This window comes from Prionailurus viverrinus, chromosome A2 (genome assembly GCF_022837055.1).
Source record: "Prionailurus viverrinus isolate Anna chromosome A2, UM_Priviv_1.0, whole genome shotgun sequence".
Lineage (NCBI taxonomy): Eukaryota > Metazoa > Chordata > Mammalia > Carnivora > Felidae > Prionailurus > Prionailurus viverrinus.
Genome location: NC_062562.1, coordinates 47,840,869 through 47,985,047, shown reverse-complemented (window position 1 = coordinate 47,985,047; position 144,179 = coordinate 47,840,869). Strand labels below are relative to the sequence as shown.

The following is a 144,179-nucleotide window of genomic DNA, read 5'->3' as shown; positions in this document are numbered from 1 at the left end:
TAGCTACATTTAAAGGGCAATGTAGTTTTTATAGAAACAGGTATACTTTGATAAATGTATATCCTAAAGAGAAAAGTTTCTAACAGATTAAGCTGTATGAGAATTTTGCCACAGGATTTCTTTCTCACTTAACAAATTTATGTGATTTTGAACATGGTTGTTCATGATTATGCTTAAAAAAATAATCTATGTTGTAGCTCCGTTTTTATCTGTAACATTTTAGCTTTTAAGCTTCTTTGTACAAGCCTCAAAAGAAGCTTCAAGTAGTCAGTTTGGGTTATGCCAAGTGTTGGGTTTTAGTCCTACACACATAAACCTCATGCTCACATATATGAATTTAAACACATTTTCATTTACAGGTGGAAATTAGTATTATAACAGGTAGATGGAAACAATAATGTTATATTAACAAGAGAATTCCTAGGCATAGAGTCAGGAGCTCATGTTATGATTGAAAGAGATACAAAATCATTAACTTATGAGAGAGGGATATGGTCCAAACAATGTCAAAAAGTCAAGACTAATTGTGAGGCGGTAAGATGGGTATTTTTCTACCGGCTAAACTAGCTCCACCATATGGAGTACACAATCAGTTTCTAGTGTATTTGACTCAACAGTTTTTAAATAACAAGATTTTAACTATTTTTCACTGAGGAGGAATTTTCCTTATTCAAATGTTATAAGTAAAGTAAGACTCTTTTGATATCCTTATTAGTTCATTATTTTAAATTTGCATGGTTCAATTTGGAGAAATATGGCTATACCATAAGACAGGTTAAGGTGCTCAGCACAAGAAAATTTCTCTCACATGATAAACCTTATCAGGATGGTTTATCTCACATGATAAACCTTCTCTCACATGATAAACCTTATCAGGAGGATGCTATAGCCATCCTCATTCATGTTTGCTGACACTGTTCCTGAAAGAGAAGTAGGGGGTGCTTGGGTGGTTCAGTCGGTTAAGTGTCCCATTTTTTATTTCAGTTCACGTCATGATCTCATGGTTTGTGAGTTCAAGAACCACAACGGGTTCCGTGCTGACACCAAGCCTGCTTGGGATTCTCTCTCTCCCTCTCTCTCTGCCCCTCCCCCATTCATTCTTTCTGTCTCTCTCTCAAAAATAAATAAATAAACTAAAAAAATTTTTAAAAGAGAAGTAGAAATAGTTTGTACTAAAATAAATTATATTTATTGACCTTGCCCCTACTAACTCATATTTAAGTTATTCTTTTGGTATCAATCAACCATGGGAGACCCACAGAGCAGGTATCTAATTTTATTTCTGCACTTTTAATGAGAAGGCACAGAAGAGCACCCATCTATAAAAGAAGCTCTTCATACCTATTTCACACTTTTGTTTCAAGAAATGGCTGTAGATCTATGTACCTAAATACACCTAAAAGAGACATGAAGAATACACCTAAAAGAGAATACACCTAAAAGAGACATGAAGAATATTAAACCCTATGACATTTTCCTTTGGAGTTTTTTTTTTTTGAGCTTGTGAAGAAGGACTGCAGAGATTATATAATGTAGTCCATTAAGTTTTACAATGAATATTCTTTAGACCCAAAGAGGTAGACTTAATTGTACTCCAAAATGTTTAATCCTATAGGCTTGAGTCCTTAACTCCAAATAGTTGGTATAGTGTGTGTCATTCTGCCCAGTTGTTATTTGCTAAATGAAGGTCACTGCATGGGGTTCAATGAGAGATGGAGTACACAAAGGACAATGCTGTTTGCAGGTCTTCTGGTCAAGATCTTCTTATCTGGAGTCCAATTAACTGGTTTTTTTAACTTAAAAATGTTTATTTATTTATTTTGAGAGAGAGAAAGAAAGTGGGGGCAGGGGTGAAGAGCAGAGATAGAGGGAGAGAGAATCCCAACCAGTCTCCACACTCAGCACAGAGCTCAATATGTGGTTCAAACCCACGAACCACAAGATCGTGACCTGAGCCAAAATCAAGAGTCAGAGGCTTATTTATATTATACTAATTATATATTTTTTTACTTATTTGTAAAATGAGAAATTTAGAAGCAACCTCTTAAGATGTGTAATGTGAAGACTTAGTAAAGATGAAAGGCATAGCACAGAGAGTACTCAACAAATTTTAGACACTGTGATTAGTATTATCATTATCAGTCCAGTGTATTTTTTTATTGTTCATTTATTTTTGAGAAAGAGAGAGAGAGGTACAGAGTGCAAGTGTGGGAGGGTCAGAAGGAGAGGGAGACACAGAATCTGAAGCAGTCTCCAGGCTCTGAGCTGTCAGAGACTGATGCGGGGCTCAAACTCACAAACAATGAGATCAGACCTGAGCCGAAGTGAGACGCTTAATCGACTGAGCCACTCAGGCGCCCCTGTCCAGTATATTTCTAAATAAGTCAGTAGATGGATGGATGGACAAATAGACAGATAGATAGATAAAATAGCATATAATAGAACTTTATTCAGAACATTTTCTGTCCTTTGTGTAAACTGACAGTCTTTATTTCTTATTTTCTTCTCCAGAATATATATTTTTCCAAGTGTATTTTCCAAGTGTATGTGTGTGTATATTGTTTTTCCAGTGTATTTTCCAAGAAACATTTCTAACATCCAATAAAACTCATGCAAGATAATTAAGTACCAATGTAATGGGGAAAACGCACCAACAAAAAATGGCCAAAATCTTTTCCTCACTACTTTATATTGATCACCACAGTTCCTCAGTTCTCTAGGAAAGTCTTAGCAAAATCTTCTCTCCACAATGGAATTACTATATAAATACTGTAACAAGAAATGATAAGGCAATTGTTTACCGTTCTGAAAAAACAGTTTTAGAAACTTCTAGGGAAACTATATCCTGCAAAGTGACGGTTTCCTAAAACACTTAAGTAAGGATTTGATCAATAAAATACCTATCTCTACAAAAGTAATAAATTAAATGTGAAGCTCCTGTTAACCAAGTGATATCTGCAAACGAAAATGAGAGTAACTGCCAATGTGTATTCTCCATGTGGTACAAAAAAGTCAAGTTAATCGATATAATGTACCTTCATCATACTTTAGTATCACGTCTCAACCTAGAGCATATTATTATTCACATTTAGTATATACAACACAACACATATGCATGTCAAAATAAAGAAAGCTACTGGGTATATAAACCACAATTTCTTTCTCCACAATGGAATACTCCTTGGCAATGAGAAATAATGAAATATGGCCTTTTGTAGCAACGTGGATGGAACTGGAGAGTGTCATGCTAAGTGAAATAAGTCATATGGAGAAAGACAGATACCATGTTTTCACTCTTATGTGGATCCTGAGAAACTTAACAGAAGATCACGGCAGTGGCGGGGTGGGGGAAGGAAAAAAAAGTTAGAGAGGGAGGAAGCCAAACTATAAGAAGGGTTGATGGGGGGTGTGGGAGGGAGAGAAGGGTGGGTTTTGGCATTGAGGACGGCACCTGTTGGGATGAGCACTGGGTGTTGTATGGAAACCAGTTTGACAGTAAATTTCATATTAAAAAAAAAAGCTACTGGGGCTGTTTGTTTCTTTTGATTTTTTGTTTGCTTGTTTGTTTTTGATAAAACCCTGCATTCAAGTACAAGAGTTATCTAGGATTATGTATGAAAAAAAGTGAAAGAAAATGGTGGTGTAAAGAGAAATCAAATTAATGGATAGCTATCTGTTCAATGACTGTTTGCTTCTGAATTATTATCAGCTCTCTTAAAATTTGCAGAAGTTCTTGCTAACCATGTCACTTCTTTCCATCTCTCACAGGTCTTCAGAATAAAGTTGTAGAGCACACGGTTCTGGGTTCAGGCTCTAGTTCCTCTTTTAGCTCAATTCCTTTCTAGGTCAAAGACTCCTTCTCATCTTTAAAGTGAGGTCAATAATAGTGTATTTCTTACAAAATGCTTAGCGTAAATGCTTTGCACATAGTTAAGTATGCAAATACATATGTTACATATAAACTGTTTTTTTGTTTTTCTAGGCAATGTTCAAATGCTACTTGCTCAGCAAAAGTCAAATGATTTTAAAATTAGCCCAAACCAATTATTTTTTCCTGGCTCCCATTCTACTTGGCCATGCAGAGTGTGAGATTTTTCACACAGTAGACATTTAAAATTTAATTAATTACAGTTATTTTTGCTGCTTCTTCTTTACTTAGACATGAAGACTGAACTTATTCATTTATTCAATTACTTGTTTTTACTCTTCTACCCTCACTTTCCCGCTTCTCCTAATACTCCTAAGTGTCAGGGATCTGCCTCTTTTTCTAACCCTGTCTGATTCTAGTGGTAGCACGTAGGGATTCTTGCCCTCAGTACAATTGCTATTTGATGCTGGATAATCCTTTGTTGATGAGGCAATCTTGTGCATTACAGGATGGTTAGCAGCATTCCTGGCCTTCACCAATGAGATGCTAAGCAGCACCCCACCTCCTTGTGACAATCAGCAATGTCTGCAGACATTGTTAAATATCTCATGTAAAAACTACCCCCAACTGAGAAACACTACTATAACATTGGTTAACCACATGCTTTAGAGTAGGAAAGTCAGCTCCTTTCCCTGTTTTAGACAATAGCAGGCACTCAATAATAACTTGTGAAAATAATGGTTGAAAAGTATAAAAAAAATCACCTCACCTTTCCAGTCCTTAGTTTCTTGGTCTCTAAATAATACAGGAATCTGTTTTGAAGAGTTTATTGAATGACCCCTAATGGGATTTAAATGAGATAATACACTGACCCTCAAACAACATGTAATTTTTTTAACGTGTATTTGAGAGAGAAAGGGAGCGTGTGTGAATAGGGGAGGGTGCAGAGAGAAGGAGACAGACGATCCCAAGCAGGCTCCCTGCTGTCAGCACAGAGCCCAATGCAGGCTCAAACTCATAAACTGTAAGATCATGACCTAAGCTAAAATCAAGAGTCAGATGCTTAACCTACTGAGCCACCCAGGCACCCCAAAGGCACATATTTGAACTGCATGGGTCTACTTATATGTGGATTTTTTTTAACAAATGTTTTTTTTTATTGTTTATTTATTTTTGAGAGAGAGACAGTGTAAGTGGGGGAGGAGCAGGGAGAGAGGGAGACACAGAATCTGAAGCAGGCTCCAGGCTCTGAGCTGTCAGCACAGAGCCCGATGTGGGGCTCGAACTCATGAACCATGAGATCATGACCTGAGCTGAAGTCGGACGATTACCGACTGAGGCACTCAGGCACCCCAAATATGTGGATTTTTTAAATAAATACAACAGAGTCCTGCATATATATTTTCTTTTATGATTTTTTAAATAATATTTTCTCTTCTCTAGGTTAGTTTATTGTAAGAATATAGTATATGGTACATAGAACATACAAAATATGTGTTAACTGTTTATGTTATTGATTAGGCTTCTGCACAACAATAGGCATTAGTATCTATGTTTCAAGGGAATCAAAAGTTGTATGCAAAATTTTGACTGCACAGAGATCGGTGCCCCTAACCCTTCTACCATTTAGGGTTCAACTGTATATGTCAGCTCCTGGGTTTAGTTTGGAGCAGAAATCAAGTAGGATTAAACTCACAAATATTTGATTGGAGAAAATGGTCATGTGAGAGATAAAGGGATGAGACTTGAAAAACTGGAGCCAAAGGACCATGAGGCAAGTTTGACTCTAGAAGAAAGGTTGCATGGGAGTGCCCTTACTGGCCATACAGTCTAACAAAGTTTCAACAGGCTGAGGGAGTGTCCTGGGGCTATACTCAGTCATTAAAGGAGTCCCATCTGCCTTAGAATCTCTGCCATGCTCAGTCCTTCATCAGGAGTCATCCATGGGAGATGCAGCTCCAGTGCACCCACAGTGAAGGATTTCAGAGCTCACCAGCTGGAGCCCTTGATCTCTTACGCTCCTCATAATTAGAGGTCTGCCAGATTCATGTTCATGGATGCCATGTATTATGCATAATGCTTCAAACAGATTAAGGTCTTATTATTATTATTATTAATTATTACCATCCTCATTATAATTACTAGTCTTATTCATATGCCAGCTACGCTATGCAGCCGCCCCCATGTGCTGGCTCTCTTCTGAAATTCTATAGCACATACTGTTTGCATCACCTTCTTCGCATTCATTAGACATCTCTACAAGGACATCTCATGGGAATCCCAAAATTAACATGTCCAAAACAATACCTTCAATTCTGTCTTCTTGGCAACATCTTCTTTCCCAGTCACTGCCATCTCAAAAATGGGCACCATCATCCAATCCAGTTGCCCAAACCTCTGGAATTATCTTTCACTCCTCTCACACACCACATTTGATTCAAAAGCAAATCTTGTCACTTGGCCTCCTGAATCCAACTATTTATTTCTTCCCCATGTTCTGCCCTTCATTCCATCTGCCATCTTTCCAGAGTAACAATTTGCACTGAGAAATAACAAATGATTACACTGCTTGGGCCCAACTGCTAACATTGTTACCTATGCCAGAAGCTGGCAAATTTTTTCTTAAAAGGCTAGATAGTAAATATCTTAAACTTAGCAGGACAAGAGGCAAAATCAAAGATTTTATGTAGGTACTTATAGAATCATTTAAAATGTAACCATTTTAAAACACAGAAATTATTCTTAGCTCTCAGACTAAATTGCAAAAGCAGTCAATGAAATAGATTTGGTCACGGGTTGTACTCTGCCAACTACCAGCCCAAACTATCATCTCTCAGCACATAGGTTTGACTTCCAACAAACACTATTCTTTTAAATTTTTTTTTTCAACGTTTATTTATTTTTGGGACAGAGAGAGACAGAGCATGAACGGGGGAGGGGCGGAGAGAGAGGGAGACACAGAATCGGAAACAGGCTCCAGGCTCTGAGCCATCAGCCCAGAGCCTGACGCGGGGCTCGAACTCACGGACCGTGAGATCGTGACCTGGCTGAAGTCGGACGCTTAACCGACTGCACCACCCAGGCGCCCCTCAACAAACACTATTCTTTACAAGACAGCAGGATGAGTCTTTTATAATGAAAATAAATTATATAACTCCATTTCCCTCAACCTTTCAACAGCTTCTTGTAACAATTGTTACAAAATTCAAAATCCTTACTTTGACCTTTAAGAGCTTATTGATTTATCTGCCACCTCATCTCTTTGATTTCATTCTCCATCACACTGCCTCTTAATTTCATCCTGCAGCCACACTGGTTCTTGAGTTACTTCAAATGCTTTTTGCATGCTCTGCCTCAGGGCCTTTGCACTGGTGTTCTCTTCTGCTGTCCTCTGAAAGAGCCACCTCACATTTGTCTCTGCTAAAATCTTTATTTTTCAGAGAAGTCTTTCCTTAATGCCATATCTAAAATGTCACTGCTCTGTCACCCTCTCTCTTCTTACCCTGCATTGTATTTCTTCACACTCACTACTGCCAGGTAGGATGTTCATTTGTTGGTAGCGTATCTCCTCCACTAACATGTTAGCTACAAAAATACAAGGATTTGATAGTTTGAAGACACCTCCACGCGAGAAGAGTTCCTGACACTGAATAAAAAGGGCTGTAATATTTTTTAAATAAAAAATAGAGTTATATGACTTTTGAATCATTTATTGCATCATGTAGGTTAATGCAAAGCACCTGAAGATTTGAGACCCATCTTTCATTTCTTTCTATTCTGTTACTCTTATTACTTACACATAATTGGTACCAAACATTTATCACCATTAAACCCATCAAGCATATCTCACAGTTATTTCCTTTCTTTCACTAAAACAGATATGTTTCTTTGTTTTGTTACTAGGAAAACAAGTATTTATTGTTTTTCTTTCCTGATAATAAAACTAGTGCATACTGTCCATTAAGAAAAGTATAGAAACAAAATATATACAAATTAAAACTCCTCTAAACTCTCAGTTCTAAGAGACAATCAGTAAATGAGTTGACCAAGCCCTTTATTGTTTTTCTATGCACAAATTACATCATTTTTACTGTAATAAAAACAGGATCATAGTCCCCATAATGCCTTAATGCTTTGTGACCTTTCGTTGTCATTGTTGTTAACACTAGGTCTCTGATATATGTCCATGACAAGAATTTATAATTTGAGATTTTGCCTTTGAAAAATTAACAAGGAAAATAATTGTCCTATTAATTAGGACATTTATAGGTGAAATTATTGCAGAAGTGACAAATAGGGGATTTTCAGTGAGTAAGATGACATTTGGAAGTCAATGGTAGATGGTGAGGTCTAGATATAAAGTAGACATCATGTCATCTGCAGGTTAACAGATTATGTAAAAGACACAGATTAACAGTCTAAATTTTACAGGAGCAGGAGTAAGATTGAGAAGTATAATAAAAGAAATAGCAAAATTGCAACAGAACAGTCAAATGGATATGCTTTTTGGCAGTAATTGTGAAAAGTCTGGAAATGAGTAAGTAGGAACTGCTAGTGGCTGCTATATAGAGAGAATATAAACAAGATTAAATAGATCAAGTTATAGCATGATGACTTCTTTAACAATCTGGAAAAGGTTTGGGAAACATTTAACCAAAGACACATACTTTATCTGCAAAATTAAGATCAGAAAACCTATTTTCTGGTTAACATGAACATACACATTTCAAATGGTCTGTTACTGCATTGTAGAACCTAAATTATTATTGCTGTTATCTTTTTCCAGAACCTTAATTTTCAGTTAGAGATGTCAAACATTTTCACACGGCAGAAGTGATACATTAACAAAATAAAGGTCAAAAAAATTTGTTATCATTTTTAAAGTGAGTTGTTTACATGCAATCATTTTTGGCATGAATGGGGTTATTAGTGTTTATATTGACCAATCTTTTGCGGTGTGTTTTCTTTAAACTTTTCAATTACTTTCTGCTCAGATGTTGAGTTTCTACCTTGATTTCATCTCTGTTCAGTGATTCTAGACTAATCCTTTGAGCCAAAAGCTATTGCTGCTAAGGCAGTACTTATGATATGCCCATAACCCCTGCTTGAGATGTAGCCCATCTCTGTATTTATTCCTCCCCTGGCTGTTGGAGCCATGTGGAAACATTCTAAGTCCCATTATAATGATTTTTTAATGTTAATTTATTTTTTGAGCGAAAGCAAGTGAGCATGTGTAAGAAGAGGAGGGGCAAGAGGGAGAATCCCACAGATTCAGATCTCAGCGCAGATCTCGGGAACCTTGAGATCATAACCGGAGCCTAAATTACCAACTGGATGCTTAACCCACTGAGCCACCCAGGCACTCCCACTTTTTTTTTATAATAATTTTTTAATGTTTATTTATTTATTTTTTGAGAGAAAGCATGCATGTGAGGGAGCGCGCCTGGGGGGGAGGGGCAGAAAGAGGGAGAAAGAGAATAAGTCCCTTTAAATGAAAGCATGCTTAGAATGTGTGGAACCATACATCACTCTTTTCAGCACAAACTATCAAAGGTGGCTTTATGCTTTATTACATGACATCTTATGAGAGCTGTTAATTTTCTTAAGTTCATTCCGTTTACTTTGAAATTGAAATATGTTCTCCACATGTAATCTAAATGGGTTTGAGAGTAAAGTTAAGGCAAAATATATTAGCTTAACATGTATAAGTCTAAGATATCCTCACCCTGCATCTCTTAATATTTCTCAATGGTGATCATGGCTTTTGGGGTGATCTCCTGAATTTCAATAACTTAATCTATATGGAATCTCATTTTTAAGTGGCACTCTCATCTGTGGCTATATATAATAATTATAATTAATATTAATAATGTACTCAGTATAGATGAGACACTACTTTTAAGCACGTTACACACACAAACTTATTAAGGCTTTAGAACAAAGATGAATATTATTATCTCTATTTCAGATAATGAAGGTGAGCCTCAGAGAGGTTAAGTAACTCGCCCAAAGCCACACTGGAAGTAAATGGCAAAACTGGGAAATGAACCATGAAATCTGGCTCCAACACCCATTCTGTTAATAATTATGCTCTATTTCTTCTTATTAAATTAAATGATCTGTTGATCATTGGCATCTTTTAGCAGCTGCAATATTATTAATGCAAGATCAGTAAAAGACTAATAATGTGCTACAAGGGGAAAACAGAGATTGGCCCTGCTTAGTATGATCTCAAGGCATCAAGAATTAGTTTATTTGAGGCAACAGCTGTGTTTAATATTATTATTGGCACATGGCCCATGGCAGGAACTCAATAAAGGGAGGATGAATCCATTCAGTCAACAAATACGCACTAAATTTCTGTTATTTTGAAGCACTGTGCTAAGGTGCTCTCAATATTAGGATAGATAAGCCAACAGATGCCTGTACCCTTAAGGAATTTACATCCCAATGAGAGAGAAAAAAATTCACAAGCCAGTATCAGATGGTGATGAGCTCCATGAATGAAATCAGCAGGGTGACAGGTCTGAGAGGATAGGGTATAACTTAAAAGAGAGTATGTAGTCAGAAATGGCCTCTTGGAAGAGATGACATTTCAGCAGACCTGAAGAGTATAAATTTTAACTTGATAAAAGAGCAATGTCTTGCAATACGAGTAGTACGTGATGCCAGATGTCACATAATCACAGGTGAGCCAATGGTTCTTCTCTCTCTCTCTCTCTCTCTCTCTCTCTCTCTGCGGGATTGTGGGTAATAGTCTCCCATGCTTGGATGCTCAGTCTCAGGCCATGGTGTCTGGCAGATCTCAGTGATTTTTCAGAATATTGGAAGGTGCCCACAACTGGCACTAGTGTATTTTTTGTCACTTCCAAGCACCTATGGACAGTCCTTTGCTTTTCCATACAAGAGTAAGCTTAGGAATGTTTTGCTTCATTCTTTGTCAGGCTGCCTGCATATATAGACCCTTTCCTCTGCCAACTTATTGCCAGTTACATTAAATACATTATATGACAAGAGCTGATTATTACTGCACGTTGGTCAAGATGTGCACAAGTGTATACAATGACTCTCATGCAGAAAATGATGCCATTGAGCCAGGAGACAGGAGTGATTCCGTTAGTGGTAGTGAAAGTCATCCTACACAATAACCCTCCTCTCTCTTGTCTCCCTCACACCAGCCACAAAGGTTTTCAAAGGTAAGTGCAGGTTGGGGAGGAGCCAAGATGGCAGAACAGCATGGAGGTTTTTTGTGTGTCTCGAGTCCATGAAATACAGCCAGACCAACACTAAACCATCCTACACACCTAGAAAACTGATTGGAGGATTAACACAACAATCTGCACAACCTGAACCACAGGATTCAGCAGGTACATGGCACAGAGGGGTGAACTTAGGGAGAAAGAAGCCAGCGGCGGGCAGGGAGCCGCCTTTGCAGGCAGAGAGAGGATGGAGACTAGGGCGGGGGAGAATACGGGAAAAGCACCCCTCCCCAAAAGCAGCTGGAGAGAAAGTGGAAAATTGGAAACAGCCACAGGGACTAAACTAAAAAGGGAGAAAGGAGAAAGGAGAGGGTTTAAATTCCAATAAGACTGTAAACAAGGGGAGCAGCTCCATACCTGGTGGTGCTCTGGTAGGAAGGGCGAATCCCCAGGAACAGAGTGGGGTCCGGGAGGTTCTCAGGCCACAGGGAAAAATCAGTTCCACTGCTGGAAGGACATTTGGTAGAGACTGTTGAAGCCACCTGGTCCCAGCAGACCCCAGAAAATGGCCACATTTGCTGGTGCTGGAACAAGGATGTTAAGGGTGAAACCTGATGCCAGATGTGTGTTGTGATTTTCCATAATCCCTGAAAAGCTGCTGCTACACTATCTCATTCTATTTTAGACTACTTCAGTGTATTCACTTTTTAAAATTTTCAAATGATTTCCTTGTTTTCTTTTTGCTTTTCCTTTTTCCTCTTTTTTGTTTCTTTTCTTTTTCTTGAATGCAGAAAGTTAAAAACTTCATTTTTAGTTTCAATTTCTATTAAAAATATTTTTCTTTAATTTTTTTACTATATTTTTTCTTTTATGTAAAGTTTTTCAAATTCTATATTACTTCCATGATTTTATTGTAGCCTACTACAGTGTATTCACTTTTTCAAATTTTCAAATGATTTCGTTTTCTTTTTTCTTTTTCATTTTCTTCTTTTTCTTGAATACAATAAGAGAAAAAAATTCATTTTTAAAAATTTTTATTAAAAATATTTTTATTTTTTTCCTACTATATTCTTTATTTTGTGTAGATTTTTTCAAATTCTATTTTACTCCCATTATCTCATTTTAGTCTACTTCAGTATATTCATTTTTTCAAATTTCCAAACAATTTCCTTTCTTTCCCCCTTATCTGTCAAACCACTTTCAACATCCAGACCAAAACACACCTAGGCTCTTGAATCATTTATTAGTTTTGTGTGTGTGTGTGTGTGTGTGTGTGTGTGTTTAATTTTTTAATTTTAATATTTCTTATTTTAATTTTTTAATTTTAATTTTTCTACTTCATTAATTCCTTTTCTCCATTCAAAGTGACAAAACGAAGGAATTCACCCCAAAAGAAAGAGCACAAAGAAACAACAGCCCGGGATTTAACCAACACAGATACAAGCAAGATGTCTGAACCAGAATTTAGAATCACGATAATAAGAACACAAGCTGGAGTCAAAAACAGATTAGAATCCCTCTCTGCAGAGATAAAAGAAGTAAAAAAATAGTCAGAATGAAATTAAAAATGCTATAACTGAGCCGCAATCATGGATGGATGCAGTGGTGGCAAGGTTGGATGAGGCAGAACGAAGAATCAGCAATACAGAGGACAAACTTATAGACAATAACAAAGCAGAAAAAAAGAGGGAGATTAAAGCAAAAGAGCATGATTTAAGAATTAGAGAAATCAGTGACTCATTAAAAAGGAACAAGATCAGAATCATAGGGGTCCCAACAGAGGAAGAGGGAGAAAGAGGGGTAGAAGGGTTATATGAGCAAATCATAGCAGAAAACCTTCCTAACCTGGGGAAAGACACAGACATCAAAATCCAGGAAGCACAGAGGACCCCCATTAGATTCAACAAAAACCGACCATCAAAAAGGCATATCTGTCAAATTCACAAAATACTCAGACAAGGAGAGAATCATGAAATGAGCAAGGAAAAAAAGTCCCTCACCTACAAGGAAAGACAGATCAGGTTTGCAGCAGACCTATCCACAGAAACTTGGCAGGCCAGAAAGGAGTGGTGGGATATATTCAGGGTGCTAAGTCAGAAAAATATGCAGGCAAGAATTCTTTATCCAGCCATGCTGTCATTCAAAATAAAAGGAGAGATAAAAAGTTTCCCAGACAAACAAAAATTAAAGGAGTCTGTGACCACTAAACCATCCCTGCAAGAAATTTAAAGGGGGACTTTCTGAGGGGAGAAAAGATCAAATATACACAGAGAGAGAGAAATACATATGTACATACATACATACATACCAAAAGCAACAAAGATTAGAAAGGACCAGAGAACACCACCAGAAACTCCAACTCTACAAACATCGTAATGGCAATAAATTCGTATCTTTCAGTACTCACTCTAAACATCATCGGACCAAATGCTCCAATCAAAAGACATAGGGTAAAAGAATGGATAAGAAAACAAGATCTATCTATATGCTGTTTACAAGAGACCCACTTTAGACCTAAAGACACCTTCAGATTGAAAACAAGGTGATGGAGAACCATCTATCATGCTAATGGTCAACCAAAGAAAGCCAGAGTAGCCATACTTATATCAGACAATTTAGACTTTAAAATAAAGACTGTATTAAGAGATGCAGAAGGGCATTATATCATAATCAAGGGGTCTATCCACCAAGAAGCCCTAACAATCGTAAACACTTATGCACCAAATGTGGCAACACCCAAATATATAAATCAATTAATCATAAACATAAACTCATTGATAGTAATACCATAATAGTAGGGGACTTAAACACCCCATTCACAGCAAGGGACAGATCATCTAATCAAAAAATCAACAAGAAAACAATGACTTTGAATGACACATTGGACCAGATGGACTTAACAGATATATTCAAAACATTTCATCCTAAAGCAGTGGAATATACATTCATCTCCAGTGCACATGGAACATTCTCCAGAATAGACCATATACTGGGACACAAATCATCCCTAAGTAAGTACAAAAAGATGGAGATTATACCGTGCATATTTTCAGACCACAACGCTATGAAACTTGAAATCAACCACAAGAAAAAAATTGGAAAGGTAACAAATACTTGGAGACTGAAGAACATCCTACTAAAGAATGAATGGGCTAACCAAGCAGTTAAAGAGGAAATTAAAAAGTATATGGAAGTCAATGAAAATGATAACACCACAACCCAAAACCTCTGGGACGCAGCAAAGGTGGTCATAGGAGGAAAGTATTTAGCAATCCAGGCCTTCATAAAGATGGAAGAAAAATCTCAGATACACAACCTAACCTTACTCCTTAAGGAAATGGGAAAAGAACAGCAAATAAAACTCCAAACCAGCAGAAGACAAGAAATAATAAAGATTAGGGCAGAAATTAATGCTATCAAAACCAAAAAAACAAAAACAAAAACAAAAAAAAAACCCAGTAGAACAGATCAATGAAACCAGAAGCTGGTTCTTTGAAAGAATTGAAATTGATAAAGCACTAGCCAGTTTGATCAAAAAGAAAAAGGAAAGAACTCAAATAAATAAAATCAAGAATGAAAGAGGAGATATCACAACACAACAGAAATAAAAACAATAATCAGAGAATATTATGAGCAATTATATGCCAATAAAATGGGCAATCTGGAAGAAATGGACAAAATCCTAGAAACATATATATTACCAAAACTGAAAGAGAAAGAAATAGAAAATTTGAACAGACCCATAACCAGTAAAAAAATCAAATTAGTAATAAAAAAAATCTGCCAAAAAATAAGAGTCTAGGGTCAGATGGCTTTCCAGGGGAATTCTACCAAACATTTAAGGAAGAGTTAACACCTATTCTCTTGAAGGTGTTCCAAAAAACAGAAATGGAAGGAAAACTTCCAAACTGTTTCTATGAAGCCAGCATTACCTTGATTCCAAAATCAGACAGAGACCCCACTAAAAAGGAGAACTATAGACCAGTTTCCCTGATGAACATGGATGCAAAAATCTTCAGTAAGATATTAGCCAACCAGATCCAACAATACATTAAAAAAATTATTCACCACGACTAATTGGGATTTACACCTGGAATGCAGGGCTGGTTCAATATCTGTAAAACAGTTAACGTGATTCATCACATCAATAAAAGAAAGGACAAGAACCATATGATCCTCTCAACAGATGCAGAGAAAGCATTTGACAAAATACAGCATCCTTTCTTGATAAAAACCCTCAAGAAAGTAGGGATGGAAGGAGCATACCTCGAGATCATAAAAGCCGTATATGAACAATGCTAATATCATCTTGAATGGGGAAAAACTGACAGCTTTCCCCCTAAGGTCAGGAACAAGACAGGGACGTCCACTCTCACCACTGTTATTCAACATAGTACTGGAAGTCTTAGCCTCTGCAATCAGACAACACAAATAAATAAAAGGCATCCAAATCAGCCAGGAGGTCAAACTTGCACTCTTTGCAGATGACATGATACTCTATATGGAAAACCCAAAAGATTCCACCAAAAAACTGCTAGAATTGATTCATGAATTCAGCAAAGTTGCAGGATATAAAATCAATGCACAGAAATCGGTTGCATTCCTATACACCAACAATGAAGCAACAGAAAGAGAAATCAAGGAATTGATCCCATTTACAGTTGCACAAAAAACCATAAAATACCTAGGAATAAATCTAACCAAACAGGTGAAAAATCTATACACTGAAAACTACAGAAAGCTTATGAAAGAAATTGAAAAAGACACAAAAAAATGGAAAAAGATTCCATGCTCCTGGATAGGAAGAACAAATATTGTTAAAATGTCGATACTACCCAAAGCAATCCACATATTCAATGCAATCCCTATCAAAGTAACACCAGCATTCTTCATAGGGCTAGAATAAATAATCCTAAAATTTCTATGGAACCAGAAAAGACCTGGAATAGCCAAAGCGATCTTGAAAAAGAAAACCAAAGCAGGAGGCATCACAATCCCAGACTTCAAGCTGTATTACAAAGCTATAATCATCAAGACAGTATGGTATTGGCACAAGAACAGACACTCAGATCAACGGAACAGAATAGAGAACCCAGAAATGGACCCACAAACGTATGGCCAACTAATCTTTGACAAAGCAGGAAAGAATATCCAGTGGAATAAAGGCAGTCTCTTCAGCAAGTCGTGCTGGGAAAACTGGACAGTGACATGCAGAAGAATGAACCTGGACCACTTTCTTACAGCATACACAAAAACAAACTCAAAATGGATGAAAGACCTCAATGTAAGACAGGAAGCCATCAAAATCTTAGAGGAGAAAGCAGGCAAAAACCTCTTTGATATTGGCCACAGCAACTTCTTACTCAACACATCTCCAGAGGCAAGGGAAACAAAAGCAAAAATGAACTACTGGGACCTCATCAAAATAAAAAGCTTCTGCACAGTGAAGGAAATAATCAGCAAAACTAAAAGGCAACTGACAGAATGGGAGAAGATATTTGCAAATGACATATCAGATAAAGGTTTAGTATCTAAAATCTATAAAGAACTTATCAAACTCAACACCCAAAAAACAAATAATCCAGTGAAGAAATGGGTAAAAGAAATGAATAGACACTTCTCCAAAGAAGATATCCAGATGGCCAATCGACACATGAGAAAATGCTCAACATCACTCATCATCAGGGAAATACAAATCAAAGCCACAATGAGATACCACCTTATACCTGTCAGAATGGCTAACATTAACAACTCAGGCAAAAATGGATGTTGGCGAGGATGTGGAGAAAGAGGATCTCTTTTGCATTGTTGGTGGGAATGCACAGTGGTATAGCCACTCTGGAAAACAGTATGGATGTTCCTCAAAAAACTAAAAATAGAACTACCCTAAGATGCAGCAATTGCACTACTAGGCATTTATCCACAGGATACAGGTGTCCTGTTTCAAAGGGACACATGCACCCCCATGTTTATAGCAGCACTATATGTAGCCAAAGTATGGAAAGAGCCCACATGTCCATCTGATGGAGAATGGATAAAGAACATGCGGTGTGTGTGTGTGTGTGTGTGTGTGTGTGTGTGTGTGTGTATGGAAGTCTTGCAGAGGCTAAGACTTCCAGTATGTATGAATGTATACACACACACACAATGGAGTATTACTCGGCAATCAAAAAGAATGAAATCTTGCCATTTGGAACTATGTGGATGGAACTGGAGGGTATTAAGTGAAATTAGTCAGAGAAAGACAAAAATCATATGACTTCACTCATATGAGGACTTTAAGAGACAAAACAGATGAACATAAGGGAAGGGAAACAAAAATAATATAAAAACAGGGAGGGGGACAAAACAAAAGAGACTCATAAACATGGAGAACAAACTGAGGGTGCTGGGGGGTTGTGGGAGGGGGGAGGGGGTAAATGGGTAAGGGGCACTAAGGAATCTACTCCTGAAATCATTGTTGCACTATATGCTAACTAATTTGGATGTAAATTTAAAAAAATAAAAATAAAACAAGTCAAAGGTAAGTGCAGGTTAATTTGTTTATTTCTCTTCATACTATATGTTGTATTTTATTTATTATTTTTTATTTTATTTCAGTATTGTAATCATTTTTATAGGAATATTTTTGGGTTGTGGAATGAATCATCTGAGTTTCCATTATTTCTTATTTGCTTTGATATACAAATGCTTTGGATTACAAGCATTTTCAGAATAAATTATGCTCACAAACCAAGGTTTTACTGTACTTATCTTCTCACATTAGCTCTATTTTAAACACTGTATTTCATTTAAAGGTTTACTTTTGGTCTTCATTAGAGACTCTATGCCTCTGTTTCTCTTTTTCATCTAGAAGAGTTTCTGTGTCAGTAAAGATTGTGTGCCTCCGTTTCTCTTTCTAAACATGCAAAAAAATACTTGTCTTACTTACTTTCAAGGGGTTATACAGGGATTGCAAAGGTATTAGGTGTGAATTCTTTTAGAAAATGTAAGCATGGCTATAGCATGCATAGAAGTGAAAACGTTCTCCCTTTTTACACTCCCAAAATGGTCCCTCACCACTTTTCCTCCCAATATCTGGGCAGATATGGTCCAGAAGAACAGGATCTTTGCAAGTTAATGCACATCTTTAAAAAGCTTAGTGATCCTGATAATTGGCAATGATGAGAATAGATGCTTTCCCAATGCTGTTGAAAAGAAGTCTCTCAGAGACCATTGATTTCATTTCGCATTGTCACTTAGAGTCTCATTAGCATGTCCCTTTATCCATCAACTTCCTTGATATGCCATGACAACAGAATAATTTACAGCAATCCTTTGTCTGACTCACAATGAATTCAAATTCAGTGGAGGCATTTGATTTAACACTCTGTCAAAACACTTCTGGAAACAGAACTGTCTTCACCTGACCCCAAATTCTCACATATCCCAGTACCTTACTAATGACACTTTATATCTTTAAATCCCTTTAATCTTTAGCAAAGTACTTTCAGATTCATTGATTTATTTGTTCAATTCAACGTAGGCTTACTATGTGCAAAGCACAGGGCTGGGCGCAGAGAGAAACAACAAAGAAATTATGGTCCTGCTTAACAGGGATCTAACTAGCAAAAGCTGAAGCAAAAGTGCTGAGCCGTGATATTGACAATTATTCTCAAAGTGTGGTCACCAGAACAGCAGTGGACACATCACTGGTGGCACGTTACGAAATGTGTTAGAAAGGTGATGCATTGGGATCTCACCCAGACTAACTGAGTTAGAAACTTGAGGAAAAGTGGGAGGGGGCCAGTGACTGGGGTTTTAATAAGCACCCCCCCACACACACACAGATGACTACAATGCTCATAAAACCTAAGAAACACTGAGATACAGAAGAATATTTTCCAAAGTAAAAACTGGAACAATGTGCTCAGGTATAAGACTACCATAAAACTGGGTTACAATAGATAAAAGACCAGTAACTTTCAACCAGAGGTGGTTTTGGTTGATAGGGGATGTTTGACAATGTCTGAAGACATTTCTGATTGTCACTACTGGGGAAGGAGTGCTACTGCATCCAAGGAGTAAAGGCCAGAGATGCTGCTAAACATCTTTTAATGCAGAACAGCCATAAAAAAACAATTATATAGTCCAAAATATCAAGAATGCCAAACTAAGAAACCCTGAAATAGAAGTAAAACAAGAGAGTTGTGGGAGCAGAGAAGAAGAAATGATTAATTTGTTAGGCAGTAATTGAGAAAACCAAGGATAAATCAGGGGAAGGTGGATCTTATACAGAACCTTAAAGGAGCAGATTTCTACCAGCTAAGAGAATGTAGTGGGAGGTGAATGTGGGGAGAGTGGAAGAATGGGAGGTTGGAATGGGAATTCTAGGTTGAGAAAACCACCTGACGTAAAGCCAGGTAAGTAGGAAAGGATGTAATTCTGTTAGCCAATCCCAACTTCTCTCCCCATCCCTTTGACATATGTCTCTGGGCCACTTTTCCTCTTTCTTCCATGGGTAGAATATACCTTTGGATTTCCCCATGTCACTCTTGTCTTGCTTATTAATTAAAGATTCAGGCTACACATCTATTTTAGGAACACTAACTGTCTGTACTAATAAGCCTTATAAGGCTTACAAGTCTGTACTTGTAGCCTTATAAGTAATATTGCTATATTTCAAAATACTTAGATATTTTACCTCAATTGATGGCAAAGAGTATTGGAGAGGAGAGTTAATTGAGGAGAGTGAGAATGAGAATCAAAATGCCCAGTTTGAATCACGGTTCTATGTAACTTGGGATAACAGGTGTAAGGAAACTAACTTGTGACTGGTAAGTCACAGTAACAGCTAAATACATCCTAAGTATTTTTAATGAAACACTTGTGTGGATATATTTCACCCCAACGCTATGAGGAAATAATGGAGTTTTCTTTTACACATGCAAAGAAACCAAAGCTCTGAGAGAATAAGCAGCTGATCCTGGATAACAAAACAGGCTTTTGTGGCTCTAGACCCTGGGGCTTGGTAACCTCAAGGCTTTGACTTCTAGTCTACATTGTCAGGCTCAAACAAATATTCACCATAATTATTCAAATGAAGATTTCAATCTCAAGTAACTCATGTAATTAAAGAATGGATATTGGGCAATCAAGCTAGAAAATGCAAGTGGCTCTCTCTAAGGCAATGACAAACGATGGCAGGGAATGGGGAATTTCATATTGGGGGAAATTGTTTAGATACAATTATTTTACCAACACTACCTGAGCTTCACCTTGTGTCTGGAACTACAGTGGCTACTGGGCCATACTCAAAGAATTTGGAGTCTCGTTCAACACAGAGTCTGGCACAAGATGCTGTGGGAACAGGAGGGGTCATCTAACCTGCCTGAAAGTGTTGATCTGGCAAGAAACAGTGTTCCAAAGGAGTTACAGTTGAAGCTGGGAAAGAGGTAGTTACAGGATGAAGTGTGTTTGGCTGGAGACAGATTCTGTTTAGCCTCACCTTATCTTCAGTGCTTTTCTGTCCACTTCTCCAAGATGTACAGAAGGAGAATATGGGCCCAAACTTGCACAGTTTGGAAATGCCCCTTCAAGTTCACACTTACCACAATCTCCAGAAAGTAAAGAGCAGAAAGGCCACCCTAATGTGTGAATTCTTTTAAACATCTAATAGTTTAAACTACGCATGAGAGAAAGCTTTGAATATATGTTCCAACTGATACTCCTTTGTGCAAAGGTTTATAAAACAAAATCGAGTAAATTTCTGCCTTAGATAAATACAGTGAATATATTTTGGTGATGACTACATAATGTATATAACTAATGTTTGCTATGGTCACATTTTTGTTGTACATATAGGAATAGCAAAATGTCCACAGGGAGAGCATATGGAGAAACTGGATTCCAGTCTAAGGCCAATCAAAACTGGGTGTCCTGCTCTGGGTTCCGATGTTTTCTTCTATAAAAAGAGGAACCTATGACTTGATATTCTTTTAGCAACATGTTATTATGCATGGAGTCAGATGCAACATGTAATGATCCTAGAAACAGAGAGTTAATTCCTATTTTCTTCCCTCTTGTTCAGTCTCCATTCCCCCTTTCCTAAATAACATTTTCATCCCAGTGTATGAATTTTTAGATAATGCTTTAGAAAAAATATTGGGTGTCTGAAAATTATGCCCACTCAGAACTTCTCCACATTCATTTATAAAATATTTTGATTATATATATACATGTATTTCTTTCTTTCTTTCTTTCTTTTCTTTCATTCATTCATTCATTCATTCACTCATTCATTCATACAGCAGTGAGTCTCTGAGGCTATGCTGTTGACAAAGCCAAGGGCCTTTCAATTATGTTTTTTTATCTGTGTATATGCTACCTGTGTCAGTATGTTAAGAAGGGCCTGCCTCATAAGGGGCATAGGTCTTTCTCCCAGCAATGCTGGTCTCTCTCACCCATAGTTGTCCTCAGCATCAAATAAAGTCTTGTACTCACAGGTCTGAGCCTGCCTCCTGCCACCTGTCAACCTCCTTTTCCAACAGGCCCAGATGTTTCTCTCACTGAGTCTGGCATATTATTTTGCTGGTAAATGAACCTACAGTATAGATTTACCATGGCAGCCTCCTGTACAAGTTTCTCCAGAGAAACCCCACAGGCTCTCCAGTCCACGAAGTTTCCTTCAACAAAATATTTATTTTGAAATAGAAGTTGCTCTGTTTTAAGACAGAGGATCATAGAAGGTCATATAACAGAAAAGCAAATGGATGCTATAATTCTGTACCATACAAACATGAGCAGAGACACACATCCAAATGCATGCACATAGCAGCTGTTGTGTGAGAACAAAAGGAAACGTGGACATTTTCTATGTGCACAATTGTCATTACAATAGCATTTGTATTTGAAAGACAATGTAAAATGTCTTATGCTCGAGTGGTGACTCAGCTTCTATCTACCTAGATTTATTTTTATATAAAGAGCAAATGGAAATCAAGATGAAATGTTTGAGCAAACCATACTGAAAAATCACTTGAACGATGGTTTAATCTTATCCTCTATTTCAAATCATCTAAAATATTTTGTCTCCATCCTGGGCTTGTCTAGAAGACTGAACACTGAAGGGGGGAAAAAAATCCCCAGCAAGGAGAAGTAACTAATTCCTGATTTCTAAATATTGAACACTGGCAAATTTTAAAACTACTTTCCACATCACTTTATATTTTCACCTTTATATCTTCCCAGAAATAGTGTCTTTGAAGAGAATGACAGTCAGAAAAGGGATTAAATAGCACATTTCTTTCCGAATGCTGATGCTCATGTCTGGAAGAGACTATATAGTGCTGTATAAATCAGCTGTTGGTTTGAGTTATGGGAAGGAGTTGGTCTTGTTTATATATCTTAGATATCAATAAAACAGTCAAAAGGAGGCAATCAAAGTCAACATTACAGTGATAATATACTTGCCACAGTTTGTTCCAGCACCTATGCTATCTGTTCCCCTTTCCTCTCAAACACAGAGGAAAACAAGCCACAAATAAAGCCTCTGAAACTACAAAGTTTCCAACATGTGTCTCAGCCCTGCTCTGCTCCCTGCCCCAGCCATCAATTCTTTTCCCAACATTCACATCATGAGCCCTGGGAAGACATCTGAGACCTAACAGAAGAACCGGGAGGAAAAAGTTTCATGTATAAGGCAGAAAACTACAGGACCACTACAAACGTTAAAACAGGACTAACCATTCAAGAGAGGGCGAAGCTCAGACAAAGAGAAATTCTTATTTTAGTTTCCACAGAAACATGAACTGGGTGAAGAAAAAGAGAAAATGAAAGAGAGAGAGAAAGCAAGCATACTTCTTTGATACTTGGGCCTTACTCCTCCAAGCTAGTTTATCAGGGTAAAAATTGTGACTAAGACTCATTGACTGTATAGTAATAAATACTGGAAATCTTTCCAGACCAGTGTGCCTCCAAATTTAGATTTACCAGTACTACTTTCTTGATTTGGCTTTACTTACATACAATTTATATTACAACCATTTTTTTAATTTTAAAAATTTTTTAATTATTATATATTTTAGAGAGAGATAGAATAGAGCACGAGCGGGGGAAGAGCAGAGAGAGAGGGAGACACAGAATCCAAAGCAGGCTCCAGGCTTTGAGCTGTCAGCACAGAGCCTGACATGGGGCTTGAACTCAGAAACCAAGAGATCATGACCTGAGCCGGAGTCAGACACTTAACCAACTGAGCCATCCAGGTGCCCCTATATTATTACCATTTCTAAAATCTGGGCTGAGCCTTCTTACTAGATTGATTTAAATAAATATATTTATAGAAAGATACTTCATATCTTCATACATTTTATTACTTTAAAGGCAAAACCACCATCATTCTGGTATAAATTGAATACATCTCTAAAATTAAAGGCAAAGAAAGGAAAATGGTGCTCAGAGAGTCTACATGTGGACAGAAGGCTCTGAGCCTCAGGTCTGGGTCTTTAAAGGATTAACCATCCCCTTTCACCAGAGATGTAGGGGTCAATGCTTAACAACAACTGGAGGAAGGAGGGTGACTTACAGTATTTTATGATTTCTGTGGTGTAAATACTCCTACTATGGATAATTTTAAGGTCTCAAGGTGACATCACTGAACTAAAGGAGAGAAGCAAAGCCATCAGCTCTCAAGACATCAACAAGGCAGCTTTAACACAACGCTGCCCTCAAATAATCAGAAGAACCAAAAAGAGAATTAAAACAATAACATTTTCCTGATTATGTTTCCATTTAATTGAATTCCATTGTAGTATTATACCCAAGATCATATTTAGTGCTCTGCTATATATCACCGCTTTAGAAAACAAAAGTCTTAGGTAACCTCCCAGGCTCTACTTCTCAATTATTTTATTTATTTATTTATTTATTTATTTATTTATTTATTTACATTGAGGCACTTTAATAGTAAGATCTTTCTTTGGAAAAGGTAATTGTTTTTTTTATCTCAAAGCCTGATTTCACAGGTAAGATTGTACGTGACACTCGTTCCACCTTCTCTGATACACTAAATTTGATCCATAAAGAGTACATAATAAATAAAAATATGAATGTCACAGGAATCAGCATCCATTTCAACTTTATGAAATACAAGGTAAACACAAGCTAAAAGAGAAAATATCTTAACATCTTTAATATTAACTTTTCCTTTTTGGGAAGGAAAGGGGGGTTTCTCTCTGAACTTATCCGAAATTTTCAAAATGTTGGCATGAAACAAAGTTTTCAGGCAAGAAAATATGTACATATTTTATTCTCATTCAATTCCCCCACTTACACTGTGCATCCTCTTTAAACTTCCTTTACCCTTCCCACTACTTTTCCTATTGTTCTCAGACAGAAAGTAAATTTTAGGAGAGTTTTGTTTATTTAGATGAATCCTAATGGCATTTTCAGGCACCAAATGACACAGCTGAGAATAATGAAGCTCTTACATTAAATCAAAAGGCTCATGATTTCATCCCAACAATGCAGATTCAGCAACTAAGACCTTGAAAGCATCTATACGGAATTCAAATGTGTAAAAGCAAAGAAGGAAAATGTCCTGAATTTCTTCAGAATGCCACATCAAATCAAATAAGAAGAAAGTTACCAGATTTGTAAGAATCTGATGTTCCTTTAATGGGCAAAGATTCAATGGCATCCAGAAATGAGATGTGAACATTCAGAATATAGTAGGGGGAAACTCTGTCCTGTCACTTCCACTTTATGAATTTATGTGGAGATTAAATTATTACAGCCTGCTTCGGTTCCCAACCAGTTCCTCAGGAATACAGGAGAAATTTAAGGGTGATTTAAAGGAGCATTTACATCGACAGAGAGAGGGCATAATTTGTCAGGGGAGACTCTTCCTTATTCTCCATAATGTTCAAGTGAACTGACATTTTAGCAAATTGAAAGGCTTAACTGTTTAAAGAGAGGTTCTGGATTTCAAAAAAATGGGTAAAAGCATCGTGAATAATGACTTGTTTGCTCACTTACCATCTCCCTACCTTGGACGCTCTCTTCTTTGCTGATAACCTGGTCTCAAGCAGGAATCCACATGACCCATGGATCACATCTCTGCAATATTCCCCTGCAAAGAATATCCCCATATCAGCATGATTTCCAGGTGCCTAAAGATGACATTCAAGGTCACAGTGATCTGGTCCCTGCCAGATCATCACTTGTCATTCTTCCCTTGAACTTCACCCAGTAACAGAGCTCTTTTTCTTTTCCTGCCTCAGTAAACTTGTTTACCTATGAGGTTCTTTTCTTCTTCCTACCGCTCTACCCCAATTAATAATAAGATATTAGTAGGGGCGCCTGGGTGGCGCAGTCGGTTAAGCGTCCGACTTCAGCCAGGCCACGATCTCGCAGTCCGTGAGTTCGAGCCCCGCGTCAGGCTCTGGGCTGATGGCTCAGAGCCTGGAGCCTGTTTCCGATTCTGTGTCTCCCTCTCCCCCGTTCATGCTCTGTCCCTCCCCCGTTCATGCTCTGTCTCTCTCTGTCCCAAAAATAAATAAACGTTGAAAAAAAAATAATAAGATATTAGCTTATATTTATAGTGTACTCACTACACCCCAGGTATTATTCTAATTATTTCACTTAATCCTCAATCAACAATGACAGGTATGGGCTATTATAATTACTATTTTAAACAAGTTAAATAACTTGCCCATGGTCATGAAGGTAGTTAGTTTTAGAAACCGAGATTCAAAACTAGTGCTTCACCACTAGGCAATATTCTATTTTCCCTTAAGCACAACCCATCTCTTCAGACTCAGAGTCACGAACTCCAGCAAGATTTCCCCTTTTTCACTCTCCACGTGGGGGTATATAGTCTTTTTCTTTGCCATATATATATTCTTCTGCTTTCTATACTGCATTTGCCACACTGTATTATAACTAATCATTCATGTATCTCTCTATACTTCTAGATTATCAGAGACCATGGCTCATTTATTTTTATAACCCAGTGTGTGCCACCTAATAAATGTAAGTTGAATGTCAATGTAAATAAATATTTCACATTACAGCAAAAAAATCAGAGGCTTGTAAGGCACTTCAGAATATGATATTTACATGTAATTCTCTGTTCCACTATCTTCTATAGTGCATACACCCAGAGCTTAAGTAAATATTTGTGAAGTGAATGAAAAGGTCCATGATAGAATTTTAGTGGAAACTAAAATCTTTGTAGTAAATATTCAGACTGTTCTAAAATAAAGAAATAGAGTATCAAATTAAATCCAGATAGATGAGAGCCTGTGGGTTAGATATATCTTGCATACAAATTAAATATTTGGAGGATTTATTAACTGGCCTATGCAAATGGGCTGCATTCAACAATTCTGAGTCAAATATAAACAGGTAAGCCTGCAGGAAATGGTGATTTGATAACTGTAGTTTGAGGGAAAAATCATCTTCAATTTTTTTCCTATCTTACTAAGTATAAATAGGCCACCAAATCAATGCTGGAAAAACTGATAACTGTTTGATTTGTTAACTATTTTGGAAGTTTGTGTGTAGTCAAACAATTGAATATGTATATTAGCCTCCAAAAATTAAATAGAACTATTCCAATAAACAAAATCATATAACACTAAAGTTTTAAAGGAAAATTTCATACTGTAAGTCAGTCAGTATAAACACTACTTATGAAGGGCCTCCTACAGCCCTTGCACTTCCATTATGTTTTCTTCCATTTCTTTTTTGAATGACTAACACATGCACATAGTATACCATCAAAACTTACAAACACGAGGCATCTGGGTGGCTCAGTCAGTTAAGCGTCCTACTTCAGCTCAGGTCATGATCTCACAGCTTGTGCGCTCAAGCCCCACATGGGGCTCTATGCTGATAGCTCAGGGCCTAGAGCCTCCTTCAAATTCTGTGTCTCCCTGCCCCTACCCTGTTCATGCTGTCTCTTATAAATGAATAAATGTCTAAAAATAAAAAGTAAACTTACAAACGTAACATCCAGGAAAAGTAAGACGCCTTCTTTCTTTGTTCTCCTGTTAGCTTTCTTATATATAAGCACTATTACCCTTTTTGTGTGAATTCTTCCAGATATAATCTAAGCCTATACCACCACAAATAGTGATATCATCAAGCTATACCACAAGACTGAATCCAGGATCTTATTCAACATTGAAAGTAGTTCTAACTATTGCAACAAATGTTTGAGTAACGATTCTTATACATATGTCTTTCTGTATTACCTATTAAATTTTTAATTTTAGAGTGCTTGAAGAAAAAAATAGAATTTATTAAATCAAAACATAGGTACATTTTAAATGTTGGTAACTATTATTAAATTTATTATCAAGCTGACCTCTTGCAGAAGTTTTACAGTTTATTTTTAACTTATATATATATATATATATACATATATATATATGTATATATATATATATTTATTTTTGAGAGACAGAGCATGAACTGGGGAGGAGCAGAGAGAGAAAGGGAAAGAAGATCTGAAGTAGACTGTGCTGACAGCAGCAAGCTGACACAAGGCTTGAACTCACAAACCATGAGGTCATGACCTGAGCTGAAGTTGGAAGCTCAACTGACTGAGCCACTCAGGTGCCCCAGAAGTTTCATAATTTACTATTGTAACAATGAAAGAGAATGTTTCTTTTTCTATGCCTCTCATGGATGAATAGAAAAAGGCGGTCAATGCAGCTTTCTATGTTTCTATGTTGTAAGTAGAGCTTGGCATCTTCTCAAGTATTCAAAAGCCATAATTTATTTTTCTGTAAACATTTTTTCATCCTACACCTATTTTTTCCCATTGGTTTGTTTCCGAATACATACAAAAAATCTTTATGTAGTAAAAATGAGTGTTATCTGCGTTTATGCTATTTGTTGGAAATATCTTTTCCTAGTTTGTACTCTTGCCTTTTAACACTGCTAATGGAGTTTCTTCTGTTTTTCTAGGCAAAATGTTGATATAGTTGAATGTATCAATTTTGGGGTATGGTTTTTACCACTTAAGCCATTCTAAGAAAAGTCTGCCTCACTCCAAAACAATAACGCTTCCGTGTTTGCATCAAGTATAACCACGTTTTAATTTATATCTTTTTTATATTTCACCCAGTATTCTCCATGGTATTTATCAAATGATCTATCTTTTCTTCCTTCATATATGCTCCATTTTCTAAATACAAAAAAATCCCCTATTTATATGGGTTTATATGTGAACTCTATTCTGTTCCAATAATTCATCTGACATTACTTCAGGTGGATAATGTCTATAGTATGATTTGGAGAGTTGATTCTCATACCTTTCTAGTCTTTTTTTTAGAACTTTTCTATTATCTAATGACTATTTTCCAATATGATCTACAGAATCTGTTTGTCTAATTCCAAAGGGAAAAACATCCTGTTGTTATTTTTACTGGATTTGCATTAAATGTATAGATTAATTTAGGGCAAATTGAAATCCTCACTGCATAGAGTCCACCTACTCAGGATCAGTATGCTTTTCCCTCCACTCAAGTTTCCTTTTAGGTATCACTAACATTTATAGTTTTTCAAAAAATATACCTTCAGTAGTTTTTGGTTTATCCATAGTGATTTCATCTTTCAATTTCTATTAGAAGTAGGATCTCTTCTGCCACTTTAAAATACAGCTGTTTGCATACAGCAAGTCTATTGATTTTTTAATATTAATTTTATTATTTTCTGTATTCTCTCATTTGGTATAAGTTCCCAGCTTATTTTCTTATGTTTTTCAGGCATGCTGTATTTCTTGTCCTCTTCTTTCCAATTTTTAATGCCACATTGATACTTCTAAACAGAACCATCCTTGTTTATATCTTAACTTCCAGAAAAAGTTACAGTATTTTCCAATTAGGCTAAATATAGACTTTGGGGGAATATACAGTTGCAAATACTAATTCTATCTTTTGACTTGCATATTCAAAGCGTTTTGATTTTCATTCCACCTGTATACAATGTAAATGTTTAAGATTATATATTTTTCTCTGAGCACTCTTTTAGTTGCATCTCATACATTCTATATGTATTACTTTCCTTATCATTTTTTATACATACTGAATTTTTTTACTTTGATTTCTTTGCTAAACCAACATTAAGGTAATATGCTCACCTGATCTCTTTCTCTTCATTCATCTCTACCATATCCTTGCCAGTTATCCTTGATTTTTTTTCCTCTCTCTCCCCCTCGCTCTTTCATTTATTTTACCAGGTTGTCAGGCATGATTTACAATTTTGATCTTAATTTCTAGTTTTGTTGCATTGGAATTATAGTTGTCTGTAATATTTTGTCATTTATTCTTTTAGTAAGTAATTTAATTGGCACTAGGATACTAGGTACTATCTCTTTCAGGGTATGGATGTTCATATATTTAAATTACATCTACTTCATCTACTTCAATTTGTCATTTATTTTTCTGTGAACTCACCTTTGGTATACTTGATCTTACTTGGCCTGAGATAAATAATTGATTGTTTCCTATGACCAATGTGTTTTTCCTAATTTTCCACTGAACTGCTGTACTTTTTATGAATTGTATTAATCAGAATTTTGTTTCCCCGGTGTATTCCTAGTGCTGCCGTAACAAAGGACCACAATGTGGTCATTTAAAACAAAATGACGGTATTGCCTTTCAGTTTGGGAGTTTAGAAGTCCAAAATCAAGGTGTCAACAGAGCCACTCTTTCTCTGAAGACTCTAGGAGAGGGTGCTTCCTTGATTCTTTCCAACTTCTCATGGTTGCTTGTAATTTTTGTTTGTGGTTTGGTTTGTGACAGTTAAACTCCAACCTCTGCCCTCCATCTTCAAATATCCATCTTCCCTCTGTATAGCTCTGTCCAAACTTCTCTCTTTTAAGAACCCAGTCATGGGATTAGAGCTCATCCTAATCCAGTAGGACCTCATCCTAACCTGATTACATTTAAAAGACCTTATTTCCCATGAGTAAGGTCACATTCACAGGTACAGGGATTAGGACTTTAACGTCTTCCATAGGAACACAGTTCAATCTACATCATCTTTATTATGCAATGCTTTTCAATGTTGCGATTTATATTTGTCTGTATTAAGAGCATAAATATTGTATTATATGTGTGGCCTCAGTATGCTGTTACAGTCCTTTTATTTTTAATCTTTCTGCTTTGGATTTATCACACACATACAGTACTGTTTTGCTTGTGCTTTGTAATACAGCCTGAGACTCTTTCCTTTCAATAAGTGTATCCCATTTATATTATATTATTTATATTCATTCCAGCATCATATTTTATGATATGTTTCCTCTTTTATTGCTTTATTTTTTCTGTGTTCTGTATATTTCTTTGCTTTGTTGTGCATGACTTGGGTAGCATACTATGTTTTGGAAATTTTCTTTTCTCTTTTGGGTCATTTTAATGTTTTATTTTATATCTAAAACATTATTTTGTACACTTGATCTCCTATTTTGTAGACACTAGAAACAATGATGGATTGATATATCCAATTCCTTTTTTCCAACACCAGTTTAGTAGGTATTGCTATAATCATTAGTTCTTCTAATGCTTACTCTATGCCTTAAACTATACTCAAATACCAAGTGTTACCAGCTATAAACCCATTAGAGAAATGGACAATTTGGGTATGTAACAAAGTTCTGTGTTTTAAAGCACATGTCAGTAATTGTATATGAGAGTATACACTGCTATACACAAATTAAATGATCAAAGCACAACTTTTCAACATTCAAAACAGAATAAACTTCCCAGCAAAAGCAGTACCTTGCTGACATTTTTAACCTTAGTATTCCTCTTCCTCTTCACTCTTTCAACAGAATCCACATCAACCTCTTCAGAATCCTTTGTCAATGGCACCCATGTCTTCATGAGCCTCAAAAAACTCCTTCCTCCATGCTCTTAACCACATACCAATGAACAAAGGCACATTTAGCATACATCAGGCCAAATCTGTGGTCCAGGTGAGCCCAGGCCTCAGCAATGGCTATGGCTTTGCCCAGCATGCACACAGCTCACTCTCCAGACCTTTGGTCAGGTCTCTAAGTACCACAGTGGGAGGCTGTTATTTAATGCTGACTTTGAAGCCAGTGGAGCACAAGCCTACAAACTGGATGGTATGCATGGTCTTGATGGTGACAGTGGCAGCACTGACATCTCTGGGAACCACACTGCCATGGTACAACAGGCAGCAAGCCATGTATTTACCATGGCAAGAGTCAAATTTTGCCATCTGGTTGGCTGAGTCAAAGCATGTACTGGTAGGCTTTTCATGGTACAGAAAACTGTTCATGGTAGGCTTTCTCAGCAGAGATGACAGGAGCATATGTGGCCAGAGGGAATGGATACAGTGATAGGGTACCAGGGTGGTCTGGAATCCTGTCTGATCAGCATTCAGGGCTCCATCAAATCTGAGGGAAGCAGTGATGGAGAACACATTTTGACCTATCAACCTAATTCGGTTAGTATAGGTTAGGCATTCAATACTGAGGTTTCTATCACAGATGTCCTAGATGACCTTGTTGTCTACCATGAAGCCACAGAGTGCTTCAGGGTGGTGTGGGTAGTGAGGACAGAGTAATAGGGCTCAACAACAGCTGTGGAAATCTGGGGGTGGGGGAGCGCTGGGTAAATGGAGAACTCCAGCTTGGACTTCTTCTCAACAAAGAAAGATTCCATCAGCAAGGAGGTGAACCTTGAACCAGCGCCCCCTCTAAAGCTGTGGAAAACCAAGAAGCCCTGAAGACCTCTGCACTGGTCAGCTAGTTTCCAAATTCAGTCCCAGACAAGGTCAGTGATCTCCTTGCCAATGGTGTAGCACTCTTGGACATAGTTGCCGGCAGCATCTTCGTCACCTGTGATGAGCTGCTCAGGGTGGAAAAGCTGGCAGTAAGTGGCAGTGCAAACTTCATCAATAGCTGTGGGTTCCAGGTCTACAAACACTGCAGTGAGCACATGATTGCTAGCACCTGTATCACTGAATAAGGTGTTGAAGGAGTCATCTCCCCCAATGGTCTTGTCAATTGGCAACTGACCCTTGGGCTGGATGCCATCCGTGTTCCAGGCAACAGAGCTCCCAGAAGGCGTTGCCAATCTGGTTGCTGCTTTAGAGCTGCCAAGCAGATGGTGGAGAGAAAGAGGAGAGGTGGTTGCTTCTTACAGCAAGACTCAGGTGGTCAATAGAAGAGAATCTGCTAAATGATACTTTTAAACTTCTGATTATAAAAGATGAAAAAATCAATATTCTTACATAACTGTCTAATTTCCATCCGAACTTTTACCAGTCACGTTGTTTCTTTGTTGTCATTCTATTCACATTATATACTGAAACTGATTCAAAGGGTTATTCTTTACTTAGTTTTAAAGTTAATTGCATTTTTATGCTCACTTCTGGTTTTTTGTTTTCTTTTGTTTATTTTTGCTACATATCTCTATTCAGTTGATGTTCAGCTGAGGTTTAATCCTTTAACAGTCTTTTCAGGGTAGATTTATAGGAAATAAATTCTCATAGTACCTGCAAGTATCTACTCTTGCCTTTCTATTGAAACAATTTGTCTAGATATAACATTTTGCTCAACTTTATTTCCTGGATGACTGTGCATTTATCCAAACACTGTTTTTTAATGATGTATATTCTTGGGAACTTTAAGGATAGCCTGATATTTTTCCCTTATAAATTATCTGACTTTTGCCAGAATGCTCAAAGAATTATATACTTATCTTTAAAAGTCATAACTTTACTAGGTTGTATTTCAATTTTAAACATACCTTAAACTCGTTTTTCTTTAGTCATCATGTGTTTTCCAATCTTTACTTCTAGATTGTATTCTTAAATGGTATTTTAGAATATGTTTTCAGTTTCCACCTTGATAGGAGGTTTTTATTCAAGGATACAAAATGTATACTGACACTCCTTTATCTGTTTTTGGTATCCTTTTTTTTTCCTTATTAAATCCATTATCAGTTTCTACTCTATGTGTTTACTTTCTTTAGCGTGTCTTGTCTTCTATATTTGTATTGTGTTTTAAAAAGTCCCTGAAGTCTCATTAGTTTGATTTTGTTTTGCTTTCAGATAGTGTCTTAATTTCTGAGATAGTTTTATTTTTCACTTATTTCCTGATCTCTGCCAACTCAGTTTTCATCTGTTTCTGTTGGGCATAATTATAATTTCTTCCTAGAAATCATCTATGCATCAACTTACTTTTAATCTAGGATTGTTTCTTTAAATTTTTCTGGGTTCATAGCAATAACTTTGGTTGCAATATTTTGCAACTCATGGGATTCTGCCATCCCAATGGCAACATTTTTCTGAAGTATGTTCTCTTTTTGCCTTTTGCTTTTCTAGATCCATTCCTCCTTTTCTCTAACCTCCCCCACAACCTACGCCTGCTCCTTATAATATCTTTATACAGATATTCCTTTTACAATATTGCTTACTTTTAATTAGATGAGTGTTAGTAGCAACCTGTGCATTTCAATCATTTGTTACAAAGTATTGCTATTTGGGCCCCTCTGTATCTTTTTAACTTTTGCTGCATTCTGCTCCAAGAGTGATCCTCTCCTGGCACCCCATCAGATCCTTTCTTCCCATGGCACTCCTTCCTAACCATTTATGATTTTTGTGATTTGAAGTGTTCAGGTATCTATTAGTTTGTTTTTTGTTAGTGTCTTTTGTTTTCAGAGCTGTTCCAGATAAAAAAGAATAGAGGTATCCTCATTCTGCCACCCTATACATTATCTTATTGATGTTCTATGTCAAATGCCCAACACATATTACTGAGTACCTTCACTGCTGATAGCAGAGCAGTAGGAAAAAAACAAAACCAACAAATGAACACAACTGACACATATCCCTTATCCCTGCCCCAATGAACTAAGAATAACTAATTAATACAAATAAATCAATCATTTAATTACATAGTGCCCTCTGCCCTGCATGTATTTCATTTGGCTTGCATAAAATATAATTTCAGTGGAGAAAGATTTGCAAACACACCCATACAATGACTATTCTATCAAAAATACATTAATAACTTTCAAATTAATGTCCTTGAGTCTAATTTCACCCCCCCAATCCATCGTTGAAATAACAGCCAGAAATATTTTATCATACCGTTTATCTGTGTAAAATACATTTAAAATAATTATCAAGGGGCGCCTGGGTAGCGCAGTCAGTTAAGCGTCCGACTTCAGCCAGGTCATGATCTCGCAGTCTGTGAGCTCGAGCCCCATGTCAGTCTCTGGGCTGATGGCTCAGAGCCTGGAGCCTGTTTCTGATTCTGTGTCTCCCTCTCTCTCTGCCCCTCCCCCATTCATGCTCTGTCTCTCTCTGTCCCAAAAATAAATAAACGTTGAAAAAAAAATAAAATAATTATCAAAACTGTGTTATTTCTTCCTGAGGAAGAATAATAAAATAGAAGTGGAGGAGTAAATAATGTTTTTTTTTAAAAAAGAAATATATTCAAGCATCTTATATTTAAATGGTTGTAATATGTATCTTCTAGTTTTTTTTCATACCACGTATTAATGGACTTTATTGATGTGTCACCTGTAAAAGCTCCAGGATACAAAACCCTAGTTTAGATTTCCCTATGATGACTTCACAAATGTTTGTTTGCCTATTATTTTAAAATTTTTTTTTTCAACGTTTATTCATTTTTGGGACAGAGAGAGACAGAGCATGAACGGGGGAGGGGCAGAGAGAGAGAGGGAGACACAGAATCGGAAACAGGCTCCAGGCTCTGAGCCATCAGCCCAGAGCCTGACGCGGGGCTCGAACTCGCGGACCGCGAGATCGTGACCTGGCTGAAGTCGGACGCTTAACCGACTGCGCCACCCAGGCGCCCCGTGTTTGCCTATTATTTTAATTTTACTGCCAGTTAAAGGGCTGGCTGGAATTCAGATTGTGAGTTGAACTACCTGGCCTCATCTAGAAATTTCCTTGTAGTTCCATGAACTCAGTTTTGCCATTGGCTTTCATGGGGATCAAGCCTGAACCAAACACCTGGGATGCAAGTAAATGTCTCTGGTAATTCAACCTTAGTAAAGTCCCTCTGCTTTTTTCCTCTTAAAGAACACTGGAGGTGACTTTTGTTTGTTTGCTTTTATTTTTGAAACTAGTACAGCACTAGTGATTCTTAAAATTCAATTCCTTTTCTAATAAAATTAAAAAGAAGAAAAAAGCATGGAAGTTATTTTTGACAGAGAATGAAGCTATTTGGAAGTATGTCCTGGAGAGAAGATGATAGAAAATTTCCCCCACACTAAACCTGAAATTTTTACATAAATTAACTTCAGGCAATTTAATTTTTTTTTCTGTTGACTTGCATTATCATCATGCTAGGCTAACAGGAGGCTAATGATAATGGTGGTGGGGGGGCGCCTGGGTGGCGCAGTCGGTTAAGCGGCCAACTTCAGCCAGGTCACGATCTCGCGGTTCGCGAGTTCGAGCCCCGCGTCAGGCTCTGGGCTAATGGCTCAGAGCCTGGAGCCTGTTTCCGATTCTGTGTCCCCCTCTCTCTCTGCCCCTCCCCCGTTCATGCTCTGTCTCTCTCTGTCCCAAAAAAATAAAATAAAACATTGAAAAAAAAATTAAAAAAAAAAAAGATAATGGTGGTGGGGTTTATTTTTTTTATTTCATTTAAAATTTTTATTTATGTTATTTCATGTTTTTAAATAAGATTTTATTATTTTCAGTGCTAACAGTGTCTAATTATCATATTACATGCCATACAAACATTGTTTCATCCACTCTCACAATGAAAATAACCTCATTTTAGAGATTAAAAAAAGTCACAGCTTACAGGAAACAAATAACTTATTCAAAGTTGTATAGTTACAGTTAGTAATGGCAGAACCAAAGTTCAAATCCAGGTCTGTCAAATACCCAACCCCACACTCCCAACCTTTACCTTATACCACCTGTGTTCTAGTCCCAGACATTGTCACTCTGGAAACTGGGAAAGCATATGAATGCTTGGGCCCCATTTCTAGCATTTCTGACTTAGCAGGATGGGGAGGGAGCCCATTTGTCTGTGACCTCCAGGTAATTCTCTTCTGTATCACTGCTTTAGGAAATAGCTTTATTGAACTAAACACTATAATTTAAAAAGTTTCATATTGTTTCTACACGAGTTCATTTTTCAACTAAGTTTAAAATAGTCTTTAAAATATAAGACAAGACAAATTTTAAAAATCTCAAAAAAAAAATATTCCCTTTAACCTCACCACTCAAAGACAGCTATTTTTCATATTTTGATATGTTTTCTTCTTTTTAGGTATCAGTATATATTTTTTATTGTTTCTTTTATGCCATCTACAATAATGTTCTAGATAAGACATTTTTTTTTTTAATTTTTTTTTTCAACGTTTATTTATTTTTGGGACAGAGAGAGACAGAGCATGAACGGGGGAGGGGCAGAGAGAGAGGGAGACACAGAATCGGAAACAGGCTCCAGGCTCTGAGCCATCAGCCCAGAGCCCGACGCGGGGCTCGAACTCACGGACCGCGAGATCGTGACCTGGCTGAAGTCGGACGCTTAACCGACTGCGCCACCCAGGCGCCCCTAGATAAGACATTTTTGATTTCTGTATTTAATGTTGTAGTATAAGTAGTTGTATGATAACTATGGTCCTTATAAAGCTTGCATCAGTCAGGGTTTTCTAGTTGTTAAGAAAACATGAATCCAATTGGAATTGGTTTATATAAAAGTGAGACTATATTGGTTAATGTACTATACCACAGAAAGAAGAGAATGAAACTGATTCAGTGACAAAACACCATCAGATTTGCTGTCTTTGTTTTTTGTTATTTTCTCTTCCCCCTGAATTTTTCTCACACTGCTTCTTGCTATGTTTTGAATTTGCCTCTCAGACTTCCTATTCCCATGATTTCCATGTGGTCAGAACTACAGGCTCCCATCTTAAGAGCTCAATGCTCAAAACAGAAATTTCCTGTGCTTATTTTGATATGGAAACCTATTTTGGCCTTTGTCTTGGGTCAGGTGTCCATCTCTTAGGCCAGCTGGCTTAATCAGTAAAAGTAAAGTTTTATGATTCACGTAACTTGGTCCCGTGCCTACTTTTGAAGCTGGGAGATAACGTTCTACAACATAACCACAAAATGGAGGTCAACTTACTGTTTAACTTTTTCCACATGGAAAATATATATATGTTGCCAGAAATAAAATTGATAAACCAAAGTTTAAGGATTTGATATAGTTTTCTTAATTGCTTACGACAAATATTTTACTAATTTACATTGCTACAATCACTGCTTAAAAGCACCATGTTTACCATATACATGGTAATTACATTAACAGCTTAATGTAAATCATCTGGGTATATGTACTACAAAAATAATTTCTAGTCATTAGGGCAGACAAAATATTTAAAAGACTATGTAGTTTAGTTATTAGATGATTCCCATGTGTATTTTGTTTATGGATTTTTACATACATGATTATTTTTCCTGAAATTTAAAAACTAAAGGTATATGAATTATTCATGAGTGACATTATTTCATCTAGCTTAAGCAAAGTTCAATTGTGTAGTAGAAAATTGTTTCTCAAATTTTAAGTATTTTGTGTTATTTATCTTGTAGTATGTTTTATGTTACAGTATGACTTTGTGTCATATGTGACAATGTATATATAACACAGACAAAGATGACTACACAAAAAAGAGATGAGTCTGCTAGAAAAAAGATATAAGAATATAAAGGCACTTGGTAAAATTCAGATAAATTAAAAATATCAACAGATGCTCACACTGTCAAAAACAAACAACAAAAATGTAATTTTTCTGTTCTGCCATAAATTTGTTAGGAGTCTGTGTTACCTAACTTACATATAGTGCTCATAGGAAATTATGTAATATACATATCTAACACGTAGATCAATATCTGTATATTAATAACCAGTGAAAGTAACTAGGGCTGTGGGAAATTTGAGGGATATAGGAAAATTCAAGATAGACCTAGTGCAGTAAACAAAAGCAAATTAAAATATATGTGGAAATCGTGGTAGAGGAACAAAAGAACTGACTTCAAAAAAGCTTTCATTCTCCAAATGTTAGCAATGAAAAACATTAAGTATTTAATTATTATAATCAACTGAAAATCAATCAAAGCTGTATAAAGCTTCTATGATAATGGACAAGAGAAAATAGTTTCAAATGTAATACACACAAGTTTCCAAGAATTTTCACACACACTTAAATTGCAACTAAATTACATGAGTTCTACACCCAGGTTGTTTTGGTCAAAACTTAAGTTGGCAGTTAAAGATGGCTTAGTTTCAAAATCATAGAATTCAAAATATAAATAAAGAAGTTATACATGATGAAATAAAAGTGTACTGAAATACCACAGCAGTTGGTATTTAAAAAAATTTTTTAATGTTTATTTCTCAGAGAGAGAGAGAGAGAGAGAGAGAGAGAGCGCGAGAGAACATGAACAGGGGAGGGGCAGAGAGAGAAGGAAAAAAAAAGAATCTGAAGGAGGCTCCAGGCTCTGAGCTGTCAGCACAGAGCCCAACACAGGCCTCGAACTCACAAACAGTGAGATCATGACCTGATTCGAAATTGGATGGTTAATCAACTGAGCCACTCAGGTACCCCAATAGCATTTGATATTTTAAATAAAAACTCATAGATGTCATTCACAAATAAGTAATCTTAACATGAAGATTAAAAATTGCTGAACAACGGTCAATAGAAAAATACACAACAAAAAACTAAAATCAACTGGGAAATAAGTTATTTATACAAATGTGTGTACACACACACATTGCTTCAGGATATTTCTTCAGCACTACTAATTCCTACAAACTTTTTAAAACACACAGTTATTTAAAGATGGATAAGGGTCATACTGGATTACATCATCCACTGAAAATAGTCAAAGTGCCCAAATCCAGTGGGTGCACTGAACCTGACTACGAGAGGGTTGGGGGATGAGGGGCTCATACCAAAAGAACTGAAATAATAAATTATATGTTAATACTCATCAAAATATTAAAATTATATTTGTAAGATTTAGTGAAAACTAAAAAGACTAAAAATCATAATGTTATGTCTAAAGGTTGTGTACACTTATAATTTCATGATTCAAGAAACATCTCTCAGCTTATAAAATCTTCTAATCTGGATAAAATTTAAGTAAAGCATCTTATTTGCCAATATATAACTTCTAAAAAATGGAATATCACTAAAATTAAAAATGAAACAATCCAGAAATCAGGAAATAGATTTTACAACTTATAAATAAAACTGAAACTTAGAAATTCCTGCCTATAAGGGGCACCTAGGTGTCTCAATATCTTGAGCGTCTGACTCTTGGACTGTTGATTTCAGCTCAAGTCATGATCTCATGGTCTTGAGATGGAGCCCCTGGTCGGGCCCCATGGGGCCCAACATGGAGATTTGCTTCTTAAGATTCTCTCTCTGCCCTTTCCCTCTGACCCTCCCTTGCTTGTGCATGCTCTCTTTCTGTCTCTCTCCCTCTCAAAAAACAAAAACAATGACAAAAAAATATTGTGGCCTACAAATTGTAATTGATAGAAAACTTTAAATTCTAGTGACTTTTACATTGTAACACTGTGGTCCTCTCTGGATTGTTACCACCAAACTCAAAGCATACAATGAATCAGCACCAGGTACCCATATTTATTTTGCCTTCAGTAGGTCAAGGAAAATATTAATTTTTAATACCTTGACTCTCTCCTTTCAATAATGAGGGGGAAAAAAAGATTGTTCCTGAAGACCATCGGAAAGACTTCCCTTTAAAAAACTAATTTATTAGCCTTGTCAAAAGTAGTTTCAGCTGGAGGGCGCTGAAAAATAAAAGGGGAGAGATGAGCATACATAGCAGGTATAGAAAACATTTTCAAACATTTTTATTACAAATCAAAACAAAGAAAGGGGGTAACAGTTGAAAGAAGTTTCAGGGTTTAAGATGGGATTTATTTTTAAATATGAGAGGTAATTTTGTATGATTCTATGTTGATGGGAGTGAAAAAGGAATAAAGAATGAGAGTCTAGAGCTTTCTGTAAATAAGCACAATGGACTGGAGCAATGTATTAATGTTGGCTGTACTTGGGGACAAAGCAAAATCCATTCATTATAACAGGAGGGGAGACAGGTTCAGGAGCAGATCTGGGAAAGGGATGGTGAGGAAGAAGTGGAGGAAGGGACAAAGAAGATGGAATAAAATGACTATTTCTCTATAAAAATGAGTCAGAGAAGGAGAAAGAAGATACAAAATTGTCCTCTGAGAGAGCAGGAGACCATCAGAAAAATGTTAGCTAAAGACCCAGTTGAGATCTGTGGGTAGAAATGTAAATGGCATCAATCAGCCACGTCATTCACTCCCTCAGATGTTTAGCAGCACAAGCAGAAAACTAGAAGCAGTGAGGGTTGAAATCTTGCTGAGTGAATACAACAGAGAAAGAGGGGTACAAGGGAACTGTGGGTGTGTACAAACAAATGTTTATCTGAAAGACCATGAAATCTGTACTGGAAAGGAAAGGGGCAAGAAAAGTATGAGAAGCAACTGATAAAACCTCTGATGAAACATTTTGCTGGTGGAGCAGGTACCATAGACAGATTACTGCCCTTAACCAACAACAACAACAAAACAACAACAGAAAAACAAAAAAACAAAAAAGAACCAGCAATGGCTTTGAGAGGGTGACACATGGTCCAGCCATCAGTTGGAGGCAAGTTGGATATTCATCCCACTTCTAGATCCTGTGCTGTGAAACATCAAGGGGGACAAACAGGCTCCACTGTAGAGGACTATGGAGAAAGGAGAGAGACCCAGGGACAGCAGATTTCAGTTGGAGTAAATGTAACTGGCAAAACAGGCAAGTTTGTCAATGACAGATTGTGAGTGCCAATGGGCACAGGGGAAGGACCATGCGGCTATAGAGGTGTGGAAGATTGGATCTGAAAAACAGTATTAACAGCTTACAACTTACGAATTTACTCAAGGAAGTTGCATCAGGAATGGTGCATACTTCTCTTACACACATAAATTCCCCTTTATGCAACAAATGCAATGAGGAATAAACCTTTCCAGGCTTCTGGGAGAATTCTGGGTTCACAAACACTGTCACTTTACAGTTTAAATAATGGTACCAAGGACAGAGAAGAACCTGCCTAGTGGAGCCGCCTTAAATGGACTAATGTTGAATGTCATGACCACTTATCTATGAACCCACAGAATGATTTTTAAAAAGTCCCAAATTCCCTCCCAGACACAAATGACTATTATGGTGAGCAAAATATGATTCTGCTTAGGCAAAGAGAGATTCAGACCAGAGAGAGAGAGAGAGAGAGAGACAGAGAGACAGAGAGACAGAGAGACAGAGAGACAGAGAGAGAGACAGAGTTGGGGGCAGGGGGAGAAAGGATATGTGTGTGTGGTAAAGGAATCTCACAGAGGATGTTTCCTGCCTTTATTTTAAAGTTTTTGTTTAAATTCTAGTCAGTTAACATACAATGTAACACTGGTTTCAGGAGTAGAATTTAGTGATTTTTAACTTACATATAACCAGGTGCACCTCCCAACAAGTGCCCTCCTAATATACCATCCCCCTTTTAGCCCGTCTCAAACCCAACTCCCCTGCATCAACTGCAGTTTGTTCTCTAGTTAAAAGTCTCTTATGGTTTCCCTCCCTCTCTTTTTACCCCTTCCTCTATGTTCATCTGTTTTGTTTCTTAAATTCCACGTATAAGTGAAATCATATGGTATTTGTCTCTCTCTGGCTGACTTATTTCACTTAGCATAATATATTTTAGCTTCATCCACATCATTGTAAAAGGCAAGATTTCATTCTTTTTGATGGCTGAGCAATATTACATTGTGTGTGTGTGTGTATACATTTACATAAGTATATGGATATATACTTTATCCATTCTTTATCCATTCATCAGTCGATGGACATTTGGGCTCTTTCCATAGTTTGGCTATTGTTGATAATTCTGCTATAAACATCTACATTTTGAATCTGTATTTTTGTATCCTTTGGGTAAATACTGAGTAATACAATTGCTGAGTCATTGGATAGTTCTATTTTTAGTTTTTCTGAGGAATCTCCATACTGTTTTCCAGAATGGCTACACCAGTTTGCATTCCCACCAAAAGTGCAAGATTTCCCTTTCTCCACATCCTCGCTAACATCCGTTGTTTCTTGTAGTCTCAATTTTAGCCATTCAGACAGATGTGAGGTGGTATCTTATTGTGGTTTTGATCTGTATTTCCCTGATGATGAGCGATGCTGAGCATCTTTTCAAGTGTCTGTTAGCCATCTGGATGTCTTCTTTGAAAAAATGTCTATCCACAACTTCTGCCCATTTCTGCAATGGATTATTTATTATTTGGGGGGGGGGTGTTGAATTTTGTAAGTTCTGTATAGATTTTGGATACTAACCCTTTATCAGATATGCCATTTGCAAATATCTTCTCCCATTCCATCTGTTGCCTTTCGGTTTTGTTGATTGTTTCCTTAGTGATGCAGAAGCTTTTTATCTTGATGAAGTCCCGATAGTTCATTTTTGCTTTTGTTTCCCTTGCCTAAAGAGATGTGCTAGTAAGATGTGCTACAGCCAAGGTCAACAAGGTTACTGCCTGTGCTCTCCTCTAGAATTTTAATGGACTCCTGTCTCACATTTAGGTATGTCATCCATTTTGAATTTACTTTTGTGTATGGTCCAAGAAAGTGGTCCAGTTTGGGGCAACTGGGTGGCTCAGTAGGTTAAGCATCTGACTTTGGCTCAGGTCATGATCTCACAGTTCCATGAGTTCGAGCCCTGCGTAAGGCTCTGTGCTGACAGCTCAGAGCTTGGAGTCTGCTTCAGATTCTGCGTGCTCCCCTTTGTCTCTGTGCCTCCCCTGCTCACACTCTGTGTGTGTCTCTCTCTCAAAAATAAAAATTTTTAAAAAAGTGGTTCAGTTTTTCTTTGCATGTCAATGTCCAGTTTTCCCAACACCATTTTTTGAAGAGACTGTCTTTTTTTCCATTGGATATTCTTTCCTGCTTTGTTGAAGATTAGTTGACCATATAGTTGTGGGTCCATTTCTGGGTTTTCTATTCTGTTTCACTGATCTAAGTGTCTGTTTTTGTGCCAGTAGCATATTGTCTTGATGCCTACAGCTTTGTAAGATAGCTTTAAGTCTGGAACCATGGTGTCTCCAGCTTTATTTTTCTTTTTCAAGATTGCTTTGGCTATTTGGGGTCTTTTGTCATTCCAAACAAATTTTAGGATCGTTTGCTATGGCTCTATGAAAAATTCTTTGACAGGGATTGCAATAAAAGTGTAAACTGCTTTGGGTAGTACAAACATTTTAACAATATTTGGTCTTCCAATCCATGAGCATGAAATGTTTTTCAATTTCTTTGTGTCATCTTCAATTTCTCTCATCAGTATTCCATGGTTTTCATAGTATAGATCTTTTACCTCTTTGGTTAGGTTTATTCCTAGCATCTTATGGTTTTTGGTGTAATTGTAAATGGGATCTATTCCTTGATTTCTCTTTCTGCTGCTTCATTACAGGTGTATAGAAATGCAACAGATTTCTGTATGTTGATTTTGTATCCTGCAAGCCTGCTGAATTCATGTATCAGTTGTAGCAATTTTTTGGTGTAGTCTTTCAGGTTTTCTACAAAGATATCATGTCATCTATGAATAGTTAAAGTTTGACCTTTTCCTTGTTGGTCTGGATGCCTTTTATTTCTCTTTTTAGTCTGACTGCTGAGGCTAAGACTTCTGGTACTGTATTAAGTAACAATGGTGGGATTGGACATCCTGGTCTGGTTCCTGACCTTAGAGGAAAAGCTCTCAGTTTTCCCCCATTGAGGATGATACTAGCTGTGGGTCTTTCACATATAGCCTTATGATGTTGAAGTATGTTCCATCTAGCCCTACTTTGTTGAGGGTTTTTATCAAGAATGTATGCTGTAATTTGCCAAATGCTTTTTCTGTACCTATTGACAGGATCATATGGTTCTTATCCTTTCTTTTATTAAAGTGGTATATCACATTGATTGTGAATATCCCCTATAGCCCAGGAATAAAACCCACTTGATAGTGGTGAATAATTCCTTTAAGGCACTGTTGGATTCAATTTGCCAGTATCTTGTTGAGAATTTTTGCACCCATGTTCATCAGGGATATTGGCCTGCATTTTTTTTCAGTGGGGTCTTTTTCTGGTTTTGGAATCAAGGCAATGCTGGCCTCATAGAAGGAGTTTGAACATTTTCCTTTCATTTCTATTTTTGGAACAGTTTGAGAATAGGTATTAACTCTTCTTTAAATTTTTTTTTTCAACGTTTATTTATTTTTGGGACAGAGAGAGACAGAGCATGAACGGGGGAGGGGCAGAGAGAGAGGGAGACACAGAATCGGAAACAGGCTCCAGGCTCTGAGCCATCAGCCCAGAGCCCGACGCGGGGCTCGAACTCACGGACCGCGAGATCGTGACCTGGCTGAAGTCGGACGCTTAACCGACTGCACCACCCAGGCACCCCGATATTAACTCTTCTTTAAATGTTTGGTAAAATTCCCCTAGGAAGCCATGTGGCCCTGGACTTTTGTTTGTTGGGAGGTTTTTGATTATTGATTCAGGTTTTTTTCTGGTTATGGGTCTGTTAAAATTTTCAATTTCTTCCTGTTTCAGTTTTGGTAGTTTACATGTTTCTAGGAATTAATCTATTTCTTCCAGATAGCCCAGTTTGTTGGCATATAATTTTTCATAATATTCTCTTATGATTGTTAGTATTTCTGTGGTGTTGGTTGTGATCTCTCTTCTTTCATTCATGATTTTATTTATTTGGGTTCTTTCTCTTTTCTTGTTGATAAGTCTGGCTAGAAGTTTATCGATTTTGTTAATTCTTCCTCCTATCCATTGATCTGTTATACTGTTTTGTTTTTTCCATACCATTTATTTATGCTCTGATATTTATTAATTCCCTTCTTCTGTTGGCTTTAGGCTTTATTTTCTGTTCCTTTTCTAGCTCCTCTAGGCGTAAGCTTAGGTTGTGTAGTTGAGACTTTTCTTGCTTCTTGATGTAGGCCTGTATTGATATATCTTCCCTGTTAGGACTGCTTTTTCTGCATCCCAAATGGCTTGGACTGTTGTGTTTTCATTTTCATTTGCTTCCATATATTTTTTTTAATTTCTTCTTTAATTTCCTGGTTAACCCATTCATTCTTCAGATTATGATGAGACCGATGTGCTGCCTACTACACTAAGGAAGCAGGTAACCCATTCATTCTTTAGTAGAATGTTCTTCAACCTCCATGTATTTGTGGTCTTCCCAAATTTCTTCTTATGGTTGACTTCAAGTTTCATAGCATTGTGCTATGAAAATATGCATGGTCTCAATCCTTTTGTACTTGTCAAGGCCCAATTTGTGACCCAGTATGTGATCTATTCTGGAGAAAGTTCCATGTATACTCAAAAATAATACATACTTTAAACCAAGAATTGAGCTCATTCTGAAAGATAGAATCATCCTTGTTTTTTGGAAAGTGTACAGTATGCTTCTAATGCTAAAAAAATTACAGATTCTTTCTGCCAAAATTTATAATAATAAAAGTTGCCCCTAATTCTACCAATCTGTCTACCACACTACTATAATTTTAAGGTGAACTCTTTAATCTCTTTTTATATGTATATAAAAATGATGTTTTCATTGACATCATATCTGTACATAATGTAAATAGTTTTCCATATTTTACTTTGTTGTTTTATTTATTTTTTTTATTTTAAAAAAAAAAATTTTTTTAATGTTTATTTATTTTTGAGACAGAGAGAGACAGAGCATGAACGGGGGAGGGTCAGAGAGAGAGGGACACACAGAATTTGAAACAGGCTGGCTCTGAACGGTCAGCACAGAGCCCGATGCGGGGCTCAAACTCACAGACCATGAGATCATGACCTGAGCCGAAGTCGGAGGCTTAACCGACTGAGCCACCCAGGTGCCCCATGTTGTTTTATTTTTTAATGTCAGTTTGTGCAACTTTTCCCATGTCACTTCTTGTCATCAAACTCATAATTTTTTTTTAATTTTTTTTTCAACATTTATTTATTTTTGGGACAGAGAGAGACAGAGCATGAACGGGGGAGGGCAGAGAGAGGGAGACACAGAATCAGAAACAGGCTCCAGGCTCCGAGCCATCAGCCCAGAGCCCGACGTGGGGCTCGAACTCACGGACCGCGAGATCGTGACCTGGCTGAAGTCGGACGCTTAACCGACTGCGCCACCCAGGCGCCCCTAAACTCATAATTTTTAAGGACTGTGGAGCTTACTATAGAAAATCCATATTTATCAATTTCTTATTAATGGATACTTTGTTTCTCATGTTTTTGCTACTGTAAAAAAGAAATATACTTAATACATCATTGAATGTCCGATTATTCCCTTGGGTTAAATTCCTAGAAATGAGATTCTGAGGTCATTCTGAACTCAAAGGGTTCATTCTGAACATGACTATATCTCCTCTTGATTTATCTATTTTTAAAGCCTGCCATTGTTTTTAAAGCAGGTGACTCTTAGGGCTCCTGAGACTAGCTAAAAGCAAAACCTTCAGTGGAAATTATTTTCACTAGGACCTTAAAATAGACCTATAAATATATCTATTAAATTTATAAGTAGTCTTATTTCAGCAGCTGCTCAACTTTGGAACAGCCATGATTTGGTTCAGGGTAGTTCAGAGGCCAATGAAAGAACTGTTAAAAATTAATTCAGATAAAAATAGAATCTCATGGGGTGTGTGGGTGGCTCAGTCTGTTAGGTGCATGACTCTGATTTTGCTTCAGGTCATGATCTCGTGGTTAGAGTTCAAGCCCTGCTTCAGTCTCTGCACTGACAGTGTGGAGCCTGCTTGGGATTCTTTCTCTCTCTTTCACTCTCTCAAAAACAGAAAAAAAAAAACTTAAAAAAATAGAATCTCTATTGTACATAAGGAACATGACTCCAGATAATACGAAAACATTATGACCTTTGGTACCTACAATTTTTTTTTATAGCAATGGTTTTGCTTTTAGGACACAAATAAGATGTTCCAATTCACTGTTCAAGTAACCATTTACCTGGTGTCACATAAACTGTCCCCAATTTCAAAAGGAAATTAATAATAAATTTCAATTTGAGGCAAGTCAAAGGTACATATACATTATGGAGCTAATTTCAAAACAATGACACAAAATTAAAATGAAATAGCTTCTAAAATTTGAGAGCCTTTGGACACAGTAAATCTTAGTTATGGGAGAAAGTGAAACATCTGATGATAAGATCCAGTCTGATAAGATGCAATAAAAACATGAAGCATGATACATAAGGTCAGAAGGATCAATATAAAATGTGAAATGAACACACAAATTGCATAGTCCTAGTCACCCAAAGTATTTGGAAGTGACAGGGGAATTAAATACCAAGTAAAGTGGAATATTAAATGAGGTTGAACACACCATACATCATTCCTAAATCTATCTAGGTATTCCTAAAATGTGTGCCACTTTTTCCCTGGAAATAACTAAGATCTAAGCCAAGGTTAAATAAAAACTAAAGTGAGAACATGGATATGATGAAATTTAAATGATGGCATTGTGTATATTTGAGGGGAAAGAGATGACAAGATGGGGTGATTGGCAGCAGTAAAACAGGGTTTAGAGAACAACAGATATTTATTGTTATAAAACACAGTCTGACTTACTGGCTTACTCTTATACCTAACCTTGAAATTATTATGGCAAAACCCAGAGGAATTCAAATTGCCAAAAAACCACTGACAATGAATCACATAGCAGCATGACATTTATCCCACAAAGACCTCTGACTTACTCACATAACTCTTTAACAAGCACAAAGGCACTTCTTAAAATTTTTTTGAAACATACTCCCTTGGTAGTAAAAAGTGCCTTGGAAAGAAGAATACCTTTGCAGTTTGTCATGGCTGGATTTCAGCTCTGTCTTTGCTACTTGCTGGTTGGTAAGCTGGAACAATTTACAGACTCCCCTGTGCCTCAGTTTCCTTATCTGTAAAATGGAGATAAGTCTTCTGAATGTTAACCAAGCTAAAATATAAGCATAATGTCTGTTAACTTCCCCCAAACTGTTAATTTCTCTTTTTTCCTGCTACACTTTAACCTCTAGAAGCTACAAAAATATGAATTGATTTTAATTTAACTGTTGTCTTTAATTTAAGGATAAAATCAGTTTCTGAGATGAAATGTAAAGGGAGGGGGAGGTGATGAGAAACATGGATTAATGGTACAGACTATAGTTTACATGGTGCTTTTCAGGCCCATCTCAAAATCTCATGAACAGTTAGAAACCGTAATATTATACCATCTTCTGTACACAAAACCTGAGGCTGTAGGTGACAATGACTTTGAGACTAATGTTCTCCTTCTCATACTAATAGTGTCTTACATGCTCTGTTATGAATGAGGGTAATGTTTAAAAATTGTTTAATTTTTCTTACACTTTTTACAGTACCTGGTTTTCATCTTATTGCCAGAATTTCTAGGTATCTATCTGTCCGATAGAATTTACTATAGAAGAAATGCCAAAAGGAGACACTATCGCTGACAGTCAAAATTCAGTAGGACAACAGCCTTGAAAAATATGTTACCGTCCTCATAACAGATCTGCTACATTATTTTCTGTCTTTTCATTTCACGTGACTGACCTAGTCAGACTCACTGCAAAATTCACCCACTGTGTAGAGACCAAGACCTTCCAAATTGCTTGACTACAGAAGGTACCATCCTCACTGTATTCATTGTGTAGAGATCAAGACCTCTTAGTTGCTGAACTACAAAAGGTACCATCCTCACAGTAGTCAACGGTTTTCTCCAAAGAATGCCATTACATAGAAAACATAAAATGCAAGGAGATACTTCTATCCCACATAAAGTCAGATGGATTTAGACTAGAGTCAAGAAGATGGACGGGAAATGAAGGGAAAACAACTTCTGCTGTCTACTTAGGTGATGCAAAGGAGAAGGTCAGGGCAGAGTTGTTCATGAAGGGAATAGATCAGGTGTCCCAGATGGGAAAATGCATCTGATAGTTCAGGAAATCATGAATGATAGGAATGATTGCCCTATTAATCTGGAAGGGGACTGCCTTGTAGAGTGCTCCCACAACCATGTGGAGGACAGGCACATAAAAACAGAAGGCTGTAGAGAGTTAGGTTCCCGGATGGCCCTCAGATCTGATATGGCAAAGGTATATCTAGAGCAGGTGAACAAGTGGGATGTTGAGCAGATTAGGGGTTCTGTTCCCAGGACTGCATACCAACTGGGATTGACAGTTAGACAATCAGGGCATGGATAGCACCAGCAAGAGCTCACATGTTTCTGAGGTAGCCAGAAAGTATCACAGGGCCCTGTCTATACCCAGAGAAAGGATGATGGCTATAGTCCTAAATGCCAACAGGGCTGACAGTTCCAAAATGGACAAAGGACATCACTCTGGAGGCCAGGGCAACAGAACAGTGGCAAGAGGAAGCATAAGCAATCCCTCTCCTGTACCCAGACATCTTCTTTAGGAAGGAAGCAGGGATATTTGGGGTAGAGCAGTCTTTGAGACAGAGTAAGGGATTATGTTCAAATAATCTAAACAATTTCCAAATACCTTGAATAAATTTGTATTAATAACTTGTAGATCAGGTTGGAGGAGGCAAATACAAATAGTTATAGAACACAGACAAAAGTTGCATTTTTCTCTCCATAGCTAAGATGAATAAGAATTATCTGAGAAATGCTACTACCCATGAGTTGTGCACTGTTTACATCTGCATGTCTCCTAGAATTTACAAAACACCTCCAAATACATTGACTTTAGAATCAGATTATCAAGCTAGAAAATGTGGATTTTGCCAAGAGGTCTGAGGCTACATAAAACAAGAGAGGCAGGAAAGAAAGATAAATGGGGGAGGTTAGTTATAATAATCTTGAAATGAAAGAATAAGACTGAGATCTTGCTCTGCCACATATGGGAACACACTATAAAGCTGCAACAATTACATCAGTACAGTGCTGAAGTAGACATGAGACATCAGGACAACAGAGTAGAGTCTGGAATAGACATACATATATATGAATTTCCACATGTATACAAATTCTTATACGAAAATATAGAATTCCAAATTAGTAAGTGGAGGATGAACCATTCAGTAGTAGGAGTATCTATAAGAGGTTATCATCTTGTGTGGAAAAAAATGTTAGATGACTACCTGGCATCCCCCTCCCCCACAGACACACCTTTCAAATGGAATTTATGACAGAAAATACATTTTAAAATACTGAAAAAAGGGGTGCCTGGGTGGCTCAGTCGGTTGAGCATCCAACTTCGGCTCAGGTCATGATCTCACACTCCGTGAGTTCGAGCCCCGCGTCGGGCTCTGTGCTGACAGCTCAGAGCCTGGAGCCCGCTTCCAATTCCGTGTCTCCCTCTGTCTCTGCCCCTCCCCCACTCATGCTCTGTCTCTCTCTGCCTCAAAAATAAATAAAAACAGTAAAAAAAATTTTTTTTTAAATACCGAAAAAAATACATATATACAAACACACACACACATACACATATTATTTGGAGAAAGCATACTTCCTCAAGAATAAAATAAAAGCCACAAGCTATAAAAGAGTTAAATAATTTTCATTTTAATTGAACAATATTCAATTTAATTAAAACATAATTTTTAAGAAACAAAAATTAAATTCCTATATGGCAAATAACACTATAAATAACTTTAAACTCACAGATGAATCAGAAAATTATTTACAAATATAAAGACTGATGTACTCAGATAAAAACTATTAGATAGAGTATTTATTAGTGTAATTTGTTGTAGGACAATTTGGTTATAATAGTTAACATTTTAATTGAGGATACATAAACTGCCCCATTCACTTACACCAAGACAATACTTTGAGAAAGAAGGGACGATGTTAGGGAGGGAGGTATTTGAGAGAAACTAGGGATTTACACTCAAAAGAGACTTTTTTTCCTAAATGCACTGAATTACATGCTGATTTAAATATTTCTTACTGTTAGCCATCTGGATGTCTTCTTTGGAAAACTATCTCTTCATGTCTTCTGCCCATTTATTTCTTAGATTATTGGTTTTTGGGTGTTGAGTTTGGTAAGTTGTTTATAGATTTTGGATACTAACCCTTTATCTGATATGTCATTTGCAAATATCTTCTCCCATTCCATTGGTTGCCTTTTGGTTTTGTTGATCCAAATGGCTAAGAGACACATGAAAAGATGCTCAATATCACTCATCATCAGGGAAATACAAATCAAAACCACAATGAGATACCACCTCACAACTGTCAGAATGGCTAAAATTAACAACTCAGGAAACAACACATGTTGGCGAGGATGTGGAGAACTTTTGTGTTTTGTGATGGGGAACACTTTTGCACTGTTGGTGGGAATGCAAACCACTGCAATCACTCTGGAAAACAGTATGCAGGTTCTTCAAAAAATTAAAAATACAGCTACCATATGACCCAGTAATTACACTACTGAGAATTTATCCAAAGAATATAATAATGCTGTTTCTTAGGGGCACATGTATCCCAATGTTTATAGCAGCACTATCAACAATAGCCATATTATGGAAAGAGTCCAAATGTCCATCGACTGATGAATGGATAAAGAAGATGTGGCACATGTACACACACACACACACACACACATACACACACACACACACTGGAATACTAGTCGGCAATGAAAAATAATGAAATCTTGCCATTTGCAACAACGGACAGAACTAGAGGGTGTTATGCTAAGCAAAATAAGTCAGAGAAAGACAGATATTGTACAATTTCACTCATGTGGAAATTAAGAAACTCAACACAAACATAGGGTAAGGGAAGGAAAAATAAGACAAAAACAGAGGGGAAGGCAAACTGTAAGAGACTCCTAAATAGAGAAAAAACTGAGGATTGCTGGAGGGGAGATGGGGGAGGGATGGGTTAAGTGGGTGATGGGCATTAAGGAGGGCACTTTTCAGGATGAGTACTGGGTATTATATGTAAGAGATGAATCACTGGGTTCTACCACTGAAGCCAAGACTATAGTATATGTTCACTAACATGAATTTAAACAAAAAATAAAAATAAAAAACTAATATAAATGAATAAATATTTCCTACTAGTAATCAGTAGGTACATACATTATTAGGTTTTTGTCACATGGAACAAATGTCTCTACAAATGCATACAGATATGCACAAGGATAAGAAGTGAAGTACTGTTTAACAGGAAAAATAGCAGTTACCTATTACTGAGTAAAACTAAGGTAGATTTCCATGGTCTAATGTGGACAAAGTTCAATAACATGTTCCCAGATTAAAGGAAGTAAACTGTAGAAATGTACATGTAGTATAAAATAGTTTCATAAAAGGTGACAATCCAAAAACCCATTATGTGTGTGTGTGTATATATATATATATATATATATATATATATATATATATATATATTTGTGATTGTGTTTTGTATATGCATATAAAATCTAGAATGATCTTCACCAAACTTTTAACGGTGTTTACATTTAGGAAGTAAAAATGGAAAGGAGAAATTACTATTTTAATTATGACTTCTTCATTCTTTTCATTGTTTACTTTTTTTATTTTTCTTCCTTCCCTTCCTTCCATCCTCCTTTCCTTTTCTTTCCCTTCCTTTTCTTCATAATTTAAAACATGAAAAGGGCTGCTATTTATTTTATAACATGTTAAATGACTAAACCATCTTTGTATAACAAAGCAGGGTGTAATCCTGTATGCTGATTAGAATCACAATTTTGTTTAAGAAAATTAGTAAACACACTCAAAGATTTAGTCTTGATTGCAGTTGGGAGGGGGGGAATTGACCAACATATGAATAACTGCTATGGATAATTTAGTTTACTTAATCTTATTTCTAACTCAACACTGATGTGACTTTTATTATCCAGAAAAAAAATGCTATTAAAATGACAAAAATTCAAGTCAACTACCTATTTTAAAATATCTCTTTTTGTACCTAATCCTTAGGCAATTTTGAATTGATGACTTAATTTGTTACTTCAGCAAACACTTAAGAAGGTACCTGTCTTAGGCAGAGTCCCCTAGGAGACCCTGAGATCAGGGTTTGATTTGGGTGAAAGTGATTTATTTATTAAGTGCTCCCACAGGATATCAGTAAGGGACTGTGGGGAGAAGAGGAACAGGAAAGGGAAGAAAGCCCAATAAAGAGGGGGTTTCAGACAATGTCTCTCTGGAGTTTCTAAGTCTATTCCAGCAAGAGATCTTAGGAGCTTTAACTAAATTCAGTTATCCAGCTCCAGACAAAGTGGTTGGGTTTCAGTTATTAGTTGACTAAGGGCCACTGCTGAAGCTGGGGGTAGGTGGGAAATAAACTAGGCAGCATGTGGGTAAAGGATTCCAAAGCCCTAAGGCAGGAGAGGGATGCACCTAAAGAGAGAAAGAGATCCAAGGACATCTGGGCAGAGCACAGGGGTACCCATTTCAGAAAAAAATTTATTTTATTTACAAATACTTCATTTGTCCAAAATATCGAGTTAAACAAAAGACTTTTTTCCTGTTATTGCACAACAGGCCAAAAAAAAAATTTTTTTTCAAAAACTACCAGTTAACAAAGCAGCAGAAGCAGCAGTTCTAATTTAGGGAGGTTTCTAAGAATTCCCAGAAAGGCAAACAATTTAACACCTTCCAATTTAGTCAGACCAAAGTTCAAAGTTCTTAATATTTCATGGACTTAAGCTTTCCAGTTCTAAGATCAAAACAGTTTCTACTGTTTTGAAACAGTAGCTCCTATTTCTACTTTTTCTTCAGGATCAATTTATTTTTTCAATTGTCAGCATTCTATTCTACCGTCTGGGAAACTTAGTAAACAAATAATGTAAGTTTGTTTTAGAAAACTCTAAATATTTCACAGAGATAATCCCAGTTATTTATTGTTTAATTATCCTAATGCTTCCCTGGACACTAGGGAAAAAGAGTGCTTTGAGGCTGATTGCATGCAAAATTTCAACTACAGTGCAAAGGAAATAACTCAAAACAAGATATACCCGAAGATGGAAAGTGCTCAGAGACCCTACTAGTCGTGATGCTACATGAACATGCTTTCATTTTCCCCCACAGAATTCTTATATTCTGACACATTTCTCCTTGTCACCTTGGGCAAGTCATTGAATCTCTTAACTTCAGTTCCCCTATTCATTTCCTGATAGGGCTGTAGCACGCAGTGAGCACTGAGGAAATGCTCGTTCAGTCTACGAGAAGATGAAGGATATACCAATCTTATTTTGATCTCTGCATCTTAGTGTGTGTGGCTCTACACATCTAGAACATACTCATCTTTTTTCTTACCCATCTATATTCCTTTCCGTTGCTACTTAACACATTTCACAAATTTAGAGGCTTAAAGCAACACTCAGGCATTATCTCACAGTTTCCATGGGCCAGAAGTCCAAGCATAGCTGAGCTGAATCCTCTGCTCAGGGTTTCACAAGGCAATAAATAGAGTGTCAGTTGGGCTGCACTCCTTCTCTGGGTCTTCTTCCAGGCTCATGTGGTTGGTGGTGGAATTCAGTTCCTTGTAGGTATGGAACTGAGGCCTCTGTGTTCTTGCTGTGTATGGGCTGAAGGCCGCTCTCCGTTCCTCGAGGGCACTCACAGTTCCTTTCACAGCACAGCAACTCACTTCTTCAGAATCAGCAAGGGAGGACACTTACCTTACCTCTCACTCTGCGGTGCTCAGATGCAGCATACATATATATGTGTGGGGTTAGAAGCAAGTGAGTCACGGGTCTGCTCACACTCAAGGGAAAGGATCTCACAGGAGCATGACTCTCTTTTGATTGCCAGACACCAGAATCTAAATAGGACAGAACTAAGATATATCTAGAGTGCTATTTTTCATCAGTTATCACATCTTATAAAACACACACACAGACAAAAACACACAGACACACACACACCACGCATTTACCGCTAAGTGGTAAGTGGGTACTGGTTGAGATTTTCCCTACCCTGGAATCTTGGAAATACAGCGGGCTTTACACGTCCTTTGGTCATGCTACCCATCAGCAAATGATGCTAAATTTTCTACGGAGAGACTTAAAAGATTCTAAAAGCATTCATTTCTTCCCGATTCATGTGTCTTCACTCTATTCCAAACCACAAATAAATCATGTCTGAAAAAGCCTCTTGGTTGTATTTCACGCTTCCAGTCTTCTGTAACTCCACTGAACGATACCCATGCTATGCCCTAGACTATTAACACACAGCAATCTCATGTGATCCTTATGGCACAGGCCAGATGATTTCTTTGCTTAAAACATTTGAAAGCACTTAAATATCTCCTATTTCAACAGCAGATATATAAATAGTAAGAATGATTTATATATTATTTTTTGTTTGGGTAACAAAAACAGTATTAAAATAATGTTTTCAAAAAGTTAAACAGGCAAAGTGTCAAGTGCATATGAATGAAGGCAAGTAACTTATGGTGAAATAAAAGTACATAAAGCTTTGTTTTTAAGATGTAGAAACAAGACTAGCTGAAGGCATTTTGTTTTTAATTTTAATTTTTCTTAAAATTAACATGTATAAGAAAACCTATGTTTCTGTAGATCAGTGTGTGGAGCACAAAAATTACTAACCAATCGAGTGTTACCTACAGTCAGCTACGATCTAAATGGGAAAAGCGATTCTACTGAAGTGTGCTGTTTTCCAAGGCTGTCTGCTGAGTCTGACAAAACTCACGTCAGTCTCTCACACTAAGGAAGCTCATCTTAAATACTGATGTTATGAAGTAATTAGTACTGTAATTAGAATAAGTGAAAATTAAATTCTAAGAAGGAAAAAAAAAACCTTTAAAACAGGATCATTGATGGCCAAGACCTATACAATTTGACATAGCGAACAGAACCGACTATTCTCTTCCATCTGCTTTAGGAGCATTAGGCTTTAGCTGTAGTTTTTAAACATGCAAGAAATCGATACATGGTTAAGTTCAGATTTGAAAAACATGGAGCTATTTATTCATTTATTATTATTTTTTTTACCATGTGTTTATTTTTGAGAGACAGACAGAACATGAGCAGGGGAGGGGCAGACAGAGAGGGAGACAGAATCCAAAGCAGGCTCCAGGCTCTGAGCTGTCAGCATACAGCCCAGTGTGGGACTCAAAGTCACAAACCATGAGATCATGACCTGAGCCAAAGTCAGGTGCTTAACCTACTGAAAACCCAGGCACCCCAACTATTTATTCATTTATTAACAAACAATATGAGCCTTTCTTGGGGGCTTTGCTAAATTTGGAGAAGTCAAGCAGGGATGTTTAGTATTCTGATGATTCCCCAAAACCTACTTTGGTGACTAATGTTTATTTAAAGCTAAAAAAGATAGGGGTAAATTTGTTAACAAATTAGCATGCCTTGCCCAAGGAATTATACAGAAATGAAATAATTGATTCTCATTCTTCCACAGCTCAAACAAAATTTCTTTTATTAGTATTCATTATTAAATATTTCTAACTACTGATTATCTTGTGTTACATTAGCATATGACTCTAGCAGCATTTCTTGCCCATGGTTAAAGAAAAGTAATCCTCCAGACATGCTAAAATAAAATGCAGCTAAATATTTCTGGACAGCTGAAAATGTTCTTTAATGATCAGTAAATAAATATGTGCGGTAAAAATTGTAGTATCTGATGGTGTATCCTAATAATCTTTTGTGTGTTCATTCTATTTTGTTTTATTTACCGTACCATGAACAATACTGACATTATACCATTTTGGCTTAAAAGGCCCATTCTTAGACTAATGTTTCCTTTTAATTAAATATAACAGTTTTTTTAAAGAAGTGGCCATGGGGCGCCTGGGTGGCGCAGTCGGTTAAGCGTCCGACTTCAGCCAGGTCACGATCTCGCGGTCCGTGAGTTCGAGCCCCGCGTCGGGCTCTGGGCTGATGGCTCAGAGCCTGGAGCCTGTTTCCGATTCTGTGTCTCCCTCTCTCTCTGCCCCTCCCCCGTTCATGCTCTGTCTCTCTCTGTCCCAAAAATAAATAAACGTTGAAAAAAAAAAAAATTAAAAAAAAAAAAATAAATAAAGAAGTGGCCAAAATCCTCTTTATTTATTTATTTATTTATTTATTTATTTATTTATTTATATTTAATTTTTAATGTTTATTTTATTTTTGAGAGATAAAGAGACAGAGCATGAGTGGGGAGGGGCAGAGAGAGAGGGAGACACAGGATCCAAAGCAGGCTCCAGGCTCTGAGCTGTCAGCACAGAGCCCAATGCAGGGCTTGAACCCACGAACCATGAGACCATGACCTGAACCAAAGTTGGCATTCAACTGAATGAGCCACCCAGGCGCCCCCAAAATCCTCTTTAGATGTTTCCTTTGCACCATTTATACTATGCCTGATTCAATTTATTTTAGATTCTAATATCCAAGCCTTAAAAAGAATCAGAAGTCATTGTCTTCAACAGAACTGCTCCAATAAGCAGTTTGACTAAAATGTCAAACAAAAGTAAGTCATGGCATGCCTTGATGTTATTACCAATCTACAGGAGTCATCATGCTTGCTTGAGCCACACAGATTTTAAGGGAAACTGTTCTGCTTACCCTTGTCATATCTGAGCCATGTTTTATACCTTGTGTCACAGTCCACTCCTTGGCCTCAGCTATAGAACTCAGGTGAGTAGTTAACAAAAGATCCGCTATCTATAAATCAGTCAGTATCTAAAAGAAATGAGGTAGGGTAATCTGATCATTCCTTAGGAATTTGAACTAGGAAACACAAAGTAATAGGAACAATTAATAGTAACATAAATGCATAAAAGGAGAAGGGAGAACAGAAAATAAACTCCTGAAAACTAAGGAAAAAAAAACAGAAAAGAAAGAAAAATTATAAGGAAGCTGTGACACAAAGGTAGTGTGTCAAGATGATAGAGAAACTCCATGGAAAGGATCCACATGTATTCCAAGAGAAAATGAGAATAGCTGATTCACAGAATTGGCAGTTTCTAAAGCTTTTCATCTATGGGTATCTCACAGTAACCTTATTCTTCCTCTGAAGTTTCTTGAATGTCTGTTTAAATCCATACATCAACAGAAACAATAACAAATAATTTGATACTCGTGTCTTGGTGTTATATTCAAACTATTAAATAATCAGTTAGCAACCTGAATGAATGGATGCTAAATGTAAATACGTTTACTCATACATCCAGTGGCCTAAAATATTCACCCTGATAGCTCCATGTAATATATATATATATATATATATATGTCTAAATCAGAGCTGGTAACATTATACAAATCATCCTCTGTTCACCTTTGCCTTTGCCATCAGTGCAAAAACGATCATAAAGTTTGAAAGTAGCAGCAGGATTCCAATCTGGGCCTCTTTGATTTCTAAGTCATATTAATTCTAATTAAAGATTAGATTAAAAAAACAGGACTAGCTGTCATTTATGGAGTAGCTGTAATATATGCCAATCACTTCATTTAGTGTTTGCAACAATTATTACTGTACCCATCCTAGAGATGAAGAAACTGAAAATTTGAACAAGTGGCTCAAGGTCACATAACTAATATATTTTGGAAGCAATTTTTAATGATGGTCTAACTCTTGAGCTGCCATTTTTAACTGTGACATGATACTGCCCCCACTAGAAGATATTACTTATGATGTGGCTTCCAAGAAAGTCTAACACAAAACGAGCAATGTAATAATTGTATATCATTGCAGTAGCCACACAGCACTATCAGGGAAGGCTTTGTTTGTATAATTTGACTGCTCTTCTGAGATCAAGAGTGAGCATTAACTGCCAAGTGCACAGTGAACCTAGCTTTGAGATGTTACTTGTAGGCTGGCACCTATAGTTTATGGGACATAATGCTAAGACATAATGTGACAAGATGGCTCAGCTGCCCCTAAGCAGTCTCAGAAACTGAGAGTCACTAGGTAGCCTAAATCATCTAGAACATTTGAATCATGAGTCTAGAGAGAGCAATAAGAGGTGCAGAGCACAAAGGGAAGAGACGTTCAAGGAAAACCAACAATCAACAGAACACTTCTTTGTCTTTACCACAATAAAACCTGCATTTTTCCCCCAGTAAGTTGTTCCTGTGGCTTTATGAATTAATAAAGAGTTCCAAAGAGCTAAGATAAAGAAGGTCAGGAAATAAATACCCATTATAAACCAAATTTCATTAGCACTTATTTAATAAGTGTTTACTTAATTTAAATATATAATGATGCTGCTGTGTGTCACATTATTCTTAAAGCTCAATAAGGGAAAGGGCAGAATTTTATTTGCTTTCCAATTTTAACATCCTATGGTCACTGAACCAATTCAGTTCAACAAGTATCAGATTAAGCTCCCACCATTTATGCAGCGGTATGCTAAGTGTCTGGGAAAAATGCAGGAGTAAAATCAGACATCATGCCTGCCTCAAGAAGCTCATATTAGAACACTGTTACTACTAACAGCTACTCTTAGTAAAGCATCATCACCAAAGTCCATTCATTTACTCATTCATTTAACAGTACGCATCTCCTTTGTACCAAATGCAATGCTACAGTTTAAAGCAAAACTAGAGTTTAAAAAAGAAATGACAGGTCAGTGAAATATCTGGAAGAGCCAATGAAATACCTGGAAAGTCAAAAGTGAGATTTCTGCTTCCCTAGGCTGACAAAGCTAAGAGCCTATCCAAGTTAAGGGAATTTCACCAGGGACCTTTTAGAAATCGGGGAATACTCTGTTTCTCAGCAAGTATCATGGTCCACTGTGGGAAATGGGAAGCTAGTCAAAATGCCAGTTATCCTTGGAGCCCTGACCCTCTGACTGAGTCAATATATTTCGATTGATAAGATTTGATGAGAATGGAAAAATCAACTGCTATAGTCTTCCACAGTTATTGATGAAAAGAGGTGGTGAGAAGATGGTAGTCTGCCAAGGACTGGATTAATTTGGTTTACAGGGCCCATTTGGTCCAATTAGATTTGCTTACAGAATAATATTCTAATTTCTTCATGCTAGCATAGAAATAGTCCCATTAATCTTGTCTATTCTAGCTAATTTGACTTTATTTCTTTTTATACTGCTCTAATCACATAGATCTCCAGATTACCTCACTAAATTTTCAGCAGTGACAAACTAAAAATTTTGCATTTATTTTTCCCTTCTCCTGGAATTTCATTCTGGTTCTTCTTCCTTAGAGTTCCTCTCCATCCTTCCTTCAAGCTCAAATCTCACATTTTTAAAAAGCATTTCCTAAGCGCCTCTAGACTACATCAATCTCATGTTGTCCATGGCATTTTTTGTCTGTATAAAGTATTTTAGATGTACCATACATAAAGCTGTATGGCGTAGCTGTTATAGGAGTCTCCCTCAAAATTCACACGTTGAAATAGCAACCCTCCTCTCCCATTTAGGAGGTGGGGTCATTGGGATATGATTAGGTCTTGAGTGGAACCTCTATGAACAGGATTAGTACCCTAAAAAGGAGGCAAGAGAGGTTGCTTCCTCTCTGCTCTCCATTGTTTGTGGTCACCTGCAAATCAGGAGGCAGGCCTTCACCAGACACCAAATCTGCCGGCACTTTGATCTTTGACATCACAGCGCCTGCAACAGTGAGAAATAAATGTTTATAGTCTATGATATTCTTTTATAACAGCCTGAACTGATGACAATAGCACATTTTTCCTGTGTGTATGTCTTCATGCTGCCAGTAACTGACTTACAAGCTACCAGAGAACAGTGAATAAGTCTCATACTTCTGTTCTTTTCTAGGCTCTTTGTGCTTAAGACTGTGTTTATGTCCACACAAAAAAGAGCAAAACTTGGTCACCAATGCTTATGCAGAAACTCTGTGATTTGGAGGAACATTATTAAATGACTCCATCAGCTTTCTCTTCTTTAGGTTGAAAACAAAAAGTCTGATGACATTTCTACCTAATTTTTTTCTACCCAAGATCAATCTAAGTGTGGCTTTCCTACCACACTAGTAGTTACTAGATCCTTTGGCTCTTAAATTTATTGCAGGGAAACAGTGTCTTAGCAATGGAATATGCTACCAGAATAGCAATAATAATAGTGCTTAAGGAAGAATGAAAACAAAAAGTCAAGGTAGACAGTTTTTATAAAATTAAACCCACATCTGTTTTTAGTTTGGCCCTGGAGATAAATATTTTATACAATATAACTTTTGAAAGAATTCATTGGATTATATAGGCAAAGCACCAGATGAGAAGAAATCAATGAATGCTACAGTATATTCTGTCATTTACTATTTATAGGGCCTAACAAGGACCCTTGATAACAATTAAAAAATGACAGAACTGCACTATATAATCTCTATGACTCCTTTCTCTTCTAAATTTAATGAAGTAGTTCCAACTGTTAAATCTCATGTATCTATGCTTATATGGAAAAAATAATCTGCAAATCATATTAGTTCCTATTGATCTTTTGTAATTTTTTATTGTGGTAAGAACATTTAATATGAGCTTTATCCTCTTGACAAATTTTTAAGTGCACAATGCAGTACTGTTAAGTATCATAATGTTGTACAGAAGATCTCTAGACCTTATTCATCTTGCATAAATGAAACTATATATCCATTGAAGAGCAACTCCCCATTTCCCCCTCTCCTCAATCTCTGACAACCACCATCCTGTTCTGTTTCTATAAGCTTGACTATCTCAGATATCTAATATAAGCAGAATCATGCTATATTTGTCTTTCTGTGACTGGCTTATTTACTTCAGCACAATGTTCTCCTGGTTCATCCATGTCATTGTGTATAGCAGAATTCCATTCTTTTAAGGCTAAATAATATTCCACTATATGTTTATGTCCCATTTTATTTATCCATTCATCTGTCAATGGACATTTAGGTCATTTCCATATCTTGGCTATTGTGAATAATAATGCAATGAACTGGGAGGGCAGATATCTCTTTAAGATGCTGGTATCAATTCTTTTGGTTATATACCCAGAAGTGGGATTGCTAGATCATGTGGTAATTCCATTTTTACTTCTCTGATGAATCTCCATACTGCTTTCCATACTGGCTGCACCACTTAAACTCCCAACAACAGTGAACAAGTATTCCAATTTCTCCACATCCTTGCCAAAACTCACTCTTTTGTTTTCTAAGAATTTTTGATCAGCAAGATCTTTAATTAATTTTAAAATTTGGGGGAAAAAATTTCACTATTTAACTTCTTTTAGGCCACCTTCCTTTTTAATAGTGTTTAATAAATGCAGGTAGTTTAATTGACTTGATATTTTCAAAATATTTCCTCCAGTAACAATCTCTATATTTGCTTCCACACTTTAGAATTTAGATCTATGGCTCTTACTTAAGCCCATTCTAAATTTAGAACAACTCCCATGCCATGCAAAAATAAACAAACTTCTGGACTAGTATCATTGTTGGTCAATACTAATTTTGTCACATAGTGATGTTGAATGTATCTTTTCTTCTTACATGAAATCCAAACTCTGTAAAACCTGTTTTAGTAAATGTAGTTTCAGTGGTTAGTTACCTGTGTATTATCAAGCCATCCTTATATTAAGTGATTTACTGGCCATTTATTAAGTATATGAAAAAGCACCATTTATTAATTAAGCATATAATTTTGAGGGTTGGCAATTTGGAATAGGTGGTTCTTCTACTCTTGGTTAGATTCACTGATGGGTATATTATCAGCTTACAGGTCAGCCGAAGATTGGCTGGTCTATGACAACATCAATAGGCACAGCTTCCCTTGTTCCACATGGTCTCTCACCCTCTAGCTTATTCACCTGACAGCATGCAGAGATCCAAGAAATTAAGAGGAAACATGCAAGGTCTTCCAATGCTTAGGCTTAAAACTCCCCCTGTCACATCACACATATTCTATTGCCCAAAGCAGGTCCCAACCCACAAAGCCAGACCAGCTACAAAAGACAGAGATAGAACTCTACTTCTTGAGGAGACAAGCATGTATACAGAGAGACAGAAACAACTGTGGTCATTTTTTCAACCAATTCCCATATGACACTTCCTTATTTTACTTCATACCTAAGATCCTATCTTGACACTGTATTCTGAGAGACTATTTTCTCCTTCAAAGTTTTGTTGCTCAATCGAAATACAAAAGTCTACCCTCCAAATACAATCTCCATGTTCTGCTTTTAATAACTTATGTCAGACCTTTTTTCCCCCAGGTTTATTTATTTATTTTGAGAGAGAGAGGGATGGGGGGAATCCCAAGTCGGCTCGGCAATGTCGGCATAGAATCCAACTTGGGGCTTGATCTCACGAACCAAGAGATCATGACCTGAGCTGAGATCAAGAGTCAGATGCTTAACCAACTGGGCCATCCAGGTGCCCCCAGACCTTTTTGATGTCAGATTTTCACCTGATTATTTTATACTCCTGCATTCTCCTCTAACTGTGCTCCACATACTTACTGGTCTCTAAGCCTGAATGAGCCAAGTCAAATGACCTTCTCATTATTCTCCATTTCAGTCATGTCTTGCATTGCCCTTTCTATGACTGGATGAGCCTCTATCTTGGCACTCACTAAATCATATATACGATAAATGATTCTAAAATGGCTCTTAGGGGCGCCTGGGTGGCGCAGTCGGTTAAGCGTCCGACTTCAGCCAGGTCATGATCTCGTGGTCCGTGAGTTTGAGCCCCGCGTCAGGCTCTGGGCTGATGGCTCGGAGCCTGGAGCCTGTTTCCGATTCTGTGTCTCCCTCTCTCTCTGCCCCTCCCCCGTTCATGCTCTGTCTCTCTCTGTCCCCAAAAAATAAATAAACGTTGAAAAAAAAATTTTTTTAATGGCTCTTAATATGAAGAATGCAGGGATGTGGTAGGCAGAGAAGTCAGACAGAAAATAAAACTAATGGCTCAATAGTGACAACAGAGTAAACTCCAGTAGAATCTGCATTAAGTCCAGAGGATGGAAAGAAATCATGAGATAGGTGTGCTGATGGCACCACTGCCAACCACAATTTCTAAAATAAAATGTAAGGGGGAAGGAACCTTGTAGTTGGCTCCCTTTAGTAAACCCCAAGTCAAAGATGAGAGCAGATGATTATTCTGCAAATACCTGGTTATTCTGAAAATAACCTGGAAAAAGGAATCAAATTAGCCGTTGTAAGTGCCAAGCCAATGATAATGCTTAATGGAGTCTTTCTTAGGACAAGGTTCAAATAACACATGTTACCAAGAACTGGACATTTCATTTGTAGCTTGTATGGAGGCCATCAATTCCAATATAGAAAGGTAGAGGACTGGGAGCTGTGAAAAGCAGCTATTTTATATTTATGCATGGCTCAGGAGTTTGAACAATTTAGAACTAATTATATGTTCAGCGTGAACTCACTTTACCGGAAACTTGTGACCTGAAATTGGCCTGCTTAATGGATTTATCATGGTGAACTAGAGAGTCGTTTTCAACTGGACTAACAAATCACTGATGTGACCTTCAGGGATACAAGTGAATGTTATGCCATTTATTATCCAAAGAAGAAAATAGATTGATGCCAACAATTTAAAGAAGAAATTTGCTAAAGACAGGGGCTGCAGTTGTTCTCTTTGAATGGTGATGACTGGGTAACTTGGTAATAATTCAGAGTCAGAAACAGAAAAGTAAAACTACTAACTGAAGACCCAGTCAGGAATCAAGATGGTCAAGACAATGCAGTCTAGCCAGAGTCAGACAGATGGAGGACAAGTGGGAAAAGGGCAGAAGGCAGAAACTGGAAGGAGAGGCCAGGGGAAAAGTGTGATTAAGACTTCTAGTACAAACAAGCACTTCTCAGTCCCAAACCCTCTGGGTCACTAAGAGTCAGGGTATACAAAGTGCTACCCTGAAACTTTTAACACTAATGGTGGGGACATTCACAATTTATATAATTACAGATCTCACTGGTGATCCATACTTACCACCTAAATATCAACTGTTAAACGTACAGATATATTTAAATCAAGAACAAATGATATTCCAAGTATAGATGATATAATGTGTAAAAATGTTGAGTATTTATTTTAAACACAGCCAACTGTAATATGATGCAATCTTTACTTAACAACTCTTCTAAATCCTTCATAGTTTTTATATAAAGTTATCATACTCTTTTTTCATTTAATTACCACAAACTATCTAAGAAAGCTTCAAGATCTGAAGAGAAATGAGACTTCCTCCATTGCCTGTTGTCACAAACACATATTTGTAACACTAAGATAGCAGTATGCCCCAATCTCTTTCCACTTTATACATATATGAGAATTTCTAGCTTAGGATCTTGTCCTTCTAGAATATTCAGTATTTCAGAAAGGATGTTATTAACATGATCACTCAAGTCAAACCCATTCCCAACTCAGTGACAATAAACTATGACTACTGGGGGGAAAAAGTTTTCAGCAAGCAATGGAAAAATTCCATTAGATTAAAAAAAATCTTGAGGCACCTGGGTTGCTCAGCAGGTCATAACCTCACAGTTCATGAGTTCACGCCCCACATAGGGCTTTGTGCTGCTAGCTTGGAACCTGGAGCCTGCTTCCGATTCTCTCTCTCTGTGTTCCTCTCCAACTCACATTCTGTATGTCTCTGTCTCTCTCTCAAAAATAAATATTTTTTAAAAAATTTTTAATAAAAAAATAAAATCTTTATATAATTTAAAATTTCAGTGTTTCAATCCATGTGTGTATATGTGCTGACTATAATCACTTTCCAGAATCTTAATTTATTTCATCATCTGGTTAAACACTGTTTGATGCTGATAACCTTCAAGAAAAATGATTTCCTGGTCTTTTATCAAAAATGGGTGTCAGTATGTGATTAAAATATGCATAAGCATAGACAAGATGATTGGAGAGAAAAAGACTCTGAACATGCTTTCATCTGAAATACTTACCATCATCATAATCATCTGTAAATTAATATATATCTTTCTTACTTTGTTCTCTGAAATTGACTAACACATCTACTGTGAAGGGAATATCTTGGTTTCTTTGCTGGTTAAATGTTCATGATTGATGAGAATCCTGTACTTTCAGATCTATTATGCCCAGGTTAAAATTTTGCAGACCTGATAATTAAAACATGCTATTCTTAGTCCTTATAAATTTATGTTCTTTTATCATAATGATATGAATTTATGTGTTTATTATTAAGAGCTAAAGGATAATGCACAAAATTAGAAATAATACATGTGTCTGAATGGTGAAATTAGTGAGAGGTCTTCCCTCTCTTTTGTCAAGTCATTTTAAAAGTTGTTGGAATATTGATTGATACGAAAAATAAACTATTTGTAATTACTCAAATATCTAAAAATGTTCAATGCTGAACACTTAGGTGTAATTTTATGTAAATGTATAATACAATTGTCTTAAAATATAATTAAGTGGGGTGCCTGGGTGGCTAAGTTGGTTAAGCATCCAACTTCAGCTCGGGTCATGATCTCATGGGTTTCAGCCCTGCATCAGGTTCTGTGCTGACAGCTCAGAGCCTGGAGCCTGTTTCAGATTCTGTGTCTCCCTCTTTCTGCCCCTCCCCTGCTAGCACCATCTCTCTCTCTCTCTCAAAAATAAACATTTTTAAAAACTGTAATTAAGTAATTATTATATACTAGAATAAAATGACAAGCTGTTTTATATTACTAAAATAAGTGAGCTATGTATATTAGAAAGCATGTAGAATTTAGTCATATGTGTATAATTTAACCATATTTAACAATTTATCAGATTTCTAGAAACTTCCATATAACAGATCCCCACACTCTGAAATAAAAAATTGACTAACATCCAAATCTTGCTCTGAATTCCCATGCTAAAGCCAAAGGTTTAACTCTATTACTTTACAGCCTATTAACTCTTTGGTAGCTTACTATACTGTATAAACTTTCTTACCTAGTTTTCCAGTCCATGGCAAATTAAAAATAGATAAAAGAAGGATTTGGGGAAGGAATATGAGGTGGAGGAGGGAAATGGTGAAAATGCAATAAAAGCAATAGCTGACAGTCTGGCAGACAGGTAAAAACAGAAATGAGCTGTGTATTATATCATCACCATAAAAAATAGCAACAACAACAATATCCAATATTTACTACATCTTTCTTTTATGCTATATACCTTTTCACTATATGCAAGTCACTAAGGATTTGCATGGATTATTTTATTCTGGTTCTCAAAACAACTCTGTAAGATATGTATAATAATTATTACCCTTTTTTACATGATGACTCTAAGGCTAGGAGGAGGTAATGTGTCCAAAGTCACAGAGCTAGCAAGTTACAGAAGTGGAAGTCAAACCAAAACATCCACTCCTTCCACATATTAATGGTATAACTGTGATCAATACACTTTGTGTAATAAAATATGCAATGATCCTTACAAAATTACTTGAGTTAAAAAGAAGTAATGCATAAGGACATAAGGTTCAGTTATCCAGAAAACTTACACACATGGGTACACGTTTTCTAATCAATGAAATGCTGGTGTTTCTCTCCATTCACAAATTTTTACTTCTAAGTTAAAACACAATTCACCTTGAATAAAATTAAATAAGACTTTCAACAAAGTGTACTTACAGAATACAGTATTTTTCTTTCAAAACACTTTAAATTCTTTTAAAAATTTCCAGAAACAGGATAACAGTTCTCTCCAGGGTGTTTAATAAAGGCTAAATAGATGTTCTTGTATTAGCTTGTAAAATGCTGAGTCAAACACTAAGGGTAATTTAGTCTTGAGAACTTTCAAAAGAGTTATACAGTTAAGTCACCTAGGGGCCATATCCTATCTGCTAGTTCTACCTTATTACAGGCTTTTAAGAGAAAATAACAGTGGTATTTGCTTTCTTGAGCCATATTCAGAAACTAGTATTAATAAAAAGCATGCCTGTGTTTGTGCAGTTGAGTTTCCCAAGCACTAAAGCTTTTTGAAGTGTACCCACTAGAGAGGCCAAAGCTCTTTGTGCAATGGTATGTTTGTTGAAAGTTAAGCCTAGGTGACAGTTAAGTGTAAACTGTTGAATCATCTTGTTGGAGTTGATTAGCTTCAAACTTTATTGTGCTGAATAGGTAATATTACTAGGATGCCATTTGCCCAGAGTTTCCTGCAATGTATTCTGACAGTTTTGGAGCCAACTGGCCTAGGTCTAGTCTAAGTGTCTTAAAAACCATTGGTGCTACAAAAACTTTCCCTTAGAGAGAACAGAACCTGAGCTCAGCACTCCCCACCAATAGTGGCCTGGGAGTTCCCAGTAGTACCTGGGAAGACTTTAAGCCATGTTTTACTGGGGGAATCAGCAAAGTCAGATATGCAGGAGTCACACATAGACAGGTATGTCTTACTTCATCTGGGCTCAAGATCCAACTGAAACAGGTATCTACAGCTGAACAAATAATAATGGAAGGTGGGGCACCTGGGTAGCTGAGTTAGTTGAGCGTCCAACTCTTAATTTTGGCTCAGGTTACGATCTTGGCATTGTGGTATCAAGCCCCACATTGGGTTCCACACTGAATGTGGAGCCTGCGTGGGATTCTCTCTCTCTTTCCCTCTCTCTCTCTCTCTCTCTCTCTCTCTCTCTCTCTCCTTCTTCCCCTCTCTCCCACTCATGTTCCCTCTCTCTCTCTCAAATAAAAAATTAAAAACAAACAAACAAACAAATATGATGGAACCTTCCCTTTAAAAGGAACACCTACATCACCTGATACCTTAGAAGGAAGATAAAAGGTCATAAATAACATTATTTATTATTACTGCTTGATTTTTTTTAATTTTGTTTTTTATTTTAGAGAGAGGGGGAGAGAGAACATGAGTTGGGGTGAGGGCCAGAGAGAGAGAGAGAGAGAGAGAGAGAGAGAGAGAGAGAGAATGAGAATATCTCAAGCAGTTTCCACGCTGTGCATGGGTCCAGATTCAGGGCTCAATATCACAACCAGGGGATCATGACCTGAGCTGAAATCAAGAGTCAGATTCTCAACTGACTGGGCCACCCAAGTGCCCCTAATGCTTGACTATTTTTGAGCTCACGAACTGAGCTCACCTGGTTATCAGAAATACATACATACAAGACCTTACAAAGTCTGGTTTGTTGCCATCATTGACGTTCAAGTTGAGATTAAGATTACACATAATTTCATGTATACTGGAGACATAACTGGGCATCAGAACTATGTGCCTATGTGCCCTTGACAGTTTCAGGTCTTACATAACTTACCTGCAAGTACCTGGACTAGTTTGGTGAATTATTATTATTATTATTATTATTATTTTTTGGCTCAGAAGTCTTTTTTAAAATCGGACACTATGTAGAACACACCAGTTACATTAGAGCTGGTCTGACTGAGATAGAGCGGAGGTTGGAACTCACCCCACCGAAACACCCAGGAAGGTTCCAAAGAAATACATGGCACAGAGGAAAACCACTAGACTGGATGATCTCAAAGGGTTATGGTTGTGTCCCTTTAAGTGATGTTTATTATACTGATCTGCTGTGATTTCAAAACCAAACTTGTGCACAGAAAAAAATAAATCTGCCACATGTAACATATATACTAAAACAGCTGGTCATTCTTTTGCCACTTTTGAAGCACCATAATTTTGGGAATGCATCATCTTCCTGGACCATGACCTCAGTTAATAAATTTTAAGTCTTTTTTTTTCTAATTTAAAAGGCTACATGATTTTTTTGTTAAGTGATTATCAGGACATACTACTAAATTTAGAAATATTGGAGTTTTCTCAAAGCACTCAAAAGAGATGATTTTACTGATCACTTGTGAAAAAATCTGCAGGGAAGAGGGCAGATCCCTGAACTGAAAAGGCTAATTTTAGGACCTGTTGGAAAGGAAAAGTTGTGCCATGTTACTGTCTAATTTGATGGATTTTTAAATTTTTGATGGATTTTAATGCTTATTTTATGCTTATTAGAATCACCTGAGGCTCTTTTAAAACATACATGTGTTCAAACTCCATCCCGGCAAATTAAATCTGAGTCTCTAGAGGTGTACTAAGACATATTTTGTTTTGTTTACATAACTTTTACCTGTGGAATAGTTGCACATTTGCAAAAGATAACTGAAAAATTTCAAAGATAATTTAGAGTCGCCCTATACCCCACACCCAATTTCCCCTATTATTATAATTTAACACTAATATGATACATTTGTTATAATAATTATACCAAAAGTGATGCGTGGTTATTAATTAAAGGCCATACTTGAAGGGCGCCTGGGTGGCTCAATCAGTTAAGCATCTGGATCCTGATTTCAGCTCAGGTCATGATCTCACAGTTTGAGGGGAAGGACCCCTGCATTGGGCTCCACACTAACAGTTCCAGAGCCTGCTTGGCATTCTCTCTCCCTCTCTTTCTGGCTCTCCCCGTCTTGTGCATGCATGGGCTATCTCTCTCAGGTATGCACTCCCTCCCAAAAACAAACAAACAAACAAACAAACAAACATTAAGAGAAAAAAATAAAGCCCATACTTGAATCAGCTTGTCTTAGTTTTTACCTAATGCCCTTTTTTCTGTTCCAGGATCCCAGCCATGGCACATTACATTTAGTCCTCATGTTTCCTTAGGCTTCTCTTGGCCATGACAATTTCTCAGACTTTCCTGGGTTTTATGACTTTGACATTTTTGAGGAATACTGATCAGGAATTTTGTAGAACATCTAACAACTGAGATCTTCCTGATTTTTTTTTTCAAGAATGAACTGAAGTTAGGGGCTTTTGAGGAAAAAAAAAACAGAGATAAAGTAACATTCTCATCATATCACATTGAGAGTACATGTCATCAACACGATATTACTGTTGAAAACGACCTTGATAATTTGGCTAAAATAGCTATTTATCAGGCTTCTCATTGTAAAAGTACAACTTCTTCCACCTTTGTTACTACATTCTTCAGAAGGAAGTCATTATATACACTTACAGAGAAGGTAGTTATGTTATATCCTTCTGGAAAGTGGAATGATTACATAAATTACTTGGAATTCTTCTGCTCAGACTTGAGTGTTTTTATTTATGTATGTACTTATTCATTTATTCATGTAGTCATTTATTTCATTATTTATATTATATTATATATTATTTATATTAGTATTGACTCATGGGTATTTAGTTTATACTTTGGGTTATATTCCAATATTATTTATTTTGTAATTCCAACTGTTGCAAAATAGACTATTGAGAGCTCTTTTATGTGGCTCCTCTATCCCCTTTACATACCCCTATCATTATGTTTTCTGAGCTCTAGACTTATCTGCATATTCTCTGCCCTTGCCTTACAGTAATCCATTTCTCCAAGAAGCCCTGCTTGGTTCCTTTTATTGGAGCATGATATTAGAAGCCAATATCTGCGAGTATGGTGTGCCCACTGCTTCTGAGGTACTGTTGCTTCTAACTCTGTCAAAGAATAGAGTTAGAAATTACATGTGTGCATTACTAACCCATAAATAAGCATGTATCTATAATAAACTAAATATGAGTTCATGCTGATGTCGCCAGCTCTAACCCATTACCCCATGGATGATTCTAGCCTTCTGCCCTTCCTTATCTAAAACCTTCCCTCCAGTAATGAGAAACCTAGCTTCAATTATTCACCATCTATTTACTTAATGGTTCAATTCAACTCTATCTATATGTGTATAGCAGCTTCAGGATTATGAACCTGTGCCTCTGTAGACACTAACTTTACCAACTAGAGTACAGTGTTTCTGGAGAGTTTATATTACCTTTAGTCCTTAGTCTCTACTCAATTCTAAAGTTACTTAGTGCAACACCTTTTCCCTCCACCTTATTCAGTAAGGTTATGTATTTATTACATAGTTAGATTCTTTGTTTACAGTCAGCATTCTATCTTGGGATTCTCTGATCTCTTAATCGACACTTTAAGTTTGCATATAGTAAGTTTCAGTGTTTGAGCTGTATAATTTTGTGGGTTTTGACAAATGCACAGTGTGAAGTATCCATCACTAAAATATCATATAGAATATTTCTACCACTTTAAAAATTAGAATGAAGTTTTTTAAAGCTCACCAGGAGATTCTAGTGTGCACCCAGAATCAAGAACTAGACTTTTCTGTCAAGGTCAGGTTCTGGTGAATCCAAGAGCTTAGTTTTAGTGTTTTGTGTTTGCTTGCTTTTTAGCTCAGAATCTAGAAGAATACTGTGTTTCTTACTGAATGACACTGCCAAGTCAGCTAACTTCTCTGTCCAGAAGTATCCCCTCACTGAGCATTTCAACACCTGCTTCAGAGTGGTTTGAGGTCTTAAATGGATTAATGGAAGTAAAGGACAATGACAAAGTTGAAAAGGAGTAGGTATTTAGTAAATATCAGCCATTAGTGCATTGTTTTCATTATTGCTCCCTTTATTCAGGAGGTATTCCAATCCAATTTGTCAATGATGTCCCTATAGCTTCTTAACATGCTTTACAAAGACAAAGTCTTCTGTTTTTGCTTTTTAATTTTAATGCATTCTAGGTTAGACACTGACTAGGTCACTGCCCCCAGAATCACTAGGGGTGATAGAAAACCTCTGATGCCTAGTAGGCAGCCAGAGTCACTAAATTAGAATCTCTGATGGTGGTGGTGGGGCAGAGAAACTGGCTTCTGTACTGTGTAATTATCCCCAGGTGAGTTCAATGTGGAGCCCAGTTGAAGAACCACTAAACAGAGTGTGAGGGTTCCTTCTCTATTCCAACTCCTTCAGATTTCTCTGACTCACACTTGAGAAAAGACTTTAAGACGTCACATTATGACCAAAAAGAACAGCATGGCTGAATGTGCACATGAGTCACAGAAAATGAATATTATAGCTGTGATGAGTAACTTTCCCTGACTATAAACATGTTTCCAAATCCAATTCTCAGGACTGTGTCTAATTCCAATAGCACAACATAGTTAAGGTGAGGACAACTTCAGTATCTGTCCCATCAGTTCTTCCAGATCAAATGACTGACTCTCTAACCTTGTCATTATTTCCTATTCCAAAGGGAGGCTATTGACATCTTGATGACGTGTGTTTATACCTCAATGATTTCTGTTCCAGGGTTTTATTTAATACTGATCATTTGTCTGGTGACACAAATATATATATATTTTCTATCCTCTCAATTTCTCTCTTGCCCTCCCTCTCCCCTTCTACCACTCACTTCTTCTTTCTCGTCTTCTTTCCTTCACTTCAGCGTTTCCCAAACTATTTTTAAATAACTTACTTTAATGTGAGATGTTAAAAGATTTTGAAAAATAGTGCTGCCTTGCTCTTTTAGGAAATATCATATCCTCCTGCGAACATTTGTAAAACAAGTTAGCTTATTAAAAAAAACATGATATTCTCAAACTATATAATTCTATTCATATTAAATTGTCCATTCACATATGACAAAAAATATTTTAGAGTATGATAGGAGAGGGATGCACAGTTCTTATAAAAAATCCTGTACAGGGGCGCCTGGGTGGCTCAGTCGGTTAAGCGACCGACTTCGGCTCGGGTCATGATCTCGCGGTTCATGAGTTCGAGCTCCACGTCGGGCTCTGTGCTGACAGCTCAGAGCCTGGAGCCTGTTTCAGATTCTGTGTCTCCCTCTCTCTCTGACCCTCCCCCATTCATGCTCTGTCTCTCTCTGTCTCAAGAATAAATAAACGTTATTAAAAAAATTAAAAAAAATCCTGTACAGGATAGGAAATAATTACATAATTATAATTATATAAGACACATAAAATAAATATCTTATGTACTTCTCCTGTCCCCAATGGTGCAGTTCAGGGTCACTTACAATGTGAAACCCATTTTCTACACTCAAAATCCTAGCCTAACCTACTTTATAAGTTTTAGAATGAATTTATATTAGACAGTTTTGGGGGCACCTGGGTGGTTCAGTTGATTGAGCAACTGACTTCGGCTCAGGTCATGATCTCATAGTTCATGGGTTCGAGCCCCGCGTCGGGTTCACTGCTATCATTGCGAAGGCCTCTTTGGATCCTCTGTCACCCTCTCTCTCTGCCCCACCCCTGCTTGTGATCTCTCTCTCTCTCAATAATAAACATTTAAAAAAATTAGACAATCTTAAATGTTCATATTCAAAATTCAGTAAATATCTACCACTTTTCAAGCATTTGTATATATGTCATCTCATTAATTCTTTACATTAACCTGTAAGAAATTATCCTATTACCAAGAAAGCGGCAGGGGAAAGACTCAGAAAAAGTAAAATATTAGTCTGAACTAGGGTTCTTGACCTTGACACTACCGATATTTTTTGGCCAGATAATTCTTTGCTGTATGAAGGGCTAATTTGTGTTTTCTAAGATGTTAAGCAGCACTCATGGCCTCTACAGACTATATCACAGTAGCATGCATCTCCTCCAAGCTGTGAAAATCAAAATATCTACACACATTGCCAAATATTCTAAATGGGATGAAAGTGCCCTGTTAGTTGAGAACCATTGGTTGAAACCCACATAGCAAATGAAACGCCAGAAGTCAGTATTTTCAATTTTCTGTCTAGACACTTAGCTGCTTCTCAAATTTAATGCCTTTATAGCTCAAGACCTATCACGTATCATTAATTGCTAACCCCTTGCTAAGAAGCCATCATCTTTATCACATGGTGCATTATCTCTTACTGGTAAAACCAGCTAGTGCAAATGAGTTCTGTTCTCAAGTATAACTTGGCATGGGCCATGGAAACAGACAGAAGCCAGTGGCTCTTGCCTTGCAAATGTGTAGCACTGGTACAAACTAAAATGTCCAAATGAATCCCCATCACCAGTAAAACAGATGGTGGGTCTGTAATTTCATCTCTGGATATACAGCACAACATTATAGCTGGATCTCCACAGCATAATAACCTCCCAGAGTAAGTGGCATTTTCCAAACTGGCATCAAGTTTCTTTATCATTATTAAATCCTTCTAACACAATGATGATAATTAGATTTTTCGTTATCTTCCTGGAATTTTTTTAATCTTCTAAATGTTAGCCAGATTTTTGTTCCGTAGATTCTTCTTTATCTCAATTATGGGATTTCTCTTGGTTCTGTAACTGCATTAGAAGTCAACTTCCCTAATTTCTTCATCACCTGCATCATCTTCTTTCTTTGTAAAGCTGCGATTCTTTTTGTGTGGAGAAAGAATTCCCATATTCATTTTTTTGTCTGTTCATAGGTACCTGCCCTATCAATAAATTACCTCTTTCCTGCCTCTGAAAAATCTAACTGCCCAATTTCTACCTTCCCTCATTATGTAATAACTCATCCTCATATCTATATCTATAGGTATATACATAACATACACATACGTACACACACAGATACAAAGATGCAAAGGTAACTTATTCTTAAAATAATTTTTAAAAAAGAATTATGAGCTGACATTTCCTTCCACATAGTTTTCCTAGATAAAAGCTTTAATTTAGTAGAAATATCCAGTTGAGTCTCTTTTGATACAGAATTTCAGAAGATGCCCAAGTTAAGGCCAAAACGTCTAACTTGACTGTGGTGTATTTTGCCCCAAGGCTGCATTGTGCCAGGTCCAAGATATGAAAAGTAAAGACTATACCGCTCATTTCTCTGGATCTTAGCAGTTTCTAGAAAGACCCAGAATGTTCTGCAGACCTAGAGCCAAAGTGCCTAAGCATGAAAAGATTCCCATTTGGCATAACACAAAGGTTTGTTTTCAAATTCTTTGCAAATTTTCAAATGAACCAGAGATTTTTATAAGTTTTTATTTAAATGTAATTACTTAACACAGTATAATATTAGTTGCAGGTATGCTATATAGTGATTCAATACTTCCATACAACACCCAGTGCTCATCACAAGTACATTCCCCATCACCTATTTCACAATACCCTCACCCACTTCTCTGGTGACCATCAGTATGTTGTCTATAGTTTAGAGTCTGTTTCTTGGTTTGCTTCCCTCTTTCTCTTTTTCCCCTTTGTTCAAAAATCCCCAACATTTAAAACTCTTAACTACCCATGAGATGATCTTTTATCAAATATTACTTAAAAGATTCTCCCTACTCCAAACTTCTCCCTACTCCAAACCTTCTTATAAACCTCACCCTATTACTACTACTAATCTTCTTAAAGACTGATTGCCTGCTTCTAATAATTAGCATCAAGATCTAGAAGTTCTTGGTCACAGTAAAAATATATCTTTCTGAAAAAAATTTTAAAACAATTAGTAGGTATATTGCAGGGTAGGTTTTGGTTTCCTAAAATTTCATTTTAAAGAGCAACTGTTTTTTTTTTTTAAACAGATCATCTCAAAACTGTTGAAAACACACTTTGAGCCTTCTCCATTCTGAACCTGAGCTATAATACCCAAGTGAGCTTCTCCATCCCCATGGACCTGTGTATTTAGCAAATTCTTTGAAGTCTTGAGATTCATAACCAGATGAAATTCATAACCAAAAGATTCTATGACTGGAAACAGAACTCTGGAATGGGGTGAGCTCCAGCACTACAGGGCCAGAGGAGAGAATCTCACAATTTTCTGATCTCAGCATTTGCCTAGCACTGTGCCTAGAACATTATTAGGTATCCAACAGATACCTGTCAAATCATGAAACAATAACATTAGCACAATATGATCAAGAGCAACAGCCACATGTATTATTTATTTTGGGTAAGAAACAGGTTTAAAGCTTTACATATTTATTTTGTGTCATTCCTACAAAGATTTTTTTTTTCAAGACAATAATATTACTGACTTTCATTTCATAGTGTCAATAAACTAAGGCTTAAAGAGGTTGTATTGACTCAGGGCATGCTTGAACCAAGAAAGTGAATCTCCAAAACATGCACTCTAACTACCATACTCCATGGCCTCTGTTTCTCTTGGTCTTCCTTCCACAAGTATTTATTGTTATTGTACCTGTTCTAGGTACAGGGATACAGCAATAAAAAGGGACATACTATCCCTATCTTGTGGAACTTAAATTCTTTTTTTTTAATTTTTTTTAAGTTTATTTATTTATTTTGAGAGAGCAAGCAAGCACAAGTAGGGGAGGGGCAGAGAGAAGGAGAGACAGAATCCTAAGCAGGTTCTGCACAATCAGTGCAGAGCTTGATGTGGGACTTGAACTCACAAACTGTGATATCATGACCTGAGCTGAGATCAAAAGTCAGAGGCTTAACCGACTGCGCCACCCATGTGCCCCAGCGGAACTTAAATTCTTATGTGAAAAGACAGAAAATACCCATGAAACATAACAGGTATATATGTTATATAGTATGTTAGGAGGTAATAAGCACTATGGAATAAATTTGGAGAAGGGGAGGGGAATGAGGAGTATGAAAGCAGGTAATACCATTTTAAATAATTGGTCAGCATACACATATTGAAATAATGACATCTTAAAAAGACTTGAAGAGGGAGAGAGGTCATGAATACATCTTCTTAAAAATCAGCGCTACCTAGAGACATACCAATACTTAAGGTCTTAATTCGTTGTACTCAATTCCTATAACAACGGAGACAATGTCCTACGATTATAGAACCGTACAATAAAACCAGGCATTAATCTGAAAACGTCTATCAGTTAGCTTTTTAACCATGGCAAAATCAATCACATACCACCCATCTTATCCCCTTTCTGACTTTACTTATTTCCACAGCACTCATACCATTTAATGTAAATGTATTTTACTTATTTGCTTATTTTCTTTCTGTGCCATGATAATGTAACATAAATACAATGAGAGCAGGAATTTATCTCCATTTTTTTCATACATATCTCCAATTATCCAGAGGACTGCCTGACATATAAAAGACCCTCAATAAATATTATGGAGTAAATGAGTCCCATACAAAAGATCTGGCAGTGTCAGACACTAGATCAACATCTCCTGGGAGGATGACCTAACATCTGAAAAGGCGTATCAGTCTACTGCTCATCTGTACAAACAAACAAACAAAAAGCCTTCTTTGTACTACTTCAAGGAGTAGGTGCCAAGTAATGTGCCCAACACAGGAGGAAATGCAGCTGGAACTGTCTTTATGTGCTATCCAACTAATCACTGAAGGTTTTATTTTATCACTACATACATTGCTCATTGTCCCTGTTTTGCTAAGTGAGAAAACTCAATCACTCAGGAGTCTAAAGTGATTAAGATTCAAAGTATATGTTCTGGATGAGTAACAGCTGGAGAGCATGTTCATCCTCAGTACCTAGCTCAATGACTGAAACTCAAAATGAATGCTGAAAAGATGACTAAATGGACAAAATTTGCATTTCCTTACTATTAGGGGATAACTTCGACATCTCACTAGCTTAATAAAATCAATATTTATTTCTGGTCATGTGACTTTAGTTTATAGAACAGATGCTTTTCTTTTCCCATTTGGTATCTCGGAGACCTCTCTTTCTCATCTGCAAGATAATGGGGTTGATAACATAGATATCTTTTGACTTCCTCCCCAACATCCATCTTTCCCTCTTCTTTTAGCATTGTGAATTTCCATTTGTAGAGAAGCCATTTGGTTTCTCATTTGGGTTGTATTGGCTGTACTTCCAAATGAAGGGGTGGGCTCTGAATCACTAAGGTAAAGCAATGCATTCCATCTCCTTGTGATGGTAACCATATGAAAACTGAGAAGGAAGTACATTTTGTAAATGAAGAGTGGAGTAATGGGAAGTGATACAGTTCTTATGAGATTTTGAGCCACTAGATCAAGCCTTTCTTGAAGCTTGACTTATATTCAGACTACTAATTTACAGAGACCATTAATTCCTTTTTCCTTAAGTGAGTTTAAGTCATGTATTCAGTTGCTTGAGGGGAAAGAGTCCTGATAGAGATAATCTAACTGGTATAACCTCTAAAGTCCCTTTCAACTCTCAAGTCCTGAGCCTCTGTTTATTTGTCTCCTGATTGAGGATTATTCAGAATTAAAAGCAAAATAAATTCAAAAGGGCTGCCAAAGACAGACCAAGAGTACTCCAGAGAGATATGGCCAAGGTGAGAAACCTTGGCAGAAAGACTCTCTGAAGGCACATTCATCTGCGGGGAACTGATTTATGGTAGGCTCATGTCTGCAGTATTTTATAACTTTAATGGCCAGTAAATAAAAAGAAATTGTTTCTGTCAGCTTACCACCTCTCTTATCATGAATGGGAGAAGCAGAAGTGCCCAATCTTCTAAAAATTACATAAAAGACAACCCAGGGCTCTGAATGCATCTTCTCCAAGGAGGAAAATAATTTTGTATTTTTACAGTAGATGTAGCATGTTAACATCACATAACAGATTCAGTAATGATCATTACTTTTTATAAGCTTAAAAGAACACTTCATTTGTACTTCACAGTGATGTTTAAAATTTAGATATAAAGATGCTAAAATATATTTCTTACTTGACTGAGTTGTATCATGCAGCTGAGGGGGGCAGGAAATAACTTATTGTTCTAAGCGCCTGGGTGCTAGTGACACCATAGTATGAAACTTCCTGAGACACTGTTAAAATTTCCTAAAACACTTCCTAAAACTATATATTACCTGCACGTATCTGTTTTCCTCACTTTAGATGTTATTTTTATTTATTTATACTGATACAATTTATCTTAAAACTCTTCATTAGTTCATTGCTATGCATTCAATTTATATTTTTTTAATTAAGTGACACTGAATTCTGGTTGCTAAATTATTTCTTTTAGTTCACAATGAAATATCTTAGAACCCTGAAGGAGAAACACACTGGGATAGTGAAACATGCCACCAATGAATGTAATATTTAAAACAGTAAATTCTGAAGCCTATTCCCAAATGCAAATTCTACTACTTATGAGGTTTATGACCAAATAAAAGTCATTTCACTCCTCTGTGCCGTATTTCCTTAATTTATAAAACAGGGATTATAATAACAGTGTTACAAGGGCTGTTGTGACAATAAAATGTGTTAACTTACATAAATACTTAGAGCAGTACCTGGTACAGTTATTGGTTTTTTGGCTCCTGACACTGCATTTCCATTTGTGGTAGTCTTTTATAAAGTTACTTCAGTTAAGTGAAATACAATTATTGTGAGAAAAATGTTAAAAGGACACTCAGAGTGGTATGTAGAAATGAAAAACTGTCAAGTACTATCTTGTTCAAAAAGAAGATAATGGAAAGAATGAAGGGTAAGCAGAATCTGAAGAGCAAATATTAAAGAGTCATATGGATGTGAAAATATGTATTTTATGATTCAGATGTAAAACACATTCCAAGCAGGAAAAATAAAATGTAATTCAAATCTAGGCTCTGTATTATAGAGAGACTTCAGAATACCTTGTGGATTGCACAGAGAAAATAAGAGTTGAATTTGAAAGGCAAGAAAACTAAACTCATCTTAGATTATTTCATACATCTATCCCAGACAAGGTAAGTCTGAAACACCTACTGGATGGTACCAGTAGCAATGAAAATGAAGAGAGTGATTCAGAAAACAATTCAGATGAAATACCAGGGTTTAGAGGTTCATTACCTAAAAGAGAGTGAAGACAGAGATAAGACGGTACCAAAAATGACTGCCAAATTTTAAGCAAATATACTCAGGAAGCTGTTCTCTAAGACAAGAGCAGAACCAGCAAGAGATTGGGAAGATCTTAAATTCTTGAGTTCTTAAATGAACTCAGGAATATGAGGAAATCTATAAAACCTCAAGCAAATTTGCCCTGAAGCTTAGAGGTCAAATTTTAGAAGAGATTTAGTAGTTATCAAAATACAGTTGATAAATAAAGCTGTGGGATGAAGTCACCAAGAACACCCAGCAGAGAAGGGGACCAAGAAGAAAATCTTGGAATAAGACTACAAACAAAATATTAAACACACAGAGAAAATTTTCAATTAAAGAATTAGAAAGAGCAGTCAATCTCAGTATCATATAAACCTGAAGAATAGAGAGTTTGGGCCAGTGGATGGTTATATATCAGACTATAAGAAAATGGAAATTCAACTTTAAATTAGTTTAATCATAGGGAATTTTACAGAAATTACACACAGGTCAGTTCTTCAATAGATTGCATTTAAATAGCTTACAAGTGGCAAAGATTCAAGTTCTGCAAAATTTCTGCTCCACCATCTTTAGCATGTGAGTGCCCTTCAGATGCCCCAGTTCCAGATATAACATGTGTACATCATGAAGCCCAGTGGAACAACAGGCATGTTTCATTTATACCTCCTTTTATTCACAGAAAATCTTCCCCACACAATCATCCCCTGACAACTGCCCAGGTTCAATGGCTCACCTTGTTTCACTGCTCATTGTTCATGTTCATACTCTATGCTTATTCCCAAACGAATCAATGGTAAGGAGAACAGATTTCACCTATGATTCACTTAAATTTGATAAAGATCCTTTCCTGGTCACACAGTCTGGCAGAAATGAACCATAAATTAGATTCTGCCAAAAGTAAGGTGGGAGCAAAGGAAGGTTTTAGGTAAGAACTAAGAGTGCCTGCTAAAATGCTTAGAAGGATTAAATGATACACAAGAGTCAAAAGAATTAGAAAGTAACAAGAGACCACTGAACATATTCCTTAAACAGGTGTTATCTGGCATTTCTTTTATAAACCAGGCACTGTTGAATGTGTGGAATATAAAGATAAGTAAGGCAGAGTCCTTGCCATTTAGGTGCCTATGGTTGATAGAGAAGCGTGCAGGACAATGATGAGACTGAGGACCAAGTAGTAGAAGCCCAACCTGTTTATTTTATCAAGGATATTATACCACAAACCAATTTCCACAGAAATGAATTTGCTCAAATACGATTTGAGAACATTATCTTATCCAGCAAGACAAACTTCTATATTTTTGATTTGGGAGAAAGTAAAATCAGGTGGAACTTTCTCTTTGATCATATTACTGGCCAGGTATACTATTTGTAGACAGTGCAACTTAATTTGAGGATTTATACCTGTAAATGCTACAAAGTTTATTTTAGTTTAATAATCAGTTGTTCTTAATGAATATCATATTGAGTCTGATCTTATGGTAAGTAGGGTAATAGGGACATAGGTTTACAGGAGAGAAAAAGGAAAGAATTTGAAGATCGAGGCACTATGCAGTTCTTAAGCACTTATACATCTAAATCTATATTTATAAATATACACCACTATGACACTAAAATTGAGAAAAGAATCAAAATTCACAGCTTAGGATATTCTGTGTTGTTAAAGTTTTATTTGGCCTCATAATATTCATTGTTTGTTCATTAAACTAACAAATACTTTATGGACAAAACTTCATTTTTAATCTCCTCCTATTAACTTAAAAAATAACGGGCACCTGGGTGGCTTAGTCGGTTAAGCATCCTACTTCAGCTCAGGTAATGATCTCATGGTTCGTGGGTTAAAGCCCTGCATCGGGCTCTGTACTAACGGCTCAAAGCCTGGAGCCTGTTTGGGATTCTGTGTATCTCTCTATCCCTCTCCCACTCATGCTCGCTCACTCTCTCTCTCTCAAAAATAAACATACATTAAAAATATTTAAAAAAAATTATTCCCATTACTGCAAACCACCCAGTACAAAGAACAAATGGCCTGTTTTTTCTCTAAATTTAACATTATATCTACTTATTTTTTCATCTTAAAGCTTTCCAATACATTAGCATAGCCACTCAAATTTGTCAACTTTTATAAGTGTGCCAAAGATAAAACATTAGACAAGTGAAAGATAATGTAGACTTCTTTTGGAAAAAAATGAAGTAAAAAAATCCTGACCTCGACATTCATAATGTTTTTTTTTTTAATTTTTCTCCTATTGTTGGATGAGTACATAGAAGATTAGCTGTAGATTCTCTAATTGGAGATTTCACTCAGATACATCTCTATGAGTCCAGTAAAGAATTTATAAATCATGGGGCATGTGGGTGGCTCAGCAAGTTAAGTGTCCAACTCCCGATTTCAGCTCAGGTCATGATCATGGTTTATGGGACTGAGCCCATGTTGGGCTCTGTGCTGACAGCATGGAGGATGCTTGGGATTCTTTCTCTCCCTCTCTGACCCTTTCCTGCTTGTGCTTGCACTGTCTTTCTCTCTCTTTTTCTCTCAAAATAAAGAAATATATTTTTAAAAATTGATCCACAAATATATGGCCAACTAATCTTTGACAAAGCAGGAAAGAGAATTTGATGAAAAAAAGATAGTCTCTTCAACAAATGATGCTAGGAGAACTGGACAGCAACATGCAGAAAAATGAAACTGGACTACTTTCTTAACATCATACACAACAATAAATTCAAAATGGATGCAAAACCTAAATGTGAGACAGGAAACCATCAAAATCCTATAAGAGAAAACAGGCAACTACCTCTTTGACCTTGACTGCAGCAACTTTTTACTTGACAGGTCTCTGAAGGCAATGGAAATAAAAGCAAAAAATGAACTACTGGGACCTCATCAAGATAAAAAGTTTCTGGGGCGCCTGGGTGGCGCAGTAGGTTAAGCGTCCGACTTCAGCCAGGTCACGATCTCGCGGTCCGTGAGTTCGAGCCCCGCGTCAGGCTCTGGGCTGATGGCTCAGAGCCTGGAGCCTGTTTCCGATTCTGTGTCTCCCTCTCTCTCTGCCCCTCCCCCGTTCATGCTCTGTCTCTCTCTGTCCCAAAAATAAATAAACGTTGAAAAAAAAAATTAAAAAAAAAAAGTTTCTGCACAGCAAAGGAAACAATCAACAAAACTAAAAGGCAACTGACAGAATGGGAGAAGATACTTGCAAATATATATCAGATAAAGGATTAGTATAAAACATCTATAAATAACTTACCAAACTAGACACCTGGAAAACAGATAATGAGGTGAAGAAACGGGCAGAAGACATGAATAGACACTTTTCCAAAACGACATCTAGATGGCAAACAGACACATGGAAAAATGCTCAACATAGCTCATCATCAGGGAAATACAAATCAAAACCACTTTGAGATACCACCGGTCAGAGTGGTTAAAAGTAACAATTCAGGAAACAACAGATGTTGGCAAGGATGTGTAGAAAGGGGAACCCTCTTGCATAGTTGGTAGGAATGCAAACAGGTGCAACCACTCTGGAAAACAGTCTGGAGCTTCCTCAAAAAATTAAAAATAGAATTACCCTATGACCCAACAATGTCACTACTGGGAATTTATCCAAAGGACACTGGAGTGCTGATTTGTAAGGGCACATGTACCCCAATGTTTATAGCAGAAATATAAACAAGAGCCAAATTACGGAAAGAGCCCAAACATTCATCAACTGATGAGTGGTAAGATGTGGTATATATGTAATGAAATACTACTCAGCAATGAAAAAGAATGAAATCTTGACATTTGCAACAATGTGGACAGAACTGGAGGGTATTATGCTAAGTGAAATAGGTCAGTCAGAGAAAGACAGATATCATATAATTTCACTCATATGTGGAATTTGAGAAACTTAACAGAAGACTATAGGGGAAGGGAGGGAAAAATAAGTTACAAACAGAGAGGGAGGAAAACCATAAGAGACTTAAATACATGGAGAAAATCAGCGTTAATGGGAATGGGGGGTGGAGGGGAGGAGGGTGGAGGGTGATGGACATTGAGGGGGGCACTTGAGATGAGCACCGGGCGTTGTATGTAAGTGATGAATCACGGGAATCTTCTCCTGAAGCCAAGACTACACTGTATGTTACCTAACTTGACAATAAATTAAACAAAAATTATATATATATATACATATATATATACATACACATATATATGTACATATATATACGATATATATATATACACACACACGTACGTATCGTATATATATATATATATATATATGTATACACATAACGTGTATGTGTGTGTGTGTGTGTGTGTGTGTGTATATATATATATATATATATATATATGAAATTATAAATCAATTTTTACGTGGAGCCATGACCAACCTATTAAGGGAAAAAGAGAGCTAAAAGTAAGAGGTATGTAAATGGAAACAGATAGGTAAATGTTAATGAGAATAAAGTCCAGAGTATGGCCATGAACCTTTTACTCTACATGAGTTCAGTGTTTCTAGTTGTTCTTCCACTGTCCACCACCAAAATTCATAAGTATACAGTAACTGAGCTAAAGTATCCATACGAGGTAGACATTAGTCATAACTAAATTAAAAAATTTTAACAAGCTTTATGGTGTAACTTTATTAACTCAGAAAATACATATTTAGGATTGCCTGGGTGGCTCAGTCAGTTAAGCCTCTGACTCTTGATTTTGGCTTAAGTCATGATCTCATAGTTCGTGGGTTCAAGCCCTGCATCCAGCTCTACACTGGCAACGCGAAGTCTGCTTGGGATTCTCTCTTTTCCTCCCCCTCTGCCCCTCCTCACTCATGCTTACTCTGTCCATTTGTCTGTCTTGCTCTCTCATTCTCAAAATAAATAAACTTAAAAGAAAGAAAATAAATATTTATTACATTTATTACAATTGCTTACATTTTAATTCTACTGAGTTGTACACAATGATTCCGTGAAGTGAGACTGAACAGCAACTCTGTGCAAAAAGTTTAAGCTCTCCCATTACTGTCTTTGTAGAAACAACAGGTTATATGAGTTTATGTGTAGAGAGAATAAAGTCATTCTTTCTTTTATATTTCTTTGGTATGGAGAGCACACACCATGCAAATAAAATAATCAATGAAATTAGGTACTAACTATCATAACATATAATCAGTGATATTGCTTAAGAGAGGCAAGTGATAGGTTATATTATATATTAAAATGTCACTTGTTCCTGAATCCACAGCCTTGCCATTACCTCATCATAGCCTTGGAGCCATGTGACTTTGGGCTCTTCACTTTGCACTTGGTCTATGACCAGCTTTGGCCAAAGATATATGGGCAGAAATGACAGTGTGACAATTCTGAGAAAAGGCTTTAAGCGGTCTTTTATGTTTCTACTTGGCCTTTTATGCCACATTTAGAACCACATTTGGGTGGCAACTCAGTCATCATCACAAGGAATACACACGATAGTTAATCCTATAGTCCCAGAAGGGGAAAGAGGACAGCCACATGTGCTGACCTGTAGACCTGCAATAAAAGAAATGCTACCTACACCATCTGAAGCCCAACCTACCCATAAACACATTAGCAATAATACATGATTATTGTTTTAATTTACTGATTATTGGAGAAGTTTGTTATGCAGTATTATTTTTACGAAATTTAACCAACACAACACACAAAAAAATTAGAAAATTTAGAAAACAGTTACACTCACCTTGGGAGGGTATTGCAGGTGTTTTTGCTTTAAATGATGGGCAGATAGAACCTGGCCATCTGAGAATGTTGAAGATGGGTGCTTCATATTTAAAGAGGAGTACATAAGAAAACACATAGGAAATAGAATATCTATGCCTTTGCACACACAGAAAGTAATCTGGGAATAACATGTTTCAGCATTAACTGCCTGGCCTTCAGAGGCGTGCTTATTCAAATTTATAAAATGAGATTTGAAGAAGAGAATTGAGAAGGAAATGGAATAACATTTCCCTCTCTTTTCTCCCGCTCTGATGATCTAGAATGGTCATGATAATGAATGTCCATTCATTCATTTCAATGGGGCCTACACTGTGTCCTGGCTGGCTGGAAAGGGAGAAATGCATGGTTCTAAGATTAACTTGTAGATCTGTGATAATGACAGGAAGTGTCTCATACATTATATACTAATGTGGAATTAGGGTATTAACATAATTACATCATGTTAAAATGGTATTAAGATGGTGACAAAAGTCAATTTATAAAATATTTTGTAGGGGCTATAAAATTGGATACCATTCACCAGTCCTTTGGTGTAAATAGAAAAAAATCTTACACTGCCTCATAATACATGTCACTAAGCTCACTTTATTCTCTAAACACTTTATATACAATTTCATCATTAAGGTAAATCTGATAATAGTAACAATAAATTAGAAGAAACTAAAATTGTTTTTATAATTTTCAATTAACTTACATTGGCTCTATCTTCATTTTCATTAGCTTAACTTTATTGACAAAATGTCTACACAAAGTTTAGCTTTAGGTTGCACTAAATTTTATATCATCAGCACACCATTTTATTTGTGTGATGTAACACACTTAATAAGAATGTTGTTCAAACAAGGCCTCAGATTCTCCTGTATACAGACTATGCACTGAAAGTAAATTAATTAGGCAATTTAAAAAATGTTCTCTACCCTATTAGGCTGCTATCAAATTTGGGAACTTGAAGAAGCACTCTCACTTATTTGTGACACGGTGTAAATAAAACTGGTAGATAATTTCAAATGTCATTTTGGCTACTACTGTTAATTTTCTTTTTCTTTCCCTATGGTTCCTGTAAGTAAGTGGTGAATAGCTGATAGCTGTAGAACTATTTCAAATTCCTATAAACCCAACCATCAAATAGGAAGGAAAGAGGTTTCAGCTTCTGTTCTCCAGATTCATTGCTCAGACTGTCTTCTACCTATGGATCTGGTTTGGCCAATGGTGCCAGAAAAGATAGAATGTCAATTCCAAGCCTCAGCCATAGGAGGTATTTTACAGAGATATTTTATTACTAAATTCACTTAGCAATTGCCCAGTTTGCTGATTCACATTGTTCATATGCAGGTCTTTGGGACAGTCTTACGAATACTAAGGAATAGTCTGTCTCCCCTCAGACACTCTTCTTTCAGCCACAAAATTTCATGACGGCATCCACTAACATAAGGCTACAGATGCACTACCCCAAGCATGGAATCAGTGAGAGGCTGGGGACCTGACCGGGCTATCAGGAAAAAATACTGAGAACAGATGAAGGACGAAATCAGCTTATTTTCCATCCAATGGATGTCTTTGATTGATTGTATATTTCTTGCCATTGGCATAGAGCCACATTTGGATGTTAACTCAAATTATGGTTAACATTTAAGTCTATTTCAAAATCTTCATCTTTGTATTTGTAGTCAGGGCAATCAGTGTTTGCTGCACTGGTAGACATTATTATTTTCAGAAAACATCTTGTTGAGTGGTATCAGTGATATATTAATAACATAAAGAAAACAAATAAAGAAAGAAGGATCTTGGGTGAATAACCTTCTTTTTCTTTTTGTAAATTTTTTTTTTCCTGAAGGAGGTAGATACCACTATGAACTATAAATGAAGTGAGTTCCTGTCCAGCTCTCAGACTTAGGTCTGTGGGATCCTAGGTAGAAAATAATGGTCTATCAGAATTACCGTAGTTTAGACATCTAAAAACATCACCTTGTTTTCTCCCCCCATGATAAAGGAGAACATACCTATAGCAAATGCCATTATGTATTTCAGTGACAAATCTTGTTACACAGCAAAGGAGATGAAAAAATGCACATTTTAATCTCTCTCATATTTAACTTCAGCATGCATTTTACACACAAAGCAGCCAATGTTCTTGCTTCAGGAACATACCATACCCCACACCCAATACACATACCACTACCATACACAAGGAAAAGTAACTTATCCTTTTGAAAATATCTATAATTTCTTAAGTTTAAAAAAAAGAGTTGAGAATGTGAAGAAAGCTGGAATAAAGAGGCTTGTTCTGGGAAGATCTGTAAATATGTGCCAGTTCTTAGTTATCCTTCAATCCTTCCCAATCATCAAACTTGCCTCAAATATTTTATTGTGTTACTCTTAATAAACACCCACCAAAAATAGACTTAATAAGGGTTAATAAGAGTTTCTTAAAATAAAAACAACACTTTCAGCAGTTTTGTCAGGCATTTGTTCACATATTCATGCTACTTACCATAAATGCTTATGTAGACTTCTGAAACCTCCAGCTTCTGCATAGGACAAGAAGTGACTCATTCAGACTGCTACTCTTCTCTCTACTCCATGAGGAAAATAACTGGTTTTGTCATTATTTGTTTTTTTTTTTAACGCCTGTGAATAATACAGAGATGGAGATTGTATTAGCTATCTATTGCTGCATAACCAATTACCCCAAACTGTTGAAACCTAAAACAACAATAAGTATTATCTTATAGTTTGTGTACATCAGCAATCCTGATGTGGTTCAGCTGGGTCTTTTGGCTCAGGATAATTTGCAAGGCTGCAGTCAAGGAGGTGGCCATGGCAATCACCTCATCCTAATGTTCCACTGCAAAAGGTCTCCTTCCAAGCTCACTTATGTCATTTTTGGCAGGATTCAGTTCCCTATGGACTTTTGGACTGAGGGCTTCAGGTGCATGCTGGCTTCTGGCTGAAGACTGCCCTTAGATGCATGTCTCAGCAGCTCATATCATGGAAGCCTGAATTACCAGACCAAGCAGGTGAGAAGATCCAGAGAGAGGGCACCCAAGTTTTAAGCCACCAGGGTTTTTTTTTGTTGTTGTTTGTTTGTTTTGTAACTTAATATTTCAAGTGACATCCTGCTATTTTGCTATATTCTATTCAACAAAATTTAGTAACTCTGACATACACTCTTGGTGGAGTGGACTACAAAAAAGGCATGGATATTAGGAGAGAGTATCACTGAAAGCCACTTCAGAGCCTTCTACTACAGAAATGGTTACCTTTTGGAGGATAAGGACCTAGAGGGAGAAGAGTGGTTGTGGACTCTTGGTGGAGAATTTAGGAAAATACACAGAACTGGCCACCAACATACCACAATCACATTCGGAGAAATATTTGCCTAAAACTGTCCTTTGAAAGAGATACTCCTATCATTTTCAATTTACAATGAACAAACCTGGAATTCGTCCAAGGAGTCACAGCCTTTGGGTGATGCTGAAGTATGAACAGAGGCATTTGAACCCCAAAACCCTTATTTTATCAACATAATTATTGTACTGGACGGAAGAAGGCAGGAAGTGTTATAGAAAGGGAGCTATTCAACTGCCAATAATACATATCTCCCCCCAAAAAAGCTTAAATATTATAAATCTTATCAAACAATAGGAGAAATTTCTTTTCTGCCTCTTCATTATCTTTTTGTCCTGGTTTTATGACAACCAACCTTCATAAGTTGAAGACAACTCAAAGTGGCATTGCTCAAAATAGAGGGATCCGATTCATACTATCTTCACTGAAAATTGTACTCAGATAATTATAGATTTACATGAAGTTATAAGGAATAGTACAGAGGAATAACATGAGAATATATGCACTGCACCCAGTATATGAATTTCGTATTGCTCTTGTAACAAATGACCACATACTTAGTGGCTTAAAGACAGCACAAACATTACCTGGTCATTCTGGGGGTCAGAAGTCTAAAAGAAGATTCACTGGGATAAAAAACAAAATAATGGTATAACTGCATTCCTCCTGAAGACTCTGGGGCTCAATCTGTTTGCTTTTTCTAGCTTCTAGAGACTGTACACATTCCTTAGCTTAGGGACCCCCAGACAGTAATTACATCACTCTAATCTCTGCTTCTTCCATCTCCTTCTTTCCCTTATAAGGACCACTGTGATTACATTGGGCCTAGGTAATTAATTCAGCAAAATATCCCTCTCCTACAGCCTTAATCACATAAGCAAAGTCCCTTTTGTCATTCAGGGGACATATTCAGGTTCCAGGATTAGGACACAGATATGGGCAGGGGACATTTTTATGCCTACTAAACCTGATGTTCCCCAATGATAACATTTTGCAAAACCATACTATAATATTACAACCAGATTATTGACATTAATATAACTCACCAATCTTATTTAGATTTCCACAGTTCTACTTATCGTCATGTATATGTTTAATTCTATACAACTTCATCACTAACGAAGGTCTATCCACAACCAATATCAAGACAATGAAGAGTTCCATCACCACCAAATATCTTGTATGTAGAATACTACCCTCCTTATTCACGCTCCCCCCAATATTTTCAACTCCTGGAAACTACTCATTTTCTATCCATTTAAAAAAAAATTCTGTCATTTCAAAAATCTTATATAAATAAAACCATACTTTTCCAACCTTCTGGGATTGGCCTTTTCCATTCAGTGTAATTCCCCGGAGAATCATCTACGTTGTTAAACAACTCACTTGCTCACTGCTGAGTAGTACTGCATGGAATGTACGTACCATACATTTTTTTTAATGTTTATTTATTTTTGAGACAGAGAGAGACAGAGCATGAGCAGGGAAGGGGCAGAGAGAGAGGGAGACACAGAATGTGAAGCAGGCTCCAGGCTCTGAGCTGTCAGTACAGAGCCCGACGTGGGGCTTGAACTCACGGACTGTGAGATCATGACCTGAGCCGAAGTCGGACACCTAACCGACTGAGCCACCCAGGCGCCCCTGTACCATACTGTTTTAAACCACTCACATGCTGAAGGACATCTGGGCTGTTTCCAGTTTGAGGCTATTAAAAATTAAACTGCTGTGAATATTTGTGTGTAAGCTTTGGTGTGAAGGCAAGTTTTTACTTCTCTATGATAAATGCCAAGAGTACAATTATTGGATTGTATGGTTATATGTTTATTTTTGTAACAAACTTACAAACTGTTTTCCAAAATGGCTGTACCATTTTGCTCTCCCACTAGCAATATAGAGTGATCCAGTTTCCTTGCATTCTTGCCAACATTATTGTCATCTAAAAAAAAAAAAATTAGCTATCTCCTTAGGTCTGTACTGATATTTCATTAATGTTTTAGTATGCATTTATTTGATGGCTAGTGGTGTTGACAATTTTTTTATGTTCTTATTTGGCCCCTATATGTTCTCTTCAGTGAAATGTCTGAATATTTTTTTTTCATTAGACTGTTCTGTTGTAGTGGTTTTGTTGTGTCTTAACGTTGAGTTTTAAGGGTTTTTTACACATTATAGATACTAGTTCTCTTTCAAATATGAGTTTTACAAATACATTCCCCTTGTCTGTAGCTTGTTTTTTCATCCTCTTCATATGAATCTTCATAGCACAAAAGCTTTTAATTTTTATCGAGTCATATGTGTGAATTTTTCCTTTGATGGATTATAATTTTATTACCAAGACCATGAACTTTTTGCCTGAATTCAAATCCTGAATATTTTCTCCTATATTTTTTCTAAAAAGGTTTGTATTTTATGTTTTATATTTAAGTACACAATCCATTTTTTAACTTTTGTATAAGATGTGACACTTAAGTTGAGGATTATTATTTTGTCTATGGATGTCTAATTACACTAACACCATTTGTTTAAAAACTCATCTATCCTCCATTGATTTGCTTTTGCACTTGTGTAAAAAATCAGTTGGGCATATTTGTGTGGAGCTATTTCTGGATTCTCTATTCTCTTATATTGATCTATACATCAATCCCTCTGCCAATAGCAAACTGCCTTGAATATTGTAGTTATGTAGTAACCCTACATATCAGGTAAAGTGATTTCTCCCACTTTCTTCTTTGCTAAGACTGTTTTAGGTATTCTAGGAATTTTACCTTTCCATATAAATTTTAGAACAAGCTTCTCTATGCCTGTAAAAACAAAACAAAACAAAACACAAAACAAAACAAAACTTGTTGGGATTGCATTAAGCCTGTACCTAAACTTGGGAATAACTGTTGTCTTTACTATGTTGAATCTTCCAATCCTTAAACAGAGAGTGTTTCTCCATTTGTTTAGGTCTTCTTTAATTTCTTTTAGCAACATTTTGTAAAAACCAACAAACAGAACCTGAGCCTGTTTTAGGGTGTACCTATTTTCTTATCTTTGAGTGGCTGTAAATGGTATTTCCTTTTATTTCAGTTTCTGCACATTCACTGTTAGTATACAGAAATGATTCCTTTAATGTGTTGATCTTATATCCTGAAACCTTGCTGAACTCACATACTAATTATAGCAGGTGTGGGATGGGTTTTTTTTTTCGTAGATTATTTGGGATCTTCTATGTAAACAGTTATGTCATTTACAACCAGGGACATTTTTATATATTCCTTTTTTATCTGTATGCCTCACCATAATACCTAAAGACTCCAGTACTATATTGAGTAAGAATGGTGATAGTGAACATGCTAGCCTCATTCCCAATCTTAAGGGGAAAACATTCAGCCTTTTACCATTAAATATGATATGAGCTGTAAGTAATTTGTTATAGGGAATTAGTTGAGGTAATTCCCCTCTACCTTTGACTTGCTTGTCTCCTTAACATGAATGGGGTGTAGAATTTTGTCAATTTCTTTTTCTGTGCCAACAAATAGGATCATGTAATTTTTCTTCTTCAATGTGGTATGTCAATATGGTGGGTTATACTGATTAACTCTTCTCCTTCTCCTTTTATTCTTCTTCCTCTTCCTTCTTCTCTGCTTTTGCTTCTTCATCTCTTTCTATTTTTCAAGGGGTGAACTATATTGATTTATCTTCAGGTTCACTGATTCTAACCCTTATTATATCCACTCTACTATTGAACCTACCCATTGAATTATTTATTTCTAGCATTGTATTGTTTTCCTTTTTTTTTTAAACAACTTCTGTATTTTACATGAAACTTTTCTTTTCTTTTTTTCATTTGTTTCCAGAGACTTTGTAATTGATTGCTGAGGATTTTTATGACAGCTACTTTAAAGTTCTCATCAGATAATTTTAACATCTGATTCATCTCAATGATGACATCTGTCATTTGACTGTATTTTTCTCATTCAAGTTTTCATTTTCTTGGTTCCTAGTATGATGGATAATTTTCAGTTGTATCCTAGACATAATATCTATTGGGTTAGGAGATGCTGGAGCCTATTTAAATGTTTCATTTGAGCAGGCAGTCACCCTGTCTCACTGTAACATGCTAATCCTAGTCTATTTTGAGGACTGGAGTTCCTTAATAGTTTAATTTTCATAGCCATTGTGGTGTTACTATTTTGCTTTTATTGTTATTTTGGTCTGGTGCCCCTAGGGGTCCCACTGGTTCTTAATGGTGCTGCCTGAGGAGGAATTTAGGAGAATTACTCAGGTGGGAGAACTGGGTATCCCCTTAGTGAAGAAAGAATTGCCAGATCTAGCAGGGAGATGTTCCGTGGCCAGATGCCCATTTGTGGTTGGATCACTCTATCTGTGCTTCTCTACCTCCAAATGCTCCAGTGTCTCTGTTGTGGATAGAAAAGAAGACCTTGTAGGTCAGGACACCTTCCATGGCTAGGTCTCCCTTTCAGTCTATCTGCCTGCACTGGTGTTTCCCAGGACAGATAGGCATTCTTAGGCCTGCAGGGGGCATTCTTTTGGGATTTGCTATATAGCAAGGACCCCCTGCCTGCAGGGATCTGGAGAGAGCTTCCTAGAACAGGTGGTGTGATGCTCTGATGTCACTGGAAGAAGGTATCTCAGGCCCATGGTAACAAGAAGGCTCTTCTAACTAGTGAGCTGGTTATGTCTCTCTTTCAATATTTCTATTTTCTTTAATATAATTTATTGTCAAATTTATTGCAACACCCAGTGCTCATCCCAACAGGTGCCCTCCTCCAATGCCCATCACCCACTTTCTGCTCTCCTCCACCCCACATCAACCCTCATTTTGTTCTCAATATCCAAGAGTCTCAGTGTTTGCCTCCATCCTTCTCTGTAACTTTTTTTCCTCTTCCTCTCCCCCATGGTCTTCTGTTAAGTTTCTCAAGATCCACATATGAGTGAAAACATATGGTATCTGTCATTCTCTGACTGACTTATTTCACTTAGCATAATACCCTCCAGTTCCATCCACGTTGCTGCAAAATGGCCAGACTTCATTCTTTCTTATTGCCAAGTTATATTCCATTGTATATATAAACCACAATTTCTTTATCCATTTGTCAGTTGAGGACATTTAGGCTGTTTCCATAATTTGGCTATTGTTGAAAGTGCTGCTATAAACATTGGGGTACAAGTGGCCCTATGCATTGGCACTCCTGTATCTCTTGGGTCAATTCAGCAGTGCTATTTCTGGGTCATAGGGTAGATCTATTTTTAATTTTGTGAGGAACCTCCACACTGTTTTCCAGAGCGGCTGCACCATTTGCATTCCCACCAACAGTGCAAGAGAGTGCCTATTTCTCCACATCCTCGACAGCATCTATAGTCTCCTGATATGTTCATTTTAGTCACTCTGACCGGCGTGAGGTGGTATCTGAGTGTGGTCTTGATTTGTATTTCCCTGATGATGAGTGACGTTTAGCATCTTTTCATGTGTCTGTTGGCCATCTGGATGTCTTCTTTGGAAAAGTGTCTATTCATGTCTTCTGCCCATTTCTTCACTGCATTATTTGTTTTTCAGGTGAGGAGTTTGGCGAGTTCTTTATAGATTTTGGATACTAGTCCTTTGTCTGATATGTCACTTGTAAATATCTTTTCCCATTCCATCGGTTGCCTTTTAGTTTTGTTGATTGTTTCCTGTCCAGTGCAGAAGCTTTTTATCTTCCTTAGGTCCCAGTAGTTCATTTTTGCTTTTAATTCCCTTGCCTTTGGGGATGTGTCAAGTAAGAAATTGCTGTGGTTGAAGTCAGAGAGGTTTTTTTCTGATTTCTCCTCTAGGGTTATGATGGTTTCCTATCTCACATTCAGGTCCTTCATCCATTTTAAGTTTATACTTGTGAATAGTGTAAGAAAGTGGTCTAGTTTCATTCTTCTGCATGTTGCAGTCTGGCTCTCACAGCACCATTTGTTAAAGAGACTGTCTTTTTTCCACTGGATATTCTTTCCTGCTTTGTCAAAGATTACTTGGCCATACATTTGCAAGTCCAATTCTGGGTTCTCTATTCTATTCCATTGGTCTAAGTGTCTGTTTTTGTGCCAATACCATACTGTCTTGATGATGAAAGCTTTGTAGTAGAGGCTAAAGTCTGGGATTGTGATGTCTCCCACTTTGGTTTTCTTCTTCAATATTACCTTGGCTATTTGGGGTCTTTTGTGGTTCCATACAAATTTTAGGATTGTTTGTTCTAGCTTCGAGAAGAATGTTGGTGCAATTTTGATTGGGATTGCATTGAATGTGTAGATAGCTTTGGGTAGTATTGACATTTCAACAATAATTATTCTTCCAATCCATGAGCATGGAATGTTTTCCATTTCTTTGTGTCTTCTTCCATTTCCTTCATAAGCTTTCTATAGCATACAGATTTTTTACATCTTTGGTTAGGTTTATTCCTAGGTATTTTATGGTTCTTGGCGCAATTGTGAATGGGATCAGTTTCTTTATTTCTCTTTCTGTTGCTTCAGTATTGGTGCACACAAATGCAACCGATTTCTGTACATTGATTTTGTACCCTGTGACTTTGTTGAAATCATGTATCAATTCTGGCAGACTTTTGGTGGAGTCTGTCAGGTTTTCCATGTAGAATATCAGGTTGTCTGTAAAAAGTGAAAGTCTGACTTCATCTTTGCCAATTTTGATGCTTTTGATTTCCTTTTCTTGTCTGATTACTGATGCTAGGACTTCCAACACTATGTTAAGCAACAGAAGTGAGAGTGGACATCCCTGTCGTGTTCCTGATCTCACAGGAAAAGCTCTCAGTTTTTCCCCATTGAGGATGATATTAGCTGTGGGCTTTTCATAAATGGCTTTCATGATGTTTAAGTATGTTCCTTCTATACTGACTTTCTTGGGAGTTTTTATTAAGAAAGATGCTGTATTTTGTCAAATGCTTTTCCTGCATCTATTGACAGGATCATATGGTTTTTATCTTTTCTTTTATTAATGTGATGAATCACATTGATTTATTTGTGAATAAATGAACCAGCCCTGCAGCCCAGGAATGAATCCCACTGATCATGGTGAATAATTCTTTTTATATGATGTTGAATTCGATTTGCTAGTATCTTGTTCAGAATTTTTGCATGAATATTCATCCAGGATATTGGCCTGTAGCTCTCTTTTTTTGCCGGGTCTCTGTCTGGTTTGGGAATCAAAGTAATGCTGGATTCAAAGAATAAGTCCCGGAGTTTTCCTTCCATTTCTATTTCTTGGAACAGCATGAGAAGGATAGGTATTAACTCTGCTTTAAATGTCTGGTAGAATTCCCCAGGGAAGCCATCTGGTCTGGCCAAGACTCTTATTTTTGGGGAAATTTTGATAACTGATTCAATTTCTTCATTAGTTATGGGGCTGAATGTTCAATTTTTCTATTTCTTCCCATTTGAGTTTTGGTACTGTGTGGGTTTAGGAATATGTCCATTTCTTTGAGGTTGTCCAGTTTGTTGGCATATAATTTTTCATAGGATTCCCTGATAACTGCTTGTATTTCTGAGGGATTTGTTGTAATAAATCAATTTTAGTTCATGATTTTATCTGTGTGGGTCCTCTCTCTTTTCTTTTCAAGAAGCCTGGCTAGAGGTTTATCAATTTTATTTTTTCAAAAAAAACAATTATTGGTCTCACTGATCTGTTCTACTGTTTTGTTTTGTTTTGTTTTTGGATTCTATGTTGTTTATTAGTGCTCTGATCATTATTATGTCTCTTCTTCTGCTGGGTTTGGGGTGTCTTTGCTGTTCTGCTTCTGGTTCCTTTACATGTACTGTTAGATTTTGCATTTTGGATTTTTCTTGTTTTTTGAGATAGGCTTGGATTGCAATGTATTTTCCTCTTAAGACTGCCTTTGCTGCATCTCAAAGGGTCTGGATTGTTGTATTTTCATTTCTGTATGCTTCCATATTTTTTTTAATTTCTTCTCTAATTGCTTGGTTGACCTGTTCATTCCTTAGCAGGATTTTCTTTAACCTCCATGCTTTTGGAGGTTTTCCAGACTTTTTCTGTGGTTGATTTCAAGTTTCATAGCACTGTGATCTGAAAGTGTGCATGGTATGATCTCAATTCTTTTATATTTATTGAGGGCTGTTTTGTGGCCCCGTATGTGATCTATCTTGAAGAATGTTCTGTGTGTACTCAAGAAGAAGGTATATTCTGCTGCTTTGGGATGTAGAGTTCTAAATATATCTGTCAAGTTCATCTGGTCCAATGTATAGTTCAGGGCCATTGTTTCTTTGCAGATTCTCTGTCTAGATGATCTGTGCATTGTTGTACGTGGAATATTAAAGTCCCCTGCAATCACCACATTCTTATCAATAAGACTGCTTATGTTTGTGATTGTTTTATATATTTGGGTGCCCCGAATTCGGTACATAGACATTTATAACTGTTAGCTCTTCATGATGAATAGACCCTGTAATTATTATATAATTTCCTTCTTCATTTCTTGTTACAGTTTTTAAAGTCTAGTTTGTCTGATATAAGTTTGTCCAGCTTTCTTTTAACTTCCAGTAGCATGATAGTTCTCCATCCCCTCACTTTCAATCTGAAGGTGTCCTCAGGTCTAAAATGAGTCTCTTATAGACAGCAAATAGATGGGTCTTGTTTTTTTTTAATCCATTCTGATACCCTACGTCCTCTGATTGGAGCGTTTAGTCCATTACATTCAGTGTTATTACTGAAAGATAAGGGTTTAGAGTCATTGTGATGTCTGTAGGTTTCATGCTTATAGTGATGTCTCTGGTCCTTTGCGGTCCTTGCAATGTTTAACTCACAGACTCCCCCTTAGGATCTCTTGTAGGGGTGGTTTAGTGGTGATGAATTCCTTCGGTTTTTGTTTGTTTGGGAAAACCTTTATCTCTCCTTCTATTCTGAATGACAGGCTTGTTGGATGAAGGATTCTTGGCTGCATACTTTTCCTGTTCATCACATCAAAGATTTCCTGCCATTCCTTTCTGCCCTGCCAAGTTTCCGTAGATAGGTCTGTACTACCCTTATGTGTCTACCTTTGTGTGTTAATGCTTGTTTATCCCTAGTTGCTTTCAGAATTCTCTCCTTATCCTTGTATTTGCCAGTTTCACTATGATATGTTGTGCATAAGATCAATTCAAGTTATGTCTGCAGGAGTTCTCTCTGCCTCTTCGATTTCAATGCCTGTTTCCTTCCCCACACTGAGGAAGTTCTCAGCTATGATTTGTTCAAGTACACCTTCAGCCCGTTTCTCTCTCTCTTCTTCTGGAATTTCTATGATACAGACATTGTTCCATTTGGTTGAATTACTTAGTTCGCTAATTCTCCCCTCGTGATCCTGGAATTTTTTTATCTTTATTTTTCTCAGCTTCCTCTTTTTCCATTACTTTATCTTCTAATTCACCTACTCTCCCTTCTGCTTCTTCAATCTGCACTGTGGCCACCTCCATTTTATGTTGCACGTCATTTATAGCATTTTTAAATTCATCATGACTATTTTTTAGCCCCTTGATCTCTGTAGCAATTGATTATCTGCTGTCTTCTATGCTTTTTTCAAGCCCAGTGATTAATTTTGTGACTATTATTCTAAATTCTTGTTCAGTTATGTTGCCTATATCTGTTTTGATCAATATTTTAGCTGTCACTTCTTCCTGGAATTTCTTTTGAGGAGAATTCTTACATTTGTCATTTTGGCTAGTTTTCTGTCCTTTATGAGTTTTAAAAACTTGTTGTATACTCTGAAACTGCTAGCACTGCTATATTAAAGGGGGGATCATACACTGTCTAAGGCCTTCACCTTCAGGAGGTGTTTTTTGGAGAGTGTGACTTGCTCTCTGTTGTTGTGACTTTGGTTATTTTACTTCCCTACTCCTAGTGATGTTTTGGACCCTCCACCAGGTGTGCTTTGATTTGTTCCTTGAAGTAACCCTACGCCCCTTAAGGTTGTCCCAGTTTCTCCCTGATAGACTCTTTCTCTTTTCCTTCCAGACTCTTGGGGTTCAAAGTCCTTTGGCTTTAGCCCTTCTTTGTTTGAGAGATGCAGGAAATATAGATACCCCTACTTCTCTGCCATGTTGGTCCCTCTCCGAGTAAAATCTCTTATGTTTCTCTTTCAAATGCCAACAGCAGCTTTAGCATCTCTCTTTGGAAGAGTAAGTCTCACCTCGGGTCTGATGAAAAGGAGAGTGTTTCTCTGGCTTATTGTTAGTGGACCTCCAAATTGATCCTCTTTCCAATCCTGCAAGTTCTGTATTTTCCATGGTGTTCTGGCTCAGTTTGAATTGGGGATAGGGCTATCTGGGCTACTTTCTGTTCCTGGTTTGGGTGTCAGGAAACATTCAATCTAAGTACCCTTCTTCGTGTTGAATGGGGGTCATAAAATACTCTGCAGCTGTGTTTATTCTCTAGTCCTAAGGTCCCTAATTTTAGTTTACCTTCTTACCACATTTCAGAGGTCTTTGATGGTTGTCCCTTGTGCTGCATTCAGGGTTGATAATTATATTTAGTTGCACCTATTTTTTCTTTAATTTAGGGGATGAGCTGGAAGACATGGTTCTATACCATCTTGTCCTGACCTTAACAAATCTATATGTTTTTCAAAACTACTTTTTCCAGTCTGAAAACTGTTCTCAGTATTTAAAATTGAATGTCAATAAACATGATATGTAAGTTGGATAGGAAAAACTATATAGCATCATTTTTCTCAGTCATTTCCATCATAATTTAGGGCTGTCAAGAGAAAGGGCCATTTATTTAATTAACTTCACAATTCAGAATCTTTAAGTTCTTTACAAAAAGCACTTAACGCTGTCATTATGTAACTCTATATGCATTGCATTGTCTCAGATGAGTGATGCTAAAAGAATAATTCAGATAAAAGAAGAAAACACATGAATGTGTGTAACAAGTTAATGTGACATACAAAATAAAATACAACTAATTCCTATATTACTGACAATTCTAACTAATTCTAAAAGATAGCCATAGCTAAGCAACCTAAGAAATTTCATTTGAGAGCACTACCAGAAAGGACTATATAGAAAAAAAATTTAAGAAAATAAAATGTGTGCATGTGCATGTGTGTGTTTATAGAGATACAACTCCTAATGGTAAATTTAAAGGAATAGCAGGCATCTGTTGATTTTAACTGATGAATGTCATGGCATTCCTGCTAAAGATGAAACAAGGAAATTCTGATTGTCATGTTATCTGCAGCAATGCAAACAGAAGTTGGTTTAAAAGATGATATATAACACCCAGGGAGCCTGAGGATTCAGAGGTGGCATCTATGACCCCAGAAACTTGCACCGTAGGAACAAATATTCAAGTCAGAACCTGAATATTTCATAGAATGCATCAGACTCTGTACCAGGTTGAATGATGGGTCCCAAAAGATGTCTGTATCCTCACCCACAAATCTGTATATTATTTTATGGCAAAAGGGACTTTGTACACATTATTATGTTAAAGATATTAAAATATAGAAATTAGCCTAGCTTCTCGGGCAGGGTCACAAAAGATAATGACAGAAGTAGGACTGGTGTTATATGAGGGAGAGATCACAAGTGAAGGAAAGCAGGCAGCCTCTAGAAGCTGGAAAGGCAAAGAAATAGATTTTCCCCTACAGTCCCTAGGAGGAACACAGCCTTGCCAACACCTTGATTTTAAAACATCTGACCTCCAGAAATGTTAAGTTACTAGATTTATCTTCTTTCAAGCCCTAAATTTGTGGTAATTTGTTGTAGCACTAATAAAAAAACTAATAAAGCCTCCAAATAAGTTTTCCTCAAATTATGTTCACTTATACAATTTTATCAAAACTTCCTTTTCATTCCCTTTCTTATAAACCTATTCTGCCTGACAAATATGAGGGACAAAAATATATTTTCTGGAGTTAATTTTGGAAACCATATTTCTACTATGAATTATACTTTAAATATCCTCTGAAGATACAAAGGAGATTTTTATATCAAATGGATTTGTGTGTGTGTGTGTGTGTGTGTGTGTGCAGAGTGAGTGCAAACATTCGTGACCATCTATATGCACACACACCCTTCTTAGATAATATCAAATATTAACATAAGTTCTATGCAGGCACAGTTGTCTTTTGTTTTTGTTTTTGTTTTTGTTTTTTTCTTGTTCACTCCTAGGTTCCCAGCACTTGGAACAATGAATATTTGTTGAACAATGAAAGGTTAAATTGAATAAAAATACAGACTATTATAATATATTCATTCTGAGTTAGCAGGACTAGGTGTCTTTTGAGTTCAAGCTCTCCAGCTAAATCTAGTTCTTTATTTTTTATATCGAATTATCTCAAACTGACTTTGTATGTGGCTTTAACTCAAAATTACAATGCATATGGTTTTGGGAGGACTTTAGAAGTTTCTATTTACCTATATTCTTACTGCTGACAAATTTCACTTGGTTGTGGTAATGAAAACAGAGATAGATTTATGTTAATGAAAACATGATGAGTAATTTTTTCTATAATTATCAAAAGAGTGGCTCAGAAGGGAGCCATATAGGGTGGAGTACATCCCAATGGTTTTGAAGAGGGAAGGATTAAAAATTCAACATGGAATACATTATGAAAAATTGATATGGATCAAATCCCATTACATCTAAACCTTTAGGGCATCTGGAGTGTTTACTGTGATGGAAGTTCATCATGAAAACACAGCTGGATATCACATTCCCAGGGAGAGGAGCTAAGTTAATATCACCCTCTCTGGTGAATTTACAAACATAAAAGATTACATTTTAATGGCATAAAGAAGGGAAGGGTTTAATATATAAATATGCATGCTTCTCCCCCTTTCCTTTTTCCAAGCTCCTGGATCACTGTAGGCAATCTCACTGCACTTTGCTTTAGGTGATGATAAATCCAAATCTTTATGCCAACACTGGTTATTGGAATTTTAGAGGTAAAGGGGAAGAGGAACAGGGAGGTGAGAAGCAATTATAACTTAATGAAATACAACATGTATTGTCAAATGGTATATTTTCTTCAGCATCTTTTATATTGACACTAAAATTTACTAAGAGAGAGGGAGAGAAAATAAGTTTAAAAAAAAGCATTTGTATAAACCATTATAATCAAATAATAAAAGTACTTTTATGTCACATAAAATAACTTTAGTTACCATCTTTATTTTTAAATTTTTTAATGATTATTTTATTTTTGAGAGAGAGAGAGAGACAGAGCATGAGCAGGGGAGAGGGGACAGAGAGGGAGACACAGAACCCGAAGCAGGCTCCAGGCTCTGAGCTGTCAGCACAGAACGCGACGCGATGCTCGAGCTAACAACCAGTGAGCTCATGACCTGAGCTGAAATAGGATGCTTAACCAACTGAGCCACCCAGGTGCCCCTTAATTATATTTTAAAAGAACAACTGCAACTACTGATGACATAAACTGACTCATCTGCCCTTCTAAAATATCAATTAATCAAAATTTCTATATTATATATATCTCTGCATATATATACATATATATATCTGTATATATATGTATATAATCTATATATATCTATCTGTGTGTGTATATACATATATCTGCAAATATATTTATACTACTTATAAATATATTTATACCACATAAAGCATTTTGAGGTATCTTCCCAATTTTTGTGACAAATTTTTTTTTGAGGTTTATTTATGTTAGAGAAAGAGAGAGAGAGAGAGAGAGAGAGAGAGAGAGAAAGAGAGAGAGAAGGCAAGCAGGGAGGGGCACAGAGAGAAGGAGGCAGAATCTGAAGCAGGCTCCAGGCTCTGAGCTGTCAGCACAGAGCCCCATGCAGGGCTCAAACTCACGGACCGCGAGATCATGACCTGAGCCCAAGTCAGACGCTCAGCTGACTGAGCCATTCAGGTGCCCCTGTGTGACAGATTTTAAATGGATATTTTATAAAATACTATTTTGCATTAAACCCAATATTGCAGAAAGTTTTACCTACAGTATTGCCAGGTTGATTTAATTTTCCTCAAACATCATTATCATGTCCTCTTTCTGCCCTTCCTTCAGTGGCTTCCTGAGAGATGCAGATTAAACAGAAAACAGCGAAGTCTTTCAAGGCTTCACATGTTTTCTTGTTTGGTTTCTTCTTCTTCCCCTTCCTTGTCCTCCTCTTCATCTCACCCTCTTAACTCAGTCTCTCCAGTTAGTCATTAATTCCTTGCTATGTGGTAAGCACAATTCTAAGTGCTGGTATCACTACAGGAATAGGATAGTCAGGACGTCTGTTCTCAGGGAGTCCCTCTAATGAGGAAGAACGTTTAACAGAACAAGCAATACTAGGCTTTAGCCAGGGAAGCCCAACTATAGGAGTTAAGAGCAAAATTTCTGGAGCTGAGTTTCAATACTGGCTTTAGAACCAATAAGTGCCTGACTTTTTGATGAGTTACTTACTCTTCCTCAGGCTATAAATTTTTCACCTATAGACAAGGGATGCTGTTGTTGCTGCTGATAATAATAACAATAATAATTATTATTATTGCTATTATTATATGATGATGAATGATTAGTAACTGCTTTATACTTTCACCAAGAATACTAAATGAGGTAATACTTTTATTGTTAGGGACTGGATTTAATAACATGTGTATGCTTAAGGAGTTGAGTTGTATTTGAGAACTACCAACCATCTTCCTATGACTTATAAATATTATGGTTTTAATAACCAAAAATATTCTCCTGGAATCAAACTTACTTGAAATAGGTAACCAGGATACCCGAAAATGGCCAACAGAATGATGATCTTCCCAGTGTCCCTCTAAATTAAGGGCGTGAGTGTGATATTATTAACAGTAAATATATAACCTAATGTACTTGTGCAATCTACTGAAACCAGGGAGAAAGCAATGCCCAGGCTTGCAGCCTACTGCTCCTTTAGAGCCAGGTGGCATTCACACAGCACATGCTTCCCAAATCCTGATTGGCTGCCTGTCTTATCTGCTTCTTTTCAACCTGACAGGGGTCGATAAAGCACTGCAGAGAACAAAGAGGATGTGCAGAATAAAAATGGTGATGAAAAAATTGAGAATCTTGAATTACATTTGGTTTGGTGAATAAAGGACAGTCCATTCATTCTAGGATATGCATTTATTTGAAGCTCTAATTATTATTATTGAAAGACATGCAAGAGGGAACATATGAAGCAAGGCCTGCAACTAGGCTCATTGTGAGATCATCAATGACCCAGGGAGCAAGAATAGGAGAAATAAAAGATAGCTTGTGAAATGAGTCACTGCGAGATCTTATGTTGGGTATTTTCACACAAATTTTTGTCCAGATCCTTTCTGCTCATTAGTGAAATTACAGTGAAAGATAAATGAAGGGTGTCCACACAAAAAGCTTCAAGATCACCACGGTCATTACTTAAAAAAAATGATTTGCATTTCATTGCAGGGATATAATAATTCCATTAACACAAAAAGAAAAAAAGAATGTAGGGCATAGAGGAAATGACTCGGCTTGTGGAACAGTGCCATGTAATAGGAATCATCCTGGACCAGGAATTAGAGATCCTGGTAGGAGTTTCCATACATGTCTACCTGGCAGTACAACCCCAGGCCACTTAAGAAATAAAATAAAACCTCTAAAATGGGGAATGCCCTCATCTGCTCAGTGCAGGCAGCCTTTAAAACCTATTTCAGGGGCACCTGGGTAGCTCAGTCGGTTGAGCTTCCGACCTCGGCTCAGGTCATGATCTCACGGTCTGTAAGTTCGAGCCCCGTGTCAGGCTCTTTGCTGACAGCTCGGAGCCTGGAGCCTTCTTCGGATTCTGTGTCTCCCTCTCTCTCTGACCCTCCCCCATTCATGCTCTGTCTCTCTCTGTCTCAAAAATAAACATTAAAAAAAATTTTTTTAAATAAAAAAAAATAAAACCTATTTCATATTTCTCAGTGTCATGCCAATTAAAGAAGAGAGAACCAAATGCAGTTCTCCTCATCAGCTATCACTACAAGCAACCCTGAAGACATTAATAATTCATTTAACTTCTTCCGATGGAGTTTTTTGGTTTGGATTAATACTTTTATCAAAGTATAGTTTTGTTTTTTCATCTATAGGTCTCAAACTCTTATTTGACTTACACATTCTTTAATTTTGGGTTGATAGTCACCACTTCTTCTATCCCCTTTCTCATCTTCTGTTTTCTTCTCTGGATGGATATGCTGTAAGCATACTAAACTCTAAAGCCTTTTTATTCCTAGTGTACAAAATATGGGCTGAGAATGGGCCACAGTGGTATCAACCAGAAGTTTCTTAGGAATGCAGACTCTTGGGCTCCCCCTGCACCCTGATCAATCAGAGTCTGCATTTTTACAAGATTTCTGAATGATCCATTTTCACATTAGGTATGAGCAGCACTGATCTAAGCACTGTCTGCTTTGCTTTGAATGATATTTTGTTCCATACCCCAGCTGCTGAGATAGGAAAAGAGATCCAAAATGAAGAACAGAGGTTATTAAAGCTAAAATGGGTCTCCTTGGTGGTCTACCCAGCCACCTCATCTTAAAGTGAGGGGAATAGTAATATGCCCAAGGTCATGTTCTTCCTGAGCCAGGAGCAGAATTCAATCTGCTGCCTTGAGTCATGGCACTTTCATGTTAGCAAAGATATACTTTCCTACTTAATTTTTCCATTTTCTCTCTCCAGCCAGGGAAAAGTTAATCACAGGTTCTCTGGGTCACCCTTGGTCTTTGGACTCTCAAGGCTCCTGAGTGCATGTACTTATTTATGGTAGAAAACAACCATAAACCGTTCATTGGAGACCAAGGCCATCTGGGTAGCTCAAGGGGTGGCTTGGCTAATTCACCACCCTTTGCCTCTGGCTCCTCAATTACCGAGTAGGAGATGATTCATCTCTACAGAAACCTTTGACAGTCTCAGCTGAAAAGCCTCTGAGAAGTGCAAAGCATTACTGTGCCCTGCAAGTGAAAATCATGCCACTCCCCGAACTCTGGATTTGGAACTGAAACTAAAATTAGCAGCTGCCATTGGTCTATACAATACATTACTCCACACCTTATTGCCAGGGGTACAGCCAAAGTGGCTTCGCAAATTATTACTCAAAGGTTCTCTGTAAAAGTAACAGTATATGGTAGAGAGTACAATAGATTTGGAGTTAGAAGTTCTGGGTTTGAGCCCCAGATCCTCCACTGACCAGCTGCATGCATTTTGGCTACTATTCCAATACTCTCAGCCTCTGCATCTTCATTTTAAATAGCCTTGTTACCACTTATGTCACCAGATTTTTTTCCTTGTTCTTGTTGTCAACGCCTTTGTCTCTTCCATGTGCCTATGGTCTCAGTGTCATGATCACCTTCCTGCTTCTCTACCATTCATACATTTCCCTTCCTCTTCTAAGACCGCCAGTTTTCCATTTTGATGTCCAGGAGGCCCCAGGGAGGATGACTCTACTCTCAGCTCCTCCAGAACAGTCAATGACTAAGCTAAAACAATGAGCATATTTGGTACCTCTGCCCATAATGAGTGAGTTCTGTAGTTGGGATGTGAACTAATGAGCTAGCCCAAAAGAGACAGTCTTGGGACTATCCAAGGAATGCTACAATCAAGAGGTCTCTTTCTCTTCACTGTGCTGACACAACATGATACATAGACCTGCCATGTCCATTTGTGTCCATACACAGAAGCCAGCTTGAGGACAAAGCTGATCCACTAATTGTGGCTGAGCTAAAGCCCTAATCACAAAATAAACTTTTGGATAACGTTATACCTCAGTGAAACCTTATCCCTGTACTTTTCAGTTGTATGAACGAATTCTCTACATTTTTAAAACTACTTTGAGTCTGGTTTTCTATTTTGGGAAGCCTAAGCATAGTAACAAACATTTCAGTCTCAAGAAAACCTCTAAGTAGCCATGTGTTGCATGGCTTTCCTCTACTACTCATAATTTGTCCCACTCCAAAACAATACGCATATGGTGTCTGAAAAGGGTTCTTTGAACACTGAGGTAAATAAATATATCTCTTTATTTATTTTGTAAATAATAAACTGTAAACTGCAAAATCTAAAATACTATTTTTCATAAAACTGTGAGTTTAAGGAAACTATTTGATCTGTGATACTTGCTTCAAGGTCAAGAAACTGATAAAATCCTTGGACCTTATCCCCCCAAATACTGACTATACACATGTATGCAATTTTCAAATAATTTCAAGGATGTAATAAACAAACTTCACAGGACATTTATGATCTCTCCATGACTGATCTCCTAGAACTGGTTCTTAATTTGTGGTCCATGGGCCCATGAGTCACCAAGGAGGTTACGAACCATATACTATGTTAACCACCTGTGAGTTCTGTGAATTCCTCTACTGAATATATCCTATTAGCAAACTCCCACATCTAAGGTATAGTAGAATTGAGTCAAAGCTTCATTACAATTAATGCTTTAAGTAGAAATGTTCTGCTGAAACATTCCATGTTTTCCTCTGAGCTTCATTTACATTTCTCTTTAAATTATTTCCTAACACTAAGGATAACAGCAAAGGAAGTGACCCTGATACCAGTCAGACCACTTTTCTCTCATTGGGAATGATCTATGGATTTGGTTCCACAAAATCAATTGAATTGATAGAAAGTTCAATACTTGAATATAAAATGTAATTACATACAGCCAGGTTGGGAAGTTTTTGATAGGCATCCAAAGCACAGACTGAAATGGAAAAGACTAAGATAATTGAACTCCAGATCTCACTTACAGTGTAATTTTATATCCATTTAGAAGCAACTCCAGAGATATCAATGGCCCTGTCTTTGAATCAAGCCAGAGAAAAGGAGAGGGTGGCAGCAAGATAAAAGGAATCTGAAGGTAGGTTCAGTCTGGTGAGAGTATTTCCATCTTTTTCCCACTCAAACACAAACCTAGAATCAACAAATTCCTTGACACAAAAGAGTAACATTATATTTAAGATTCAACTTTGTAGAAAGAGCTTCCTTTAGGGAGTCAAGAAATTTTTATTTAAATTCCAATCTTTCTATTTTCTTGCCATGTGACATGGAGAATGTACCTAACTGATTTAAAACCATTGTCCATCTTTGGTGTTTGGGCAAACAAAATCCCACATGACTGGGTGAAGGGTAGGTACTAGTTCTTGGAAATAGCCAGCACATGATTACTTCACAGGATAGTCATGCTGGAATATGAATGTAAATGCAAGTGTTAAATGGGGAGGTCAACTTAAAAAAAAAAGTTAAAATGGGATAGATACAAATGCTATCTGATCAGCATTTAAGCTGAGCGCCCAATTTTATTATCCTGTGAGTCAGAAAGACAACCCATGAGCAACTGAGATTAAGGAGATAGTTGCTAGAATCCACCCAGGGAGCTCACTACTCTTTCATTTCAGGAAATTCCACTTCTGGAAGGAGGAGGATTCTTAGGATCTGTCTCCCGTTTCCTCTAACCATTTTCTTACTTCTCTGTAAATATTCTCAGGATGAGAAGAAAGACACACAACCCCTGATAATAGGCTCTAACACAGAGTGGTCATATTCTTGGAAATTTACTCAGCCAAGGACAAAGGGTATGCTATTTATAAAACACATACCTCCCATTTAGGTTTTTCTTTTTTGGGGAGCTGGGAGATGCATTCTGGTGAGGTTTAGAAAGAGAAAAAGCAGGGGTGGATACAAGTATCTTCTAGAAAGAGAAGGATATAATGTACAGGACTGTTCTAGGTAGACAGAACAAGAAAGAGGGAACCATGCGGATGTTAGGAAGAAGCCTGAAGTAGAGGGAAGTGAAGCATGTGCCCACCTAGAGGTATTCCCTCAGCAGAACTCAAATTTTTTTCTAGTTTGACAGTTTTTCATTTGTTTGTTTGTTTTTTAATATGAAATTTATTGTCAAATTGGTTTCCATACAACACCCAGTGCTCATCCCAACAGGTACCCTCCTCAATACCCATCACCCACCCTACCCTCCCTCCCGCCCCCCAAAAACCCTCAGTTTATTTTCAGTTTTTAAGAGTCTCTTATGGTTTGGCTTTCTCCCTCTAACGTTTTTTTTTTTTTCTCCTTCCCCTCCCCAAGAGTCTCTTATGGTTTGGCTTCCTCCCTCTAACGTTTTTTTTTTTTTTTTCTCCTTCCTCTCCCCCCTGGTCTTCTTTTAAGTTTCTCAGAATCCACACAGGAGTGAAACATATGGTATCTGTCTTTCTCTGTATGGCTTATTTCACTTAGCATAACACTCTCCAGTTCCATCGACGTTCCTACAAAAGGCCATATTTCATTCTTTCTCATTGCCACGTAGTATTCCATTGTGTATATAAACCACAATTTCTTTATCCATTCATCAGTTGATTGACATTTAGGCTCTTTCCATAATTTGACTATTGTTGAAAGTGCTGCTATAAACATTGGGGTACAAGTGCCCCTATGCATCAGCACTCCTGTACCCCTTGGGTCAATTCCTAGCAGTGCTATTGCTGGGTCATAGGGTAGATCTATTTTTAATTTTTTGAGGAACCTCCACACTGCTTTCCAGAGTGGTTGCACCAATTTGCATTCCCACCAACAGTGCAAGAGAGTTCCCATTTCTCCACATCCTCGCCAGCATCTATAGTCTCCTAATTTGTTCATTTTAGCCACTCTGACTGATGTGAGGGAATATCTCAGTGTGGTTTTGATTTGCATGTCCCTGAGGACGAGTGACGTTGAGCATCTTTTCATGTGTCTGTTGGCCATGTGGATGTCTTCTTTGGAAAAGTATCTATTCATGTCTTCTGCCCATTTCTTCACTGCATTATTTGTTTTTTGGGTGTGGAGTTTGGTGAGTTCTTTATAGATTTTGGATACTAGCCCTTGTTCCAATATGTCATTTGCAAATATCTTTTCCCTTTCCATTGATTGCCTTTTAGTTTTGTTGACTGTTTCCTTTACAGTGCAGAAGCTTTTTACCTCCATGAGGTCCCAATAGTTCATTTTTGCTTTTAACTCCCTTGCCTTTGAGGATGTGTCGAGTAAGAAACTGCTGCGGCTGAGGTCAGAGAGGTTTTTTCCTGCTTTCTCCTCTCGGGTTTTGATGGTTTCCTGTCTCACATTCAGGTCCTTTATCCATTTTGAGTTTATTTTTGTGAATGGTATAAGAAAGTGGTCTAGTTTCATTCTTCTGCATGTTGTGGTCCAGCTCTCCTGGCACCATTTGTTAAAGAGACTGTCTTTTTTCCATTGGATATTCTTTGCTGCTTTGTCAAGGATTAGTTGGCCATACTTTTGTGGGTCTAATTCTGGGGTTTCTATTCTATTCCATTGGTCTATGTGTCTCTTTTTGTGCCAATACCATGCTGTCTTGATGAGTACAGCTTTGTAGTAGAGGCTAAAGCCTGGGACAGTGATGCCTCCTGCTTTGGTCTTCTTCTTCAAAATTACTTTGACTATTCGGGGTCTTTTGTGGTTCCATACAAATTTTAGGATTGCTTGTTCTAGCTTCGAGAAGAATGTTGGTACAATTTTGATTGGGATTGCATTGAATGTTTAGATTGGTTTGGGTAGTACTGACATTTTAACAATATTTATCCTTCCAATCCATGGGCACGGAATGTTTTTCCATTTCTTTGTATCTCCTTCAATTACCTTCATAAGCTTTCTATAGTTTTCAGCATACAGATCTTGTACATCTTTGGTTAGATTTATCCCTAGGTATTTTATGCTTCTTGGTGCAATTGTGAATGGGATCAGTTTCTTTGTCTTTCTGTTGCTTCATTGTTAGTGTGTAAGAATGCAACTGATTTCTGTACATTGATTTTGTATCCTGCGACTTTGCTGAATTCATGTATCAGTTCTAGCAGACTTTTAGTGGAGTCTGTCGGGTTTTCCATGTATAATATCATGTCATCTGCAAAAAGTGAAAGCTTGACTTCATCTTTGCCAATTTTGATGCCTTTGATTTCCTTTTGCTGTCTGATTGTTGATGCTAGAACTTCCAACACTATGTTAAACAACAGAGGTAAGAGTGGACATCCCTGTCGTGTTCCTGATCTCAGGGAAAAAGCTCTCAGTTTTTCCCCATTGAGGATGATGTTAGCTGTGGGCTTTTCATAAAAGGCCTTTAGGATGTTTAAGTATGTTCCTTCTATCCCAACTTTCTTGAGGGTTTTTATTAAGGATGCTGAATTTTGTCAAATGCTTTTTCTGCATCAATTGACAGGATCATAACAGGTTCTTATCTTTTCTTTTATTAATGTGATGGATCACATTGATTGATTTGTGAATATTGAACCAGCCCTGCAGCCCAGGAATTAATCCCACTGATCATAGTGAATAGTTCTTTTTATATGCTGTTGAATTTGATTTGCTAGTATCTTATTGAGAATTTTTGCATCCATACTCATCAGGGATATTGGTGTTTGTTTTAACTTTAGTTATGCTGATTATTGCTAAGCAAAGCAAAGGCTGGCTTGTTTTGTTTGTTTTTGAGCTTATTTATTTATTTTTAGAGAGAGAGAGAAAGAGAGTATAAGGAAGAGAGGGGCAGAGAGAGAAGGAGAGAGAGAGGGAAAGAGAAAGAATCCCAAGCAGGCTCTGCACTGTCAGCAAAGAGCCTTACAAGGGGCTCGAACTCATGAAGTGTGAGACCATGACCACAGCTGAAATTATCAGATGCTTTCATCTGACTGAGCCAGATCATCAGACCCAGTCAGATGCTTAACTGACTGAGCCACCCAGGCACCCCAGTTTGTTTGTTTTAAGTTCAACTTGTCTCTTCTTGTTGTTTTTGTTTTGTTGTTGTTTTTGTCGGTGTTGTTTTGTTTAAGTGGGCTACATGCTCAGCACAGAATCCTACACAGAACTTGAACTCACAACCTGAGACCAAGACCTGGGCTGAGATGAAGAGTCAGATGCCTAACCAACTAAGCGACCCAGGTGCCCCTCCTTTTTCTTATTTTTGATTTTGGGTCACAGTTAGACAATTTTCCCCCTCCAAGATTATAGTAGAATTTACCCATTTTTCCTAATACTAGTATTATTTTATATTTCACATTTAAACCAATACTAACAATTATGTTCTTGCATGATAATGCAAATTTACTATGTACAAAGAACTGTATGTGAACAACCCATTTAGTCCTCACTACAATACCAAGGTGCAGATTATATATATGTTGATTGTAAAAATGGAAATTGAGGGTCAGAGAAGGTAAGTACCTGCTATAAGGTCAAAGAGCTATTAAGCAGCAATGTGGCAGAGCCATGAATATAGCCTACCTTTAATTCTGGAGTACTTAAATGCATTAAGATGCTGGCTTCCTAGAAAGCACACAGAAGAATAAATTTATAAGACTGAGGTGGTAATGAACGGAAATAAGTGACAGGTTGTGCCATTTTATGAAGAAAGGAGACACTGTAAGACAAATTAATTCCCAATAAATATTATATTGTTTGGTTTTGGATATTTCTGCCCACCAATGCAATAATTTAGAAAAGTAATTTTTTTCAATGAATCTAATAATCACAATCAGGATTGGTCATTTTCCACTATATTTTCCACAAATACATTTCCTCAGTACTTGCTTATAAGTACTACCTAAGTTTATTTTCAAGAGGAAAGGGAGCTTATACATCACAAAACCTTGAAACTGATTAAAGACTGTCTGAAGGCATATCTCAAAATCCTGACTTATCCACTTGCTCAGTTTTAGTTGTGATAAATCATACATTATGCAAGAGCAAAGGAATTAAGAGAAAGTTCAGCAAAAATCAGTTGAACTTCCATTAGGAGAGTGTTACAGCTGTCTCTCTCCTCCATCACACCATTAAGCATCTCATTATCACTAGCTCTCTTTGTCAGTTTTAACAATTTTCTTTTCATCTAAACACCACTTCATTCTCTGACCCAACAAATGCAATTTTGACCTCATTAACCTGGTTGGTATTAACCTTGGAATAACAACAAGTTGAAACTATCCATGAGCATTGTGAACTTGACTCATTCAAGGCAGGCAGGTTAGTTTCCTTGCCTTGATCAAAGATTGTACCTTTCAAATAGGTCAGCTAGCATGCCTTGGGGACCTAGAGTCTGGGTAAAAGTATGGCAATAAGTAAGTGGATATGAAGTCCCATTCATTAATAGAAAATACTGTAGACATAAATGTTCTTTTTTTTGTAGTGGAAAGAACTCTGATTTAGAAAACAGAGGACCCAAATTCTAGTCCCAGCTCAGATTTAATATACAATGGACCTGGACAAATCATTTTCTAGTTTTTCATTTCTTTGGTAGTAAAATAAAGGTATTAAATTGGAGGGTCTTAAGTTCTCTCCAGTTAAAAGACTCTAGTAGATGTCTGGTGCCTTGCCCACATCCTCTTTTCAGACCAGTGTACTCATCCTCCAGATGACCTGCAGGTAATTCTGTGACCTTCTTTGGAAAATCACCCTTGGCCAAGAAAGGAAGACACTCCTTGAGAGATTATACAAGTCCCATTTCCTGATCCTCACCTATTGAGGCGGCCTGTGATGGTCGCACACAACAAGCTAGCCTCTTACCAGATGGAGGGATAACTCTGGTACAAATTACGTCCTAGTATACCACCTCACTCCCACAGTATCACACTAAACCCACACTTTGAGTCCACATAATTTTTTGGATTTACTTCTTCCCTGTCCTGCTTCCTTCACTCCTCACTTCCTGGAAAGCACTTCCTCAATAGTAATAATGCACCCAAATCTCAGCCTCTGGCTGCCTCTAGCTCTGTTCCTAAGGAACTCAAATGAGGATGCTATACCTTGCTGATGATTTGCCAGAATGAGCATTTTAGAGGAAAGACTTAACAAATTATTCCTCTCATGTATGATTTTAGAGATCAATAAGACATTTTGAGTAGTGTACTTCTAGACAGAGACTAATATTCATTAAGGTCAAGGAAAGATCTCCCAAATAAATGATATTTTACCAGCCTAGAAAAGTGAATTCTACAAGAAGGAGCATGTCAGACAGAAAGAAGAACATGTGAAAAGGATGAGAGGAATAGCAGAAGTATAATTGTTCCAGGAGTGGAGATAAGATGACAGATAAACTTGGAGAGTACAGTCATGTGGTGGGACAAAAAGGCAGGGGCATCAAGAAAATGACATCACAGCTAATATTTTCTAACACTTCACTCTCTATCAAGCCCTGTGTTCAGTATTTCCAACCTACCAATGTATTTCATGTATTCAACCACTGTAACAGGAATATATGTCAGACAGTATCAGTTGTTTTTATTTTACAAATAAGGAAACTGAGGCTCAGAAAAATTAAAGAGTCCCCAGAGGTAGGAAGTGGCAGACCCTGGAAAAAAACCTTGTCATTTCAGAGACTATCTTATAAAACTGCAAAATGTGATTGTCTCCTATAACCATTTACTACCTTTATGCTATGTTAATGAATTCGGAGGACAATGAAGAACTGGAGGATACAAAACCGCAAAAACTATGACTTTACTGAGGTGTGAAAAAATTCATCCTCTTAGCATTTTTTTTATTAGAAACTTCCATCAAAGCAAACAGAAGACAAAATGAAAGCAAAGAGATTAGGAAGCCACTGGCTATTTTAGCCTCAGAGATGATACTGTGATCTTTAGTCTGCTCAGGCTGCTATAACAAAATACCATAACTGTGTGGCTTCAACAACAGGCATTTATTTTTCATGGTTCTGAAAGCTGGAAGTCCAAGATCAGTATGCCAGTTGATTAAGTTCTTGGTGAGTACCCTCCTTCTGTTTTGCAGATAACCTCCTTTCTTGGAGCTTCACAAACAGGAAAGAGAGAGAGCTAGCTCTTTGGACTCTTTTTCTAAAGTACTAATTTCATCTGAAGAGCCCAACTTCATGACCTAATCTAACCCTAATTATCTCTAAAAGGCCCCATCTCTAAATACCATCACAACTGTGGGGGCAGGTATTGCTTCAACATATGAATGGGAGTGGAGTACAAACATTCAATCCAAAAAGTCTCAACCAGGAGGCATAGTAGGGATACTGAGAAGGGGACAGATTTGAGGGTAGTTGTAAATTTTTTACTTCTGGCAGAAGTTTAATAAAATAGTCATGTGAATTTTCTTGTTATAAGACTGTCAGATTTAGCAAATAAAAATAAGAATTCCTAGTTATATTTTCATTTCAGATAAGCAAATTATAAATTTAACTTATATCCCATGCACTATGTGGAAAGTATTTGTACTAAAAAATGATGTGTTGTTTATCTGAAATTCAAATTTAACTGAGCATACTGAATTTAATCCAGAAGTCCAATTCTTGGACCATGTCTGGTTTTGGGATTTGGGAAGCTATACCTGCACAATTATCTGAGAGTAAAATAAGCTCTCCTACTACCACACAGGAAATGTAACAGAAATTACCTTCTCTATATTCCAAGTATTCCAATATCTGCCAGACTTTCAGAAGGAGAATGAAAACCTACCTGTAAAATAATGATGTTTTGATTTTTCCAGCCTAGTAGAATATTTAGTCCTGTTGTTCACCAAATGATATTAATGAGAAAGTAGGTCACGGGATTGTTTCCCTGAAGGTCCAGTTAGCAATGAAAAGAATCATGACATTTTACATCTGAAAGGGATCAAACCATAATTTCATACAATGACCTTCTTTTCAGATGTAGAAACGGAGACCCCAAGTAGTTAGGGGGCTTATCAAAGGTCACACAGTGAATGACACTGATTCTGCACCACCCACTGTACTTAGTCAAATAAAAGCACTTATCACTAATTCCTCAACACAACCCCTATAGGTCATGTTATTATCATAATCTTATATGTAAGAGAAGTGTCTAAGTGAAGTGAACTAATTTTGCTTGAGGAAGCAGAGTAGAAAATAGCAGAGGTATGATTTGAGATGAAACTCTCTGAATTCTGAGTCCATTCTCTCTTAATTTTTTCAAAATCTCTCTGTCTTACACATACACACACATACATGCATACACATACCATACACACAAACATATGCACACATGTGCATGCATGTACACATGCATATGCCACACACACACCCGATATCAAACTCTCCATGAACATAACATAGTTCTACTACATAATGTATCACTGAAGGGGTTAAAAGAACTATGGATTTCTTTTCAGTTGAGCATTATTTTTTTTAAGCTTTTAAATTTTAATTCCAGTATTGTTGGAGAAATGAATAAAGTACTGTGCCAAAGATGGCTGATGGGACTAAAACAAGCTCTGGTCTGTAGCTTGGAGACCCCTCCTCCGGGATCTTCTTGCCCTGTTTCACAAATGCGAAAACCCGCCACAGATATGGAGCTGACAACTATAAATTACCCTCCCACCCTTCATTCGGGGCTCAGATCTTTGGAGAAACGGTCTCCTCTGAGCCCCCCAGTGTTAAATAAATCTCAGACTCACCAAGATCTCCGAGCACTTGATTTTTCCACCAGCATTCCAGCCTAGTTCCGTAACATATTTGGTTCCCTGACTGGGAAACCCAACTACGCTGGCCCATTGTTGCCACCAGCTTGGGAGAATTGCAAGGCAGTGACAGAACAAGGAATCGCAAGGGAGAAGGTGTGCCCTGACTGAATTTCAGCAGTCTCCCTCTCGGTTACCTTGGGCCAGCCCTGCTCCACTGTTCCTGCTGGACTCGAGAAGACTTGGCAGGTGAGGACCTGGACCTGACATCGGAACCAGTAAGGCTAGGGCACAATCTAGTCAGGCCTACTAGCAAGAGTGGAAGACGGACCTGATCACTCCCTGGAGACCTCAGAGGTCTCAGAGATAGGAATTCTGTGGGAGGGAATGTAATAACCTCTGGTGTGTATGTGAGTGTGAATGTGCCACTCGGTCTAGCTTGCCTGCCAAGTTTGGTTCTGTGGCTCCACAGGCAGGCACCCTTAAGGTCCCCAAAAGCCTACAGAGTCTGAGTGGGCCCGTCTGTGATTCCAAGGTGAATGGCACACAGTCTATGGTGGCATTGGAATAGTTTCCAATCGTAAGTCACAAAGCTGAGACTGCTACGGCTAAGCATCACCAATATTCCTTTGGGACACGGCCAGATGGGCATCTGACTGGTCTCCTCATGAGAGGGGGCATCCCTATCCTTCTGTCTGTCTTTGCAACTCTGCCTCATGGGAACATTATGGGGTCAAGACAGAGCAAAGAAGGGTTTTGGGGGAGACTATGGAATTAAGATAACCCCCAGCACATTAAAGACCCTATGTGAGTCAGAATGACCCACTTTTGGTGTAGGAGAGCTGAGGGAACCGTGGATGTCCCAATGGTCTGCTGCATCTGGCATGTTGTCTCCAGAGACCCAGGTCACCCTGATCAATTTTCATACATCGACTCCTGGCTTGAAATTGCCCAAAATCCACTGACTTGGGTGAATTCATCCATAGCAAGCAGAGCCAGGCAAAGGTTTTAGCCACTTTATCCAGAGACTCACCCAGGGAGCCAAAGAAGCAACCCACCGCTCCCCTAGTGTTTGCAGCAGACCCGGAGGAAGATCCCTTCTTTCTACCACTTTATGACTCACGGAGCTCCCTCACCCCTGCCCCTGAGCTTGAAACTCCTCCCCTGTCTGTTTCTCCTCCACCACTACTGCCAACACCACTGCCATCTCTCCTTCCCTCTTGGACCCGGAGAACCCTCCCCCACAAGAACCAGCAGCCAGATTGCACCCTCGGCCAGACGCAGGTACTCTCCAGATGCCGGTCCACATCCGCCCATACCAAGAGGCTCTCCTCCAGGGGATCAGAGCAGGGACTGAGAAGCCCATGAATATGACCAGCAGCAAGGGGATAACCCCAATGATTATTATGAGATGCAAGGCTTATACCCTGTTTGCTCCAGAGGTAAAAGAGAGCCATGATAAAAGGACAGGGAAGATCTAGCCACCAAAAGGGGGTAGTCCCAGAACCTCCTTAGCAAGGGGTCAATGAGCCTACTGCAAGGAAAAAGGACATTAAAAGAAATAATATCCCAACCAGGGTAAGTCCCAGAAACCCAGCTGATATCAGGAGGAACCTCGAGAAGGGGACCTTATTGGTCTGGCCAAGATAGAATCAGACTGAAGGGGACACTATCTCTCCCTGTTCCTCTGCCTGATAGATGTGAGGGATTCTCCCTCATTTCCCAGGTTAACAGCTATAATTGGAGCCAACTGTGGTTAGTCTACCTCAGGATGGGGACTTTAAGGTATGCTCCCAAGCAGTTGCTGAAACTCATTTGTTTTGGGGAAATTCCTGGTCTTCTCTGGCATAATGTGGACTCCGTATTTCCACTTTGCAGGAAAAAAACATGGTGTCTGTTCTTCTGTCTGAGTTAAGGTTTTGAATTAGGTTTTCCTTCTCTGCCTTCTACTGGCACCTTGCCTCTTCTGCCTTCCCTTCCCCCTACTGTTTCTGCACCAACTTGGGTGTGGTCTATATAACTGGTTCCTCTACGTTCCTCAGTGCCTCAGGCACCATTGGCTCCTCCTCCCATCCTCAAGGTCAAGGAGTAAAGTGCACCCCCTTGGACATCTAGGTCTTTTCCAAATAGAATAAATTGTTAAAGCTTTGATTACTGAACATAAGTTTGTGTTTTTAACTTCTTATTGCAGAGAAATTAAGGCAATATGGACCTATTGGAAAACACGATATGTACTTAATTGGTTCATGAATTTACCATCTAAAAAATTCTGGTGTAAACACCTCTCAGTTGGTCACTAGGTCCTCAATTGGAGACTAAGGTTTCCTAAGAGTTAAAATTCTGTTAAGTGTACTTAAGACTGATGGAAATTAAGGAAAGCAACCCTGTATGTAGGAAAATAGGAGGTATGTAAGAAAGATAGAAGGAATGGAAATACATTTTTGTTGAGGGTAGAAGAAAGTAATTTTATACTAAATGAGACTGGTTATTTAGAGAGAAATGGCTTTGGGACAAAGTTTGAAGGCAAAGTAAAGTTGTAAAAGGTTCATGAAGGGAAATCTTTGGAAAGGAATTTTATGTGTGCTCAGGACAGACTAAGGTTGAGATGAATGGAATTTTAAAGTACACTGGTATAAGGTTGAAATTCTGCTTTTCTCGCTCAAATGACAGTTTTCTTGGACTGTTGATCTGCTCTTGATAAAACAATGCAAACAAAGGTTTGTCTTCTGGGAAAACCAAAGTCTTAGGTTCCATCTTTATCAGGTCTTTGATTACTTAGTTAAAACTTCTCAATGTTAAAGGAGCTAGGTTTTGGTAACAACTATATAATGCTATACATTCACCTTTAGGATTTTTCATTGCCACCTTGGTTGAATAAATAAAGTTTTAAGATTTGTAATGATCTGTAATCCTATTTAGGATGTACTTATAACTTCCTCAAGTGTTAACAAACTTCCCAGGATTTAAATGGTAAATGAAGCCTTTTGACCAATTAGGCCCTTTTATTTGGGATGCTAAGTTACTTAGAAAAGTATTGTTGTACAGTGGTAAACCTTAGGTTGTACTGCAAAGGTAAATGCTGTAACTGCCCAAATATATATGCAATTCCTAAAGTTTTAATGTTTTGGTATAAGGTCATCACTTAGTATTCTGATTACTTGAAGTGTTATGTGTCACAGAAATAACTGAATTTCTTTGTCAATTGCATCATAATGAACTCTCATCAGATCTTTAACAACGTCTATTTGTGAGATTTTGTCATTTATAATTGTTATTATTCTCTCACAAAACATGTTTCTTCTTCAAGAAGATTTATAAAAAGAACTTTGGGGACAAATACAGGTATTCGACATCTTTAAAATTAATACTAAAATGGGTAAGAATTTCTGGTACTAAAAAGCTGCATTCAAATTGAACAAGAATTAGGAACATGGGATTAAATGAACCGAAGAAGATTATAGTTTTGTGATTCTTATGGAAACTATTGCTGGCTCTCTAATGTTTGCTCTTCCAAATTAAGGAAACTCTCTTAAGACATCTATGATATACAGAAATGTCATAAAGTATTCATTTGTAAACTGAAGCACTTATCTTTTTTCTCTACATAACTCCCTTGAAATTCCAAAACTCTCAGTGAGTATTCTTTCTTTCATGGCAATTATAATTGTTTGCATAAGTTCAATAAGAATCTGTTCATCTTGTAAGAGGTCACCTGTTGGAAATACTGGTTATTTTACCAAGGCTTTGACTGGAATGTCATATGTGAGAGTGATATTCATAGACTCAGATATGACCAGACAGCTTTAAGGAACTAGGGTTGGCTTTATAAAATGTGGAGCCATAAAGCCCCTTGGAAATGTTGGCCCGATGTCTTGCTTACAGAGTTCCCAGCAGCCTCACCAGGTGAGTAAACAAGGTCACTTCCTGGCAGGTGCAGGAACCTCAGGATATCTTGGGGACCTCATGAAGAGGAATTCGCCCAATTCTACAGGTATTGCAGGCCTGTCTGATGGCAAGTATTTGGCTTGGCTTCTGGCCTGGAAAGGCTACTATAAGTTCAACCCAGAGATTCCTTATAAAAGGTTCCAGCAAAGCAAACTTTAAAAGATCCTCATGATCAATCACGATTCTTGCTGAGCTTATGTAAATTAGGCAAGGTTTATTAACACTGGACTTGTTCTACAAATGCATTGGTCTCAATTTGGCTATCTCAAGAAAGGGGGGTTTTTAGAGGAAAAAAAAACTATGTTTCAACAATCCACCATGATGGATGTTAAATTCTAGTTATGATTGTCTTTAAATGTTTGTTGTTTACCTCAACTAGACAACTTGAGGCAAACTTCAGAAAAATTGTCACAGTATTTCATGTATAGACAATCTTCTGTGCTTGTTATTCTGTGGGGATAATATTAAGACCCCATGGGCATATGGTTATTTAAACAACTGGAAAATAGGATGGATCTCTGTATATGCAAACCATGTCTTCTCTAAACCTAATCTGACAGTTACCAGAAACCCACCCCTTTCGAAGACTTGGAGGTAGACTTTACAGATATACAACCAAATAGAGGACTCAGTTTCAGATATCACCCTATGGGTCCATCACTCCAGAGTTAAGAAGGCCAACTCAGAGGAACCCTCAACCTGGCGAAGTGACCCAGATCCAGTCAACCCACTTAAACTGACCCTCAAAAAGACAGTAGCCCCTGAGATCTCCAGACCTGCTCCAGCCAGAACCTGGAAGTTGGCTGGCCTGTGCATGGCAGAAGCTTGAGGAATCAACATGAAGAATCAACTTCGGTCAGAGGTTCAGATGCAACTCTGCCAGCCCTTGCCCCTTACTGGTGTCATAGCCCTGATCTCACTTCTTGCTGTTGGGCTAATAGAGACTGCACCAACAAACTAGGACATGGAATGGATGGCAGACTCCCTGTTAACCTGACAAAGCCAAATAAACTCCCTGGCAGCAGTGTCCCTCCAAAATAGGCAAGCTCTCAACCTCCTCACTTCAGAAAAAGGAGGGACTTGTATCTTTCTGGGGGAGGAATGTTACTATTTTATAAACCAATCAGGAATAGTCAGGACTAAGGTTAAGGAACTCAAGGAAAGAATTCAACGTAGACAACAGGAAAATATCAGTCAATGGAGAGGATGGGATCTCACAGATTGGGCATCCTGGCTCCCTGCCCTGGCAGGGCCCCTCCTTTCCATAATTTTACTTGTGACCATTGGCCCCTGTATACTAAATACCCTGGTACGTTGTATTGAAAACACTGTTGCTCACCAAACTACAGCACATATATTAGCCCTCCGAGAGTACCAACCTGTAAAATTGAAAGATGATGCCTACTAAAAGTTTTTTTAAAAGGCATCAAAGGGGGGAATGTTGGAAAAATGAATAAAGTACTGTGCCAAAGATGGCCAACAGGACTAAAACAAGCTCTGGTCTCTAGCTTAGAGACCCCTCCTCCAGGTTCTTCTTGCCCTGTTTGCCGCGTGCACGAAAACCTGCCACAGATATGGAAGCTGACAACTATAAATTACCCTCCCCCCCCTTCATTCGGGGCCCAGATATTTGGAGAAATGGTCTCCTCTGAGCCCACAGGTGTTAAATAAATCTCCAATCCACCAAGATCTCCGAGTGCCGCTTGGTTTTTCCACCAGCGTTCCAGCCTGGTTCTGTAACAGCATGAAAGGTGTCCAATACAGTGATTCAACAATTCTATACATTACTCAGTTCTGATCAAAAGTGTGCTCTTAATCTCCTTCACCTATTTCACACATTCCCACCACTCACCTCCCTTCTGGTAACCATCAGTTTGTTCTCTATAGTTAAGAGTCTGTTTATTTGTTTCGCTCTTTTTTCCTTGTTTGTTTTGTTTCTTAAGTTCTGCATTTAAATCATATGGTATTTGTCTTTTTGCGACTAGCTTATTTTGCTTACTGTTATACTCTCTAGCCCATCCATGTTGCAAATGGCAAGACCCATCTTTTTTATAAATTTGCAGAGTTTTAAATACAAATCCAGTGCAAAGACAAAAAATAAACAACTAGAGATAGGCTAGTTTATTCTCACACAGATTTATATGAGGCTTCAATACCATAAAATAACACCAAGGTTAGCCTGCAACTTCTTGACTGGGATACCTGCATTCTGTTACGTGTTTTCTAGTCTTGACTTCTGCTTCATTAAGCAAATTTTTCTTTTCTTTTTTTTTGTGAATATAATTTATTATCAAGTTAGGTAACATACATTGTATAGTTTGTTCTTTTCAATAGAGCACTTGAATTTGAATATTTCCTGCATTTTTAATAGATTTTACTTTTTAGAGAAGTTTTAGGTTCATGACAAAACTGAGCAGAGAGTATAGAGATTTTCTGTATACCCAACCTATCACCCCCACGGCCTCCCCTACTATCCCCCACCAGAATGGTACACATGTTATGACTGATGGGCCAACAGTGACGCATCATTATCACCCAAAGTCCATAGTTTGCATTAGAGTTCACTGTTATTATATATTTTTGTGACTTTTCACAAATATATAATGGCACATATCTATCCTTATAGTTACTGCCTGCATCTAGATTCTGAGTTAGCAATTACAAATCTGTCTTGGAGTCAGATTTCGATAGCAATTGCAAATCAAACTAGAGTTTGTCTTAGAAAACAAAGCATCTTCACATGCTATAGAAATCTTGGGCCACCATACAGTTAATGAAATGTTTGAGTAGGAATTCATAAAAAGGCATAAAAGCAGTAGGTACTAGGCAACAGTGTAGCTTTGACAACCTTCACAACATTTCTAAATACTGTCTTAAAATCTGCTTCAGGAAATGTATATGATGTTCCAGTATTAAGTACACATACTTAAACATACAAATAATGAATTTTTCATGGGAGTCCAGAGTGAGTCCAAATTGTTTCTATTGTTTCTATGCTAAGTTTTAATTTTTTTTTGTAATTATTACCTTGTTTACTACAGACCTATGAACATTAATGTAGCAAGGTAAAGATCAAATTTTGTATTTACTCCAAATGGAAGAATGACCTTTTCATTCTTATTATTCAACTAAGGAGATTAATTTGTAGCAAAATGATCTTTATTATTTGAAAATCTCTTGTGCTAGGCCACTTACGCACCTAAGCAATCTAGCTCACACTGGTGAGCTCACTTTGAATATATGAATGTACCAAAAGAGACAACTTTCTTGATACTAGCTTGCTTTAAAAAGAACAGTTTAGAATTTTATCAGATATTTATAAGGAGTTTTAATTTCTCAAGCTCCTTTTTTTCCCAATACATCTAAAAAATTGTACTGACTTACTCACCCAGTGCTTGGAATATATGGAATGCTCAAGAACTTTTTGTTTTAATTTTTTTAAGTTCATTTATTTATTTTGAGACAGAGACAGAGAAAGAGAGATAAAGAATCCTAAGCAGGCTCCATACTGTCAACACAGAGCCCAGTGCAGGGCTTGAACTCACAAAGGGCAAGATCATGACCTGAGCTGAAATCAAGAGATGGAGGCTTAACGGACTGAGACACCCAGGCACCCCTCAAGAACTTCTAAATACCTAGCTCAACATGCCTTAGTATGCTGGACTCAAAATTTTTTTGACTAAATTAAAATGATGTAATTATAGAAAGGAGCTAGAATTAGTGGTGTTCACATTATCAACACAATTATTAACAAAAGCCATATCCAAGACATTGAAAAGTCCTAATGATTACATCACCAAAGAATAGCTCAAATCTTTCCATTTGTCTCAATAACCACTTCTACCACTCCTACCCAAATCTGGCAGTTTCCACACAGTCCGCAATAGCCTCCAATCTTCAAATTCTAGCTCCATAGCCCCTCCTGTTCCATCTCCCCTCAATGAAACCTACCACTTATATCGTTCATTGATTATGGGAGTTGTATAAAGTATATTCTGAATCAACTATCCACCTTCAGCTTCCCATTACTCTTAGAATAAAGTCAAAAATCATTCACTGCACTGCAATCCCCTGAAAGATTTATCTTATCATGATCATTATACTGCAACCAGCTCCGTATTCACTCATAGTGATCCTTTAACTCATAAGATCTTTTCAGTCTCAAAGCATGTTGTTCCTTCCTTTTCTTTGTCTTCCAGTTAATTCCAGCTCATCCTCAAGTCTACCCTACAAGTCTCTGTTCCAGGGCATCCTCTTCTGACTTCCCTAACAAGTCAGGTAGCCATGTTATAAGCTCTCATAGCACTCTGAAGTTTTCTTTCGTCTCACTTACCACAATTTTATTCAAAGTTATAACTGTGAATATCTGTGTGATGTGTTTCTTCCTCCATCAAGTTCCCTGAACCCACATGTGTGTTTTTCATCACATGGTACTTACTCTTGGCTACGAATTAAAATAACCTGGAGAGACTTTTAAAACCCTGGTGTCTGGGCCATGCCCCAGGATGAAATAAATCAGAAACCCGGAGTGCTGATCTGGCTATCAGTTGTTTTTGTTTTTGTTTTTACTTAAAGTTTCTTAGTATTTTATTTGTAAAGCTTTTAGCACATTTCAAATGGAATTCAAGGTTGAAAAAAATCTGACTTCACCTAATATTTGGCATAAAACAGATGCTCAAGAAGCATTTGTTGTATGAACGAAAGCCTAGCTTAAGAATATGAGACAACCATAAGATAAGGACTGATAAGGAAGTAAAAAAGTAACCAAGTTTAAATACAATAGGAAACTTTTGAAGAATCTTCTGTGAATTAGGTTGAACTTTGATCTAAAAGGTGGAGATCAAAAAAATAGTAATAATCATTATCCCTATCCTCTAAGAAGACACAATCTAAGTATACCTAATGCTTGACACATAAGTAAACTGTAAGAGAAGATAAGAAACTTGTTACTAAAAAACAAAAAAAGTCACTGCCCAACAGCAGAAATGTTTTGTTGGAATGGGGAGCAGTGACAGAGAAGAAATTGCAGAGGTAACAGAACTGGGGCCACCTGCATCTACATAGTTTAGTTCAGGTTAACCAAACAAACCTGAGAAATGAGGAGACCTCCATCAGCATAACTATTTGTTCCAGGGCAATCTTGCCCAGAAAGATAAGATTGTAAATCAAGAGATACCTTCCTTGTTTGCTTCTGTAAATTCCTATAAACCAATATACTTGAACAAACACTTAGCTTACCTGGGCAAATAGACTTCCTATTGGGACATTAGACTGCTCATGTGGGCAAACAGCTCATTTGTCAAATTCACTTCAAGGCTCTCACTTTGCTGTGATCACCCATGATAAACTACTATATTAGGAACTTTGTCCTGCCCTAATTAGTTTCCCACCTTAAAACACTTGTGTTATACTATTTGCACCTAGACATCAAAACCTTCAAAATTTGCTGCTGACCTCCCCAGTATGAAGCCCTACTAAGATTCTTTAAAGGTGTCACAGAAATAAGAAACCCTTTAGAAAAATCTTTGGCATTGATCAAGGAAAATTTGTATCCTTGAAAGAAACCAGCCTTGCTATTAAGAACACTACTTTTTCCCTGTATGTCTGCATCACAGATAAACACTATGTAAACTATTATGGTCAGGGTTTGTATTTCATTTCAAAGACAGGGTGATAGTGCATGAGCATAGGTATTAAACAAGAGGGGTTTCATGACATTAGAAATGTGACTAACTAAAACTAAGACAAGAGGTCTCATGTCCAATTTGAAAGAGCCCCCTGTCCAATGGGATGTAAAGTGGTCTGTGTTAGAGACTGTCTTAAAGCACAGCTAGTCACTATTTGTGCCTGTATAGAGTGGTACAGAGAGCTCCCTGGGGACCTGGACATCTTCAACTCAAAAAGAGTTGTAAGAGGCCTTGTTTAAGCTACATCTACCAACTGCACTTTTCAAGACTCCTTTTGTTGATTTCACACTTGTAGGACCCAAAGGGATCACAGAGTAACTGATTAACATCCTCTATTCCAGCACAAAACACTTTGCTTCAAGTCAGTACTGCTGTATTCACGAGGTACAAATAGATCAACAAACCAAGTTTTTATTTGACCCAAATACCTAGCGTGAAACCAAGACAAAAATATTGGGTTGTAACTCAAATTGTAAGGTTCCCTTATATTTTTTTAAAGAAAAAAAATTTAGAGCATTCTTAGGTTCACAGAAAAATTGAGAGAAAAATTTATTATCCTTTTGACATCTGCCTCCACAAAGGCACAGCATCCTCCATTAATAACCTCTCATAGGGTAGTACAATTGTTGGAACTGATGAACCTATACCATATCATTGTCACCTCCACGTCCACATTACAGTTCACTTGGGTGTTGTAATTTCTTTGGGTTTGGAGAAATATACATTGACATGCATCATCATTATAGGGTCATAAAGAGTATATCCACTGCCCTAAAAATTCTCTGTGCTCCAATTGTTCATCCCTCTCCCCACCCTCACCCCTGGCACCCACTGATCATTTCAGTGTCTCTTTTGACTATTTTAAACTTTCCAGAATATCATAAAATTTGTAGCCTTTCAGATTGGCTTCTTTCATTTAGTAATTTAGTAATACGCATTTTAGGTTCTTCCATGTCTTTTCATGGCTTGATAGTTTATTTCTTTTTAGCACTGAATTATATCCATTGTCTAGATGAACCACAGCTTACATATTCACCTACGGAAGGATATTTTGCATTCCCACCAGCACTGAATGAAAATTCTTATTGCTCCACATATTAATCAGCATTTTGTGTTTTCAGTGTTCTGGATTTTGGCCATTGTAACAGATGTATAGTAGTATCTCACTATTGTTTTAATTTGCATTTCCCTGATGACATATGATAGGAGGACCTTTTTGTGTCTTTTGCAAACATTCTCTCCTGTTAATAAGTGGCTTCTCCTTCCTTGACATTGTCTTTTGCAGAGCAGAAGTTTGGTGTTATTGTTTTTGTTTCTTTTAAGTTTATTTTTGAGAGAGAGAGAGAAGAGACAGAGCGTGAGTGGGGGAGGGGCAGAGAGAGAGGGAAACACAGAATCCAAAGCAGACTCCAGGCTCTGAGCTGTCGCACAGAGCCCAACATGGGGCTGAACCCACAAACCACATCATGACCTGAGCAAAGTCAGAAGCTTAACCCACTGAGCCACCAAGGTGTCCTCGTTTTTGTTCTTTAATGAAGTCTAGCTCATCAATTATTTCTTTTTTGTACTGCACCTTTGGTGTTGTATCTAAAAATCATCACCATAATTCTAATTATATTAGTTACATATTTTGACAAGGGCATTTGAAAACATAAACAAATTGTACCTTAGAGATTTGTTTCAGTAATTATCTTCAAATAGATATTCAAGTTCGTCTGTATCAACTCCCTAGTGTCCACTAATATTAAGGCTGTTCCTTCATTCTTTCCTTCCTTTCTTAATAAGACTACAAGAATTCTTGACTAATGATTCCACAGTGAATTTTTTTTTCTTATATCCATGAAAAAACCTGTCCACTGTTGCCATGTTTTCTACAGTAAAAAACTATATATGACTTACCTTAGACTTTGGGTTTAACAGGATAAATTTAAGAGTATTTCACACAAGGAAATTGTAAAATTCTTCATTAAATAAAACAAAACTCATTTAGGGGCGCCTGGGTGGCTCGGTCGGTTAAGTGTCCGACTTCGGCTCGGGTCATCATCTCACGGTCCGTGAGTTCGAGCCCCGCGTCGGGCTCTGTGCTGACTGCTCAGAGCCTGGAGCCTGTTTCAGATTCTGTGTCTCCCTTTCTCTCTGCCCCTCCCCGTTCATGCTCTGTCTCTCTCTGTCTCAAAAATAAATAAACGTTAAAAAAAAATTTTAAAAACTCATTTGATGAGTGTTTTAGAGCATAATTTACTGAGCATGTTTTCTATACTAGGCAATGTGGCAAGGATTAAACACTAAATCTTGCCTAATTTACTCACCACAGCAAAGATATGTCTACTCCAGAGTAACAAATACCATCATATCACCTGCTGGCCTATCTTACCTTTACTTGTAGCATAAGTATGTATTTTTTACCTTTTTGTGTTTATTATTTTGCATCTTCTTAAAATTAAAACCTTAAAAATAATGCTATGAAACAGTAAACATGGTATCTCTTCTAGGGGAAAGTAACAACAACAACAACAACAACAACAACAACAGCAACAATGAAACTTCTTTAACTTTTACCTCCTGAAAGAATTTCTCTTTGCCAAGGAAGCTGCCCTCTTACCCATTTTGAATGCTGTGGTACATGTGCATATGTGTTCAGTAAGAGGGACATCACGGCATGTGAGAAATTATAAGGTAGAAAATGGAGGTGATAATGAAGAAAAAAATCTTTTATGAATAAGAGATTAGTCTCTTTGCTCTGGATACAGATGGCTGATCTAAGACTGATAGATAAAGGAAAAGATGTTAGTTCACTAGCAGAAGTGTTCTCACAACTAAACTAACTTAGTAAAAGGGAATGTGATGTCTCATGAAACCTTTGACTCTGGGAATATCAAGTTCTTAGAATAGGTAGCCACTTATCAAGTATGTTCAAGTGAAAGTCAGCAATGGGGAAGACAATATGAGAAAATTTTAGTTGGTAGCATTAAGAACTTTAACTATATAACGAAGTTATTCTTCACTCTTCCTAGGTCCCAAGGAGAGAAAAATTCCATTCAGGGCTAGTGTGACTCCAATAATTCATAATATTTTTAACTGGAAGAATACAGGCCTCAGACTCAGAGTATTTAAGGGATAATTATAATTCACTAGGACATAATTACAGACATACTTCAGAGTTACTACGGTTCGGTTCTAGACTACTGCAAGAAAGCAAATATTGCAATAAAGTGAAACAAATAAATATTTTGATTTCTTAGTGCATATAAAACTTATGTTTACTCTATATGGTTGTCCGTTAAGTGTGCCAAAGCATTAGGTCTAAAAAGCAATGTACATACCTTAATTTAAAAATACTGCTAAAAATGATGATAATCATCTGAGCTTTCAGCAAGTCATATCAATGAACACAGAACAGACCATAATAATAATGAAAACAGTTTGAAATATTGCAAGAATTACCAAAATGTGACACAGAGATATGAAGTGAGTAAATGCTGTTAGAAAAATGGCACCAATATACTTGCTTGATACAGTGTTGCCACAAAGCTTCCATTTGTAAAAAACACTATATTCTACAAAGCACAACAAAACAAGGTGTACCTGTTTGTTGTTTTGTTACCTTCATATTCATTTTCATCGTTACCTTTTATTTATGGAAATCATTTTAAATTTTCATTTATGATAGGATATAAAGTTTACTGTTTAAATAAGTTTATGTGCATAAAATGTGAAATGACTTAAAAATATTAAGTAAATGAGAGTATAGTGGCAACAGTTATAGAAAAAATATAAAGTAGTATTCAAATAGTGAAGTTTGGAAAATGTTGAAGTAGATTATAAATAGATTAGCTTATTTTGAAATCAAATAGCTCCAAGTGTAGTATAGTATTCTACAGGTTTTGGGGGCGGGTAAGAAACATTTCTATTGGCCCCAGTCTTAACAATTTCCAATGTAAATAATATGTAACACAAGTCAGTTAGCAACAAAATAGAAGTGAAAAACTGTTCAGAAGCTAGCTTCAACTATACACCCAAAATAAACAGGATATTTATATTTTGGATGAGGGAGAGTAAGGTTTCTTATACTTCTATTTGTTAATTACAAGTGATTATATGTACTTACTATAAAAGTAATTATAACATTTAATTATAACATATGTTATAACATTATAACATAAAGTAAAAGTAATGTTATAATTAATTTTGTAATAAATCAATAAATAAATAATAATTAGTAAAATAATACCTTGAGGAAGTTAAAGTAAGCTATCCTAATAAAAAGATACTGTATAGACTCTATGACAGTTAGGGGTTCCCAGAGAAACAGAACAAATAGGGTGTGTGTGTGTGTTTGTGTGTGTGTGTACACTATAAAGTTTAAGGAATTGGCTCATTCAATTGTGGGAGCTGGCAAGTCTAAAATACATAGGGCAAGCCAACAGGCTAGATACTCAGAGAGAAGTTGCTATTATAGTCTTGAATTTGAAGGCTGTAGGGCTGGCTGGCAAGATATTCAGTGAGGATTTCTGTTACAATCTTAAAACACAATTTTTTCTCTGGAAACCTCAGTTTTTGTTCCTATGGTCTTTGACTGATTGAATGAGGCCCACTCACATTCTAAAAGGTAATCTGTTTACTTAAAGACAAATGACTGTAGATGTCAGTCAAAACTACAAAATATCTTGACAACATCTAGACTCTTGTTTGACCAAACAACTGAGCACTATAGCCTAGGCAAGTTGACACATATAATGTAACCAACACATATCCTTAGGATGGTATTATAATTTTTTGAAACAGGAATAGATTAGAGACAGGACAAACACTGGCTTCAGACCACTCTTCTTCAATTTTCAAGTTTGTATAAACTTGAATCAATTTCTTGCAACTTTTAAAACTTGTTTTCCTCCAGTGAAAATGGCAACAATTGATGAACAGATTACCTGAAAAAAGTTCTTATGAAGAGTGAGGCATTGTGCCTAATAGTAAATGCTCAATAAATAGTACAAAATTATTAAGAACAAATATGTAGACATCTTTCTACTTGATAATAACCATTTTGACATCTATATAATGTGTTGCTCTGAGTGAGGAAAATGTCGTCTGGAATTATTTAGGATTTCTTTCTTAAGCAAAAGCCTTGCTCATTAATAGAGTACTGGATTAGTTTTGATAACTTATTAAAACCTCATTTTGATCCACTAGGTACATACTTTCTCATTATAACATATAGTGTCTCAACACAGAAATTCTAAAGCTGAAGTGTTACTTGGGATGAGTTATACTGTATATTTTTCATTTATTTGTTCTTATTTTATACATGCTATCTATATGTAGTCTGGTTTGTAATCCATTCAGGTCTTGAGAATTTTTTTTTTCTTATATCTGAAATGCATATTCTATACATTTCATTAATTCAAAAAAGTTTTAAATTTTAAAAGTTTTAAATGATTCAAAATCATTTTAAGTTGATTTTTTATGATTATTTATTTATTCTGAGAAAGAGAAAGAGAAAGAGAGAGAATGGGGAAGGGGAGAGAGGGAGGGAGAGAGAGGATCACAAGCAGGCTCCGTGCTATCAGTGTGGGCTCTTAAGTTGATTTTTAGCATGGAGCCCTTAAATTCATTTTTTTTTATCTTTGAAGTGTTCATCTATGTACTTTGGAACCATTAATTTTTTTAAATAATAGCTTTATTTTTATGTATTTTAAAAAAAATTTATTTTGTAAAAATACTAAAGGAAAAAATTATAATCACAAAAATACAAAAAAGTAAAAAAAAACCCTCTATTTAAAAAATTACTAATATTGTTCATACATTTCAGACTTTGCTTATGCAAATAAGAAAATACAGATCTTCCTTGACTTACAATGGGGTTACATCTCAATAAACCCATCGTAAGATGAAAATGCCCTAAGGTGAAAATGCATTTAATACACTTAACTTATGAAACACCATAGCCTAGCCTATGCCACCTTAAACATGTTCTTTTTAGCCTACAGTTGGGAAAAATCATCTAGCAAACCTATATTATAATAAAGTGTTGAATATCTCATGTAATTTATTGACTGCTTGTACTGAAAGTGAAAATAATGTTCTGGGGGTATATAATAGTTCTAAGTACATCAGTTGTTTACCCTAGTGACTGCAGGGCTGATGGAACTGTGGCTCATTGCCACTGTCCAGCATTAGGAGAGAGGATCCTGTTGTATATCACTTGCTAGGAAAAGGTCAAAATTTCAAATTCTGGTTCTACTAAATACATTTACTTTCACACCACCATAAACTTAAAAAATCCCAAGTTTAACTGTTTTAAGTCAGGGACATTTGTAAATAAACCTATGTATGTATTACATGTATTTATGTATGGATAAGTGGTAAGTGGATAAATGTGTGATGGACAGATGAAGAAAAGGAAGACAAAAACAGATAATCAGAAAAAATGGGGTCATTCCACATGATTTTGGAGGTTTCAGAATAAATTTACTATTGCTTGCATTTGAAAGATGAAGAGGATGTTGAAGAAAGGAGGAAGTAATTGCTGCATTGTAAATATTCTTCACTATAAGAAATTTTCCTAAAGTAACACTCTGAAATCAACAAAAATGTGATTTAAAACAACAAAAGATACAGTCTCCTTATTTTTACTAATACTATATGATGTGTTGTTGGAATATTTGTTCATCCAATAATTTGAACAAGAATGATGAATGCTGAAGATCACACAGCGTATTACTTACCTCTGTCTCAAGCGGACTCTTTGTCTCCCTGGCACATAGTGGGCACTGACAGAATTCTCAGAATATATCAGTGAGGATCTGGAAAGTGGAGAGAAGAGACCATTATAATAATATATAGTTTCGGTAAATTGAAATTTTACACTTAAACCGCCCTCTAGGACTGACTTACCTCAGGGGTCCATTACCGTAAATACCTAACAACAAGATATGGTGGGCAGAAAGAGCTTGCTATTTTATACACATATGATTTTTGGAAGTACTAAATTATGTTACAGACCCTACAACAAGGTCTGGAATATATTCTCAGTAAGTATGATTTTAAGAGTGCTAGGGATGATCTGAACAAATATATATCTTTATAACTTAATCTATGAAACACCTTAGGATAATGTTCTATTATATCCAAAAGTTTAGGCTTCTCAATAGGTTTTTGGAATTATGAATTGGGTAAGCATCATGATTAATTCCAACTGAAATAGATTCTTTCCTTTTTCCACATTGGGGATCAAGAAGTATTTGTTAAAACAGATAGGCAAAACGTTGGGATCCTAGAACTAGGAACTAACTATGTTTTAGACTTGCTTAAAACAAGGAATTCATTACTTGAACAGCGTGTGGAACATTTATAGACAAATTCCCTCTGGCTACCCTGGTATTTTGCAAATTTTGGCAAATGCCAGCAATTTGCATGTTAGAAATATCTTCTCTTATTTAGAATATCAAATAGTTTGGTTATGAAATTATAGTCCCCACATTCTATAAAGACTTGGTATATTTAGTTTAAATATAAATTACAGTTTGCAAAGTACCCAAATAATCTAGGGAAAGCTTATATTTTCAACTGTAGAAGCTGTGTATGTGAAAACATGGTCAGGCATATGGATACAAGTAGAAGATGTCATGAGATCCATTTCCCTCTGGAAGAATGGTTTCATTTTCCTCCCTAGTGGCAATTTATATAAAGACATTAAAAATTTAAAAATTAAAAAAACATCTGGGGCGCTCAGGTGGCTCAGTCAGTTGGGTGACCAACTTTGGTTCAGGTCATGACCTCACAATTTCTAAGTTCAAGCCCCCCGTCAGGCTCTCTGCTGACAGCTTGGAGCCTAGAGCCTGCTTTGGATTTTGTACCTCCCTCTCCTCTTTAAGCTCTGTCTCTCTCTGTCTCTCAAAAATAAATAAATATTAATTTTTTTAAATACAATACAATACAATAAAATAAAATAAAATAAAATAAAATAAAATAAATAATAAAACTTCAAAGCATCACATCTCTATGCTGAATCCTACCTCCTGAAAAGTCCCAGGGCTAGTTGTGTAAGAATGGAGATGCCTAAACAGTACAACAAGCTGGAGCTGACAATTACTACACACCTAGGGTATACCACGGTTTTGTTCTTAACTTCACAATCTCCTGTAATTTTCACCAGAATACTGTGAATTTCTCTACAATGCAAAGGAAGAGAGCTTCAGAAAAATTAATGACTTTTGCAGAGGCAAAGACAAGTAGTTCATGGGCCTGAATTGGCACTCAAATATTTTTTTAAGGATTTTTTTAAAGATTTTATTTTTAAATGATTTCTACACCCAACATGAAGTTCAACCTTATGACCCTGAGATCAAGAGTCCCACACTCTACCAACTGAGCTAGCCAAGTGCACCAACACTCATGTCTTTTGAATCCTAATCCAGTTCTCTTCTTACGACTTCTTGTCTGACTCTCTAATAGGAAATGATACTTACAAAATACCCATGGCTACCTATTATAATAAATAGTTAAGAAAATAACCAACTAAAGGTATTTTATCACAGTTAATACTTTATACAATCAGAATTTGATTTCAGGTCTGGACGTTTAAGTAATATGGAATAAGCTTTATATTTGTCTTTCCTTTTAGATTGTAAATGTGTAAGTCCCATGAAACTAAGGAATGTATTCCTGTGTTCACTGTCGAAACTCTGGTGCCTAGCACAATGCTTGTCATAGAGTTATGGCTCAGGTAAATGCATACTAAATCAATATAAACCATTGACGACAGGTCATCCATGGCTCCAAACTGGGAATTGGTTAATGTGTTTGATTGGATGTTGCATGTAGGGATGTTTACCTTGATTAATTGCTTCTCTCTTTCTCTCTTTCTCTCCCATTTGCTGACTTGCTTATGAAATCTCAAACTAGTGAAACAATGAGTAATGGAGAGAGAGTGCCCCATTGTCAAAACAGGAACTTCATTACTTGTAAAGCTGGATTTGAGAATCCTTGGAGCATTTAAATTGAACTTGATCCTTTTTCTTTACCCTCAAACCCAGAACCCTGGTATTCTTTTGTGGAGGAGTGGATCTAAAGGCTGCTAGAAGACAGACATGAGGCTGAATCAAGTCTACCTTTAGGTACTTTGTTACCAAGACGAGTGAAGGCAAGAGACAGGAAACCAATGAAAGTATCTTCAGAGAGACCACTGAATGGTTCTGTAGCAGTATTATCCATTCCTCTTTCAACAGGGAAAGAATTATGAGGAGTAGAATTCAGGGATGAGACAGATGTCTTCTCTCCAATGGGAAAGAGTGAAAATTCTATCCTTTCCATGAAAATGCATGGATGGATGCTCTGGGCATATCACTGCCCACAGTGATATGAGATGAGAAACAGAAATGAACAAAGAGGGAAAGAGAATGCCAGAGAAAACATAAGGCTTATTCTGAGTGCCTTTTATAGCTAGGTGATGTACACATGTTTCTCAGCTGTATCATTCAGCTATTTTTGCCTCTTTTGCCATGTGAGCAGAAAGATAGCAACTCAGAGCTCAGAGCATTTCCAGTGCTGATTGGAAAATTTAACTAGATGTCCTCAAACCTTCTTTTAACTAAGATTTTTGTGATGCAGTGGGCTTGAAAAGCAATAAATAAAGCAATCCCTTTAATTTAAACTAAATAGGGTGAACAGATTTTCAAGTGTAGCAATTTAGGCCTGTGGGCAGGCAGGCACCATGACAGAAAGACAGAGATAAGACAATAGCAGCTGGAAAAGGCAGCCCAGAAAATGTCTCTGCCAAAATAGCCTAAAACCAAGAAAATAATAGTCTCAGGAGAATCTAAGCCTGAGACAGGATTCGAGGTGAATCAGAAGTGAGTATTCAAACAGTAATCTATTTAGAAGATTAGCAGAGAATTAACTGATAAAAGGAAAATCTAAGGATTAAAAATAGGCATTATTTAGAAGATTTTCCCATAATGAGTTGTCTACTTTATTGTTCAATTATATTTGTGTTCTGCTACTTTATTACATTTACTTTATGCCTAGTAAAAAAGCAATACATGGTTGATGAGTAAAGTCTAAGATCCTCCAATCAGAATTCATATTTTCCTTACCTCTATGGCCAAAGTACAGAGTCTGAATCTATTATAACACTAATATCTGCACAGGAATCCTGGAAATAGAGGAAAAAGATTTTTACAACATAGTGATTGAAGAAAAGCACAGCACCAGGAAATTCCAGAGGAAGAATAAATGGTCCATGATGATTTGGAGGGAGGTAGCATTTTGGGGAGATTTGGGATGGGTGCAATGAGGAAAAAACAAAACTCCAGAATGATGTGCATGCTTGTCTTGAATATATGGCTAATCTATTAGTTCCTTAAAAGCAGGGTCACCCAATCTGTAATGTTTGGCACATCTCTAGTCACATGAAGGTGCTCAATTGCTTGAATTGTTTTGAATAGCTTGTACTAGTGAAAATAATGAAAACATAATTAAAAGCATATTTGTAGCAAAAGACAATTAAGTTCAGTTGTACACATGATAAATGTAAAGTTCTTATAGGAGCACTAAGTGAAAATGTCCCATTGCTTATTGGATATGTACAAATGAGGCGGATGGGAGAAAGAGTCTAGATATGTGGAAGCAGTGATAAGCATACAAATGCTAAGTGAAGGCCAACATAATACAAAGAGAACATACAACCTGAAAAGAGAAGAAATTACCAGGCAGATGACATAGGAGTAACAACAGAGATGTAGAAGGAAGATCAGAGATGTAGAAGGAAGACCAGCAACATATGGTTTCATGGAATTCAAGGGAAAAAAAAACTCATAAAGAGGGTACTCAATGGTACATTTCATCGGGTACAAATTATACAGCAATAAAAAAAAATAATAACTTTGTCCCAGAAATCTTTTACTAATTCATTTTGCCCTGGATTATTTTGCTACTCAAGATTGATTGCCTTAGTTGGTGCACTGAAACAGCAGCCTCTAGTGGTTACGGTGTGGAGAATTCTAGGATTGACAGACCAGATATTGTTTTTTCACTTAGTACATGTTCAACTAAATCTACCTGAAAAAAAATCAACTGTTTTTAAATCAAGAAGAAATAAACGCTTTGTGTGATCTCTTGCTAGGGCAAAGAATTAACACTGCCTTAAAGTGAAAATCCTGGGATTATACTGGTAAAATAGTTAAGATGGTTTTCTTAAAATATTGATACATGGCACTATCACTGATTGCTAGCTCTGTGGCATTTTGAAGTTGACAAGAGTAGTTTCATTGCTCTCCCCTCTCTGCAATCTATGTTCTGATAAGAGGATAGCACACCAAGAGTTACGCTTGGGTCTCAGTTTACGGTCAGTTATTTTTTCCTTTATAGTAATTTTTATTAAAAAGCTAAAAAGTTTATTTTTGCCCTAATAAGCCTCACAAGGTTGCCCATAATCTGACATTAACAGTAACAGTTCTGAATCTCAAGTTTCTACCCCACCTGTCAGGGTCTCTTTTCTACCTCCTAGCTCATCATATCTCCCTATAAAATGCAATCATGTTCTTCCAAACCTCAAGATTCCTGAGAACTCCCTCTACTAGTTAATGAGACCAAGCACTGGGTCTTGCAAGAACACAGTTTAATAAGTAATGGCTGACCCTTCCTCACAGTTCTTGATAATGTTTGGTTCCACTCATCAAAGTTCATCAAGATCAAAGCCTGCTGCACAGCAAAGGACATAATGAACAAAACCAAAAGGCAACTGAAGGGATGGGAGAAGATATTTGCAAACAGCATATCTGATAAAGGGTTAGTATCCAAAATCTATAAAGAACTTATCAAACTCAACACCCAAAAAACACATCATCCAGCAAAGAAATGAGCAGCAGCCATGAGGAGACATTTTTCTAAAGAAGACAGATGGCTAAAAGACACATGAAAAAAATGCTCAACATTGCTCATCATCAGGGAAATACAAATCAAAACCACGATGAGATACCACCTCACACCTGTCAGAATAGCTGACATTAACAACGCAGGAAACAAGAGATGTTGGCAAAGATGTGGAGAAAGGGAAACCTCAGACATTTCTTAAAAGCCCATCACCCTCAACCTACATTAAGCCCCTCCCTAGCTCTGCCTAACTTTGTCAAAGACTTCCTTGCTTCCTTAATCTCCATTCCTCATCTCTTCCACTGGTGAAAGTAAGTTTCTCTAAATTCTTCACTTATGCTTTGCATTGACATGTCTTAAGTCCAGGCATTTTAGCAAAAGCAAATATCCTAAAAGGGAGGGATTCGTCAAGAAGAATGCTTCATTCACACCACTGATTGATTATAGTTTTGTAAGTCTTTAAAATCCCAAGTTTGTTTTCATTTTCAAAACCTGTTCATATCATATGGTGAAGTGAAATATCAATTTTTAAAAATATAATTTTACATGTTACTACATCTTATTTATTGAAGCTATGTCTCCAGGGCCACCCACCCCGCCCCCCCCCAAAAAAAGGCTACACTTAGAATTGCCTAAATCTAACTTATTTAGGAGGCATAATTTTTTTTTTTTGAGAGAGAGAGAGAGAGAGAGAGAAAGAGAGAGAGAGAAAGAGAGAGAGAGAAAGAGAGAGAGAGAAAGAGTGAGCAAGTGCAAGCAGGGGAGAGTTAAAGACAGGCAAAGAAAGAGAATCTTAAAGCAGGCTCCATGCTCAGCTCAGAGCCTAACACAGTACTTGATCCTATGACCCCGGGATCATGACATGAACCAAAATCAAGAGTTAGATGCTAAACCGAGCCACCCAGGAGCCCTGCATAACCTTTTTATTTTGATAGTGACATTATTCCACTGTTTTACTTATATTACTGAAAAAAAAGAAAGAAAACCTTTGCCTTCTAGTTAAAGAAAAGCCAAATAAGAAAAAGTTGTTTTAAAATAATAAAAACATTTATCAGAACAACAAAAAAATTAAAAATAAAAAAATAAAAAAAAAGTCTGGGAGGCATCCAGGAATTCCAGAGCTTTCTCAAGGTGCATTAGGGCATGGTTCAATGAATGTGAGATTCTCCCACATACTATTGCTGTGTTTTAGGAAAGTCATGGAGTGTATATTCATGATTCACAGGAATGCTCTTGGGATCAAACAAGATACCATATATAAAAGTGTTTTTTATAGTGTTATGCTCATCCAAAATTGTAGTTAAAGAGAATTATTTAGATGGTGTGGAAACAAGTATGTAAATCAAGCTCCAAAAGAATTTTGCTTTATTTTTCTAACCAGGTTTTATATATATCATGATCCAATGACTTAAATAACCTCCAAGTGCTCCCGACCACTTTATTTTTTTTAATATGAAATTTATTGTCAAATTGGTTTCCATACAACACCCAGTGCTCATCCCAACAGGTGCCCTCCTCAATACCCATCACCTACCTTCCCCTCCCTCCCACCCCCCATCAACCCTCAGTTTGTTCTCAGTTTTTAAGAGTCTCTTATGTTTTGGCTCCCTCCCTCTCTAACCTTTTTTTTTCCTTCCCCTCCCCCATGGTCTTCTGTTAAGTTTCTCAGGATCCACATAAGAGTGAAAACATATGGTACCTGTCTTTCTCTGTATGACTTATTTCACCTAGCATAACACTTTAAAATATTTTGTTCAAACCAAGTCATGTTACCCATTCAAATATAATAACTCAAATATTTTGCAATTCAGTAGCCTCTGGATTGAAACAGTTACGTGTAAGTCTAGCCACTGCTGCTGACATCTGAAATGAAGGTAAGTACAGCATCTGCCTTGCTTACTCTTTCTAGCATTGCTTAGCAAAATGTTAACACAGGGTATGTAATAAATACAATAATTCTAATGATCCATAAATTAATAGATGAGTGACCAAATGAATGAAAGGCATGCAGAAGTTACAGCACATACAGGCAACAGATATATTGGGTGACTGATATAAACCATAGGTTGTTAATAGCTACTTGAGATGCCTGCCTCACACTTCATCATATGGCAAAAACCTACTTATTTTTGAAGCTCGCCGCCCACTGCCAAAAAAAATCTTCTAACTTCTCTAATTCTAGGTAAAAAGGAATTGCTTACTCAGAACTGTGCCTACATCTCTTTAAGAGAACCTACCTCATTACATGACAACTGGCCTTGGCAGATGGCTCTTCTAGAACCTAGACTCCCTGGAGGCACAGTTATGCACTTCTAAATACACAGATCCCAGGGCCAGGCCTGACACAGGTAGGTTTTAATAAAAAGGTAAACCATCACTTAAATAAAAGAGTGCCTTAAATTTTATTTCGATTCCATACTGAATAAGCACATTAATAATCTGCTTTTTTGGAATTAAGATAAAAACCCATCAATTAAGTAAAAAGCTCAATAGACCTGGCAAAGAAAAACAGTAAACAGGCAGTTTCAGCACAGCTGAAAAGTAGACACCACCATTTTTCTTCTACATTTGAAACTCTTGAGGCTGCTGTTCACAGTAAAATTACTATAAACATTTTTATTTATATAATATGAAAAGCCAGTTAGTGTTTTCTTTCTAAAAATTTTAACTTATATTAAAGTTATCAAAGAGTCCCTCAGTGGACTCCCCTTTTCTTCCAAAGGCCACAAAGACTCACAAATACCTTTTAGAAAGTAATCCTACTATATGGGCACTAGATTATAAGAAAGTAAGTTCCTCCCTTCCCCTATATAAAGTCTATAAAGGCAGGATCTTGTCTATTTTATTTTGTTCACTGTTCCTTTCTCAGCATTTTGATCTATGCCTGGCACAAAGCAGATCCTCAGTAAACGAACTATTGCTTGAGTGAATATTTATTTGATAATAAACTTGTGAGTTCTCTCATTTGAAAAATCTTTGTTTTCCATTCTATATATTTCTTTTTTTTTCTTTTTTGCATAAGATGGTACCTAAATGTAACCACAGAAAAATAACAGAAAAGTAAAATATGTACATACATATTAATTTTTTGTACAGTCTCCATTAGTTCCTTATTCCATTTTAAATTTGGAAATTCATATGAAGCAGGATTTTCTTCACCAAATTCAAGAAAATGGAGATAATGTCTTCAGCTTTATTGATTTTAAAATCGATGTGTTTATAGTGCATTTTGTTGAAAAGGAAGTTTTAAGCATATTTCTTAATGCTTCTGTTGTGTAGCTTAATTTTTTACTGTAAACATGTAACAGTGTAAATATGCAGTGAATCCAAAAATTATCTGAGTCCTTTCATTTTATTTAGACTTCCCAGAGATGTTTTCCTCTAGCATTAATATTTGATTACATTAAAAGTAAGCTGATCAATATAAAAATCCTGAACAAACTATGTGGCTACTACAGAGTTTATGGATGTAAATTCTGGGTGAAATTTTTAAATTATTCATTGTTACCACTTGAGATATCTGTAATCATACATTTCATAGAGCTGCTAAGTTAATATATTGCAAAACCAAATGCAGTGGCAATTTTTAAATTTCTAAACATTTGGAATATTCCAAATATATCAAAAGTAATCTAGGGGAAAAAAGTAAAAAATGTATATTCATATCCTTAACACATCATAGCTTCACTCCTTGCTTCAATGTTTTTTTGTATTTTTTTGCGGGGGGACTAGTTTTTACAGATCTAGCTGAAGCTTTCCCATGAACTATTGCCCAATCACACATCTCTCCCCCAGCCCCACCAACCCTATCCCACGTGCGTACCTCCTCAATTTTGAGCTTATCATTCGCATGTATATCTGATTTTTTTTTATAAAAATATTTTCCCTAAATGATATGTAACAACATTTTGCCTTTTAAACTTCATATAAACGTAACATACAATATGCCTAGCACAGAATAAGTACCAATTTTTTTTTTACCATGCCACATGCTTTCTTTTCTCCTGATAATGCATTTGAAATTTATAATACTGATACATGTAGCTCTGATTAAATCACGTTAGCTCTACTATTGGGCTTTACCATATAAGTATGGCACAAAGCCAATCAAGCCCCTCCTATCTGGAATCACCTTTTTCTTTCTCTCTCCTCAGCAATTTCTGGCATCCCAGCCATACCTCCAGGGTAGAACCCCCATGACCACTCCCTATGGCCTGTTTACTGGTTTTGCAAAATACTGGGTTGGTGTGGAGTGATTTTTTTTCTTGTAATTTAAATAGGACCAGCAGTGTTGGTTGTACTTAACAATCATGAAATAATGTTATTGGTCTTACGAAATATGCAGACTACATAATCCAAATAAATGAATGAATAAAAAATACATACATACATACAGAATAAAAGAAAAACCTTCTAATAAGCATATATACTGCATTTAACTTTTTAAAATGTAAATAACTCCACAGATAAGTCTGCACATGTTTCTTTGCTCATATACTTGGGAGTTTTTATTGAATCATACCTAGAACTGGTTGGCTGAAAATGTGTAAAATTTTACATACTAGATACTACACAAATGTTTTGCAAATTGGATTTAGCAAGCTATACAGACAATAGGACCTAAGAATTTCCTTTTCTAGACATCTTTACCAACATTTGGTATATTAAAAATTTTAAATGTTTTAATAATCTGATAAGTATGAAACATTTTCTTGTTATTTCACATATATTCCATCAATGTCTAGTGAAGTTGAGAATCTTGTCAATTATTTATTGGTCAGTCCAATCTGTTCACTTCTGGAATTACCTGCTTGAATCCTTTGCCCATCTTCCTACTAGTTATTATTCCTTTTTTTTAAGGCTAATTTGTAAGAACTCTGCATAAATTTGAAATACTGATTCTGTGTTGTTGATATACATTGCACATATCTATTCTCAGTTTGTGACTTGATTGTTTATAGTATTTTTGTTAAACAGGAATTTTTTTTAAGTTTTAATATAGACCAATATATAAACTCTTTTATTCAAAGCTTGTAATTTTTATCTAATTAAAGAAACCCTTACCAATTTTTAGTTTGTAAAAAATTATCCTCCATTTTATTTTTTTAACATATTAACATTTGCTTTACATAATTAGATATTTAACCTACATGAAATTGACCTTTTGTGTATTTGAAAGGTATGGATTTAATTTTTTCCTATATTTATAACAGAATGCCTCCAGATTATTTATTTTCTAGTCATTTCTTCTTCACTGATTTGTAATGCCATCCCAACTCTGTATCGTGTTTACATTCACATGTAGGCAACAACATTCTTTTCCTGGTTTAAAAAATGGTAAACCAAGCAGATAGTAACTTATTTTAGTCAGCTCAGAGTGCCGTAACAAAATGTCACAGATCATTCAGGTGGCTGAAACAAGATTTATTTCTCACAGCTCTGAAGGTCAAGAAATCTAAGATAAAGGTGCTGGTGAAAACTGCTTCCTGGTCTGTGGATGGCCACTTTCTACTGTGTGCTTACATGGGTCTTTTCTTGGTGTGTGCTCTGTATATGGAGAGAA

The 144,179-nt window shown here is 36.9% G+C and overlaps 1 pseudogene; it reads right to left on the bottom strand.

Moving 5' to 3' along the window:
• Window positions 1-31,339: 31,339 nt before the first annotated feature.
• LOC125153261 (tubulin alpha-1A chain-like) lies at window positions 31,340-118,422 on the bottom strand (annotated as a pseudogene).
• Between the last annotated feature and the right edge of the window lie 25,757 nt (window positions 118,423-144,179).